This window comes from Aythya marila (assembly GCF_965140915.1).
Source record: "Aythya marila genome assembly, chromosome: 26".
Classification (NCBI taxonomy): Eukaryota; Metazoa; Chordata; class Aves; order Anseriformes; family Anatidae; genus Aythya; species Aythya marila.
Genome location: NC_139067.1, coordinates 2153417 through 2292752, shown reverse-complemented (window position 1 = coordinate 2292752; position 139336 = coordinate 2153417). Strand labels below are relative to the sequence as shown.

General features: G+C 49.0%; 8 protein-coding genes across 11 annotated transcripts; 4 read left to right on the top strand and 4 right to left on the bottom strand.

Annotated features, from left to right (window-relative positions):
* Positions 1–11703: 11703 nt before the first annotated feature.
* On the top strand, positions 11704–13881 carry NKX2-6 (NK2 homeobox 6; the record flags this gene model as incomplete). Its single annotated transcript, XM_082779586.1, has 2 exons — positions 11704–11827; positions 13406–13881. 2 exons carry the CDS (start codon positions 11704–11706, stop codon positions 13879–13881), a joined length of 600 nt encoding a protein of 199 aa, XP_082635712.1.
* A 2825-nt stretch (positions 13882–16706) lies between these two features.
* Positions 16707–18991, top strand: NKX3-1 (NK3 homeobox 1; the record flags this gene model as incomplete). The annotated part of the gene is made up of 2 exons (XM_082779585.1): positions 16707–16974; positions 18588–18991. 2 exons carry the CDS (start codon positions 16707–16709, stop codon positions 18989–18991), a joined length of 672 nt encoding a protein of 223 aa, XP_082635711.1.
* An 8807-nt stretch (positions 18992–27798) lies between these two features.
* SLC25A37 (solute carrier family 25 member 37) lies at positions 27799–40593 on the bottom strand (the record flags this gene model as incomplete). Its single annotated transcript, XM_082779377.1, has 4 exons — positions 27799–31279; positions 32478–32534; positions 33452–33680; positions 40372–40593. The coding sequence occupies 4 exons, from the start codon at positions 40591–40593 to the stop codon at positions 30759–30761; spliced, it is 1029 nt and encodes a 342-aa protein (XP_082635503.1). The 3' UTR covers positions 27799–30758.
* Positions 40594–48519: 7926 nt separating this feature from the next.
* ENTPD4 (ectonucleoside triphosphate diphosphohydrolase 4) lies at positions 48520–56190 on the top strand (the record flags this gene model as incomplete). The annotated part of the gene is made up of 12 exons (XM_082779581.1): positions 48520–48527; positions 48778–48996; positions 49435–49640; positions 50163–50313; positions 50400–50503; positions 51113–51172; positions 51428–51558; positions 53056–53222; positions 53458–53782; positions 54325–54410; positions 54642–54803; positions 55084–56190. The coding sequence occupies 12 exons, from the start codon at positions 48520–48522 to the stop codon at positions 55310–55312; spliced, it is 1848 nt and encodes a 615-aa protein (XP_082635707.1). The 3' UTR covers positions 55313–56190.
* An 8870-nt stretch (positions 56191–65060) lies between these two features.
* On the top strand, positions 65061–107942 carry LOXL2 (lysyl oxidase like 2). The gene is made up of 14 exons (XM_082779509.1): positions 65061–65195; positions 72795–73234; positions 75461–75636; positions 88134–88345; positions 93394–93616; positions 95271–95454; positions 97906–98057; positions 98765–98932; positions 101129–101294; positions 101499–101742; positions 104573–104688; positions 105185–105321; positions 106056–106167; positions 107616–107942. The coding sequence occupies exons 2-14, from the start codon at positions 72874–72876 to the stop codon at positions 107693–107695; spliced, it is 2331 nt and encodes a 776-aa protein (XP_082635635.1). The 5' UTR covers positions 65061–65195; positions 72795–72873; the 3' UTR covers positions 107696–107942.
* A 189-nt stretch (positions 107943–108131) lies between these two features.
* On the bottom strand, positions 108132–118563 carry R3HCC1 (R3H domain and coiled-coil containing 1). Of its 4 annotated transcripts, XR_014319080.1 has the most exons (10): positions 118448–118563; positions 117187–117316; positions 116357–116494; positions 114919–116110; positions 114012–114184; positions 112691–112761; positions 111791–111886; positions 111436–111508; positions 110218–110410; positions 109923–110055 (listed from the first exon to the last, which is right to left on the bottom strand). XR_014319080.1 is itself a non-coding variant. In XM_082779512.1 (9 exons), the coding sequence occupies exons 2-9, from the start codon at positions 117279–117281 to the stop codon at positions 110019–110021; spliced, it is 1875 nt and encodes a 624-aa protein (XP_082635638.1). In that variant the 5' UTR covers positions 117282–117316; positions 118448–118562; the 3' UTR covers positions 108909–110018. The 4 variants fall into 4 exon arrangements, 3 of the variants coding, with proteins under 3 accessions (XP_082635637.1, XP_082635636.1, XP_082635638.1); XM_082779512.1 differs by lacking the exon at positions 110218–110410 and having other exon boundaries at positions 108909–110055; positions 118448–118562; XM_082779511.1 differs by lacking the exons at positions 110218–110410; positions 111436–111508; positions 118448–118563 and adding an exon at positions 118391–118426 and having other exon boundaries at positions 108132–110055.
* A 5503-nt stretch (positions 118564–124066) lies between these two features.
* On the bottom strand, positions 124067–125398 carry LOC309887629 (D(1) dopamine receptor-like; the record flags this gene model as incomplete). Its single annotated transcript, XM_082779506.1, has 1 exon — positions 124067–125398. One exon carries the CDS (start codon positions 125396–125398, stop codon positions 124067–124069), a length of 1332 nt encoding a protein of 443 aa, XP_082635632.1.
* A 3479-nt stretch (positions 125399–128877) lies between these two features.
* On the bottom strand, positions 128878–138753 carry CHMP7 (charged multivesicular body protein 7). The gene is made up of 10 exons (XM_082779551.1): positions 138406–138753; positions 136634–136808; positions 135086–135271; positions 134261–134394; positions 133823–133871; positions 133397–133516; positions 133014–133112; positions 132117–132177; positions 131346–131507; positions 128878–130604 (listed from the first exon to the last, which is right to left on the bottom strand). The coding sequence occupies exons 1-10, from the start codon at positions 138693–138695 to the stop codon at positions 130540–130542; spliced, it is 1341 nt and encodes a 446-aa protein (XP_082635677.1). The 5' UTR covers positions 138696–138753; the 3' UTR covers positions 128878–130539.
* Between the last annotated feature and the right edge of the window lie 583 nt (positions 138754–139336).

Here is a 139336-nt window from a genome sequence, read left to right as displayed (position 1 = left end):
CAAAAGCAAAAAAAAGGATTGCTAAGAAATGTCAGCATCACATCCATAACGGAGTGTCACATCGACTGGGCTTACCAAAGGCACACAAATAGGGTTCCAGTCCATATACAAGCACCATTTGGTCCTGAAAATTTCCAGGGGGCTTCGAAATGGGTGACACCATCTGAATTTTCCACTTGTTTGCCATTAGTAAAAATCCCCAAATCATTTTCTGATCACATCCATCTATTCACCTAGCCGTAAATCACCAGCTGCTAAGTAACAAACCCACCCACTCTAGGAGTCAAAGCTGCAAAGAACCCAAAGAAACTGCCCCCAAAATTAGGGATAAACAGTGAATTATACATTGCTAGAAACAAAGCCAGTTGACATTTCTGCTCTTGCAAAGAGAGAGCCTTGGAAGCAGTACAGATGCCACACTTTTAAGAGCTGAGGTTCACAGCTATTTTGTCATTAATAACCACTATAAATAATTACTGTCAATACAGTGCATTATTCCCATGAAGTGTTCATAAATTTTGGTCTGTATGGCTGCCTCGTTTGCAAACCACATCTGTAAAATGAAATTGTTCTTGGAGAATTTGAGGAATTTGCAGGCACAGGGCACTTCACCCCAATGTATGGAAATCTGGAATTTTCCCTTGGAAATCTGGAATTTTCCCTTGGAAATCTGGACTTTTCTGCGAAAACTATACAAGAAATTCTGTCCGAGAGCTTCCTGCTATTTCAACATTTCCTACGAGGCTGGCAGACTTGCTGGGTAAACCAGGGCCACCAGGCAAGGGGCAGAACCAAGCCTGAAGCTGGGGTCAGCTCACAAAATAAAATGAAATCAAAAAAGACAAGGACAGCAGCAGCATGCAGAGTCTGGGGGGCTCACACCTGCTGATGCTTGGCTGTGATTCAGGCATGCAAAATAGTTGTGGTTTTTTTTTCAAATTCTTCTTACCCCCAAAACAGCAAATCCTGATGGACAAAATGGGCACCAGCAGCATTTCCTAGCTGGAAAGTGATGGCAGGCTGGGCTCAAAGAAATCGGTAAAAATTAGTGCACACAGTCGTCAGTGCTAAAACTTAAACCCAAAATGAGAGGCATGAATTACACATGAGCTCTCTACCACGGTTCAAAGCAAGATCACCTGTGGTCCACAAGAAACCACAGCATTAGAATACAAATTTTCCTTTCTCCTCCCAAATTCAAGACTTCTTGGAGAGTTTATGAATCCCATAGCTTAAAAATGTCCATAATTCATTTATACAGTGTATAAAGCAGGTAGCATGAATCAAGTGACGTGCTTTTAAAGAATAATCAAACAGTTTGAAGTTTATTATTATCATTATTGTTGGAAAATTCATTTCATGGGACATTTTTACCTTGCCATCCCCAACTGCAGCACCATTTTGGAAATGCAACTATTTCTCATGAGTTACCAACAAAAAAAAATAAAAAGGGATCTGTTTAGACCAGCGCTAGTAACAAGTGCTTTGATTTTAAAACCTGCCAGCAGCAGGGGTGTAATCAAAGCAGCCACCGTGGTGGAAAGTCTGTGCAGAAAACAGATCCTAGGAAAGGAAATCTCAGCTCGGTGATGGAGAACGGAGTGCATTAAAGTCCTGGTTATCGTCTTCAAATGGAACAAACAGCCCAGGAGTTAATTTGATTTGGCCGAGGACCAAAGTACATGATTGACTGATGTTCTTGTCTTGTCCTTTTCTTTTTTTTTTTTTAAGTTTCATTACAAAACAAGGGGAAAATCACTTCAAATTTTCCTGGCCCTCACCCTTCCTGCTTGCTTTGCTGTTCTAAGAAAGGGGAGAGAGAGAAAGACCAAGAGCAAGAGGGAACGAGTGTGATCTTTGGCACTTCAAATGACACCATACAAAATGGCTGGGAGTGAAATTTGGGAACAGACTCCACTTCCTGCCTCCTGTGAACTTAGAAAAATAAAGAAGCAGAAAAAAAAAAAAAAAAAAAAAAAAACCAAAAAACAAAAAAAAAACCTTCCACAAAGGGCATTGTCTTTGCCATCGTGATTCAGCCAGTGCAACCGGGAATATGAAAGAAGTTTAAAAAAAAAAAAAAATAAGTGAAGTAGGATGCTAAAAATATAATCAAAGTTCAAACAAATTGAATCTGTGCTGGTCGTTCCCATCGTGCAAGGTTAGACGGGCAAGATGCAGAAGGAAAAAGCCAAAGAAAGACAAATGGATGCAGGCTTTATGGGGTTATAAAGCGGGGAACACACAGTCGGGCTACACAAAGCCAATCGGTATTTTAATGTATTTTTTTGCAAAGAATATGGCCAAAAATTTTGGTGATGGATTTTTTTTTTGGATCAAACCCCTTGAAATCCCAAGCTCTCCATGGGCTGATTGGAGGGAGGGATTCACAGCACCTAAAGCTTACGGAAAATAATCTTTAAGAGAATAAACAGGCCACAAAAATTACTTTTGTTCAATACATTTTCTAAGAGGACATCTCATCCTCACTGCTCGCAGGGTACAAACGTGTTTAAAAGGCTGGGTCCCTCCTTGAAAAGCCGAGCTTGGCATTAGAAGGAACTTTTACTGCAAAACCCACTCATCTCTATGACTGAGAGGAGTTGGAGAACCTTAGGCAGAAAATAACTGAGATAGGCACAGGCGTTTTATTCCAGCCAACAGCTGGAAAAACTAGTAAAACCTGCAGGAGCTCATGGGGGGGAATTATTTTCACATGGATGGGATTATTTTTTTAATTTTGCTCTTCTTTGCCTCTCGTTTTTTGGCAGAGGAGGATGCCAGGGTAGCTCAGGTTGGAGGGCAGGCCATGGGGAAGCAGGGGGCACCCACACGGGATGGTGCCTGGGACGTACACGTTCCTTTTTCACCCCAGCTGGGATGGATGCTGAAGCTCCTAGGAGTTATTTAAAGGCAAAAATTCATTTTATGGAAGCCGTGCTCTCTGTATTCTCAAGCAGGGAGAAAATTCCGTTTGGTTCCTCCGACTTTCCTTCGGGGTTTTGTTTCTCCTCCAGGCTCGGAGCATTTATTTATTTCTTTTGCTGCAAAACCCAATCACTGCTCCTCACTCAGCGGGCTGCTTGGCTCCGAGTAATCAGCCGGGCTCAATAAAATCATCAGCCATCCCCAGCCAGTCGTCCTAGCACGATTTTTGCTCTCATCTGGGGAATTTAGGCAGTCTGAACAAGCAGAAAGATCCCAGCTATTTATTTTTATTACTGTGCCGATAATTCAGCCTGGTAGGATTATTTTTTTTTATTTTTTTTTCAGGCGTATTTAAAAAAATCTATTTTCTGAGGTGATGTTTGCTTAACGGTTTCACATGTGTTTCTTCGACTCGCTTTTATTCCCTGGCTACGATTTTCATAGGGATGAGGTGGCCGTCTGCAGGCTTTGAGCACATGTTCAGGGCTAATTGGCTAAAAGAGGTCCCCTGGGTCTTCTCTGAAATGTGTTTTTATCCCTACGGCCACGGGGAAGAGCATGGCCCCATGGGGTGGGGACTAAAAGAGCCCCCAAAAATTTGATTTTTAAAAGAAAATTAATTAATCTGAATGAAGAAGGAGGAATGAGGGTGTCCTATGGGGGTTAGCACTCTGATGCTGCTCAGGGCTCCCAAGTGAGGCTGATCCCCTGCCCACCGCCTCCTACCATGGACCAAAAAGCCATGAATTCACCCCAAACATGGCTCTTTCTCCTTTTTGCTCTACTTTCACACAGAAAACCCCTTCCTTCCCCTCCTGCTGTGTCCTGGCCGGGAAGGACACGCTCCTGCCACGCAGCCACGGATCTTTCCTGCCCGAGGTAAATCTTTCCTTCCTCTGGGCAAAGGCACTGTCCTCAGGAAGAGGGGAAGACGGGCAGAGATTCCCCACCGGCAGCCGGCAACTTGCTCGCGGAAAAGCCGGTGACGGTCTAGGTGGAGCTGCCCTCAGTGAGTCAAGAGCGTCCCAACGACGCACAAACGCCTTCCTCCTCGTCATTTACACGGGGACGGGACCCTCGGTGAGCCCCTCGCCCCGGCCCCGTTATGGGTTTGATTGATGGAGTTACAGAGGTTTTTATCGCTGCATCAGAGGAAAGGGCTCCGGGCAGATCCACCCAGGGGAGATGCACCAGCCCCGGAGCTGGATTCCCAGGTCAGGGAGCAAACTTCCCTTAAGGATGGGGAGTGGTAGGTTCTGGCCGAAAAAATGAGATTACCAGAAGGACAATATTGGTTTTTCCTCTGGTGTGTAAAGGCGTGCTGCTCTGCTCCCAGCATTGTGCAGCCGGATTCTGCCTCGGGGTGGGTTTGGAGTTCACGGAGCCTGCCACTCACCCCATCGTTAGTCACTCACCGGAGTCAAGGAGGAGAAACCTTTTTTGCCTGAGGCCCCTCGGTGCTTTGGGGAAGATCGGCATCCAGAGGAATTTTCCACAAATGCCCCAGGTTTTTCCCTTTGGGGCTGCTCTGGATGCTTGGAAAAAGCCCAGATTTTCAGCTTGCAGGTATCCAGCGAGCCTGAAAGAGCAGATCAACATCACCTGAGACCTTGCCAGCCCTAAACACTAACCCCACTCCATTACAGAGGACCAGAGCCACCACCCCAGTCCTTTCTGCTTGCAGTGGTGCCACCAGGAGCCATGAGTATCCCCCAAATCTCCCTGCCAAACACAGCTAAAAAGGCACATTCATGCTATAAAAATCCTGCGCGTGTTGGTACCTGGCTCAGCTTCATGGTCATCTACCCAATCCTGCACATTTTCTCTGACATCAGAATAGCAAATACCCCTTTCTGTATTCAAACCGGTATCAAATTTCATTGTTTGCCATAGAGAGAGCAAAAAAACCTTCCCTATAGCTTGAATTTCCAGCAGGCACCGGCCGGGAGGCACAGCCCACTTGTGGCCAGGCTCTGGCACGACGTGCCTGAGCTTTTCCAGCATCCCCGCATGTTCAGCTGATGGGCACGATACGAAGGGATGAATAATGCCGTGGTTTTCTAAATTACATGTGTACTCAGAGATGTGCTCTGGCTGCTTGTCACGCAGGCGGCATCTCCCGTACCAGGGCTGTAAATGTTGTTTTAATGCCGTAATGAGCTCCTCGCACGCGGAGTGAATGAGCAGCCACGGACGTGCCTGTCGGTAGTGTAAAAGCAGCGTGAGCTTCTTGATGAAGCTGGAGAGCTGGGAGTTACGGACCAGCTCTCTGCCACTTTCCACATCTCAAATTTTGGCTGTGTTTGAGCTCCCAAAATGCCCAAATCTCCCAATTCGCTCCAATTCGGGATAAAGCTACCCCAGCCAAACCAAGGAGAGGCTCAGTGGTGGGCTGGTTCACCCTCTGCTCTCCTCTGGTGAAGCATTTTGGGTTTCCAGCTTCACTGGAATTTGATTTTAAGACGCTTATTGATAAAAATCTCAAAAAGTCTGGGATTTGAGCATCACGGCAAAGAGCAAAGCCACAGCTCAGTGCTAATCCCTGCTGAAAGCCCTTCCTGGGAAAAGGGAGAAAGCTGCGTCAGCCCTTGCACAGCATCGCTCCCAAGGGTTTCCCCTGCAGCTCCGGGGCTGTCAGGAAGCGATTAAGCAAGCAGAGGAAATAAAAGCAAGTCCAAGAGTTTTGATCCCGCTCGCCCCCTTCCCCCCCGGCGCTGACACCGGCGAGCAGGATTATGCAGGGTCCCCTTTGAAGCCACGTTTGCGTCAAAGGCCGGCACCTGGACGTGAGGAGCAGCCTTGATTCCAGCCCAGAAGCAGAGGCTGATTTTGGGAAAAGCCTCATCTCTGCAAACTCACGCCCAGTTTCTTTAAAAAAGCCCCTTTTCCGGGCTCACAAGAAAAAAAATGGCCATTTCCAAAGGCGAAATGGGCATTTTCAAGAGGGAAAGGGGCATTTCCAAGGATGAAACGAGCAACCAAAGGGTTGATTTCTCGAAATCCACCCCCAAAAGCCAGAGTATTCTTTGCTTTTCCTTCCCAGGAGGCTCCGCTGTGTTTTCAGCTGCCTCGCTCTGCACCTCCAGCCCCCATTTATGCTGGCAGCGCTCTAAAGATAGATCCGAGCAGAGATTATCGGCCTGAGCGGTATTAATAGGAGGCAGCTGCTCTTTAAAGAGGCTTTTAAATAATGTAAAGAAACTTGGTCATATTTTTAAAAGCCTTTTAAGTGAGCCGAGCTGCCCCTCAGACGAGGGCCGGGTGGGTTATTTGCTGATGGAAGGCGGCACACGGCGGTGGGAGCCCTGGGAAAGCCATGGGGCATTGCAGGATCCATCCCATAGTCCAGTCCCACCACCTTCCCCTGCCCAGAAAAATGGGGAAAGTAAGAATAAATGTGGATTTCACAGCCGTAGGAAGCCACACTCTGTAGGATCCTCCTGGATCCTCAGCATCCCCAGTCCCCTGCTCTGCAATCTCATCTCCGTGCAACTGAATAAGAGAGGGAAACCTTAGCTCTGTTGTGAAAATAAAATGCTGGAGCACAGAGCAGGCTGCGTGGGGCTGGTGGGACCAAAGGGGAGTGGGTACCACTGAAATCCAGTCTCTGGATAAAGCCAGAGTGGCCACACACCACCAAAGGGTTTTTTGGGGCTGGAACGTACAGAAATGGTGCAGCAGAGGTAGCAGACCTCTGGGGCTTGCAGGAACGGAGCTGGAGGGATGCAAGCACTGAGGGCATCAACCTGCTGCATCTCTGCTCCTGCTCCTTGATGTCTGGGGACGTGGCCCAGGTCTGAGGCCGAGCACCATGGAGAAATCCCATGGAGGAGTTTCCAACCCTGGCCACGCAGAGCCCAGGAGGCTCTGCCTTTTGGCAGCTTTTTTTGTCTGAGAGTGGAAAATTACACGGATGGTTGTGTCATTCATTATAATCCAAAAAAAAAAATGAAAAAAATGAATTCCAAAGATGATGCCACCGCATGGGCTGCTCGGGGTGACCTCCGGGTGCCTTAGCACAGGTTTCACCCCATTCCCAGCATCTCAGGCAGCTGCGCCTCAGGAAGTTGCTCACGGCCAGTTTTATGTGTTTTAAGGGTGGGTAGGCTGACAAATAGGAAATCTATGACATGTAATAGCTGATAATGCATGATGCATTTCCCCCTGCCCTGTGAATTATTCGAGGCGGCGGTTGACTTCAATATCACCAAGCTGAGCGTTTCGGCACGCAGCATCCATGGGTGACATCAAAGAGAAAATGAATCAAATCCTCTTACTTTGGGAGTTTGTTGAGCTCAGATATTTGAAGTTGCTTTTTGGCCCAGTAGCCAAGTGCTTACTCCTCAATCTAAATAAATACAGAAAAGAAAAGAAAAGAAAAGAAAAGAAAAGAAAAGAAAAGAAAAGAAAAGAAAAGAAAAGAAAAGAAAAGAAAAGAAAAGAAAAGAAAAGAAAAGAAAAGAAAAGAAAAAAATAAAATAAAATAAAATAAAATAAAATAAAATAAAATAAAATAAAATAAAATAAAATAAAATAAAATAAAATAAAATAAAATAAAATAAAATAAAATAAAATAAAATACACACTAACCAAGCACATGTGGCAAACCTCCCAGTTGTTCCAAAGCAGAAAGCAAACCCCAGCACATCTGCACACCAGCCTAACAAAGCCAGTAAGAAGTTACACAGGTACAGCTCTTGATGTTTGCACAGTATGGGGTGGAGAGCAGTGGGGATATAGGGGGAGCATGGGGCAAATAAATAAGTAAAATAAAATAAGATAAGGTAAAATAAAATAAGATAAGGTAAAATAAAATAAGATAAGGTAAAATAAAATAAAATAAAATAAAATAAAATAAATGAAATGAAATAAAATAAAATAAAATAAAATAAAATAAAATAAAATAAAATAAAATAAAATAAAATAAAATAAAATAAAATAAAATAAAATAAAATAATATTTATGTATTTATTTATTACGGAGGCGGCCGGAGGGGACCCGCAGGGCTCTGCAGCATCCCAGCTGAACTTCTGCAAGCTGCAGGGCCATGCACTTCTGTTTTTTTTTTTAATCCTTTTTTTTTTTTTTTTTTTTTTTCTGTAGGCTCTCGCTCAGCCACTGCTCTTGTGCCACCTGCCGACCGAAGACCGCCTGCTCCGTGGCCCTGCCACGCCGCAGCACCCAAAATGCAGCACCCAAAACCTCAGCACCCACCTGGGCTGCTTGCACCCATCCCCTGCAGATGCCTCCTTCCCTCCCCACCTCCCCCTCGGCTCTGTGTTGCAGGCATCCTCAGGGATTTGGCCAAATCACAGGAAAAAAAAAAAAAAAAAAAAAAAAAAAAAAAAGAGCAAAAATGAGAAAATTTCTATCCCCTTAGGAAAAGTGATAGGCAAGGAGGGAAAAAATGTAATTTTTGTGAGTTCAGACTCCTTCCACCTGGCAGCGCTGGGGGACACTGAATTATTCATGCCAGCTCACCAAAATAACCCCATTTAAAAATAATTCTGAGTCTGAGAGATGGTGAGCACAGTTTTAACACCGACGGGTATTTTTATCCTCCTGGCATGGGGCAGCAAGCCCCAAATCTCAGCTGTCCCTCCCCTGCTGACCCATTCCCTGGTGGGCAAATGAGATTTTTTTTTTGTTATTTTTTTATATTATTATTTTATTTTTCTCCCTTTTTTGCTCGGCGTTGAACTTGGGCAGCCAAGCAAGCTGCACGTCCCCCGTGGCCAAGCAGAGGGCACTGCTGGCCAAGGATTTGGAGCAGGATTATTTTTTTTGCTGCAGAGGTTTGGCATAGTAATCCCAGCGGGTTTAAGGAACCATCCATCTGCTTAATCCCGCTGGTGTCAACAGGTCCCCCCAACGCCAGAAATCAGAGATAAAAGACGGGGATGGGGAGCAGCCTGACAGCCCCCGAGCGATTGGGAAGCTCTGGCTTGGCTCAGAAGGTTCAGAGATGGGGAAAATGGGGAAAAAAGGGAGATGAATAATAGGGCAGATAACTGTGTGCTCCAGTTTGGGCTTTCCAGCCTCGTGCCCATCCTTCCTGTGCATCATCATGTGAAGATGCCCCTTCCACTCCAGCCCTGGTTGCAGCCCAGCCTCAAGTTTTTGCACCACAAAAATTTTCTAAGGTTTCAACGTTACTTTTGTGCCACGGATTCTGAAAAGAGAAAAGTTTTCTTGATTTTTTTTTCCCCCATGGTGTTTATTGAAAAGCTCTGCAGCAAGACTCTGCTTTCCCTCACCTGTCCTGCCACCTGCTTTCTGCCGTCACTTCTGTTTTCTCTGCTTTTTTATTTTATTTAGCCAACGAACAAGGATGTAAAGTATCTGGAAAGAAGAAGAAGACGGAGAAAACCCTTCAAATCCACTTACAATTGTATCACAAAATATTGGCCAGCTATTCAGCAGCATCCACACACTTGTGAGCTTGCAAGCCCCTGAGCATCCACCTCACTCATAATTCCCGTCTTGTTCTGAGTACGAAACCTCCTGGCTCAGGCACGGTCGTGTTTGCAGAGCTTTGGATGCTCTGGCAGCTCAGCAGGACCTCGATGAGTCCCAGCGATAGCAGCAGACATCGGATACTTCAGGAGCTGCCACCAGAAATACCCCACTTCGGACGAGCAGTGGGTCAGGAGCAGCTTTCTCCTGGTGTCATCTAACCGAGTTAACAAGAGCTGCGATGTCCCTGGGTGGAAATAACGAAATTAGCTCACCAGTCAAGAAGCTGATGATTTATGGTTTATGATCGCTCCTCTCGCTGCCCCAGCGTTGTGCCAAGGCGCAGGGCAATGATGGGCTGAGCCCAGCCACCTCCAGTGGGTGATGATATCAGGATCGAGCCCGGGACTGGGTTGGTTTGGCCACAGCTTTTGGCTGGAGATGATTTACAAACCCCACTGAAGCCTCTGGATGCTGCAGGTGAGGGAGGGCTGGACATGTCCCATGGGGCACACAGAGAAGGATGGGGAACAGGGAGCTCTCCTGGCCCACGGGCGCACTAATCCTGCCTTGATTTCAGCTCTGCTTTCCTCTCTTCTCCCCCAGCTCGCCCCATCCAGAGCCTCCTCCAGCCCCGAGAGCTCGTCCAGCCAAACTCCATTAATCTCCGCGGCACGGAGTCATTAGGGGCGGATAAAGCTACTTACCCCGATTCCTTCCTGCTCGTCTCGATCGCAGCCAAGCATTTTACCTTGGCGCCGGCTGCCTCCCGCCATCAACAAGCCAAGGTGTAATGTTACTGCCTGTTTGCTCTCGCCTTTCCGTGTTTCTCCAGCCCCGTTTAGACGTGGCAATGAATCCAGCTGGGGATGAGGGCATCAGGGGCTGCAAGGGATGGGGTCGAGCACTGAGCTTTGCCCGTGGGCTCTGCCGTGAAGATGATGCAGGGCAGCAAAGCCCACATCCGTGCCCAGCACCAAGAGGAGCCCTGTGGACCAGAGGAGCAGCGATTATTTTTTAGATGGGCTGCAATATCGGTCCTTCGTGGAATTAGAAAGCTGGGGGGTCTGGGAAGCTATACACTGGTTAAAAATAAAAAATACAATAAAATAAAAAGGAGGAATAAAAAGTATTTCCAGGTGTTTCGCAGTGTTTCCCATGGGGAAGGTGAGCCCCGTGTGTCTCGTGATGGATTCAGACCCAATCCTTACATCACACTGGGAAATAACAGCACTGTGATGCCAGCACGTTGGCAGGGATGTTCCGGGGAGTGAATACCCAAAAAACTCAAAGCACAGCCCGCAGGGGATGGGAACAAACCCGAGCATCATGCAGAGAGCAGGACCGACCTGTGGCTCTGCGAGCACCTCTCTGGCCAAGCCACTGTATTTATTTTCCCTCCTGCTCCAGCCCCTCACTTCCTTGCCTGCGTCGGGGCCGTTTATTTATTCAGCCTCCCCTAATCGTCCCGTTGGGCTGTTTCGGTGGCGCGGGAGATGCTGCCCCAACCCAGACAAAAAAAAAGTCCCTCTGCTCTGTCAGGGCTATCAGCAGACACCAGCCCCAGAGGCCGGCCAGGAATTTTAATTGAAATTGCCGGTCCTGAGCCCAGATAAGGCCCAGCATCACCCCGCGGCCAGTGGGGCTGCCCAGAGCCCCCCCACTGCCCCCCTCCCCAAAATGGGGCTGCTCTTTTTGGGGACCCTGACCCCACTTTATACCCTACTGGGGAGCTGCCAGCCCACCACCCGCCACCAGAACAGCACTGGGACATACTGGGAGGGCACTGGGATGGGCTGGGGGCTCCGGGCATCCCCCCGCCCGCCCCGCAGGAGCTAGGTGGTCTGCGCCCCGCCGCCTTATCAGCCCTTATCTCCCCAAGCCGCTCGCTAATGTGACCTTAATGGAGCTCAGATCGGCTCGATTTGTTTTATTGCAGCTTAGCCCAAATCCGCCCCCCCCCCTCCTCTTAACCCCCCCCCTCTCCGCCCGGCCTCGCATCCCCTTGTTTTGGAAATACAGAGGTGAAGGGGTCTGGCTCCTTCCTCCCCACCCAGCCGTCGGGGGGGGGCTCTGCTGGGTAAAAGGGGGCTGCAGGGGGGGGGCAGAGCATCCCGCCCCCCCCGAGGGGCTGCGACCCGCCCTCCCCTGTCCCCCCCCCCACACCCAACCATCCCCGGGACCCCCCCCCGTCTCCCTACCTGGTGCTGCCACAACGGGAGGGCAAAAGCCGGGGAGCGGGTCCCGGAGCGCACAGCCCCATTTTAACCCCCCCCGGCTGCCCCCATACCCCTCACACATCACCCCCCCGTCGGAAAGATGCTGCCCACCCCCTTCTCCGTTAAGGACATCCTGGAGCTGGAGCGGCGGAGCGCCCCCGGAGCCCCCGGGGCCGGGGCCGGGAGCAGCCCCGACGGGGGGGGCCCGCCCCCGCCGCCACCGGGTGAGTGGGAGCCGCGGGGACCCCCCAGGACCCCCCCCTTTTTGTACCACCCCCCCTCGGTGCCAAATACCGAGGAGCCGGCTTTCCCCGCTGCTGGGGGTGCGAGATGCCGGGTTTCCTACATTCCCCCCCCGTCTGTTTTTTTTTTTCACCTCCCTTTCCCCCCCCCCCCTTTTCCCCCCACCCCTTTTTCCTCCCTTTTCTTTTCTCCCCTTTTCCCCTTTTTCCTTTTCCCATCCGTTATCCCCCCCTTTTTTATTTATTTATTTTTCAAAAAAATTTCGGGGCTTTTGCACCGGCTGCACGGGGAGGGGGGGGCGACGGGGGGGGAACGAAGCGGACCCAGCTCATTCCCCTTCCCCTGGGGGGGGAGCAGGGGTTGCAGACCCCCATTTCCCACCTCTCCCTGGCCATAGCAGCGCCTGGGAAGGTCCCGGTGTCGCCCTCTTTGTCCCCCCCCCGGGACCCCGGAGCCCCCCGAGCCCAGCCGGGTCGGTAGCGCTGGGCCTGATCCTGCCCAAGGGCACAAATGGGGGCGCTTTGGGGGGGGCGCAAAGTCCCGTTTCGATGCTCCCTAAATTGTCCCCGCGAAGCCGCCCCAAGGCATCGCCGTCCTCGGGTTGCTCGGAGTCGGCTGCGGGCACCGGGGGGGGGCTGGAAGGGGGCGAGGGCATCCTCGGGGCCCCCCCTGCTTCCCCCCACCTAAATTGGACGAATTTTCCCTTGCTCACCTTTTCCTGATGCACGGCGGCTTCAGAGAGGAGAAAAAAAAAAAAAAAAACGGGAAAACCAGTAAGCCCGGAGCTGGAGCACTGGGAGGCACTGGGATGAGGAGCCAGGGGGCTGGGGAGGGCGAGAGCACCCCGGGGGGGCCGGATGGGAGCCCCCCAGCACCCCATTGCCCCGCAGCCCCCCTGCATCCCCTGAGCCCCTGCTGCAGTTCCCAGGGGACCTGAGCACATCCCGCCGGCAGCGGAGTGATGCACAAGACCCCCAGAAAGAAAATAATAATAATAGTAATTTAAAAAACGAATAATAACAAAATAATAATCATAATAACTTTGCATCTTCTTGTAAAATTAATGGGTTTTCCTCCTTCATTCCCAGCCCCTTCGTTTTGGTCCTTTGGCTTCAATTCAGGGCACTGCGAGGTGCGGGTGCTGGAGGTAAATCCTGCCTGGGGCTCCTTCCATCCCCGTGGGGCAGGATGTGGGGAAGGGGATTTGTGCTTTGGGGTGCTCAAACCTGCAGCACATCCCATAGCCCTGTGCCCCTCCGGGACAGGACTGCCACAAAAGGATGAAATAGAGGCATTATCCAAAATTCATGCAACAGTCACACCCCTAATTCCAGTAATAATAATAATAATAATAATAATAATAATAATAATAATAATAATAATAATAATAATAATCTTGAATCTCCATTAAGCATTGCAGTAAAAATTCATATTAAATTTAGCAGCTGATAACCCTGCTTCATCTCATTCCCAAGGGGTCCCACTCCCAATTTAATGCTCTCTCCGGCAGCAGAACCAGGCTGGGCGCTCACTTTGCTTTGGGTTTTTGCTCCCTGCAGGAAAATGTTTGCTCGCCCACCCCTTGGAGGCAGAGGAGAAGAAAAGCGACCCTTGCAGCCACCCCAAGCAGCGACACCGGCGAAAACCCCGCGTTTTGTTCTCCCAAGCTCAGGTGTTTGAGCTGGAGCGGCGCTTCAAGCAGCAGAAATACCTCTCGGCTCCCGAAAGGGAGCACCTGGCCAGCGTGCTCAAGCTCACCTCCACCCAGGTGAAAATCTGGTTCCAGAACCGACGCTACAAGTGCAAGAGGCAAAGGCAGGACAAATCCCTGGAGCTGGCAGCCCACCCTCTGCCACCACGCAGGGTGGCGGTGCCGGTGCTGGTCAGGGACGGCAAACCTTGTTTTGGGGGGTCCCAGCCTTACCCAGCGCCTTATGGCAGCCCGTGCCCCTATAGCAGCTGCTACGGCACCTATAGCAGCAGCCCCTATGCTGGGAGCTCTGGGGGGGGCTACGCTGGGGTGCTGGCACCGTGAGCTCGGGCACGGCTCAGCACCAGCCCACGCACTCGTGAGAGGGGGTCAGAAATTGGGGGTGGCCGAGGAAAGGGATGGGAGCACCCGGAGGGGTTTTGCCAGCACTGCCAGTGGGATGTGGTGGGTCTGTCCGGCCCCTCCGCGCAGCCACGGCTCTGCAAAGGAGATGGGGGCACCCCGAGGACCCCATCACCGAGGGCATTTATTTATTTGAATGTAAATGTGTCGGGGTCCATCCCGTCCCGCTCCCACGGGGGATTTGCTCCTCCAGGAAGACGGTGCAATGCTGTGCAGAGGGCTGTGGACACTGGATTTCTTCCTAAGGACAACCAGAAAGCAGGGGCTGCATCACTGTGCCTTAACTTTTTTTTTTTTTTTTTTTTTTTTTTTTTTTTATATGAATGCTCTATTTAATGCTTTGAGTTCCTCTGATCTTTTGGGATCCATTTCTGAGTGGTATTTCTTAATATCTTCCCAGCACAGGTGTTCATTTCTGTCTCTTTTATTATTATTTGCTATTAAAAAAGGGTGAAAGTGTGTGTTTTCCCTCTCCTAGCATTCCTCCTTTAGTATTTTAACTTCTCCCTTCCACAATTTGCATCAAAAGCTGATTCAAAGGGGAAAAAAATGTTAGTGCTGAACCAAGAGGTGCCCTGAATCAGGATCCATTGGCACCAAGTGCTTTGTACATTTACCTACCCTATACATATATTTAAGCTTAAGGATGGGACTTATGAGGTCTGAAGACATCATTTATGGCCCTCCATCTATTGAGAGGGGCTTCCCAAAATCCCAGGGTCAGGAGATGTTTAAAACCCCAGTGTTTGTGGGATCCCTCTGCCTCCTACCTGCTGGGGTGAGCTTGTGGTGCACACCATTGCTTTAATCCCTCCTGTTTTCTGCCCAAATTAGAAATTCTCCACTGCACCAACCACTGAAAAATGAAGCAGATCTCTCCCAAACTCACCCACATTCTCAAATCAGGCAAAATTTCACTCGAGACCAGCGGCGAATTCAGCAATGGTCAAGGAGGGGGGGGTTCCCATGCTACTTGCCACCAACGCCACATCCTCAAAATCCCTCTTTTGGACCCAAAGGCTCAGTTCTCACCAGCTACAGCTTATTCTGTAGCCAGCAACGAAAGGAAAAGAGGCTTGAGAAAAAGAAATCTGTGCAATGAGGCTGCCCAGGACAGACGGAGGTGCTGAGTGCACGGACAGCATCAGGTGTCGGAGTCATGGCAAAGCAGAGGTGCAACAGCCCCAGCTCGACTTTATAGGAAAATGGAAAGGGTACGACTTGAATAAAAGGATTTTCTGGAAGGAAGGAGAAAGCCTAACTTCTGGGCAGCTCGCATTTTTTTTCACATTTTTTTCACATTTTTGGGCAAGAGCCCAAAACAGGCAAATGCCTGAAAAAAAAAAAAAAAAAAAAAAAAAAACATTTTCTGACTCTCTTTGCAAACCTGCTGAGCTATGGGTTTTTGTTGTGATTTGGTTTGTATGAATTTATTGTTGTGGAAGTTTCTGGGAAATTTTGTTCTGTTCCTTCAATTTTTTATTTATTTTTTATTTATTTTTATTTTTTGCATTCAGCATCACTCCATGGCTCTTGGTCCACAGCCACCTGCACGGCACCGCTGCGGCGGGGGCATGAGGACAACTGGAAACGTCTCTGCTGCGGGGCATTTCTGGGTTCCGATTGCTTCATAAATCTTGCCAAATTGCCTTTCCCAGCTGATAAGAGCATAATGAGGCTGAAATATTGAAGCTGCTGAAGTTTTCTGAGCGTACAGCTGCCGTAACCAAACACCTGCCTATAAAGCCCCAGCAAAGTCCTTGGGGGATTTCGGGAAATCTGTAGTTTCCCTTTTTTAGGGAAGGTTTTTTTGGAGACAGAAGCACAGGAAAAACAAGTGCAAATAAAGGGGGCTCTCAAAAAAATAATAATAATCAGTGATTAGGGAGTTCAGCTGTGTTTTTTCTTGGAAACAGCAAGATTTAGTTCTTTGCTGGTGCCTTTGAATGTAGGGTCTTACAGGACAAGTGGGAAGGCAATGAGATTCCTTAAATAAATGCTGTCCCATTCCGCAGCTGGCTGAGGAATTAGTCTGAGATTTAGGCTTAAATTTTCACATGAATCTTCTGCCCTTTTCTGTGCAAGCATTTACTGCTGGATCCACTCTCCCTGTCTGTTACATCTCCATCTCCCAGCCCTTCTTAGAGCAGCTTTGTGAAGCTGCTGGAAATGTCTTTGCCATGTTTCCAACAACCTGAAAGCTCATCGAAGTGAAATGTTTCGAAGAAAACTCTTCAAAATACAGAGACAAAAAGAGTTCTAGGGATGGCCCTGGACATAAATCATGCCCAGAAGCTGGGGCAAGCAGAGCATCGTCCTGCTGGGGCTGTGGGGAGGATGCAGGGGATGCTCTGCTGGGCTCTGCTCACCCACAGCACCCAACCAAAGCTGTGCCAGTGCTCTGCCACTGCTCACCCCAAAACCCCAAACCGGGATCGTTTGGGTCCCATAAAGGATGAACTCACTTGGGCATCTTTCTCTTATCATTTCTAGGAGAAAGGCCACGGGGTGAGCTGCTGGCACAGGGGGAAGCTTTGGCGCATCGGTGGGGAAGGGCACCCCGGGGAGAGGCTCTGCACAAGAAGAGGGAGCAGCAAAAAGCCCTGCGGGAGCCAAGACACCACCAAAGGGCGTAGACTCCTGCCTGATCTCCAATCAGGCCCTGGAGGCTTGGCCGCCGGCCGGATAAATGCGGAGCCAGGAGGGTGGGAAGGCAGTGAGGTTGTGGGCAGCGGGAGGAGAAGGAGATGAGTGCTGGGGTGCTGCCCCCAGGGGGGCAGAGAGCCCCCGGCAGCCCCCAGAAGACTGTGCCCACCTCATCCAGACCCCGGACATCCTTCCTCATCCAGGACATCCTCTGGGATGGGGCTGAGCGGAGAACATGGGCAGAGCAGAATGAGAGAAGAGGTTTTGGCAGCCCAGAGGATGGGGAACCAGGGGCTGCCCCAGGGGAACCCCCCAGGAGCCCTCGTGCCCCAGGAGCATCCCCAGCCCAGCCCCAGGATGCGGACACAGGTAAGGGGATGGGAAGATCCCGCTGAGCCCTGGGGCTGGGAATGGCTCCAGGATGCCCACCTTTGGGTCAGCCAAGGGGCTGGATCCTGATCTGGCTTCTTTGGAGCCAAAAAAAATGTGCTTGAAATGTCAGAAGTGCCGGAGAAGCAGCAGCCGCGTGCAAAGCTTTCACCAGGTGCTTCAAATAAGTCCAAGGACTGGAGCTACCTGTAACTCTGTTTAATAAAAAGCCCATTTCTGTGATAGCCTGGTCCTTGGTGCAGCTGTCAGCACCGTGCTGTTGCTGCTGTTGCTGCACTCTCTGTTTGCTTTCCCGTGTGCTCAGCACCGGTTGCAGTGCTCTGCTCCTGCCTGCAGCATCGCACATCGCGTGCTTCGTTAATACCCATCCCTCTCCTCTTGAAACAGCACTGCCAGCACCTCCTTCTAGCACACAACCACTAAATTTGCAGAAGCAGCAGAGCAAAAAACGGCAACGTGGCTTTGACCAGTGCCTCCCGTGCAGCAGGAGCAGCTCTGCCCTCCCAGCCTGCAGCGCCTTGCACGAGCCAGGCTGGGCTGCGGCGTCCAAAAAGCAACCGTGAACTCCCCAGTGCCTGGCTCTTACTTGCTAAAAGAGACCTCGCCAGGGGAATTTTGGCTTTACGTGCCGATTCTATTAAAAGAAACTCCGATGTAAAGCAAGTTCTGAAACAGCCACCCAGCCGGTTATTAAGAAAAATCATTAAAAGCCGTAGCAAATCTCCCAGAATGCGGCTAGTGTAAATCAGCACAGCTCCAGGGATTTCGGCAGGGCTAGGATGATTTACACAAGCTGGGAGTTAAGCCCATTGTTTCCATCCCGAGCATTATGTTCGCTTCTTAAGAAAATATACTAAGAAATGACTAAAGGAAAAAAAAAATTGGCCCGCTTCCACCGCAAGCTGGGTAATACACAGAGAAAGGAACTAAGTGCCTAAATAAATGCACTTGGGGAGCTTTCACAGCTACAGGTGATGCTGCCCAGGGAGGGGAAGGTTGCAGCTTGTCTTCTGATCCGGTTCCTTGCCCATAGAGAGTATCCAGGCTGTGGGGTTTTAATTAAAAAGAAGCAAAAGCTGAGCAAAGGAGATGACTTGCTAGCTCAAGGATGGAAACTTATTTTCCCTTTCATGGGAAAGGGGATGTTTCCAAAAAGTGCCCGATGCCATAAAAATCCCAGGGCCATAACGCATGGAACCGCAGTACCTTGAGTTTTTAAGCAGAGCTTCACCAGCAGTGAAAATTGTCCCTTTCTGGGTTTGTTTTTCCTTGGAAGTTTGCGTATATGAATTAGGAGAGGGTGGTATTTGGGAGAAAACAACTCCCTTCTGTGACTTTAATTCAATAAAGTGGGGAGTTCACTCCGTTAGGTAGAGAGATCTCCAGGGTAATGTGAATATTTTAGTGTATAGAAAGGGATAGAAAATAAATAATAATAATAATAATAAATAAATATAAGAAAGAAGAAGAAGAAAAAAAAAAAAAAAAAAAAAAAAGCAAGGAAAGAAGTGATTTGGGGCAATTAATAAGCAAGGAAGAAAGCAATTTGGGCAAATTCCCAGCAGGTAACTATCAGCCTTTTCCTCCTGCAGATGCCACGGCGGAGACCCCCCTGTGCGACTGCGTCCCCTCAAAAAAATCTCTGCCCCGTGCCCCGCGAGCCTCCCCCCGACCAGCGAAACGCTCGCGGGCGGCGTTCACCCACAGCCAGGTCCTGGAACTGGAGCGAAAATTCAGCCACCAGAAATACCTGTCGGCCCCGGAGCGAGCCCACCTGGCCCAAAACCTGCAGCTCACCGAGACCCAGGTGAAGATTTGGTTCCAGAACCGGAGGTACAAGACCAAGAGGAGGCTGGGGGGATCCGGCCTCGGCGGACTCGAGCCCGGGCGCAAAGAGGCTGAGCCACCCCCAGCCCCGCTGCTGGCACTGCATGGAGGCACCCGCTACCTGCCCTGCCTCTACTACCTGCAGGCCTGGAGCCCCGCGGTGTGGTGAGCACGGAGGCAGGTTTTCCTCTTCAAATATTTAATTTTTCCCCACCCTGTCCCGCGCTGTTCTTGCTAATGGTGATTAGGAGATGGAGATTCTCAGCCCTGGCCGCGGTGATGCTCGGCGTACTTCTAGTTGCAGCCCAAGCCTCTCTCGTTTCTGTTATTTTTTAGCCAAACAAAATGCCTAAAAAAAAAAGAAAAACATAATCCTCAAAGCTTTTAAAAGGGGTCAATCTGCAGCCATAAAATAACACCTGATTTTTGGGGGGCAGAAAGCAAGAGCTGCTCTGTCCCGGCAGCAAGAAATTGGCCCCGTGCATCCCTCTGTGCCCATGCACATCAATGGGGCAAAGCACCAGCAGCTGACCCCACGCTGCACCAAGATGGCCCCAGATCAGCTGCCTGGGCCCCAGCTGCTGCCATCATCTGATTTTCATTTTTCAGTTTAAAAAAAAATAGCAAAAAAAAAAAAAATGTATTTCTGCCACTGGTACCACCATTTCTCATGGACCTCACAGCTGTATTTCTTTCTAAGCTTTCCTTGTGCTGTCAGGCAGCACCACTCGGGGTAAAGTGTGGGGTTTTGGGGGAGAATTCAGCCCCTTTCTGCTGCAAGCAACCAAAACCTGAAGTGCCTGATGGCCACAGACCTGCTGCTGGGGCCACCCGATGCCACCGGTGCCTTAACAGCCGTGGGAAGCCGCGCCAGGAACGCAGACAATAGTGCAATGACAGATGAGTTTTGCATATCCGGGTCTTGCTGCTGTTTGAACACCAACATACAAGCTATTTAAAATAGCAACCACTCAAAGAGTTCAACTTTTCTTAGAAAAAACAACAGTGCCCAGCATTTACCAGTGCCAAGGCAGCAGGAGGATGGTAACGCCTTTCTTGCAGAGTGGCAGAGCGTTTTGTTGTGTGTGTGTGTTTTTTTTTTTTCCATAATTGTGTTGTTTCAGTGCATGTTCTTGCAAAAGAAAATTAAAAATCAGAGTGGTCCAATTCCTCCTGCAGCAGGGGAATGGAGAAAATTAGATAAGGGTAAGAAACTGCTGAGATCCATCCTTTTTAATAAGTTTATTCAGATTGATCTTTTGTTGTGCCAAGGGATCCAGAGCTTGCAAAGCTTTTGCATGGACGTGGCAAGAGATGAAGCTGGCTGGGGGCAGGGGGATGAGGCAGGGAGAGGAGAATGTGCAAAATGAGCCCTTTGCGGTGGATATTCAGTTGCTAGTGCCATAAAAGCCGTTGGCCCCAACTGAAGGACAACCGCTCGCTTTCTTAATTATCCAAAAGTAACTCCTAATATCTTGAGATAAGGTTTTCTCCCAGCTCTTGCTCTCAGAGGCTGTTTTTCAAAATCCCCTGGCTCTGTTGCAATGTGTGTCCAGCTCAGTCCCGCTGCTTATCCACTTCGCTCGCCCATTGCTGGGAACAAAAGAGCCCTTGTGGCCTCGAAGCCAAGCCCCCCAAGCTCCTGGCACCCGAGCACTGGGGGAGGATGTCCTGCCCAAATCCACCCTTGTGATGCTGCAGAAAGCAACTTGGAGACGTGATGTTTGCACTAAATACACCAGGAGAAAATCTGCAGCCACCCCCAAGCCGAATTGCACCCAGAGAGAGAAAAGGACGGGGCTGACCCCGCACCCAGGACAGGATGGGGATGCTGTTTTGCTGGGAAGGACTAAACTGGGCCCCTTTTTCTTCACAGCTGGGAAAAACAGAGAAACTCGCCTTGCTGGACAGCTCTTTGGGAAAATGTTTGTAGCTACTTTGTTTTTTTCCATTCGTGGTTTATGACCAGTAAAGCACCCACTTGTTGCTTCAGCAGCCACCTGCTCATACTTAACTTTGCTGATATAAAGACCAGTGCAAATAGTTGCTATTTTTGTACATATTTTTTGATACTATTTTATCCGATGTGCACTGTCCTTTGGAATAAAGAACACAGAATCTTTATTAAGAACAAGCTGCCTCTGTTGGTTCCTTGCTCCGGGTTGGGATTTTCCTCTAATCCCTGTTTCTGCCATGAAATCACCCCGGCTGGCCCACCTCACAAAAATGCCACTTGCACCAAAATTGCCACTAGCAAATCCCTGCTCGTCCCTATTTGTAGGGCCTCAGCACCAAACCCTGCCCCATCACTTGCCCAGCTGGATACTACTGAGCATCCCCTAATCTCATTTACTGCCTTAAGTCTTAAATCTGATGAGCACAAAGCAGGTGAACATTTCCCCAAAGGAAGAGTTTATACAGCAAAAACACTTTCTTTACCACCCCAAATTACCTGCAATCCCACAATTTAAACACAATCCCCTACAAACACTGCCCAAAGCACCGGCCCCAGCTTTGATTTCTGGCCCTGTCCTCAATCCCTTGGGTCCAAACAAGCAGCATTTGGCTCAGCAGGACCCCAAAACCCAACAGTGATGCTGGGGAGCTGCTGGTGTGCATGTTCCCCCTCGGGACCACTTGTCACCCTGCAGGGACAGCCTGTGGTCCTAGGGCTGGATGCCAGCTCTCCTCCCTGCCCAAACCCTGCCAAGAGCTTTTTTTCCCTCTCAGTCTCTGCCCTTATCCTCTGCAGTCTCCTGGTGCTTTCTTTACAGAGACTTACTGTTTGTTTTTCTCCTATATTTTTTTTTTCAAGCACAAAGCAGGAGGACAAAAAAAAAGGGCTGTAACATTTTGATAACCAAATAATCCAAGAGTGTGAAGCACTCCCCACAAGGGGAACGAGATGGCAGGCTTCCCCGGTGATAAATAGCCCCTCGATTAACGCAGAAAAGAAAAATCCCACCCAAACTACGGAGACACGGAGTTTTAATCAGCCTTAACGAAGCAGAACTCCTGTTTGTGTGCGACCAGAAAGAGAAAGCATCATTTAACGTCTGCCGATTGGTGTCACGCTCCGCCACTAACATATCCATCAAGATTAAACGCTGTCTAATGCTGACATAACATTTACACTTGTTTGTGCCAAATCATTTACTGAAAGCTAAAAAAAAAAAAATAGAAAAATAGGGCTGCCTTTGGATAATGTAACTGTTGACTAACATTTGCATGCAATAAACCACACACTTGGCGAGAAGGCGTGGGAATGGGGCCAAGGAAAATCTTTGGCTTGACCCACGCAACATTTGGAAACCAGAGCAGTGGGAACGAGTTAGCTGCAGGGAGCTAAGCAGGGGATGCACTATGCGAGGACACCCGAGGTGCCAGGCTGTGTAGGACCAGCATTTCCCCCAGTTTTGGTGCCCAGGTGTCAGGAAGGTGCTGTGGAGGGAGGTGCCGAAATGCTCCCAGCAGCGAGCACCGCGATGGCTTTTGGGGAGCGCGGATGCTTCCCAAGGAGCAAGGACGCAAAGCCACAAAGCACAAGGATTTAGAGCTCTTCAAAACCCTCGAGGATTTTCAATATTTACTATTCTTATTCTGGATGCTCTCGCTGTCCACAGAAACACTTAAGCTCTCTCTAATCCAGCTCGAGCCTCGGCAGCAAGGGTGTCCTGCGGCAGGGAGTCCCGCAGCCCATTGCTAAGTGCTGCCCCGAGGCAGCTGCTCCAGGCCATGAGATTGCCACCGCCAAAACCCAGGGATGCTCTGGTCCAGCTGGCTTCACCATCCGCTTGGACTGGTTGCCCTGGGAAAATGAGAACCGCTAATATCTGCAGCAGGAGCGTTTTGGCCAAAGGGATGAGATTTCAGCCCGCCCAGAGGGATGCTGCCACGTGGGTCACGCATCTATGGGGTCCTGGGTAAGTGATGGGTGTCCAGGAGGAGATCTTCACTGCAATGAAGAACCAAAGGGGAGAGAAAATGAAAGGGGAAAAAAAAAAAAAAAAAGGGGGGGGGGGAAATAAATGTATTTAAGTGCCCTTTGGAGATGTGGTGAAATGCAGCTTTCCAGATTGGCTCGTGTGGCATTCCCATGGGAAATTCCTTCGTTGCCTTTCACTAAACTGCAAGGCACATTCCTGCTCTTTCTTTTATTATGGGCTGGGCACCGTTTATTAAGAACAGCTGAAGGCAGGGAGCAATCCAAGCAGACAGGAGTGGAAGCGCTCCTGAAGACATCTGCCTGCGGTAATTTACGGCAGCCTGCTTCCAGAAGAGAAAGTCAGGAGAGAAGTATTTCTACAGGAAAAGGAGCTGAGAATGAAGAGTAAATGGGCTGGGCTTGTGTCGGGAAGCTCTGGTTTTGGAAGAAAAGTGAAAGGATAAAAGATTTCAGAGCCATGTGCCTGGTTCCCAGAGCTCTAGGTTTGCTGCTTTATCCCCAAAAGAGGAAAGTCACAAAAGAGGACACCACATGTGTCACCTGTGGTCACCTCACTATGGCTCCATCATTGATCCCAAACCTCAGCAATACCCCATGACCCTCAGGGACATCGGGGCATGCACTTGCACACAGCTCAGTGCCCCTGCAAAAAAAAAAAAAAAGAACAAAAGGCCCCCTCTGCTCGCAAGTGGTGCACAATAACACGCTATCAGCAATAGCAAAAAAATTGGTGCAAAGCCATCATGTCCTCTGCTCCATGCTAATAACAAGGAGGGGCGATAAGGAGCTGGGGGAGGATGCTCGTGCTGCTGCAGAGGCTGCTTTTGCCCAGTTCTTCCCCCACTTTCTCTTTTTCCAGCACTGCGATTTAGGTTTCCAAGAGCTATCAGCCACGCACGGGCTCCCCAGCGATTTCTGGCATTCAGAGCCTTTTGCAGCGATGAGATTTGCAGAAAAGCCAATTTTTTAGTGGTTTTTTTTTTTTTTTTTTTTTTCAGCATCCTGTTGCTCGAGGCTGTGCAACCCCCCAGGGCTGAGCAGAGCCCATGGATAAAAGCAGGGAAAGGGGCAGCTCGGCACGGGTTCCTGCGGTACTTTTCCATGGGCAGGTGAACACAAAAGGGGTCCTCCGCGTGCCGCGGCGGAAAGCGGAGGGATTAGGGCAATCCCTCTGCAAACAGAGCTTGGGTGGGGGCAGCCAGGGCTCCTCGCCGCTCCCCTGAGAATAAATGGCTGGGCTAACCAGGAAAACGGGCCGGCCGAGCTCCGGCGAAGCAATTATTCATGTTGGAGCCACGTTCTCATGGTGGGGACGGCAGCGCCCGGGTGCTGGGTCGGAGATTTGTGGGGTTTACACAGGGCAGAACAGCTCTTGGGTACACCCAGCCTGACTTCCCCTGCGGAAGGATGTCCGAAAGCTTTGCAAACACTGCCCCAACGGCTGCCGTGCCTGGCGTGGGGCAAATGCCAGATTTTTCTCCTCCGATGTGTTTTTTCCCCACTGGGTCAGAGGCAAGCAGAGTGTGGGCTCCCTATATCCCAGCCAGGTAATGTTAATCCTGTTCCTAGACTCTGGTGGCAGATCAATCAGTTTCTTGCTGGTTTGGTGCTGAGTATTCAAATATATAAGAAAAATGATGTAACTGATGATGCAGGCATACAGAGGTACCGAATCCAGCATAATTCAGGTTATTTCCTATCTCATCCCAAAAGCCAGCCACTCACTGAGCTTCATTAAATGAATTTCTGGTGATGGTCACCGCCTCCCAGAGCCAGAGTGCAGCCTAAAGCCTCATCCCCATCAGGACACGCAAAGGGGAAACCGAAGGTTTTACATGCTAATTAATAGGCAAAATGAGAATTTTAGGGCAAAATCCCCGAGCTGGAGACTGGGAGACTTTGTGGCACCTCTCCAAGATCCAGCTCAACTCAAGGCACGCTCCGGAAATTAAGAACCCAACATCATCTAATCCAGGGTCTGGAGCTCATAAAATTCAGAAGGGCAAAGGAACTCGATTTATTCGTGACACCCACACCTACACACTCACCATCCAGATTTTGGGACCAGACCCCAGCCACTTCTGGCATTACTCAGCAAATGAGCCGTGTTTCACCCCTCCCTGCCGAGCAGCTTTTTGCTGGGTGCCAAGGGCACACCAAACCTCTACACCCAATATTTGCGTGGGTGAAAGGAGGAATTGCTGCAGTATTTGTCTATATATGCTCATCTCCACCGAGCAGCCCCACGGGCATGATCACTGCACACTTGTACTTGCTGGAAACCCCACAGGGGCTTGGTTTTTGAGCAAACACTATAAAAGAAAGCGTTAAATTAAGGCCATTAATGTGCTTGGAGGACCCATTTGCCCAGTGGTCACCTAGAGGCCAAGCTAATCATTGCAAACCAGCATCTTCTGGAAAGTTCTTTTTTTTTCCAGGCAATAAAAAATAGATTTTGCTGGCCCAAATTTTGCAATATTCAGGTCTGGAGTTAATTCCTCTCCTCTACGAGTGCCCGCACAGCAATGCTCAACAGCTTGACACCTGCTGAGCCCGGCGGAAAACACTTACCTGCTCTCCAAACGGATCCCCTGGCTTTGAAAGGAGTTTAATCTCGTGGATAAATACAAATGTTTTTATTCCCTTTGTGGACAGAATAAGATAGAAGGTGAAGGTGTGGCCGGAAAGCCTTTCACTCCGTGCGCTGCATCTTGTCATCCAAGGTAAACACGCAGCTTAATGAAATTTCAAGAGGGAAAAGGTGAGATATTTGCCTTTATGTTCATTACCCTTCAGAGCAGAAACAATATTTGACGAGAAACAAAGAATCAGGCAAACTAGATGATAATCGCACGCGGTGAACAAACACAGCCTAGATCCTGGATTAATGAAGTGACTTAAATAAGAACCCCAAACTCTGGGGGTTTGGCAGCACAGGGGGCAGCACCACGGGGCACGTAGCCCTTGAGACCGATAGCAGCAAGATGGGAACATCACCACCATCCCCATTCAATATTCCACACCTGTTATTTTGCATTTTTCCCCTTTTCTGCTTTTTTTGGCATACCTACAGACCCCCAGGGAGAACATTAGTTAGGGACTTTATGAGACATGGACTGCATAGTGTTTATTTATTAATTGTATTTATTTATTAAATTTAATTTATTTATTAAATTTAACTTGTTTATTAAATTAATGTATTTGTTCAATTAAATATTTATTATGAATATTAATTTATTTCTTGGTACCCACCCAAGATTCCCGTATAATGACAGGACGGAGCAAAGCAGACACCCGCTGCCCTACACTTTGCTGCAGGAAATCCTGCACATTTAAAGAGTTTCCACGGTCTACCGGATAAATAAGACACATTTAAGAAATACCCTCAAAAGATATTTACATGATAAGCTGTACTGGTTCCAGAGAAACCATTAGTGTCAATTAGAAAAACAAATCCTCTCTGGAACGTGCAAGATTTTAAGGAAAAATGAAAGTTTTGTCTTGCAAATGGCCTATCAGGCCTTTCAGCTGCCTATTTGAGTGTTTTTCAGCTAAAGACATGTTTGTGACCCAGCTACAGTTGATGCAGCACATGTGGCTTCCCCTGCCTCCATGTCTGGGGGAAAATCTGGTGAAATCAGATAACCGTGGACATTAAAAATCCATCCCCTGCTCCCCATAGCAGCCCCTTCTTGTGTCTGCCAGAGCAAACTTGGGCTCAGCCCTTTCCCAGCTCCACGGCCTCCCCAAACTTTCCCAATGAGCAATATCCACCTTTTTCTCAGCACCCAGAAATATCCAAAAATTGGATTTAACATAGAAAAACATGGATGGTTTCCTGGAAACCATCCCCATCTGCTCCGAGCAAAAACCCCACCTCTCAGGGCTGCAGACACGTTTGCTCCAGGGGAATTAAATATTTACCCCACAGCGCAAATAGAAACATAAAACAGCTCAAAAACATTTTGCTGGGCATAAACAGCGCTTTATCTCTTGATCTTGTCTCATCAGCACATCAGCCAAGCCTCCACCCCAGCACACCGATGGCATCTTATTGGCACTGAAGGTTAAAAAAAAAAAAAAAAAAAAAAAAAAAAAGAAAGAAAACAAGGAAAAGAGAAAGTGCAGAGAAACACAAAGCTTTTTGGGGTGGATCTGTCCCTCAGCTGAGCAAGAACCAGCACATCCTAGCACATCCAGGAACCCCTTTTTTATTCCAGCACCCCCTGAGGACATCAGACTTCTTTTTTTTTTTTTTTTTTTTTTTACAGCAGCACATAAGGGACAAGCAGTGTCTTTTGGAGAGATGTAGGCATGACAAGAGTTAATCTTTACGGTTTCAGACCCATCTCCTGATCCCAGCATTGGGATCTCATTGAAATCACTTCCCGTCGTTGCAAGGTGTGTACCTGAAACCTGGCATTTCTGAAACGAAACTGAAAGGAAACTGATTTCTGCTCCATTCCCTCATCAAAATTGTGCAAGGCTGCTCCCAAAACTAAATTTTCCAGCTACAGCTCCAGTTTCTAAGGCTGGAGATTTGCACCAGGGAGCTTTCAGCTCTTACTCTGAGATCAGAGATGGGGAAGGCTCAGTAAGCTGCAACATGGTTTTAAAGCATTTTGCATGTTGGGGGGGTGCAGCAGGGAGCCCAAATCTCATGGAGCCTTCTAAATCATGCATTCAGCCCTGAAATGGATGTTTCTTTGACCCCACAGCAAACAACCAGCTCCTCCCCATCCATTTTCTTGCAAGTGGGAAGAAAACCCCAGACTTTGATGGTTTGCTCTGCAAGCCGGAGGACGTTCCCAAATGCTCTGCAGCACTCCTAGAGGATCACCAGCCTGTTATATGGCTCTAAAACCCTTCCCAGGAGGGTTTTCTTCCTTGAGCTTCACTCCCTTGGACACCACTAGAAGGCACCAACCCTCCAGGCACCAGCTGCAGGGCTCCTCCTCAGCCCTGTGACCCAGCCCCAGCACCCACAGCCAAAAACAGCCACACGCATTGAGCCCAAAAGGCCAAAAAAATCAGATTTTCTTTTTATTTCCTTGAGCTCCAGTGATACAACTGTAGCAGCATTTCACAACTGAACTCCTGCATCGTTAAATATAAATTTAAGAGAACACACTGAACTCCAAAGCAGGCAAAAAATAATAATAATAAAGAACTGCGGACAAAGTTACTCATCCTCCCCCTTAAATACATGTGCGTTCGTTGCAGACAAAGCAGCAGTACATGTTTCACATACCAGGTTAAAATAACTTCAGACTCGCAGCAAAACTTCCAAACTGAACACAGGAAGAGAGGAGGAGCAACGGCTTTGGTGAAGGGGCTTTGAGCTGGGGATCCAGCATCGAGCACAGCAGGAAACGAACATTTATTGAACGGATTTCTGCAGTTTTTAGACCAACGGGGCATGCCTGTTCTCATTTCCAGCTGAAGAATGGGAAGCCGGGTTTTATCGAGTACGCAGGGTAATCAATAAAGAGCTCAATAAACATAGAAGTGCTCCTCACCCACTCTCAGTTCAAGGGAGAGCAAGTTCCCAAGAAAACCTGGTTGCTTGTGCTCGATGCCTTATGTGCTCCATGCTCCAGAAGGAACCAGACACTCATTTTCCTGGAAAACAGCCGAAATGGGAAGCAACACCCCCCTCCGAGCAGGACGCTCGGCTGCACAGCCAGGGCTGACCCTGCCCACCAAGCCCCCAAGGGGACACCGGGGTTTCCAGGAGCAGCCACAAAAAAAAAAAAAAATAAAATAAAATAAATCAGGATTATGACATCCCAGTGAGCAGAGGAAGAGGATGATGCACGGCTGAGTTTGACTCCTAGGAAAGCTGCACCAAAAAGCTGCCGCCCTCCCCGTTACACTACACTTCGCCTCTCAGCATTAAAGTGACCCAAAATTTTCATCTAAGTGTTCACGCCCATCTCCGATGGAATTTTTTTGTGCATGTCTGGTTCCTCTTAGTGACTCTAGTTTCTAAAGAGAAAGAAAAAAAAAAAAAAAAAAAGATGCCCAAGCCCAGCAGCGAGCTCGAGGATCCCCAGCCTCGAGGACCCTGGCAGGCTGCAGGGGCTGAGGGCTTCTTCCAGCGGCCTCGAGGGTAAACGTTTTGCACTTTTAAGACAAAGGGTGCATTGGACACAGTGATTCGTTCGGTTTCAGTGGCAAAAAGGCATGGAGAGCCTCATCATGTCATTGGCACGAGGTTAATTTACACAAGGCACAAGCAGCACCGCCCGCGGAGGTGCTCTGCGATTCGGCTTCTCCAAATAACGGAGCGAGAGGCTTTGAGCTCTGCTTAGTGTCATCCCATACAGCGTGCCTGGCTCATGGGACAACCCCAGTGATGTGTGCCAGCCATGCTGCAGCCCTCCCTCATGCCAAAAAACGAGCTGAAGCCTCATCTGGGGCACAGCAGAAGCTGCCACCAGCACAGCAGTGGGATGGGACCAGCCTGAAATATCTGGGTGCGAGATTTGCCCGTCGGTGTCCTCCAACCCCTAAAAAAATCCCTCAGTTTTGTCATTGGTTACTGATCACCCACATAAGTGGTTCAGGCACCCAAAACCCACTCCCCGAGATATCTCACCAAGTTTGCACAACCACCTGGTGCCATCTGTGGGGCAAACCCGGCCCCCTCGAACCTGGGAAGGGCATTTTGGGGCTCTCCAGTCCCCAGCACAAAGGCTCCGCTCCAAAAATCTGCATTTCTACAAAGGCAAACACAAAGGATGAGTTGGGAAGAGCCGTTCCCAGCAGGAGCAATAAGGCTGACACCCTTCAGAGCAGGCACAACATTGCTGAACACCACAGATCTCAGCTTTTGCAGCAGCAAAGCCAAACCCACGGCACAAGGAACCTCTCCAGGTTGTGGTTTTTACCCCTCCTCGAACAGAGATGAGCAGCAATTTATTGTCAAACACAGACCCAAAGGCAGCTCCAGGTCTGCAATTTGGACTTTCCCAAGGTTTTCGGTGCTGGCTGCTGGTTTGGTGATGCCAGGATGCGCCCAGCAGCTCCACACACCCTGCTCCAAGCCCAGCAGCTCTCAGGATGCGCCCGGGGCCTTAGTGAAAAAGAAGTACAAATAAATTAAAGGGAGGACGAAGCCTGTTCCAGCTATCACACACCATAAAAATGTACCTTTAAAAAAAAAGTGTTTGAAAAAAATACTATTCTTTTAAAATTGACATTTTTAAGAGTCTCCTTGTAAAAAATATATATATATATCCCCTCCTCTGCAAAGTGACCAGGCATTTTGGGGTGCCCCTGCTGGCATCCTACTGTTTCCCAAAGTGGTGTCCCCATTCCTTCTCCCCAAGGGCCCCAGCAAGTCCCAAGGGGTTACTAAGTCCCTCGACACCCACAGGAGAATCCAGGCCACTGTTTGGGGGCTAAATGCTGTGTAATTAAAGCCAATCTGGCTATAAAAATAAATGCTTTTGTGTCTTCCTCGCACACGATGGAAGAATTTAGCCCTTTTTAAACAGCTCAGCATCTAGCTGTAATAATATTTAAAAAAACAAACCAAACGCCTACATAGAAAAATAAAGGATAAACATTATCCATCTATTTTATATTTATATAAAAAGTTCTACCAGAGGATATTTTGCTTCTTCACCGTAAAAAAAAAAAAAAGCCTAGGTTTCATAACCTAGGCCTTCTGGTGAGGAGTAAACTACATCTTCAAACTTATCCAGGGAAAAAAAATACCAGTTAACGATTTTGCTTCTCCAAAATAAAGTTATTAAATATATATATTATTATAAAGTCTTTATAAACTATTTCATCCTTTAAGCGACGAGGGGAACGGGTGGCTGAGGAGCATTTTGAGCCCTCCTTCCCCCCAGGGAGGGGGAAAGCAGACATCAGCTGTGCCCCCACCAGGACCCCAGCCTGTTTTTAGCAGGGACCCGGCGCCGGTGGCCCGCACGCACAGAAGGGACACCGAGCCTTGAATTCACTCCGTGTCCTTCCTTCAAAAGGATGTCCTTTTCTCCAGCTTGTGCTTGGTGAGGAAGTACTTGAAGAACTCATACACCGACCAGGCGATGGCCGTCGAAGGGATCTGGTAGATGACGCGCGCCTGAACCCCTCGGAAATACCCCGCGATGCCCCCCAGCTTGTAGACAGTCCTGAAGGCGTTCACCATGCCCGAGAGGTGCCCGCTGATGTTCAGCGAGCTCAGGGCCGTGTTCTCTTGAGTGTTGAGCAAAGTCTTGCAGACGTCCAGAGGGGTGGTGGCGGCGGCGGCCACGGCCCCCGCGACGCCGCCGGCGAAGACGTGGGACAAGGGGTTGTACTCCCTGCGGGGGTTCACCTGCTCCTGCATGAACTCGTAGGTGATGAAGTGAATGGCCTGGAAGGGGACGTTCATGGTGAGCTGCGTGGTGTAGCTGCGGTAGAAGGCGCCCAAGCCCTCGGTGCGCCGCACTGTCCTCACGCACTGCAGGACGGACTTGTAGGGGGAGTTGAACATCTGCATCCGCTGCTTCACCACTGCTCCGGGACAACCACCACAAGGGGAGGCACGGCAGGCAGCACCAGGCAGGATGGAGGGAAGGAGATGAAGGTTTATTAGCCGAGGAATGCGCTACTTGGACATTGCAGCACCCAGCCTAGGCCCTGCTCCGAGCCCCAGCCACGCAGACCCAGCCTCCCCTTCCAAGTTTGACTTCTTAGTTTGAAGGGCTGTGACACAGAACTGGCATTTCTGCAGCAAAATGCCACATTTTTATCAGAATTTTATCAAAAGGATCCATAAATCCCCCTCCCTTCCCCTGATATCCCTAAGGAAACTCAACAGGGGACACAGTCAGCTCAGCCCTGGATTGACACCTCTCCAGTTCCATGGGTCAAGGCACCCCTCAAGCATCATTAAATCAAGCTAGAATGGGATTAGGACACATGCACGAGGACCCCCAGGTGCAGCTGGGGGGATGCAGAGCTTGTGCATGGAACCATCAGGCACACCAAACCACCAAGGTGGTTTAATGACTGGATGTCACCCTGGAGTGGCAGGGACCTCAGCATGCCCAACATGCTCAGGTGGAACAACCTCAGCTGAAGCAACAGGTTATTTATCCTGATTAAAGGGATTTTTAATATTAAAGACAGTTTTTTTTTCCTAAAAAAACTGCTTTTGGTCTAGCTCAGAAGCTGAAGAGGTTAATACTCAATAGCAGTCCAGTTCACTGTCTCCATTTTAGGTGCATTTTACTATTAGCCCTCCTTCACCAGACTTCTCCCACCAGAAAGGCCACGCACCGGCCCTACCGGCTGCTCTACCTGTCTGACAACCTGACCGAGCTCTGCTTTGTTTTGGTAGTCCAGAGCTTCAGAAAAACCACAACCACTTCAGCAAAGATTTACTGGCAGAGCCGTGAGGGCATCGTGACTCAAGCTGCTGCTGGCACCGACCGCCTCTGCTCTCAGACCGAGCTGGAGCAGGCACAAGGGTGACACCATAAAGGTGACACCAGTTTTCTTGTAGAGCCACGAAATGCCATGCAGACACAGCACAAGGCCCCAGAAAATGAGGGAAAAGAGCCAGAAAGGATTTCTCCCTTAGTGCTGGCCCTTCTGATCTCATTCAGGAAGGGAGCAGCGTCACCAACACAAAGGGCTCACGGTGCTGAGCTGGCACGGAGCATCCCCAGCACTGTGCTGGGCTAACAGGGCACAGCAAGGGCCTTACCTTCAGCTGGATTCATCACTGCATCATGCAGCAAGGTGGCCACGCTCCCAGCTATACCTGCAAGACACAAAAGCGTCCTTCAGAGGAGATCTGGAGGCCTGCAGAGCTCAGCAGCAAGCCCATGGGAGCACCCAGTAACACAACTGGTTTCCAGTATGGAAAAACCCAGCCAGTGCGGCTCGACAGAGGGCAGGATCTGCAAGCCAGCCCCGGCAGCACCCCGTTTGCTGCTCCCTCCAACAATTCACACGGCTTTGCCTACGCAAGACGCCACCGGCTTAACTCAGCTTGCACTAGACCGAGAAGTGAGCAACACTTAGAACTGGCTCAGTGCATCTATAATTAGGCATTTTTCATCCGTTTACGCAGTCTGGGCTTTAAACGCTAATTGCACGGATTCTGCAAGCCTCCATCCATCCATTAATGACTCTGCACTTGGCTCGAGGAGAGGCCTGGAGCCACACCTGCCCCTTTGATGTAAGTTTCCATCGCAGATTCTGTTGCCCAAACGACTTTCGGTCATTTTTCACAGTGCTTTCGCTTCCCAGCTGGTCCCGAAAGCCTGTAGCTACTTGAAAGGCTGACAGAAAAAGCACAATACGAGCAGAAAGCAGCAAGCCAGAAGGACATCGTGCCCTTAACTGAGTTGGTTGAGTCAAATCAAGTGCGTGCCATGCCCCATAAAGTCCCCTGCACAACCTCCTGCAAGCCCAGCTGCCCCGTTACAGGGTGCCTGCTGTTACAGCTTGATGCCTTGACCTGAATTTATTTATTATTTATTTATAAATACTGCAATTTTATATTTATAAAATCCTGCACCCTCCTGCTGGGGACCCACAGGGCTGGTACGAGAGCAGGGTGCTCTCAGGAACAGAGCAGTGAGGGCTGGCAGCTCCATGTGCAAGGCAACGAAGGGAAAAGCTGCACACTGCAAGCTGCTTTTGTGCAAAAAAATGAAAAATAAAATAAAATACCATTGGCCAAGTGGCTGTTTCCTCCGTGCTGGATGGTGTCGCTGAGACTCTTCTTAATTTTTTCGTAGCAGGCGAAGTACATGGCATGGGCAGGGCCAGCCCCCAGCATGGTGACGTTGATGCCACGTAAAGGCCTCCAGAAGCCTTCGGTCAGGACAATCTTCTTCAGGGCTTCGTACACGCTCCTGTACTGGGCTTTGGGGTCCGGCTGCAGGCTCTGCATCCTCGTCTGCAACAGAGCACAGCCAGGGGAGAGGCTTCAGTTACCTGCCCTCAATGCAGCACCCCCAAACCACAGATTGAAGCTCAAGACCCAAGATCCAGCACCATTAGATGGGTAAATAATTAATAAATTATTGAGCTGGAGCCCAAGCCCCACCAAAGCTTCAGAACCCCCCAAAAACACCTAGTGCACCCATGCCCAAGCACCATTTATTCGCATTTCTCCTGCTAAATCAGCCCCAAGAAGCCCACGATCCCATTGCAACACCAGAAGGAGCCTGCTCGTGGAGGGAAGTGTAACCTCTGCTCCTGTTTATGCCCAGGGAATTAAGGGCAATTGTTCAAAAGCCGAGGTGAAGAAAGGCAGTTAGGGCTCTAATTGCCTCCTGCTTGCAACACTCCCAGCTCTGCCCCAGCTTGTTCCTCCTGCAGTCGCTCTGCTTTCGATACCCAGCGAGCAGGGTGAGCCCAGCCGACTGGGAAACGAGTTTCCTAGAAGGGCAAGCTAAAAAATTTGGGTGCCAAGAAGACCCTTGGGGATTATTTGTCCCCAGGAGCCTGCCACGGAGAGCCCTGAGCCATCCTAGGGCACATCATCCCCACATTTTAGGGTCCCCTGCACCCTGGGCTGGGAGCTTTGCACGAAGTTTTGAAGACAGCCAAGCTCAGGGCATCCAAAAATATACTTTAAAACTCATTCCCATCACTTAATTGTAATAAAAATATTACTTGCTTGAGGAAGCTTCAAGCTTCTGGAGGCTGGTGGCATCCCTCTACCAGAAATGCTCACAGCAGTGAGCGCCCATCATGAACGCTCTGGTAGGGGAGAGGTTTCACAGACACAATCCTAAGGCTGCTCGGGATTTATAGGACGCCTTCTGAGGTCAGATCTCAGCTTCCTAATAACATGCCAGGGTGTGCTGCCACCAGGCACCCTGCTAAGGTCAGCCCAGTGCACGAGCACGGCTGATAAGAGGAGGAGATAAGGGGGCAGCCACGGATCCGTGCCCGCTCCACACTGCAGGTCAAGGCTTTGCTGTAATTACAGCCCCAGCATCAGCAACTTCTTGATGGGCACCTGAAATTAGTTTTAATTCCCTACAACTCAGCATGCTTCAGCTCTACAGGAGACAAACTACACCGAAGCCACCAGTTTGGCAGTGCAACACCTTGGGGTCCAAGTTTGAGGCCAGAAATACAAAACTGGCTTGCTTTAATCACGGGGTTAACACAAGAGCAGCCCTTCCCCGATCAATATTGAAAGCTGCAGCAGTGAATGCAATCCTCTCGTCATCCAGAATTAAAAAAACACATTTATTTTGCTTCTTTCCAGCAGTAGCAGTGCCCCCAGCCCGGTGCCACCCTTGCAGGCAAAGCACAAGAAGATTTTGCTGCCTGCTCCTTGGCAGCAGCTCAGCACCAGAAAAAGCAGGGCTCTCCCGTGCCTCCTCCACGCTCCTGCAGCAGGATGTGACCCTTGGGGCTTATCAAAGCCCTTCAGCAATTAACCAGGGGGCAACACCGCAGCTGGGCTTCCAGAGGAGATTAAACCAATGCGAGTGGGGCAGGTTTGGACCTTGGATTCCTCAGCGCACGCCGGTGACCAAAAACCTCCACGGGCACTGGTCTGAGACCAAGGAAGAGATCGGGGCTGAATTCCAGACTTTAACCAGTGCCCTAATTCAAGCTACTAAGGAGCAGAGAAATAAGCGGGGCTAATCCAAATAAATCACTGCACTTGTAGCAAATATCCTAAAAAAATAAATAAATAAATAAATAAAACAACAACTACATTTGCTAAGTGACACAGCTGAGCAGCTGGCTGAATTTCAGACCTGAAGCATTGCTCAGTCATCATTACAAGGCTTCACCCTACAGGATTTGCATCCCCCTGGCTGTTGCCTTTTTCCCTGCCCCATGCATTGCCCAGCGCTGCTGCAGCCCCACGGCACGGTCCCAGCTGGACCCCACGCTGTGCACCCTGTGGGTGCCCGCAGCAAAAACGAGCTCCGTGTTTGGGGAAAGCTCCAAGGCCACCTTCCCTCGGCGTGGGGGGAGCAACAAAGCAAAGCTTCCTGCTCCACAGCACTGGAAATAACCCCAAAAAGCAGAGAGCAGCCTGCCTTGAAATGCAGCAACAGCACCAAAATACCCTGAAAAATGCTTAAAAAAAAATTTACAGCTCTCAGCCTTTGCTTGGCATGCACAGGGGTCTGAGACCCTCCACTCCTTGGGTTTTGGCACCCTCCCAGCCCTAAGGGTGCAGAAATTGGGGCGGATTTGAGGCGGATTGGGCCGTGCCCTGCTGTCAGCGTGACTCAGCAGCACCCACCGGCCGCATCCAGCCGGGGGCCGCGCGCTGCTGGTTTCGACTTGAAGGCGTTGCTTCACTCTCGGACTCCACAAACCATCTCCATCTCAGCCCAGCTTCTTGCCAGGGAGCCGCCAGAGCCGGGGGAAACCGAAGCACATGGCAGCATCCCCTCCTCTGCTGGGGTTACGGGGGAAAAACAGGGGAAAAGCACTGCACGGAGCAGCAAAGCACCCTCCTGGCACATGGTCCTGAGCACCCTCCTGCTGGAAATCCAGCTGCTTTCACCCAGGAACACGTAAATACTCATTTTTTTCCCCGCTTCTTGCATTATCTGACCCGTTTTGGAGGGCTCCTGAAGCCAGCAGTAGCCGCGCCCGACCCACGCCGCCCATTGCATCACCAACCCCGCAGCCAAACCCGCAGCCTGACACCTTCCACGGGACACAAACGGGCCAAAAAGCCCCGGGAGCAACCAAAAAAAAAAAAAGCACAGCACACACAGATCCTGCAGCACCAGGAGCTGGGAGCAGGCTGGGCTCTGCCCCAGCCGGGATAAGCTTATCGTGGCCGGAGCAAACAGGGTGCTGCACCTTCCGAGGCTGCCAGCGGATGATTTTTTGCTCCGCGGGTTTTCTGCCACTTATCTGAAGCCCGCAAGCTCCTCCAGGAGCTCCCGCCCCTGTTGTTCGCCAGCCAGAAACTCTCCTCCACCTCCTCGGGTTAAATCCTCGTTGCGTAAGGCAGGAGAGCGCCGCCGCCAGCGTCTCCGGGCAGTCCTGGTTGGAGCCCAGGCGCACGAAATAAAAGCAAAAAGGGACAGCTTCGGGATCAGGGAGCACCCCGAGGATGTCATTCCCAAATGCAGCTCCCAAAATCCTACAGAAAACCCAGCGGGCATCACCCTCCGTGCTCCCGTCCCCACCATCTCCCATCCCCTGCTCCTCGGGCAGCTCAGCTCCTCACCTGGGGCACGAAGCACGAAATCCCAAAGGAGGAAAGCTCCATGCTGGATCCCATTCCCCGTTTCAACCCCAAAAGCACCCAAGCTTTGCCAGCAGAGGCTGCACAGCTGCCTTCGACGTGCTGCCACCCTCCTCGCACGGCGTTGAGCAATACGTGAAGTTTTCAGATGCCTTCCCAGAAGCTTCCCAAGGCCAGCAGCTGACACAAGCCGTGGTCCCGGCCAGTTTTCTACCCAAAAGTGTTTCACCAACGCTTCTCCAGCTTCTCATTTTCCTGCCAAGCATCGCTAATTTGACGGGCAGCTGCACTAATTAGCTCAGGCACCTCGTTCCTTCCCTGGCTGCTCCCCCAGCGCATCCGTGTGGGGCACACACATACCCCAGACTCCCCACAACACACCAAAACCACCAGATTTTTACCAAAAAACCACCAGTTTTTTTTCCCCCCCTCACTGACCGGGAGGAAATGCCGTTTTTCCAGGAATAAATGTGATTAAAAGGCGTGGATTTGGGGTGCACAGGCTTGGAATAACGCCTGCTGGACCCAGGCGTGCAGGAGGATGATGCCTCCAGCCTGGTGCACGAAGCCACCAGCCCCCAATTTCCCCCACAACCACCCCAAATTTCCCCCACAAGCCGAGCAATGCGCACAGAGCCAGGGGCATCCAGCTCCACACACATGGCCTTACAGCCATCCTACAACCTGATTTCCACAGCAAGCATCTGTGTGCTCAAGGAATGGCCCCAAAACCCATTTTTGGGGTTTGCGAGGCTGTTTTGCAGCAGGGTGCCTGGCTGGGGACCCCCAGGAGAGGCTGCCCAGGCTGATGGGGTGACCCCAAAAGGCTTGCAGCACCCACGCTGTCCCCTAAACAGGCACAACTGCTCCTGTGGCCACACGTTGTGGGTGCAGAGCCTCTCCCACCACCAAACCCAAAACCGAGGCGAGCGTCCTGACCCCAAAACTCGGGACCACAGCTCTGCCTTGCCCTCAGATTGGTGGCTTTTCAGGACCGGTGTTGCAAGGCCCAAAACGAGCCGGGCAGCCCAGGGCGGATTAACCCTCGTACCATCCCTCCCCACAAGCTGTCCGTCCGTCCCTACAGACGGACAAACGTCCCTGGCTGCCCTATCCCCAGCGGGACGAGGCCTCTCGCCCCTACAAAGCCACCATACAGCCCGTGTCCCCCTGCACCCCGAGGATGAGGAGGGTCCCGGGGGGGCTGCAGGAGCTCTGCCACCACCAGCAGCCCTGAGAATAGGATCCCAAAGCATCCCACATGCCCACGGAGCAGAAAAACCACACGGGGCAAACCGCTGCCGCCCCTAATAGGACAGCGGCGTCACGGCCCCGACCTCGAGCTGGGGAATTGTGCAAGCAGCCAAAACAAGCAATTCCCCAAATCGCAGCGTTTTCGCTTTCTCTTTGAGAGGAAGCAGCCTGCAGGGACCAAAATATTTCCTCCAAGGAGCACCACGGGGGTGGCCGGGACGCCCCCGGGAGAAGCTGCCCCATTGCTCTGCTCACCGACCCTAATAACCACCAGGAGCAGGAGAGCTCGACTCCCTTCTGGAGGATGCTGGAGGAATATTTCCCGTGCTGAAGTGAAGGAGAGCTGCTGCTTAGAGCTTAATTAGCACCCGGTTCGTTAAGCTCCACGGGGCAGCTCGCTGTATGGGAATTCACCGCAGGTGGCAGCTTCCCTATAGGACACCTCCAGCTCCCAGGAGCCGGGCACCGCTTTCGTTTTTTCTTCCCCCTCCCTTTCCCAGCAGAGGAAATGACCTCCCGAGCACGGCGTGACGCCCAGCCGGGCAGCGTCACTGCGAGGAGCCAGCTTTGGGGGAAAACCCCAAAAAAAAGGGGTTTTGCTACCAAGTGGGACAGCCACACGTATGAGGAAAGCGCAGCTCCTGCCACAGGTGCCCTTTTGGGATCTGGAAGGTGCTGGGGGGGCAGCAGCGGGGCTGCCCCATCCCAGGGCTCGTGCAGGCTGTCACTGACCCTCAGCCCTATATTCCAATCCCCCAAACCCTACAGGATTCACACCCCCTGCCGCAGCAGGATGGGGATGTGCGGCAAAAAAAGGGAAATTTGGCTGCTCTTTGCCACCCCAACAGCAGCTTCTGCACCTCCCTGAAACCCTTTGCAAGGGGGGGGGACCCCAATAAATCCCCCAAGTTCTGTAGGATCGATGAGCCCAGCACACCCGGGGCTGCCACTGGGACTCCGTGCCACCGGGATTCCCCCTCCTGGCTGGGATTAACCCCAAATTGGGAAGGCACAGGAGCAAAAAGGTAGGGAGCGGAGCTCCAGGGCCACCCTGGGGGCAAGCAGGAGGACTTTGCCTGTGGCCCCACACACACCTTTGCCCCTCGCTCACCCTAAAAGCCTCTTACACAGTTCCCCTCCCCACAGCCCAGCACAACCCTGCACCCCCAAAACAAATAAACTTTCCCTGTTTGCAACCCATGCTTCCCCCCTCCTTTCTACCCCATACCCTGTGCACACCCCGTTGCACCCCCATACCCTATACATGCCCCCTTGTACCCCCCTTGCACACCTACACCCCAAGCAGCCCCCCCTTACACTTCACCCATGCAACCCCTTGTACCCCATACCCCGTGACCCCTCTTTACCAACCCCTTGCACCCCCATACCCCAAAAACACCCCCTTTATATTCTACCCACGCAGCCCCTCATACCCCTATACCCCGTGCACCCCCCCATACAACCCCTTGCACACGCTGCCCTTTAAACTCCCTCGAAGCAACCCCTTAAACCCCCATACACCCCCATGCCCTCTAATACAAACTCTTACAACCCCATACACCACCCAATACACCACTTTACAACCCCATACACACCCTTACAACATCACACCCCCCTATACAGCCCCATGGCCCCCATACGTTCCCTAACAGCCCCATACTCCCTAATACAGCTCCTTACAACCCCATAACCCCCAATACAGCCCCATGCCCCCCCCCAAACATCCCCTTACAACCCCATACCCCCTAACACAGCCACATAGCCCCCCATACATCCCCTTACAACCCCATAGCCCCCCGATACAGCCCCATAACCCCTCCATACACACCCTTACAACCCCATAGCCCCTAACACAGCCCCATAACCCCTCCATACACACCCTTACAACCCCATAGCCCCCCAATACAGCCCCATACCCCCCCATACATTCCTTTACAACCCCATACCTCCCCTTACAACCCCATACACCCCCCATATATCCCCTTACAACCCCATACACGCCCTATACACTCCCCATATGCCCCTTTACAACCCCATACCTCCCCTTACAACCCCATACACCCCCCATACACTCCCCGTACGCCCCCTTACAACCCCATACGCCCCCCATACACCCCCCCCACCCCAATTTTCCCCCAACCCCACCCACCTTCACCGAGTCCACCGGGTACATGACGCTGTGCTCCATGATGCCCGCCACCGCCCCGGCCAACATGTGGGTGCCGAGGGAGGCTCCGCTGGGCAGGCTCTCGTAATCCTCCCCCTCCATCGGACCCACGGCAGCGGCTACGGGCGGGGGGCCCGGGCCCGGGCCCGGGCCCGGCCCCGGGGGCGCCGCCGCGGCGCCCCCCACGGCGCAGCCCAGCTCCATGCGCCCAGGGCCGGGGATAGGGGAGGGATTGGAGGGGGGGGGGGGGGGGGCGGCGCGCCACGGGCTCGCGCGCTCCCGCGCCCCCTCTTTAAAGCCGCGCCCTCGCCCCGCCCCGAGCCAGCCAATAGGGAGCCGCCTCCCCCGCCTGGTTGACTCCTATTGGGTGACGCGGAGCGCGGGGCGAGGAGGGCGGCGAATGGGGAAAGGGGGGAGGGATTAAGGGGGAGGGCGGGGCGGCCGCGCGCTGTTGCGGGAGGGGCGCGCCGGCGCGCCCGCGGTGGTGGCGGCTCCGGGTTCGGAGCAGGGGCTGGGATGGGGAGGAAAAAGGGGGAAAATTGGGAAAATCGCAGCCGGGACGCCACGGGGAGGGGATTTTTTGAGGAAAGGGGACATCAGCCAGGCGTTATTTTTGTAGGAGGTGGAAATCAACGAGGTGTTGTTTGTTTTTTTTTTTTACAGGAGGTGGAAATCAGTGTTTGTTTTTTTTTTATTATTTTATTATTATTTATTTTATTTTATTATACTTTTTTTTCAGGAGTTAGGAGTCAGCACGGTGTTATTTTTCATGTGAATGAGATGGAAATTTGTCTCTGGCACATGCACGCTCCACGTCCAGTCCCCCGGCAGCCCCAAACGTCCCCTAAAATAAGCAGCGCCTGCGTGCTCTGCAGCCCCAAATGTCCCCTAAACTAAGCAGCTGGATGTGGTGCCCATGCCCCTCCTGGTCCTGAGGCTCAGCATAGGGAGAAAAGTTCATAGGATGGTGTAGGAGGGCATCGTGTGCTGCCCTGCAAAGGTTTTTGGGGAAGGTGGGGTCTGCGGCGAGCACTGTCCCTCGTTGTATCTCCCACCTTGCACATAATTACTGCTTCCTCCATCAAACCGACCCAAACTGACTGTTTTTAGAGCCCTGAGGTGCAGATGTGAGGCAAAACCTGCATGGTGCTGGGCTGCAGCAACAGCCTGGCCTTTAAGGGATCCCTCCTTTCGGGATCCTTTGGAATTTGACCTTGCTGGGAAGGTGGCGTCACGGCGCATCGCACCCGCTGAAACCAAGGTTAACCATTTGCACGAAGGGCCGTGATAATGCCAAGCAATTTATTGCTGCCTGAACCTTGAGAAGCACAGCAGAACACCACGGGCCCCAAAGAGCAGGAAGAGCTGGGAGTTGGTGCTGGCAGAAGGTGTGACACGGTGTTCAGCAGCCCGGAGGTGGCATTTTGGAGCCGGGGAGCCACGTGCCCAGCTGCAATTGCAGCAGCTGGCACTCCCTGAGCATCACCCCGGTCTGCAGGACGAAGCACAGCCGTAAATCAAAGCACAGGAGCTTCCCTTTCGCGACGCGGCCTCGTACGAGGAAGCAGCTGAACTAAAACTCAAAAGGGAACACTTTCCAGTATTGCTCCACATCGTTTATCGAGGTTTCCTCTTCCATAAACAACAGCGAATCTCTTTCCAATGCCTTTGGCAGGGGAGAGAAGGGTGGAGAAATTGCAGTGTCACTCGCCATAATGAGCCCTTTCCCCTACACTCGTAGGTCTCGCTCCCTGATAAGAAATAGGATGAATCAGACTGAAATATGGAGCTGTTTCCACGTGGGAGAGGGTTATATTTTAACCTCAAGCGGTGTGGCCACGAGGAATCTCTGCTCCTGTTCTGCTGCCCTGCCTGTACAACCCGAAGCCAACAGACCTGGTGCAGCCAAGATGCCAAGGCAGAGATGCACAGAGCTCATGCAGAAGGGACAGAATTACTCATGCTCTGTGATATTTGTTTTCTGTACTATTTCCAGCCTGACACAGCAAAGAAGAGTCACCCATCACCAAGCATCAACAAACAGCGTGAACTCAACTCGATTTACAAAACCCTTCCTTTGAAGCAGCTCAGCCTCGTGTAGCGACCCCCTTTTGGACACAGCTGGCTTGATCCCATCCCCAAATTCCATCAGGAGAGGGTGAAGCCTCCTGTGCTGCTAAAAGCCCGGGTTTGACCGCAGGCTTGCTCAGGGCACGCTCATCCCTACCCCAACAAGTCACTGCGAAATGCACCACGAATTAATCGGTGATTCAGACCCACAGGTCCGAGGTCTCGCCCCTAACCTCTGCACCCTGGGACAGCTTTTAAATGGCTTTAATTGAATTTTCTGACAGATTCTTGAAGAAATGACCCACCATCGGAGCGAAATGCTCCTTACTTTCCTGCTCTCCTACCCAGGACAGCTGTGGACCCTCCCCAGCCCATCAGCAGCGCCCAGTTTTGCTTATCGGGGCAGGAGGCACAGGACCCGCCAGCTGCACCCATGGAGATAAGGCAGGAGTGTCCCGCTCACGGGCGGGCACCTTCTGGGAACCTGAAATTGGGTGTTATCTGCCAGATCCAGGCAGATTGTTGGTGGGTTTTTTGGTTTGGTTTTGTATTCTTTTCGCATTTGCCAAATCTCCAGCGGCCGAGCAGCGCCTCAAGGGTTCGGTGCTGCCCAAAAGGTGCCCGGGGTGGGCAGGGGAAGCTCCTCACACGGTGAGCTGCCCTCCAGCAGCACATTACAGGATGCTGCTATTAATTCAGGTGTTCAACATGGTAATTGGTCTCGTAATTGTGGAAAGGAAAAGGCACCTTGTAGCACTGTGGCGCAAAGCGTTCCCTATAGAAAAGGGATGCGACCAAACCTACCTCATTCGGGGTGAAGGTTTTCAATCTCATTTGCAAAAATCCAACACCGAGAAATCCCAATGGCTTTTATTTTTTGGCAGCATGCATGCCGCATGCCCGCCCTGTGAAAGGCTGGGTTTTCGTGCAGGAATTACCAGTTCCCCATCCCGCATGGCATGGACACGGTGCCACAGCAGCGATGCGATCCCTACCCCTGCTCCTCCTTAGAAAGGTTAAATGCCAAAAAATAGATTTTAAGCAGCACAAAGCCCTTTGGATTTGCACCCCAGACTTGTCCTTAGGTGGAAAAAATAGGTCAAAACTGCAGGTTTTGTGCTGGTCCAAACCTAAACCCTCCGTGTCATCCCTTTCTCTCAGACCTTTGAGCACAATGTGCTCTGGTTACTCTTTATTTCTATATTGGCAAATGGCATAAAAATAAGCAAATAATATTGTTGTGTCTCCGGAGTGGGCTGACCCACTTATTCGAGCATCAGCACAAGATATTCCCTGCTGCTTGGTGGGTTAGGAAGGCAAAATCAGCCACCCTGGGCACTAAATCCCTGCGTTGGGCAGCTCGGGGCATCTCTTCTCACCAGGATTCAGCTGGTTTGTGTAGGACAGGTTTATATGGACCAGCACCGAGGTTGGTGCCTGCAAGGGGCATTGGTGAAGGCAAAGTCAGGGAGAATTGGGCCGAAAAAACTGAAATCTGAAAAGTCCGCAGGGGCAGATCCGGCCCCATAACCATTTATGCAACCTCGGAGGTGAAGGAGGTGTGGATGTGAGGAATTTGGCCTGTGGGTTTTGTTTCAGCCCTCGCCTAATCTGACCTAATTTACCATTACCTCGCTCAATGGATTAAGGTAACAGGGAGAGGCAATCCTGAATGTGTATAATTAAGCTCGCTTTTTTTTGTGCTACTTCCTGGACAGAAGCTTTTCATCGACTTGCCTTTCTGGTTTGGAGCCCTGGGGAGACAATGGGAAAGGTGCAGCCCCACACCGGTGCTTTCGGGATTTACTGGTGGCAGCAGGCACGGGAGGCTGCCAGGATCCCACTGGGGTCACTGTTTTTGGGGACAGCCCTGGTGTTTGCTAGGAAAATGAGATCTCGAGGGGTTTGTGGTTCCAGGGATGAGCCCGAAGCAGTGTGGATGCTCTGCCACCAGCTTCTTGCATCGCCTCGCTGGAGCCTTTTTATTTTGGTGGGCAAGGTTTTGCTCCGTAGACAACCTCGAGACCCAAAAGGATGAAACGGGAGCTCTGCAAATGGGCAAATAAAAACCCGGCCAGCTTGGGAACGACCAGGCTGAGCTCTGCAATAGGGAGTTTTAACCTAAAAAAAATACATAAAAATAGAAGAAGAGGAGTGGTGACACCTCAGCCCCGCTCCTGCAGGACTGCTCGGGGCTGATCAGTGGGGACAGGACAGATGCTGCCCCCCTATCTGCCGGCCCCGGTGCCGCTGCGGGCTGATATTTGGGAGGGTGTGGGCAGGGTGGGCGCCGTGCTGCTGCCAGATAATGCACACACCTCACCGGGGTCGCAATTTGAAATGGCAAATGCCCCCGCCACGAGCTCTGGGTGTGCATCTGGGCGTGCACCACGCTGTTTTCCCCAGGTACGAGCGAAGGGCGCGAAATATGTTCATAAGCAGCTAATATTTTCCCCGTCGCTGCAAAGAGCGTGCATCTGGAAATAATTAGCATGCACAAAAACAGCTCGCACATTCCTCCCGGGCCTCCATTTTGTGCCGCCTGCAGGCTCTGGCATCTCCGGTCATGTCGGCCGCTCTTGGTGCTTTCAATATTTGGGGACATCCCGTACGGCCCAGGCCAAACTCCGACCAAAGGCTGCTGCAGAAGCAGAAGCCGTGCTCTGCCCTCAGCAAACCGGCACGAGGAGCAGCTTTTTCTTTGCATGCCTTGATGGCAGCGCTGGCATTTATAGATTTTTTTTTTTAATTTTTTTTTTTTTGCAAAAGCCTTCGCCGCCGCTGACATGCTGCTGCTTGTGCCTTTGTCTCTGCAGATGACGGCAGCATCGGGCAACGGCTGCAATGAAGCCGTTCCCAAGGGTCCTGAGTTGCTTTTAGGTCAAGCTCAGCTTGTGCACACCCTGCAGAGCTAACGAGGGTGTACACCCACGGAGCAGGGTTGCAATGCTTCCACCCCATTAAAAAACTCCAGTTTTTGGGTGTCTTGGAGAGCTGCTTGCACCGAGTGAAAGGTGTTTCTGTAGCCATGAAGCCACGTGCGTGTCCGTGGGCAGGAGGCAGGGATGGGCAGGGTTTTGTCTTCAGTGCTTCTGGGGTAAGTTCATTAAAACCCTTCAGCTAATGGGGAATTACACACTGGAGGTGAGTGGCTTTGCTCTCGGCGTGTGGCAAAGCGGCTGCAGGGAGGCCTGGTGGGAAGCAGAGCCCCAAATCCACCCTGGTTGTTTGCTGGTAGAAGCTGGTGTGCAAAACCCAGTGTGCAAAACCTGGAGTGCAAAACCTGGTATCCAAAACCCAGCGTGCAGAACCTGGTGTGCAAAACTCAGCTCGCAAAACTGGTGTGCCAAACTCAGCATGCTTAATCTGGCGTGCAAAACCCAGTGTGCAAACCTAACGTGAAAAACTCATCATGCAAGATTGGTGTGTAAAATTCAGCATGCTTAATGTGGTGTGCAGAACCCAGTGTGCAGAACCTGGTATCCAAAACCCAGTGTGCAAAACCCAGCGTGCAAAACCTGCCCTACCAAAGCTGCTATGCAAAAGCCATCCCACAAAACCCCAATGCTGAACCCGGTGCATGGGCTCGCCCTGGGGACAGCTCGGGCACTGTCGGCTCTGTGCAGAAAGGGGAAGCAAAACTCAAAACGCTTTTGAGAACTCCCAGAAGTGGCTCGGGAGGCGAAGATGAAAGGCTTTTGTGTGAGCACAGGAAGAGGAAGAGGACCTCGGGGTCGTCTCCTTGCGGTGCGACCGAGGCTTTTAAAGCCTGGGGCTGCTCTGGGTGCACGCTGTGGAAGCAAAAATCTGGGGTGCAACAAGGTGCAATGGGAGAAGGAGTGCGAAGAAGCGGAGGAGCAGGAGCTGGGGAACTGCAGGGACAAAATCAAGTTTTTCTGCGGGGAAAAATAAATTAATCTTCCAGAATAAATGGATTTTAGAAGGCCAATGAGTGAAGCTATTCTTATAGCTAGGGCTCATCCTGCTCCTGTGTTCAGAAGGCGAATTATTTCGGACTAATGAGGGCTTCGTGGTCCTTGTGGGGTGAACCTGACCTCCCCAAATCGCCCAGCACCCCGGAGAAGCGGCGTTTAACCCAGCCCTGCTTTATGCAACCTCCTCCAGGCCTCTGCCTGGGCACGCAGTGCTCACCGGCGGGGATTTGGGAGTTTTGCTCGCTTGGGTTCACCAGGACGAGCCGGGGCCGGGGCAGACGTGTGTCTGAAGCCACTTTTCAGCATCACGCTTTGCCCTGATCCAAAGCTCCCAACCCTATCCATGGCATTTTTGGGGCCACCAGCCCATTTTGGCCGCATTTTTGAACTCCCCAAGGGATCAGGGAGCACAAGCCGTGCTGCCGCTCGGTGGCAGCACCCAGCACGACCTACCAGTGGCCAAAATTAATTATTTTTTGGAGGAGAAAGGAATTGGGGAAGAATTCCCACTTCTCATCTCGTTACCCACCCTGGGCTCTGGAGGGGGGTGACGATGCCCCGGTGCCACCTTAGCTGAAGGGGAGCTCTGCCACCGAGGTGTAGGTGTGGTGACAATTCAGGAAACACCCCCAGGACTTTATGAGGGGCAAACTGAGCGAAATTGGGGCTCGTTTGGGTCAGATTTATTTAATTTTTCCCCATAAATCCATCCAGGTTTGGTGCAGCTGGCCCCACAGCAGCGTGCCTCGCCGTGGCCAAGCAGCTATCCGCGTGCTCCCACGCGTGCAATGCCGGGGACGCCGTTGGTGCCCGCCTGCCCAGCGCGGCGCGGTCATTAACCCCGTAATTGCAATTAGCGAGCGGCTCCCCGCTGGGTCCTAGCGCCCGCCCGCGCTCCCGCCACCGCCGAGGCCACGCCCCCATAACCGAGGACACGCCCCCAAGCAACTAGACCACACCCCCGGCGTTGAGACCACGCCCCCACCGCCGAGGCCACGCCCCCCTCCGCGGAACCCCTCGCTACATCCGCGCCCCCTCGCTACAGCCACGCCCATTCTATAAGCCACGCCCCTTTCCCTCAAGCCACGCCCCCATCAATCCCTCCCTCCCATCCTCACCTCCATCCCAGCGCCACGTCTGCGCGTGCTTGCGTCACGTCCGGCGGCGCCTCCCGGAAGTGGCGCTGGGGCCCGTTGCTAGGCGGCGAACGCGGAGGTGCGGGGATGGCGCCGGGCCTAGGCCCTGGGGGGGGGGGCAACGGCGGCCTCTGGGGGGGCTTCGGGTGGGGAACGGCGGCTGCTGAGCCCCGGGGGGAGGCCCCGGTATCTGGGGGTGCTGTTGGGGTCGAGTGGGGAGGGGGCGAGGCTGGGCCGGGGCTCCCCGGGAGGGGTTTGGGGGGGGTTGTGGGGCCGGGCCCAGGGGGTGGTTGTGTGCCCAGGGGGTGGTGGGCGAGGTGGTGTTGGAGGGTTTGTCCAGATTTAATGGTTTTAGGATTTGTAGCTGAGGGGTTGGGGGTGCTGAGCTCCTCTCGGCTGCCTGAGCTGAGCCTGAGGCGGCCCAGCTGCAGGTAGGGGTGGCTGGCACTAGCTGTGTCCAGACAGATGTTATCTGCAGGGATGGGCAGTGTCCATGTCCAGCTGCCCTCACGCAAGGATATCCCTAGGTTCAGGTGGAATTTATTGTGTTTGGGTTGGTGCCTCTCATCAGGGGGTATCATTGAGGAAAGTGCTTCCTGCTTCTTTACATCCTTCAGGGAGATATTTGTAGGGGAGAGTGAAAACAATCCCATTTTTTGGCCTTTCCTCGTATGAGAAGTGCTTCAGTGCCTTATTTATCTTTGTGGCCCTGTGCTGGACTTGCTGCAGTTCATCCAGATGTGTCTTGTCCTGAGGAGCTCAAAGCGGGGCTCAGCACTCCTGGTGTGGCCTCACGGAGGGATCTTCTCCCTCAACCTGCAGTGCTGTTTGTCACGATATCCAGACAATCACCTATCTCTTACTGTTCTTCACTTCAGGCCCAGAAGCGCAATGGCTTTGAGAGTGATTGTGCCATGTCAGTCGGAGGTGACTGGCTGATGCTGGAACGCCAGCTGCTTGCTGTCTGCTGGTCCTTCTCATAGCCCAAGATGGGGAGGTAAGGATCCTCAAGGAACTGTCCAAATCTGGTGTCATTTGAGCAAAGGACGGTGAACCTAATTGTGAATTCACGGCTAATGATTAATTCAGAGGTGGGAATGTGGAAATAGTCTAAACTGAAGTCAGAGCATGAGCAAAAATGAGCTAGAACATAGCAAAGGCAGAAGCTCTCTGATAAATGTTTGCACTTGGCTCATTTCAGAATGCTCTACACCTCTTTTTGGTAGCAAAGTCCATCTTTAAGGCAGATTATCCTCTCTGAATTTTAGGATCAACATCTCGTGTTTGCTTCCTGCCTCTTGGCACTTCAGTATCTCCCCCGTGGGGTGTCCCCGCGTGCTCAACACGACGTTGCGGCAGATCGTGGTGATCGGGATTCTGGCTGCCGCTGTCTCCTTGCTGTACTACTCGCTCATTGTCATCCGCAACAAGTACGGGCGGGCCTCCAGGGACAAAAGATTCCACAGGTGAGAGCTGAAAAGACTCTGGGAGAGAGGAAGAAAATGTAGTTTGGGCATGAAAAACAAGGCACTGGCAGAAAGTGTTAGTAAAATAAACAAATTGGGAAAAATGAGTAAAAATTTGTTTTGTTAATGGTATTTTCCTTCTACATTTCTTTCAATTTATCAGCAATTCAGCTTTCTAATAACTTCTTTAAAGTTTTTGTAGCAGGGTAGGAGAACTACAGGTGCAAGAATGTTAAGTGGTATTTTTTTTCTGGAAGTCGCTTTTGGTATTTATTCTGGGAGTTTGATTATTATGGGTAGCACGTCACTTTCCTTCAGCATGCTACTGAAAGCTGTGATTCCTGTGATGGAAACTGTTGTCCTGTTTGGAGTCTGATGCTGGGAGAAGCTTCCATATGGAACTCGGTTGCCAGGTGGTAACGCCAAGTTTTCTTCTAGATATCTTGCCCGGGTAACCGACACCGAAGCTACAGACACAAACAACCCCAACCTGAATTATGGAATCGTTGTGGACTGTGGCAGCAGCGGCTCTAGGATTTTTGTGTACTGCTGGCCGAGACACAACGGTAACCCCCATGACCTGCTGGACATAAAACAGATGAGGGACAAGAACAGAAAACCGGTGGTTATGAAAATTAAACCAGGTACTGGAAAGAAATTATTTTGCAGTGATTTTTCTAGCTAGCTGTCTGTCCAACCTTTTGTTTTTTCAATCTCTATATTTAAAATGTCTGGGTAAAGGATACTTGCAAGTTGTCAGCATGGCACTCCTTCAGATTTCTTCAAGTTTGCTATGCAGACAGCTTTGTTCATCTTTAGAGCTTGAAACGTGACATGGACAGGCATGAGGGAGAGGTTTGTCTGCTTACTGAGACAGTTGTCAGTTAACTCGGGCCTGTTTATTTAGTGAATAAGTAATCTGCTTTCTCTAAAGCAATCTGAACCAATTATTTGAATAGGTAATGTAGCCAGCACAACCTTTTGTTTAATGTTTAGAGGATGATTAAGTGTTAGCTTAATTATTCATTTCTTATTTCTGCAGTTGATTTCCTGGGTTTGGTTTTGGTTTGTTTGTTTCTGCTCTGTGTGTTGGTTAGCAAGATTTCCCAGGCAGGAAATACCCAAAGCTTGAGTTGCTTCACTTTCGAATTTATCTGTTTCGCTAGGTATTTCAGAGTTTGCCAACTCTCCTGAGAAGGTCAGTGATTACATTTCTCCACTTCTGAGCTTCGCTGCTGAACACGTGCCCCGTGCAAAACACAAAGAGACTCCTCTTTATATTCTGTGCACTGCAGGAATGAGGATTCTGCCAGAAAGGTTATTGGCTGTCTTATTTTTAGTGTTTAGAATAGCGAGCTTGGTGTCTTTGGCTATTTTTAACTGCTCAAAATGTAATTTTGCAGCCAGCAGAAGGCAATACTTGAAGATCTGCTCACTGATATTCCTGTGCATTTTGATTTTCTGTTTTCGGACTCGCACGCAGAGGTTATTTCAGGGAAGCAGGAAGGTAGGTTAATGTTGGAAAAATAATTATAATCTTTGAAACATTTATTACTTTCCGGGTGCAACTTGGATAATTTTTTATTTATTTATGGCTTTTTAAAATTCTGGTTCAGTTGTGAGACCTTATTCCTCAGTGGCAACAGATGGAGTGTGGAGATAATCATCTGCTGTGATCTAGCTTGTCTAAATGTTTTCTAATTAGCAGTGAAAATAACTCATCTACACTTAGCAAGGATTTTAGTCCATTTTCTCACCCTTTGGGGGGGAGTATCAGAATAAGGCACAACATTCTTGATGAGGAGTGGGAAAAATGGTTTCTAAAGGAGCAGTGTTTGATTGTGCTTGACTTGCTAGAGGCTTAAAATCATTTTAAAAGCTAACGTGCTTTTCATGAAATTTTGACATCAAACTGTAATATATTGAATCGGGATTTTTGTCCAAATCTTAACGCAGAAAAGAAGCAGAATAATGTGTCAGGAATGTTTAACGTTTAAATAAATTTATTATAGAAAATAATGAGCAGTGATATAATAACTCATATGCAAAAAAAAAAAAAAAAAATCCTGTTTAAGATATTCCTGAAATGTTCAAATATGTTTTCCTATGCGTGTAGGAGTGTATGCGTGGATTGGCATCAACTTTGTTCTTGGAAGATTTGAACATACAGATGATGGTAAGTATCTTAACTGTGAATTGGGTCTTCTGAAGGATTTAAGTGCATTGCTGTGCTTTCACTGTTGATGGTGTGTTTTTAAATTTAAAGATCTTAGTAAACTGGACGTGTGCAGATGCTGATGTTTGTTTAACTTGTACATTAAAGTTAATGATCTGCATTGCTCCAAAATAAAAATCACTACAAGTAGTGCAGTGCTACTTCAGGCCTATCCTAGCAATATTTTTTCAATGTTTTTTTCGTTGTTTTATCCAGAGGATGAAGCCATAGTGGAGGTGCATGTCCCAGGCAGCGAAAACAAAGAGGCTATCTTCCGTAAGAGGACAGTGGGTATTCTTGACATGGGCGGAGTGTCGACTCAGATAGCATACGAAGTCCCTAAAACTGTAAGCTTTGCCTCTTCACAGCAGGTTATTATCTGTGCAACTTTCTTCTTTTCATTTTGGTTTATTTTAATGCATTTTTGTTCTTTTGTTTTCTTTGGTTTGAGTCCTCTCCTTCATTACATCACATCCAAAACAAAGGCAAGAGAAGATGGCAAATATGAGCCCTTCATCAGCTAAGCAACTCATTTGTGTTTTTGTCACTTACTTCTAAGTTTAATTGCATTCTTTGTGTGTGTGTGTGCATGTGTGTTTATACAACTTGAAATCTGTGTTACGCTTAGGAGACTGTTTTAGAGACCAAAAGTTTTTTTTATAAGAACTTGTGTAAGATATGTCTTTTTTCCTTTATAAGTTGGGTTGGTAAAAACCGAAGAAGCAGGGCGTGAGGATAACAGTGCAGTTTAAAATACTACTTACATCCTCAGCACAAGTTATCTGTTCAAGGAAGCAAATTTCTTTGCTGAAAGCCCTAAAGGGGAGGTAATTTGCTCTAATTGCAGTATACTGAGTTCTAAGGTAGCTTCTGAATTTTTGAAGTCAGATAACCACCCATTGACATCACTGAGAAATTGTCTAAAGTCAGAAGAGCATAAGAGCCCCATGGTTTGACTCTCAGTGCACTGTTGTAATGAGATGCGTATTTTATATTTTATATATATGTATATTTTAAACCAAATTATGGTTTTTCATTATTACAGGTTTTAGTAACTACCCTGCCTTTCAGACAGGTGGTGTAACAAATAGCTTGGACTATTAAAAGTGTGGGCATTCAGATTCAGAGTGGATTGCCCTGGTCAAGTATTAATTGGAAAAAAGAGTTGCAACTAATTGATGACTTTTGTATGGCTTTATCTGAGCATAAGCTGATACAAAGTAGGTATTCTGGCTGGGGAACCTGTTAGGGTTCCTAAACAAAAAAGAATAACTGACTGTGGTGCTTACAGTCTCGCTGCTGTTTCTCATTTATAACATCTGTGGGAAACCCTGCAATGTTGTTCTACTTATCTAAGCGTGTTCTACATGAAGTGCTTCTGGTACACATCCCCTAAATATTTGGGAAGTTACTGCAAGCGACTGATGTATGGTATGTGGAAAGAGCTGAGTGACTGACAGAGATTTCCTGGAAACCTTGAAAACTTCCACATTGAAAAATGAAGAACAGCGCTGCTGGGTAGACCGTAAATCAGTAGTGTGGGAACTTGGTCAGAAGTAGTATCTTTGAGCTTCCTAGCTGTAGCACATCCTTTTCCATGGGAAAAGGTACTTCAGTATCCGTAGTAGCAGTTCTTTAAGTATCAATAACATCCAGTGCAATTGTCTAAGTAATATGCTTTGCTCTCCCTATCAAATCGAAGGTAACGTGGACCTATAAAAAGCAAAATAGATGTGTAAGGACTGATGTTTAAAGATATCAAGGGCATCTTGTTTTTCTAAGAGCTCGTATCAGGTTCTGGTTCATGTTGTTTATACCTAATCTTAGTGATTCTGCTCCTACAGGAGGAAGTTGCCAAAAACTTGCTTGCAGAATTCAACCTGGGATGTGATGCTCATCAAACGGAGCACGTGTATCGAGTCTATGTCGCAACATTCCTTGGCTTTGGAGGGAATGCAGCACGCCAGAGATACGAAGACAGCCTATTTACCAGCACAGTACTTAAGAACAGGTAACTAGCTTCAATTCCTTGGAGATACAGCTTCTGTAACTCCAAATTTAAATATATTTAGTAAAGTATCCCGATATAAAACGTAATTTCTGATGTGCTATGTGCAACGCTGGAGTTTCTTTAAATGAGGATGCTGTTTTGTTTTGATGCTGGTGTAATTTGGAGTTTGGTGTTTCTAAGCTGCAGTTGTTACTGTGTTTGTGTTGTTTTTTTTTTTTTTTTTTTTTTTTACCAGACTGCTGGGCAAAGAGACTGGCATGACTTCTGATGCACCGTACTTAGATCCCTGCCTGCCCCTGGATGCTCAGGATGAGATCCATCAAAACGGACAGACAATGTATTTGCGGGGAACAGGAGACTTCAATCTGTGTCGTGAAATTATTCAGCCATTCATGAACAAGACTAACGAAACCCAGACATCTCTAAATGGTGTCTATCAGCCTGCCGTGCACTTTCAGAACAGTGAATTCTACGGCTTCTCAGAGTTCTATTACTGCACTGAGGACGTGTTGCGCATGGGAGGAGATTACAATGCTGCTAAATTTACTAAAGCTGCAAAGGTAAAGTATTCTTCGGAGAAACTCTAGTTTGAAGCAGCTATTCTGTAAAAGCACTAGGAGGCAGGGTGGTCCAGTTCCAGAAGAACTGTTGATACTGGAGGAGTCCATGCTGTTTCCACCTCTTGCTTCTATTTAGGAATGTCTTAAAATTCCCTTCTCTTTTGTTTTATGTATTATATACCAGTTTTCCAGATGTTAATCCTAACAGGGATCAGTCAGCTGGGGACGGTAATACCACAGTGTAAACTAGAGGAACATAACCTGCTTTGTCAGAGCCCTAAGAACAGGCTTCGTCTCCAAGTGGATGACTAAACAATTTAAGTCCTACTGAATATTAATTTTACCACAAATGCAGAGTATGGGTCAAAATGGTTTTGCACAAAACACCGTGAAATTTGTGGTCAGACTTAATAGCAATGCAAAGGAAACTGTTATTTTTGAGTTTTCTAGCCTTTGGTATTTACAGAGCATCTTATCTAGTGGCATTTTGCTCTTTTCAAGGCAGAAGTAATGTTTATATCTCTTTTTTTCCATTCTTTAAGGATTATTGTGCCACTAAGTGGTCTGTCCTGCGGGAACGTTTTGACCGTGGTCTTTATGCATCACATGCTGATCTCCACAGATTGAAGTAAGTATTTGTGTTTGTACAGCAAATTCGTTCAGGCAGAGTTGCCAGGGAGCGGTCATGTCCAAATGGTCCATTTAATGAAATCACTCTAAGTGTGAATATAACCTTAAATATTGCATCAGCCACAAAAGTTACTGATAGTCCCATGTCTAAGTGTGCTCCCTAGTCCTTTGGGACTCTGTAACTGCCAGAAAATTAAATGCCTGACTAGATGACCCTCTTTTTTTGTAGGTACCAGTGTTTTAAGTCTGCCTGGATGTATGAAGTATTTCACAGTGGCTTCTCTTTTCCTGTGAGCTACAACAGTTTGAAAACAGCCCTGCAGGTGTACGATAAGGAGGTGCAGTGGACGTTGGGAGCCATTCTTTACCGAACACGGTTTTTACCTCTAAGGTACCCCTTGTTTTCTCAGATGTCTGGAAATGGTTTTTGGATGGAAGGGAAGAGTTTTTGTGAGGAAAGGTACAGTGATAGCAAAGCAGCTGACAGATAGGGGGAGACAAGAGGCTGTTTCTAGTGCATTATACAGAACCTGAGTATGTATTTCAGGTAGCTCAAGTAATGCTTGATAAAGTGTATTTTACTAAAAGGGGTTCTGTTTTCTTTAGTAAGATACTTTGGAGGCAAGGCTTGATCTGCAATTTATGTCTCTTCTCTCTTCGATTCTTTTCAGAGACATCCAGCAAGAAAACTTCCGTGGAAGTCACTCCCACTGGAGGAGCTTCTCTTTTGTTTACAATCACTATTTGTTTTTTGTCTGTTTTCTGATCGTGCTGCTCTCCATCCTGCTTTATCTGCTAAGGCTCAGACGGATCCACAGGCGAATGCTGCGTAATAGCTCGTCCACTTCCCTATGGATCGAGGAAGGCCTCCCACCACAGAAGATCTCAGGAGCCTTATGAGATGCTGTGATGGAGAGCTTTTATTGGACTTCCTACACAAAAAGCCATTTTTGCCTCAGGGTTTCTCCTTTTTGTCCCTTTAAATCATTGAAGAAGAAGATTGGCCGGAGCGTGGAATTCAGCTAGACTTTGGAAATACGAGAAAATGGGGTTCAATTTGGCTTAGTCTCATTAGACAGTATCTGCCAAAAATTACTTATTTTTTTTAATATTGCACTTTTGTGTGTAATGGGGCGAGTAAAAACTCGATGCCAGTGAGAGGAAGCAACTTAAGCTATGTGTGGTAAGAGTGAGTGTGAGTTCTCATCCTGTGGGTGAGACTGTGAAATGCTGTTAGCTAGGATGAATGAGCTGTATTTTTATTTTCTTTTCCAGATTCCAAGATTGATATTGCTAGAATTCTCAGTTCTGGATCTCCTCAGTCAAAGAAAAGGAAGTGCAGAGTTCTCGAAAGCAGTTAGAAAACTTCTTAGATCAGCTTTTCTCATTTTATATTGTGGAATAAGTACGGTGATGGAGAAGAAAAATCTATTGCATCCAATGCTGTACTTCCACAGAACTACTTAAATCAGTTTTATTTGTGACAGTTACCTGGTACCACAAATATCTGTCCCTTTTATCTAGGAAGCTATATCTCCGTAGTTGCAAACCTCACTCCTTTTTAATCTTTTATTTCTGTTTCATTCAGAGATTGCCCTGAAACTCCAGTAAGGTGAAGAGAACTGGAATATGCCTAGGCTTGTTTCTGCTAGAGTAGACATGCACAGTGTCTTTTTTGGTTTTGAGTACTCTGAACTGTTAATTTATATTTTATTTAAAGCTGTTAATTTTACTTGAAAAGTAAATTTGTCCATGATTAAAAGTGGGATTTATATGAACTTCTGGTGTATGGGTATTTTATTGCACAGTATAAATCACTTCTGTTCTCATGAACAGACAAACCTGAGGGTCTGTTTTATATTCTGCTGGGGTTTTTTGAGCTATTTTTTTCTGAGTGAATGCACAGGCTGCACACCTCTCACTTCTGGTGTCTGAAACTGCAGCACAAACCTCTTGCACTCATAGGCTGATAATTGTTATCAGACAACTGACAGCGTTGATTGCTACAGAGCTGGTACTTCCTCTTTCTGAGATGCTTAAAACTGAGTACAGAGCCTCTAATTGTGTGCTTAGATAAAGCAGTTCCCCTTCGGACAAGGATTGACGTTACTGGTAAAGTGGAGAGGAAGTGTCCGGGTGTGACTTGGCACTATCCAGGCAGATGCCAAGCATCTTTTAGCAGGAGAGATGGCGTGTCTCAAATACAAAATACTTCTGAAAGATCATAAAACACTCGAGAAAAACATTTTGGGTCCAAACAAGACTTCCTCTTAAATAGAATGATATCCATGCCTGAGAAGGGTCAATTTGTAATGCTAATGCCAGTCATTGACCCTCACTTTCACAGCTTGTTTTTTTTTTTCCTCCCAATAAACTTCGTCTCTCCTTGCTTTTTGGATTTGTATTTTTGTGTGTGCGTGCAGGTTTTCTGCTGCATTACATCTCTATGGCTATAATGTTAACTAAAAGATTGCTGGGGAATTGGCTGAGTTTCTTTAAACCCTGAATCCCAGCAGTTACAACAGTGACTGTCCCCAGTTTCATGGACTGACAGGAGTCCAGAGAGCATCAGGTGTAGCATGGGGGCTCTATTTACTCCCAGAAAGCCTGCAGTTAATCCATTGATCTCCCACAGGTGCAGGGGGCATAGTGAGAGGCAGCTGAGTTAATGAGTTAATCAATTTTCCAAAGGGCACCCAGGGGAAAGCCGTTTCACTCATCAGAAGCAAGAGCATATAAGGACTGGGAGAAGATAGGGCTAAAGGAAAACAGACTTTGCTGTGCTTTGGTGCTTTTCAGCAGTGCTACTGCTTATTTGAGGTATTCTAGCCTCAAAATGAAAGGTTTTAGCACTGCTGGAGAAGGAAATGTGCTATATACAGAGAAGATGCAGTAGGTACGTGGTAGGATGCTGGGGAGGGGAGTGAAGTGGGAAGAATGGTTTGCAGAGAAACTGCCTGGTCCCTTCAGATTGATTTAGCAGCAGTCTTCTGGTAGATGGCTGTTGCTGGGAGAGGGGTGGGTGCGTTGAGAGGATTTTCAGCATTCTTGGGATGCAGAGCTGTAAACATATTGATTGTCCTTGGCCTGTACCTCCAGGAGTAGAGCACCAATGACTTCGAACTTCTAGCATTTGCTTCTTGCAGGAGCTGTTTTTAATGCTGAAACTGGGATATGCTTGGATTTGGGGGATGGAAATAAGAAGGGTTTGTCCTGGGGATGTGTATTTTAGAAGAGAGACTATTAAATAGTGCTTTGAGTACCAGCCTGGCCATCAGGGCGTGCGTAGGGGAACAAAATGGTGCCAAGTGCTGGGCAGATTCTACACGCACAAGCTTCTGGTGTGGTCAGGGAGCTGTGTCAGTGCAGGAGGTGATGAGAGCACCCTGCAGGTCACCCTGCTCCCGTAGCCTCGCTACTGCTGTGTCTCCGAGGCGATGGGACGGGCTGCGGGGTAGGACTGGCGAGCGGTCTGCTCCTCAGGGGCATTGCCTCGGAGGTGCTCCTTGCTGATTAACGGCTAACGAGGATTTGGCAGCCCAGTATATGACATAAAGGGACGGGACACCTAGATCTGCTGTCTGTGCATCATCCTCCTGCAGAAAACAGCAAGATCTCAGCACGCGGGCAGCGTGAGGCCCTTCCCACCAGCACTCTCTGTGAGTTTGCTGCATCTTAGCTATATCGAGGCTGACAGATATGCGGGTGCCTTTAATTGCTTTAAGAGCTTAAAGCCCAACAGGCACGGGGAGGAGGCGCAGATTTTCAAAAGCAATCAGTGAAGTGCCAAGCCTAAATGCCTGGATCTACCGGGCTGCTGTGCTTTTTGGCACTTGGATTATCCTGGGACAAGGGGCTGCAGATTCAGCTCTTACCTTCTTTGGAAATCTGGCCGTCTTGTCCCAATGCTTCAAATTAATGTGTGTCATGGGGGATTTATATTTGGTTTGTTGTTGTGTTTTTTCTCTTTTCCTGTTCATCTGTAGGGATTTGATGGGGCAGGGGCTCTGGAAGAGGATGAAGTTTGCCGTGTATCTGGGGCATTTCCTGAGATGGAGACTAACACCACCTTATTCTTGGATCTCTTTTTGCAGCTTCAGATTATTTAGGAGAAAAAAAAAGTTTTTCCATCCCACCCCACCCCCTGGACAAGCCTTCTCCCAAGGGACTACACTAAACAACAACAAGAGGGGAAACAAGATTCCTTTGAGAGACTTAGATACTGAGTGAAAACAGGTATTGCTGTTCCTGGGCTCGGATTTCTGAGTCCCAATGGCAATGTTTATCTGTTTGTGTCCATTTCTGCATTAACATGCTTTGTTTTCTTTCTTCTGCTTCTTCTCTTCACCTTGTCCTTTCTCCAGGTCCATTAAGGACAGGTAAGGCATGCAGAAAAGCACAAAGGAGAGGCAAGGGCGCTGCTCTCTGACCTTCCCCGGTGACCTGGAACGGACAGGAGAGCAATATTGAAGCTTTTGGCTTCACGGCCTCTTAAACGTATCACTCATCTTCTTGTTGCTTTGTTTGTGTGTATGGGAAACGTCCAAACACAGGGCCGAGCGTGGCCCCTAATGGAAGAAATGCTTGGGAGACGTCGGTACTGGTGGAGATGGAGAGCCTGGGGAAGGGGAGAGGCACACAGCTCCTCCGGGAACACCAGCCCTACCAAGGTAACCCTACAACACGTGGAAACAAAAGGGTTTTCTGCCTCTCCGCAGCACCCTGCGAAGGGGACAGTCAACAGCAGTGACTGGATGGCGTGCCTGATCGGGGGCACCTTGTTCTTTCTTGTCCCATTGTTTCTGCCATTGTTGCTACTAAATAACGCATGAAGCTCTTTGTAAGCTGAAACGAGCCTCGTGAGGGCTTGCTGTGTCCCTCTCCCTGGGTGCTACCTCCTGTGGGCGTAGTTTTAGGGGACCTGGTCCTGGTGGTTGTTTTTCAGGTCACCCTCCCTCTCGTTAAAGACTGGGAGGATGACAATGACTTTCTCACCTGCTCGTTTTTGGAGATCTTTGGATGGGTGGGAAGTGCTAGGAGATTGCTAACCCACTCCCAAGTAATGTTTTCATAGGTGATGAGCGATTTGTGGTGCTAGAGATGCTTTTTAGGGCACTGACCTTCGAAAGGGAGCACTCAGCACACTTGTACCAGGCAATTTACAAATGCACGAAGTCACAAATGTGATGCCCTGGTTTTCCTAAAATCTAAATGCTTTCCAGGGTCCTGTAAGTTACCAGCTCTGTTCTCTGCTACAATTAATGTGTAGAGCAGGATTTGAACCTCCAGATCAAAGATGTTCTCTAATCCTACGTCTCATGTATGGCATTTTACCAGCATTTCTCTTTGCTGATAATCCCAGTGGTGTCTTGCAAACGGGATTACAACAATACCATTATTTTTTTTCTCATTAAGTGGGCTCTTTTAGGTTGTCAAGGCCAAAACGGGCAGGCAGCAATACACAGAGGTAACTCCTAGTGCATCACCTGCTGTGAAAGCTGGCAGTGCTCAGCTCCTTGCTGATCCACACAGAGGTGAAGGACGTTAAGGAAACGGTGAGATCAGACTCAGGGGTGTGTAATGCATCTCCTGCCTAGATGTTCCCATCTGCAGCCCCTGCCCTGCCCCTGCAGTGAGCCCTCTTGCAAATTCAGCAGCTGGAGTCTCTTAACTAATTGTTCAGGTTTTCTGCATGAGAGCAGAACTGCTGGTGGAGGCTGACCTTGTTAAGACACGCTCTTTGGCTCATCAGAGTGAATCAGCACAAAAGACATTAAAACAGATGTTTCCATAATGTCTTTTAAGGATGTGGAGGGATTTGCTGCGGTTGCCCGGGTGTAATGGAGAGCAGTACATTGTGTTCTTGGTTATCCTCCCCCTCTGACACTCAGAGGGCCTTATTCTGCTCACTTCAGTTCCTCTCCTCTTCTCCTTTTCTCCTGGACACAGCTTTCTCAATCACAACGAAATAAATCTTGCGACAGGCTGCGCTGGAGGCTGGCTCTGGCTGCTCGGGGATCTTCAGGGCCAGAAGTCACTTCTCCGCCTCTTGACCTCTGGACACACATGACTGTGCTTGCAGATGCTCTGCTGTTTGAGGGGGACTCTTGCCATCTAGTGGGAGGGGATGGTAAGCCTCTAGCACCTCTGCCATCCCCCAGGGTAGGGTGACAAAATGCAGTCATCCTTCCTGGGCTTTTACTGTGCAAGTTGTTTCACTGCACGCATGGGATTAGCTCACATCACTTTCCCATGGTGTTTTTGGTGAAGCTGGATTTCTCATAAACTGCTTTTCATTCTAGAAATCACTCTATTTTTTATTTTTATTTTTTTATCACTTACATTTTTGGGGGGCAACACTCTGCTTATACTCTCCTATGCTCATCTCCGCCTCTATGGCCAAGTTGCACAGACAGAATCTAACAAGAACCTGTATCAAGGGGAAGGATGTTGGTGTGTGCTGGTCAGATTCTGCATGCCACCTGTGTTTTTCTGGGGATTGCTTGTGGGAAGCTGGCTTTCAGCAGCTGACTCCTTAAATCATTGTTAAAAGACAGCCAGGATCTCCAAGTTTTAGCTTGTACGGATAGAGTGCTTGCAAAGTGCCTTGTGCTTGAGTCTTCCTTGGCCTAGGAAGACCAGAAACTCATGTTCAGGTTGAGAAATTTCAGTACTAATTGGCCTCCCTCCCACACCTTTCTTGACAGGGTTAAGGTTAGAAATGCAAGAAAGATGTACGTGCTTTCTCCATGATGTGCTGCTCTTGTTCAAGCTGCCTGGGACCGAAAAGGAACAGCTGCTGCCTTGTAAGCATCATAATACAGGAACAGACTTCATCTCACAGGCACAGCTCTTCTGAGTATTTCACGGGGCTTCAGGTTTTCACCCTCTTTAGGGTCTAGGAGCCTTTCCTTTGCATGGAAATGGGGGTAGTAAGTGGATGTAGAAGGTGTGTTAACCTCTGGATTGTGCATCGTAGAGGTGAAAGATGTGGCTATAAGAGATCTTACATGAGGCTGACCCGTGCTTCTGCTCTGATGTGCTATTTGTTACAAGGCTGGACTTCAGCAGAGCTCTCATTTTGGAGTTTTTGTAGAGCACTGAAGTCAGCAGTGTCTTCAGTGAGCTAATCTGAATAGCAGCACTGAGGAGTTGTGAGGGGTGACTCTGCAAAGCATGGAGAATCACGTGGAGGAGGGACAGTAAGTGCAATGTGCTCGTTGTCGGCCTTGCACTGACATGTGAACTAGAACACATGCAGAGCAGAAAAAAGAGAGATCTCAAAGGATTAAAGCTGCTTCTTACCAAAAATGAATTTCATTTTTTCCAGCTTTGGTGGCTGCAAAAGAGCTCTGTCATGCAAGGGCCCCTCCCAGAATGGAAGCAGCTCTGGCTTACGGTGCTTTGGGTTCCAGTTGCCACATGGCCGTGGGACTGTGCAAACTTTGCCATGGTTCGGGTGGAGCAGCAACCAAATAAAAAGGGTGAGAGGATGAGGTCTGGGAAATCAGTTCAGCCACCACCAAGCTCCTAATGTGCAAGTCATAGAAATTCCGGTAGGAATTAAGCAATTTACATGAATTACATGAATTTACCCCTCTGTTGAGGGATGCATTAACCTACTTCTCTAGAACCATTGGTGTTTTCTGGCCATCCTGTGAGCCCAAAAGCAGGAATCTAACCCCAATTGCACGTTGCAGGGATATTCCACTGGGGCCAATTGGTGTGAAAATTGCCACGTGTCGCTAACACCTTGCCGAACAGCCAGGTCCTTCAGTTCTTCAGATATCGCCTGGACCATCTCTGAGCAGAGCAACCTTTACGGAGCTCGGTGTATCCGCTGTGTGTATTCGAGAGGTCAAGTTGACCTGGGTGAGATTTGGACCTGCGGCTCCAGAGAGTCTACAGCGTGAAAGCATAAGGCTCAGCGAGGCAAATTAGCCTTCCCGTTTAAAAAGAACTGAAGATTAGAGGAGATTATAGAACCTAATAGCGCATGGCTAATTTTTGGGAGCACAGACCATGACTGTGGCTGCTTGGTCAAATCCAGTCTTGACTTGTCCATATGGCAAAGTGTGTGCTTCGGGCAGATACAGAAGGAAACACCTAGGGTGCTGGTGTGGGGCTCTTCAGAAGGGTGCTCGGGCACTGGAATGGGCTCCCCAGGGCAGTGGTCACAGCACTGAGCCTGATGGAGTTCAAGAGGTGTTTTCAGATGTATGGTTTGATTTTGGGGTGGTCTTGTGTGGAGGCGGACTTGATGATCCTTGTGGGCCCCTTCCAACTCAGGATATCCTAAGTGGTTTCCCTGGTCTCCTCTTTACGTGATCGAATGATGCAAACCCAGTCGAAGCAGCATTTTTTTTTCCTGTAGATGGTGTCATTTTGAGAGCCTTTTTCTTATTTATTTGTTAATTTATTTTGCTGGGTGCTTGTCTTTTAGTCCTGACCAGCTGCAATACGAAGGGGGCAGCAAATTGCCCTGAACCCAGCGTGTTACCCTGAAGAACTTTCCTGAATTCTCGCCGAATATTTCTCTTTATGCAACCAGCAAACCCTTCCATCAGCTGGAAGCCTGCATGGCATTTGCTGCTCGTATCCTTACCCGACCCAGGCACTCGGCAAACATTCCTCCAGCAGGCTGTCATGTTTCTCCGTGCCCCGATCAAGCAGACACTCACACATTCCTCTGGCCAAACTGCCTTCAGCTTCCTGCTGCTCTGAAATAGTTCCCTGCTCCGTGGAGCTTCTGCTCTGATTCGTTTTTTCCCCTGGTGTCCCCGAGGCTGAGCAAGGCGAATCCAGCCAGGCTGATGACCCACCAGGTGGTGCTCTGCTGGTAGCTGTGCTGCTCATCACAATTTGCAGCGTTTCAATAATTTTATGGGTGTTTGATGCAGGAGAATTAGGGCACTGTGTGTACTGCTGTTGACCACTGCTGCTGATTTCTTGGGAGAAAGAGCAAAGCTTTGTTTCAATGACTTTGTGGGCTCAAGCTCTGACGTCTTGCTATCTCCATGAATTGCACCAAGAAGCAATTCACTTATTTCTAATGTTTCTTTCCACCTTTAACACGATTGATGTTCGGGGATTGTCCTGTAGAAGGGTTTGCCAACCCATGGGAACGTGGTCATCATCTCCCTGCCAATATTTTTCCCTGGCAGAGTCTCCTCGGGGTGGGAACATCTCGTAAAACAGCAAGTAACGGCACCTTTCTCCTGCTGGGCTGAACTTTTGGTTCTGGGAAGTGATGGGAAACCTGGAAAAGGGGAGAAGTCTGGTGGGAGATGTGTTCTTGTGGTTCTGGAAATGTATCCAGAGGTATAGATAAAACACTTTAATTTTTCAAGATAATTTGGTAATTTTTACGCAAGCAGGCAGGACTGACATGGACAAGTGTGCTACAGCCTTGTGCTAGGGAAGGGTTTACTAGAAAGTCCTTTACAAATTCAACATTTCATCTATGAATATACTAAAGTAAATGGGGATATTCCTTCTAAAATCAGCCTTTTTTGAATACCTGCTCTTCTTTCTGTGCCTGTCAATTTTCTGCTAATGTGTTTGAAAATCCCATTAAACATAGATTTAAGTACCCATGGCCAAAGCTGGTGAGAAGATAAATTTCCATTCTTTGGGAAATGCTTACACTTCTGAATATGTTGCTGTCCAAAATTGGGTCAGAAGGCAAAATTTGAAGGTGTTCTCTGGAACAGAAATTTGAAAACTATTGTGTGTTTTTTGTTTGTTTGTTTTCACTGATAGAAAAAAATAGAATTAAACAGTTTTATCGTGACACATTGAACGCCTAAATGAAGAAAAAAGGTTTTAAAACCAAAACCCACTCCATCTGAAAAGATTGCAGAAGTTTACAGTCCTCAGAATAACATCTAATTTAGCTGCTTTTTCTTGATGGAAGAGTTCTTTCAACCATCTCCGTCCAGTGTTTCTGTTTCACTGCTAGCTGCTCGCATCACAGATGCTCTGAATTTTCTGGCCCAGCTGAGGTCAGGATTTTTTGGTTTGCTATTGTTTTAAGAATTGTTTTTAGCATCTAGTTAGTCCTCAGGACTGAGGACTACAGAGTAACTCTTGCTGCAGATCTGGATGGTTTTTAAGTCTGTGCAGCTTGAGCTGCTGTATTTAAGAGTTTTAATATTGAGCAGCTGGAAAATATCGAGTTGCTGGATGCAGAAGGGTTAAGGCTGGTGATACGCAAGTAGCTGTGGAGATGGCATGCTGTAAAGTCTGTGAAAGGGATCTAAGTTTGAAGATGCTGAGCTGTAAGACCACGCAGCCCTCTGTATGGGGAGAGTGCTTGGCACTGAGGCTCTGAACCAACTTGGGGTGCTTAAAAAGTGCTGTGATCAATCACTTAGTGTTATTTAACATTGATATCGATGTGATTCCAACTATTTGTTCCCTAGGAACTTCCTGAGAAAGCATTCACATTCCTAACCCACCTCCTTCCTCGCGATCCTGGCTAGGTTTTCCCCCCGTTTCTGTTCTGTTTGCAGTGCTTCTGCTCAGATTACAAGACAAGCCCATGATATCACCCGCTATGAGCCGAGGCTAAAGGGGCTGGGTCTTGGGAGGGGTTTGCTTGGCTAACTCTAGTGAAATTTGCCAGGAAGCAGCAGCTTCTTGCAGCGTATTTCTCTGGCTGCAGGATATTTTCCAGCGCAGAGGGGACCACTCAGGCGGCGCGCGTAGCCCAGAAGAAAAAGCTTCATGAAGCACGCCGGGACAGGGGTCTCCTCCAGCACAGCCTACCACTAACCCCAAGGTAAATGCAAACCCCAGAGACTGCAAGCCAGGACGGTGGCATTATCGCTAGGGAATGCAGGGGCTGATGGATTGGTTTAAACATTGCTAACCCTCTTTTGCTTTGGGGCTGAAAGTTTGATCTTGCTTCTTCTGTTTTTCTCTTTGAACTTGTTTTCTTTCTCCCCCGTCAGTTATTAAGCGTGATGGTTAGACATTACAGGCTGGGGATGAGATGATTCTTCTAATTCCTGTCTCCTGAGACTTGCTTTGGCAAGGGTGGGATGGCACAGATACTCAGTGTCACTTCGCAAAGATGTTGTGACCAAGTTAAGGATTTTCTCCCCTTGCTTGCTCACAGGCACACACTAATGAAGTAAAAAAGACATGTTGCAGGCTGTCTACAAGTTGAGGCAACATATATTCTGTAAGATGATTAAAATGTTTGATTTAGACCAGAAAGCTACGTTACATGCCATCAACATTGTGTAAATGTCACCGGCTAAACTTCAGAAGCAGTTTAAGTTCTGCTCTCTGAATAACTGCACTCTTCCAAAGGGAAAGGCTTCAGTGCAGATGGGCAGAAGGTGTAAAGCAGATAAGTCCTGAGTTGAGAAACTTTTCTGCTGGCATGCTCGGGATTCCCACCCTTTGCAAAGCAGCCTTCAGCCTACCGGCAACTTGTATTAATTAGGCTGGTTTATCATGAAGCAATCACAGCAGTTTTCAGGACGCCTGCAGGATAGGCAGTGGCATTCACCTGAAAAGTGAAACGTGGGACTGTTCCTGTCTGCAATGAACACAGCTGAGGCTGGCTGAGTTCTGATTCTTCAGCATGCACACCAGTAACTGCCTTCTTTTCAATTAATTTTTGTTGCCTAATTAAAAAAGGTGTTACTGTGTGGGGGTAAAAAAAAAAAAAAAAAAAAAAATCAATGAGGACCAATACAGTTTAGTACTTATTATTTAATTTTTATTTTTATTATTATTTATTATTCAGTATTTATTAGTATTAGTATTATTTATTAGTATTAGTAAGGACCAATACAGTTTAGAAGACCATATACAAAGATCCTGGTGTAGTTATCTGGGAGCGATAGCAGGAATACCAGTTAGCACGTCTATAATTGGCTCATAATGACAACATTGCTTTCAAATTTGTACTGAATAGGGGCTCAGATTAATTGGCTTTAGGGTTCCTACTGGCCAGTTTCATTTCATCTGTACTGAGCCACCCACAGTGGTGGAATTTTCTTGGTTGGAAGCTAGAGAGCAGTTAAGAAACATGAAATATTAGTGTGAGCTAATATTTGATGGACCCCAAAATGCATGCTTAGTAATGTTCTTTCGTTATTTCTTCTCTCCTATTTTTATATATATTTATGTATTTTCTCTCCTATTTTTTGAATAGGTTGACTCCCAAGATTATTGTCTTTACCTTACTGCACCACTAACTTTCCTTCTGTTTTTTTTGTTTGTTTTGTTTTGTTTGTTTGTTTTTTCTTTCTGTTTCTTGCTTTTTTTGTGTTCTTTGTAACCTTTTATCTTTTCTCCTCCTGAATTGTTTCATAACACAGAATCACAAAATGGTTTGGGTTCGAAGGGATCTTAAAGATCACCTAATTCCCATGGGGAGGGGACACCTTCCTCTAGACCAGGTTGCTCAAACCCCCATCCAACCTGGCCTTAACATCTTCGATGCTGTTTAAAAACACAGTGATGTCCTTTCTAAGAGATGGCAGCTTCAGTGGAAGGAACTGTTCAACACATTACCGGTCAGTTGGGCTTGCAAAGCATTTTTTTGGGAAAGCTTTTGGAGCGTGTGTGCAGGTACATGTTTACTATGAATGCCTGTAAATACATTGAGGATGATCCCACTCCTAATCTGTAGTAATGTTGATGGAAATTTATTATTCAAGGTATAAGAAAATTGGAATGCAGACAGAGATAACAACATGATGTTCTCAACTCAACCTGTTCTGTGTCTGCGGTGCTAATGGGTTAGGGTCTATTAATTTAGGACACAGGAGTGTGAGGGGAACCTTATTTTTAGAGGATTTGCTAATGCTCTTCAGCCTTAGGGACTGCACAAATATGTTCTGGCTCTGTGAATGTGTGTCAGCTGTGTATTTTAATGCAGTACCTTTTTGTAAAGTCTTTATTCATGTACTAATCATGTACTCCTAACAAAAAGAGTTCAATCCTATAGCTCTAGTTGCCCCTGCTGCTTTTGCTGAGAGAGATCAGATCACTTGTTCATGGTAATAGCATACACTAGCTGTGAATTAAAGAACTTATACTACTTGTTTTTTTAAAAAAAATGCTTTATTTAACTGTTTTGGAAGTGTCTTTGGGAATAAGTTCTGTTTCCTATTAAGAGCAGAGCACAAGGTCTGTGGAACAGCCAGCTGGTGCTGGCCAGGAGCCTGAGGGTTGTCATGATTCACATCTCTGTTCATCTGCATTCTTCGACACCAGGCAAAGGGAAGAGATAAGGAAAATAAAGATCTTTTTCCCAAAATGAAGTGTATTTGAATTGCAGCTGTGGCATGGAGAGAAGATGCTGCATGTGTCCATCAGATCCCTGGGCAAGGCTGTTTGTTTGTTTTTTTTCCTTTTGAGGTAAATGAATGCGTCAAGGGGCTAAAACAAAGCAAATGTGAATTGCTTCAGTTGAAGGAACAGATCTGAGAAGAGCTTGCAGCCTTGCACACAACTTTGGAGAGCGGTTATTTCTAAAGGTTTCATCTCATGGATCCAACCCAATGATGATGCAGGGGATTAGACAAACACACTGATTTTTTATTTTATTTTTTTAGTTAGACCTGTAGCAGTCTTTCAAATGAAAACACCAGCCAAGTGCCTTTTCTGTCCTATTCTCATAACTTGTGTGTTTGTCTATTAGGACTTCTTTTTTCCGTCTAGCCTCAATACCAAGTGATGGCAAACAAGTCTATGGGTTTGAATTGTCAGCTTTACCTCTGCTCCCACAGGACATGCTGGGACTTTCTCTCTTCCCCTGCAGCATCCCACCAGGCTGGAAGAAGCAGGTTGCATTTGTTATCTTCCCTGATGTGACTGTTGAATTTGCTCCTGGTTGCACTTGGCCAGTGTGCATTAATGTGAAATTTGCTGTCTTAAGGTAACTTAACGGAGCATTGCTGGATCTACAGTCACAAATCAACCACTTGAGACTTTCCTTTTGTTGCCTGGAGAAGGAGGGGAGCAGGAAAGCTGGTGTTCCTGGCTCTGTCCGAGCTGATCTATTGTTTTGATGATTTGGTGAAATTAAAAAGGGATTCGTGCTGCTTGGACAGACTTTTGGTTTGGGGAGATGAATAGCCTATTAGTTTCACCTGGTGGATTCTCTGAAGAAGTAAAAGCTCAACATTTTGAAATGAAATTGCTGCTCGCTTCCCTGTATGCCTATCTGTTCCTTTTCAGACGGGAGCCCTGAAAAGAGTTGAGTCAGCAGCTTGCAGGAGCATGCCTTAAAGCCTTAAATTACAAGTTAACACAGTGATGGAGAATCATCATATGGCCTGAAGTACGGGATGGGGAGCCAGGAGACCTGGAGTATTTTCCTGGCTTTTCCACTGACTTTATTCAAAAAAGTTTTTAATGCTCCGTCTTGGATTCTTTTGAATGGGGAGACCAAAATATATGCTTTTAGGATTACATCATTACGAAGTCTGGAGGCTATTAAAGAGAGGATTTGAGGGGAGGAATGAGCCCTAAAGTAGAGGGAATAGCCAGCACAAAGCAAACATCTTGTGGATCTAAGCCTAGGTTTCTTTTTGGGTAGTTCTGCATGTGCAGCTCTTTTCGAGACTTGATGAAAAAATGTGTCCAGATTTTGGTCATAGCAGATGACCAGGTTTATCTAAATACTTATTAAATGTTGTTGTTGTGGCTTTTGATGCTATGATAAATGCAGGTGCTGTTGGCTCCTATTTAATACTGTCCTTGTTTGTATCTTTTAATGCTCTTAATTGAGTCTATCACCGTGTCATCAGTGTTCTCATTGAAGAGTGGTGAAAAAATCATTGTGAAATCTTCTATGCTGCCAAATATTGCTTTATCAAATCTCTAGACCAGTTTTTACTGCTTGTCTTGTCTCCTGATGAAAGCCTCACGGACATCTTGCCCTGATGGATGGGATGGACAGATGCCTCCACCAGAAGATGCCCAAATATTTCCTCTCCATAATCCCTATTGTCTCAATGGGAAGCAGAAATGTTTCTTGTGGAAATACTGAAATATTCCTGTGCTCAGCCTCCCCGGGACTCAGCTTTTCCTGATGTCGTGACTTGGTCTGAATAGTTTCTCTTAAGCGCCTCAATAAACAAGACCGCTGGGTATGCACGGTTTTATTTCTGGGGTGATGCAAGCACTGTGGAAGCTTTGTCTTTTAGTGTTTGAATGTGTGACTGTTTCGAAGCGGACGGTAATATGACCTGAAGGAAAAGCAGGCTGTGGTTGCTAGTACACACTGCAGGGTTGTCTCCCGAAGAGTGTGGAGTTGCTGCTGGGCTGGGCTTACAGAGAATCCCTCTGAGATTCACCTCCACAGGTACAATGGGACTAAAAGGGGGATTTCTGATTTTATTTTATTTTTTTTCCCAATACCTCCTGCTGTAGGAGCCTCAACTGCTCGAGGTATCCCGATGATGATGGGACACAAAGCTGTACGACCCGAGCACAAAAAGTGTGTGCTCTGAGTCATTTTCCTTGGCGAAGGTTCAGGATTAAATTCATACGGGGTTTTTAAAACACCTTTTTGGTAGTCAGACCCCCCTCTGTGGAGCTGGGGGCTCTCGGGCAACCTTATCCTTCCTTCCCAGGCTTTCTCAAGTTCTGTGGTTAATGGTTTTTTCATCGTCTTGCACGACTCCAAAAACCTGTAAGCTTTGAGGGAGCAAAAGCAAATTACCCTGCCTTATGGCATCTTAGGGCTCCTGGGGTGCTGAGCCACCAAGATTTGAAAATCGCACCTGCAAGATTTGCTATAATCTAAGTTGGTACCTCCCTGGGTGATCCTGGTACCTGTTAAAATAACCTGGAAGTCTCTTGTGCCATCCCAGCCCCACCAAGCTGCTCGGGGGCCGCGAGGTCTCCCGGCTCTGTGATGTTTTTAAAAGGCTCTGGCACCGTGCAGCGTTCTGTCTGCTTTATTAATTAACGCTTCGGGGAGCGCCGCTCTCAGCTGGTAGCTATTACATCCTGCCTCTTGAATGGTTTCCCCAAATTGTTGTGTCTTTTGGCTGAAATCCTTCAGCAAGACAACCCAGGAGCTTTGGTTTGAATGGGAAGCAGTCCTGGAAACTGGAGTTGCAGAGCTTTGGGCTATTCCCTGGCCTCCGATCACGAAAGACCCCTATTAGCCGGAGCACGGAGCTGACCGCTGGTCAGTGTTTGCCTTGGCACGAGGAGGGATAAAGCGAAACAAGCTGACCTGCTGGCTACACATCGTTTGTTGGTCCTTTTCTCCTGCAAAATATTCTTCTTTGGGTTACTATTGAGCTTGCTGGTGCGCCATAAACCATAAACTGTAAGCTAGAGGGGAATTTGGCGTCTTGTGTTAATGACGATGACGTGCCTTATCTCCCGAGAGCTTTCTTCAGGACGTGACTGTAAGGCTACACACCACAATTTATTTGCTTTTTCCTTCTCAGATATCCTTCGTGTGGCTGCCTGCTGCACAAAGACCGTGCAGATGCTTCACCAGGTCCCAGCAATATGCAGAGACCCTGCAGTCCAGCTTAGTTTCCTCTCAATATTTTCTGAGGCTTCTTAAATCTGATTTATGCAGTAGCAAGAAACAACAGCGACGTCAAATGAAGTATGTCAAAACAGATGTTTAAAGAAGATTAGGAGCAAAAAAACAGATTTTCTGAAGACCATCAGGCTTGCAGCTCTGCTGGGCTCAATGTTACCCCCCTCTCCAGTATTTCTACTTATAACTAACATATGTTACTCTTCACTGTTATGATCTAAGGGGCTTTCTTGATTATTATTTTTATACTGTTCACAACAATCACGCTGCCCATGTGTTTATCCTCTAGGCTGAAAACCATCTTGTATCCTTGAAAAACATTGCACGAGGTTTCTTTTGAAATCCATACGAGAAGGTATTGAAGTCAGGCGTGTCTGACAAGTACTAATGTGCCTGGACTCGGGAGCCTTTTATTTTTACAGAATGTATCTCCTGCCCTGTGACTGCGTTTGCTTTGGGAAATCCCCTTTCTTTGCAGCTGGTGAAGAGCAGCCTTGTGAAAGCGGTTGTGTTTCCTTCCTCTCTGCCCCTTTAGCTCTGATGTGGGGCAGGAATTCATTTTATTCCTCTCTCAGCCCTCCCAACCTGCAAAAATTAGAAAAACACCTTGTCTCCATGCTAGTATTTCTTCAAATGCCTGGTGAAAATGTACAGGTCTCGGTCTGGTCTCAAAGCTGAGATTTGAACTGAGGTGTCCTGAATTCCAGGCTGTTTCTCTGCTATTACTGATATTCCTCCCTAGCTTGAAATGCTGCTTAATGAGTTTTGTTATATCTTCATGCACGTGTGATCGTCTGGTCATTTTTGGGGAGGGATAGTTGAGACCCAGCAAAAACACCGAAGGATTTTTGCTTCTTGACATCTGGTTTGGGAGCCCAGTCTTTCCCCCTCTCCCTCCCCTTTGCTGGCTGCCAGGAAATAATGGAGCTTTAAAGGGCTGGGGAGCTTTTTCCCACTGCTCTCTGGCATTGCTTCACTTGGAAACTATTCAACCATCAGCCTCCATGTGTGCTACTCGGCCACTCCGTGTGCTGGGTGGGGAGTACGTGAGTGGGAAGCGGGCAGAAAAATCACCAGCCTTTAAACTTTGCATAGTATCCGGATGAAATTCCTCCAATGAGTCAAAAAAAAAATAATTGCTGGTTCATACCATGGCTAGCTTATGCAAGGATTTAGCGGTTGTGGGACCCAATCCAGGCTTAGCAACCAAAAACTGGAGATCATTAATGCCAGTCAGGGCTAGGTGAGGTTGCTTTTTCATTGTGTCTGCCCACGGTAATGTGTGCTGATCCTCTGCAGAGGAAACTGGAGGTATGGCAGCAGAAATAAACCTTCTGTCATCATATTAGGAAAACAGATTTCAGTATAAATACCTCACTTCTGACCACGTTATATTATATTTCATTACCCTTCTAGTTTTCCATTGTTTAAGTGATGGTTTGAGTTTCTTTTATTTAAAGGTGGTGTGGGGAAAAAAATGGTTCAGTTCTGTCCTGGTCTGATTTGCCACCAAAGTTGGCCATCACTTGCTAGAGGCACTGAACTACTGGATTTGCAGAGGAATAGGAAAATCCTATTTCTAGCATTTGTGACCTGTAGAATTTTGCCTTGGAAAAAATATTTTCCAGCCAAAATGATTTGGCTATTTAACCTAAACTTGCAAATGCTTTTCGTGGGTTACTTTTAATTTTCTTCTCCCACCTCACAAGAAATAATTTACTTGACTTTGGTTTTCACAGGCAACGTTGGACGTGGTCTCTCCCATAGGTTTATCCCCTGCTGAAGCAGGAGGTACAAATCCCAACATCATTCCCGAGCCTTACTCAAACTTTCCTTTTGTTTCAGGACAGCCACACAGCACCTACCTGCACTGATCGGCAGCTGCTAGCAGAGGATTTGGCTCTGAGAACTGTGAGCACTGAAAATGGAAAGATTCCTGGGTTTTAACCATAACCACTGTTTCTTCATGCTGTTCTTCATCTCCCTGAGCCCGCTGGGCCTTGCCCAGTACGAATACTGGCCCTACCTCCCCGGTTACCCCGAGCCACCCCCCCAAGTCTACCAGCCCCCTCAGAGGCCAGCAAACGTCCCCAAAATCCAGCTGCGGCTGGCGGGGCAGAAGAGGAAACACAATGAAGGCCGAGTGGAGGTGTTTTACAGCGGCGAGTGGGGCACAGTGTGCGACGACGACTTCTCCATCCACGCTGCGCACGTGATCTGCAGGGAGCTGGGCTACGTGGAGGCTGTGTCTTGGCTACCAAGCTCAAAATATGGGAAAGGAGAAGGTAAGGTAACTCGGGAGCAACAGCTCTCTCCAACCCCGATAACTCTTGACCTGAATTCAAGATGTATTGATGTTCCCTACAAATGTAACAAGAATCGCTTCCTGGTGAAGCAATGCCTCTGTAAATCAGTGCCTCATTAGGTTAAACAGTTTAAACAATAGGTGTTCGCGTGTTTTGATTGAAGCAAGCTAAGGAAGGGGGTAGGAGGCTCTCCAGCAGCCCAGCCTGTATGGCGAGTTAAAAGGGAAACTGGGCCTACAAATGTAATTTACAGACGGTCCATTTCCCCATGCACCCTTCCATTGCTTTGCAAGGAGTCAAGCAGAGCCTCTAAGCACTCCTCCCTCCTGTTCTTTTTTTTCTTTCTTTCTTTTGAACTGTTTGGGTTCTAAATAGCATTGCATGGGCAATCTATATATATTTTTTTTCCCTTTATCCCCTCTAGAGGCACGCAACATATTCTGCAATGCAGACCAGCCTATAAAACCCCAAAGGAGCATGCACACTTCACGTCCTATATAGGACTACGTTTATAACAGTCCACTGGGACACTCAGGCTGATTCTGGAGGGGAAGAGCTATTCACCCTCAACCCAATCTGCACATCCTTCCTTTTTCACTCTGTTAGTTAAATGTTGGCCTACGGAGATTTTTTTCTCAAAATATGAAAGCTTGGCACGCTGTTGATGTAACCCACAGACAGGTTATTTCCACTGCAGCAGGGATAAACGTGCTGTATGTCTGTTACTTAGCGCCACTCGTTAGTGCTCACACCTATAAAATTGCCCATTAAAGAGCCAGCAGGCCTCAACGTTGACTTGAGTGAAACGCGAAACCTTGAATGTTGTCCCAGGCTGTGGATTTTGGCTCTTGGGGTAGAGCAGGAGATTTCCGAGAGAGAAAGAGGCCGTGACATTTGAAAACAAACCAGAAATTTGTCGCCACGCGACTTGATGGGAGCGAGCATCCTCTGCGTGCGGGTTCAATCCTGATGCAGGGAGCCCGTGCAGAGGGGATTGTGGCAAATCCTTCATCAACACCCGAATGTGTTAGGGCTGCTGGAAAGCAGCTGGGACAGCCAAGGAAAACAGCTCTGACTGCTCCTGCATAATCTCCTCCTGGCTCTGGAGGTCAGGCAGTCCTTTCTACCCAAAGGATGTATTGTTATTCTTCAGACAGACAAAGCCTTGGGGACCATAAAATAGGGGAGTTTCTTGTTGGCTGTTGCTCCTTGCAATTTAGGGGATAAATTGCAGGGGAGCAACATGTGCCCAGCATGTTTCCAAAGGAAAAGCAAGCACATTATAAAGGTGAATCCTAGAGAAGCTCTTGGTTCTCTGCTCTCAGCTGCTCCTTAGAAAACATGACCTAAAGTTCTCCGAGTGACACCTATTGAATTTTTGTCTGCTTGTTAGTCAATTCTAAAGAATCTGATTTGTTTTAATATAATATACATATGTGCACGTTTTTTGTTGGAGGAAAAGTGGTAGTGATAGTCTGGAAACTGGATCTGGCAGTGGGTTTTCAAAGAGCACCCAAATAACAGGAGGTTCCAATCAGCAGTGGTCTGTTAAATCTTCTGCCAAAAAAAACGCCTTTAAAAAGTGGGGGCATTTAATCAAAACTTGGAGCTCTCTCATAGAAGAGGTTTAACGAGGATTTAGCAAACAAGAAATGATGTGCAGAGAAGCCTTAAATACAGAAGGGATGATTTAGTGAGAGTGATTAGAGGGCAGGATCGAGGGGACCCGATGACACCGCGTGCTCGAAAGTGGCTTGTTAGGAGGTCAGTTTTCAACATGAGCAAGTTTCCAGCAGTGATCTCCTTCAGGCTGATGACCCTTTGCATGCTAACACAACAGCAAGCAGTGATGGCATGAGGAGCTTCTGGCTGGGATGTCCCTTGTTAGCAATCCTTTGGACGCACTGGTTGCTGTTGGACTGTGGAGGTCCAGAGCCTCCATGGTCAAGGCTTCACTTGCATCATTCAAGCCTATAGCCTTAAATAGTGTATTATATTTATTTATTATGTTATATTGAGGGATTAGTTTTCTTTTTTTAATACAATGCAGATAAGTGAGAGCAATGGGGAGGAGATATTTCCATTTTTGGTGTTCCTTAGCGTTTTTAGTCAAGGTTATTTTTAGCAGTAATCTCTTCCCCTGATATATTAAGAACAATTTACCCTCTTTCTGAGTCTCAGTTCTGTTTTTTTTTTCCCCTTCAGGGAAAATCTGGATGGACAACGTCCACTGTAATGGCAAGGAGACCACCCTGGCAGCGTGCACGTCAAATGGCTGGGGAGTAACCGACTGCAAACACACCGAGGACGTGGGAGTGGTGTGCAGCGAAAAGAGAATCCCTGGCTTCAAGTTTGACAACTCGCTGCTTAACCAAATAGAGGTAAATGTACTTCAAAATCCCTAGCAGCTAATCAGGAGGCTTCTGTGGACCGGGACCTATACGTTGTAGGTTATCCCAGCTGTGCCCCATGGTTAAAGCACACTTTTTGTAGTACTTCTAGATGCTGGCTTCAGGTGCAACTTTCAGATCTGAATTTCAGCTGTTCAAAGCTTTACATATTTAAGAAGAATGTAAAAGGATTTTTTAATAGCATAATAAGTAAGGAGACACTATATTATTCCTCCTGTTTTGCAATCATTTAATGGAATGGATGGATTTACAGGGTAAGATAGGAAGAGATTTTTGGAGTGCTTAGCTAAGCAACGATGACACGAGTGTGATAATTCTATGGAAATACTTGTGGGAATGGGGAGCCAGCACTAGAAGTGATGAAATGAAAGTGAACAGAGGAAAACGTGGGCTGGTCACTAGGGGAAAGGTTCTGGGTTGTGACTGCATTTGTCTGCTGAGCCGAGGTTGAGACTCCTGGGGAAATGACAGAAGCAAATCTGCTGAAACGCAGCTGAACCAGAATTGTTAGATTTCTGCAGAATAATGGTCTAGGGGGGAATAATCCAGGAGGGAATGCTGAGCTGGAAAGAAGCTGGCCTGAGCTCTTCAAAGGAAAAAAAAACGTATGCTTCTTCAGAATTTCAGGTTGGAAAATATTTGTGGTCACTCAGCTAACATCTCCCTTGTTTCAGATGCTATGGTGCTTCAGCATGCAGATTCGCTGGTTGCCCTTGGTTAAAATACATCAAAATAAACTCTCCAGTAACCACAGGCAAACCTTATTTTAAGCAGACAGGGAACCCAGGGTGTATCACATACCACAGCGTGGTTTCCATGGCTGAATCTTGGCTCTGTTCGTGATCTGAAACAAAGGGTACAGCATTCTTTCTCACTTTAAAACAAAATTATTCTAGCAGTTCCTTCGCAGCCCCTGATTGAGAGAGCAGGCAGCATTCAGCACTGATGCAAGGCTCCCACGCAGGGGGCAGATGCAGGATATGAGAAGGGGAACTCTCTTTGTGCCTTGACCTGGCTTTTCTTGGCTAAGGAGAGGAAGGAGGCCTTCCAAAGGGATCCCAAATTGCCTCAGCCGATGGCACGGCTGCTGCTCAGGGAACGGGGCGAGATCATGGAACATCGGCGATGGCTTTGGCAGACGCCCACATCCCCAAAGCCACAGCGAATCCTCAAAACGGAGGCCTGGAAGAAAAGATGCCTTAGTCTAGACGGAGGTCGCATCACTCTGAGATGCTTCAGGTATTAATCACGAAAGCTTTGGAGGGCTCTGCTTTTCCATTAGCTAAGCGCTGCCGTTTGGCTAACGAGCGGAGCACGCTGGGGTGATTGAGGGAAGCTTGAGCTAATGTGTGGGTGTTTGGGCTTCACGTAGGATAAGTAGAATGAATCATGAAACAGTTCTTGTGGTGGAAGACAGGGTCACCAGCAGGATTGCTGAGGAGAAATAGATGCAGGATAAGTGAAATAGATGTGGGGTAAGTCATATTCCCCACGTCCTGGCAGCTCTTGGGGTCTAGGTATGGGTGAAGGCATTCACCACGATAAGTAGCAGCACTGGTGACTAAAGGCACTGAAATGATGGGAGTGGGGAAAAAAATAAAGGAAAAGTTTTGGTTTTAAGTTCCTGTACAAAGCTGAGAGCTGTCAGCCTGCCTCTCTGCTGGTGGCAGGGAATAGTGGTGTATTTTCTTACCCCTAGGTCTGCATGCTGGGTTCCTAATGCTGCTGTTAACCTGCTGCTACAGCTTGTGTTTGACATCTCCTGGCAATCCTCAGCCTCTGAGAAGAGCCTGATCATCCCTTGTCTGGCCTTCCAGAGGTCTGAGGGGCAACCACTTCTGTCCGCTGTGAATTTAGAGGAGTCTGTAACCAACTGCGTTTATTTTCTGTAGCCTGGTGTCTGTCAAAAGGACAAATTCAAGGATCCAGAACGATTTGTGTGCCCACTTCTCCCTTACACATCACTGCTCGAGTCTTCTGAACAACTCGGGACCACGCTGTTACTTCCACTCTGCAGAACCAGGCTGATTTTTCTCATACCCCTTTAAAGTCACTGGGAGCCAAGGAGCTCTTTTTTTCTGCTTTAATGCAGCAGGAGCAAGGCTAAAGGTGATGTGCTGTAAATTTTTTAAATGCCATTGTGGAAGTACGTTTCAGTCGCAGCTAGCTGTCAAATGTTTCAACTCCTCTCCCCCCTCTTTTTTTTCAGCTCTCCTTCTTTCAATCTTTGCTTTATCTCATTAGCAGCTGGCGTGCCACAGTTTGAGTCAGAGCTGATGAGAAGGGTTACTCATAGGGTCATAAACTCCAAAACGGGGAGGTCAAAAGGCTTGTGTGAATGCACATCCAACGTCTCTGCCCTGTCTAACGTGCATGGGAATTCTGCATGTCATACCTTGCATTCACCAGGGGGAACATCATCGTTTTGTTAGCTGCTGGGTTTTCAGGCTGTCCCACTGATGTCTCCCCGTTGGAATGAGATGGAGGGGATTGAGGAATTTTTTACAGAGCAGCGATGCTGTGCTCAGGTCTCCCCACCAGTCCCACTGGCTGCACCACGATGAAGCTGTTCCTTAACGCATGTGCTCCGTGCATCACCTTGAATTGCACCTTTCCATCCCATTTTCCCACAGTAGTTAGGAACGACTGTAACAATTCCCAAACAGACCTGGATGTTTGCAAATGGGTGGTTTTACAGCCAGCAGATCTCCAACAGGAGCAGGCTCTGACTGTGGTGTGCATTGACGTGTCAGGGTGTAAGCTCCAGCAGGCAGGGAGCAGTGATTTTGTTCTGCCTTCCTGGGGAAATTCACGCTCTGGGAACCCATCCCCAAATATTTGCCATCACATTCAGGTTTCTCTCCCTTGCAAAAGGGAGCCCTGTGTGTTCCTGCAGCCGGGGGACGGACAGACTGCCTTAAATTCATCATTTAGAAAGTGTCTTAAAGACCTTCAGTGCTGAGTTCTCCAGGGCTGCCAAGCGCCGCTGAGATTTAACGCGGAAAGCCAGCAGGTATCAGACAACATCTGACTTCATCTTGACGGGGCTACAGCTCCGAGGGGCTCTGCAAATTGACATTTGCTCAAATCTGGCCTCGCTTCCTAAAATCTGACAGGCAGAGAGTTCACACTCTTTTAAAAGCAACACGATAGCCCTTGAGCTGAGTTTATTTTTATTGGGCAATGTACATACCTCCGTTTCCCAGTTTGGAAATGCTGCAGATAAATAGGATAGGATGAAATTTTCCATCACCATAAACCACTTGGCTTATATATATACGCTCAGCCAGATCTTTTCCCGTCACAGCTCATATTTTGAGGCTTACATCACATCTCTTCCTGTCCCTGAGCCTTTCCATGCCTGCCCCGTGGGGCAGGGGCAGTGCCTGACCCTTGCTTCTATGAGACAAGTTGTCAGTCGCAGGCTGAAGTGTGGGGTGAGGGATGGAAGATCTGAGATAAGCAGATAGGAGACAGGCAGGAAGAGGTTAACTCTTCCACCAGGACCGAGGTTAGGGCAAATCTGAAATCCAATCTTTAAGTTCCATCATTTTTGCCTGGTATTTTCTGCAGCCACTGCAGCTTTTAGCCTTGGGACTTGTCCGAAGGATTATTTCTTGGAGGGTGATGAATGTGCCTGGCAGGACGGCCCTTTCGTGGGCTGCTGGCTGCTCAGGATTAGCCTGATGCCCCTTTAGCTCGGAGGTTACTGAGCTCAGAGTGAGCACTGAAGGCTGATCTCCTCCACCAGGCTAGCAGAACAGTGTTTGCTCCGTGCTGGCCTGGTGTAGAGACATCGAGTGCATTTCATAGCAGGGCTTTTCCCTCTTTAAAATGCGTAGGCTCAGTGTGCAGGAGGTTTTTTGTTTATGGAGAGAGCAGGGCTCGTGGTTTAGCCTTGTCTGCTGTTACCTGTTTGCTTCTGAGAACAGACGGGGGTACCTGGCCTGCTGGCATCACGTCCTCTCCTCTCCTACAGACCCCAGCCCTGCAGCCATGCACCATGAAAGTGTTAAAATAAAATTAAAAAAAAAAAAAAAAAAAAAAAAGTGCATGGAAGTGCCAAGAGTGTGGCTGAGCATGTCTTGAGGAGGATGCCGAACCTGCTTGCTGTGATCCTGCATGGACACATCCAAAGTCATTGTTCAAAATCACCAGTGTTTGACTCTGGATTTGTCTTAGCTTGCATTTCTTCTTTCTTTTTAGCCAAAGCAGGGCTTGAAGTAAAAGTTCCCAGTCTTGTGTTCCCATAGTCACCTTAGTGGCTTTGTGTGGGACTCCCTTGAGGGCAGAGCACAGCCCCTGCTTTATTCCTAATACTTTGAGTGCTCAAAGCCTATCTGGGACCAGGGAAACCACTTGCTGCCTCTCCTGTGGAGTATGAGAGGGACAGATGAGTGCTCTAAGTACGTATGCTGACTGGAAATAATTCAATAATTTGTGCAGCAAGTGGGATCTGCTGCATTACCCAAAGACACAGGGTCTTGTGCTGTGTCCTTGCCCCAGGCCAGCTCCACATCCCCCATGCAGAAGGGGCAGGGGGAGTTCTGGGAGCTGCACACCACAAAAAAAGGTTATAAAACCAATGCAGAAGCGCAGTGCTTTGTTGGTTGTTGGGCGTTTTGATGTTTGCCAGTGTCTGAAAGTGGTCCTGGGACCTGCTGTAGGGTTCCTTTATAGGGTGCCAGTGCCTGCCGTTTAAGCTTGTGCATGGTCTCAAAATGTTTTTCTAAGTCTGTGCAGGATGCCAGGGGCTCTGAGATCAAAATGATTGAGTGTACGTCCGCAGAGCTGTGAGCAGGGAATGCAGGCCCTGCTCTTTTCAAGAGTACGTGGAGCAATGTGGCCATTGCACTGCCCAAACACAGCACGAGCCCACCTGTGACTGCCTGGCTGGGCGGAACAGCAATTTTAAGGCCACAGGAATTGCCTCCTACCCTCAATATATTCCTTTAATAAATGCACGGTAGGAATTTATTATTATTTTTTTGAACCTAGCCCCCAAAACATCCTTAACAAAATATTTGTTGTCCACCTCCTTCCTCTCCGTGCACATACATGGGCTTCAAATAGGACATGGGCTCTAAATATATCAAATTGCTGCAGCCCGTGGGGTTCACAAATAGCTCTGGTACCTGAGAGCAGACCGTAGCCTTGGCCAGACGGTGGGCAGACAAAGTCTAGTTAAACAGACCAGGCTGTGCTGCTATTTCTGTCCTCCTTTTCCTATCTGGGCATGTGTGAGGCTGAAAAAAATCTCACTTCAAAGCCTGGTGGCTCAAAGGGTCTGGTTAAAAGCGGGTTGAATTATATTGTCTGGGTTCCTTAACCAGAGGGAAGGGGCATTGCTGTGTCCTGTTGGGGAGCTTTTGGTTAAATTGGGCTCTGGAGGCTGTACAAAATGCTCCTGTGTGCTGAGCTGCTTTTAAGTGGAAGGAGCAAGGAGAGAAGGAGGACAGGAGCAGTGTGTGGGTCTGGCACTAATATAAATCTTTGTTACCCACCTTTGTGCCATGGAAATCACTGGAGGATCTCTCCATGCCATGGGGAGCTGCAGCTTAGGTCACCACCATCTAAGACCGGCCCTGTCGTGACTGTCCTGTTCTCAGAAATGACAATAACGTGGTTATTTGCCTGTTTGGGACAGCAGGGTTTTAATGCCTTTCTCCTCGGTGCAAATATTTACTTCTCTAAATGTAAGCCAACGTGAAACGGGTGCTGATGTTTTGTGTGCCTGGAGGGGTTCAGCATCTCTTCTGGAGCTGCCTCCAGGCAAATAATCAATTAAGCTGCTGTCGTGGCAAGCCACCGTGTCTCTTTATTGCTATAATTTTAAAGTTTTTTGGGGGTTTCTTACTGCCACAGCTGGCATGGGCTTGCTGCTGCTCCCTGGGGGACAGAGTTAACCCATCTGCATCCTCATCCTGGCTGTGTTCAGGGCCTGAGTAGCTGTCAGGCAGTATTTTGGATGCAGCTAACCATTTCTGCATTACGCAAGACAATAAACTATTTATCTAAGCCTGAGAACAGAGTAAAATCTTGTTCTGTCCTGCAGGGCGAAGGTCAGGTAATAAATTTGACTGGCTTACAGCGCCTGATCCAGATTGTCTTTAAAATAGCTTAGCAGAAAGGAAGCGGAGAATGTAAGAGCTTTGCCCATTGTGGAAACCTCAGACCGTGATGCTCACAGACCTGAGCATCATCTGTCCTGAGCTGAGCCCTCACCTGTGCCAAAATTCCTCCAGGGCTCAGTGCTCCTGCCTTCTCTTGCCCCTGTCACCACCTCTGTTCTCTGGTGCCTTTCATTAGCCTGCTCTGCATCAGCAATCACGAGGCTGCCGCTGAAGCATTTCATGGTTTAGCGAAGATCTCGGCTTTTGTCGTTTCTAATCTGCCCTGTAATTGCTCCTGGACCTCAATCCCGAGCTGCACTCTCATCCCTTACCCTTTTGTGCTGCACAAACCCAGAACAAAAAGCATTTGCAGTCCAATGCAGCGTCACGTTCCCAGGGGACCGCTGTCCCCCCCGTAGGCAGCCCGTCTCTGTCTTGCAGCATCCCTTCGCCGTGTTTATTTAACAGCTGGGACCTCGTTAGTGACTCAGAGGCACAGCTCCAGATGTTTAAGTCAAAACAGATTCCGCCTGTTCCCATGTATGCGGAGAGACCTTTCCAAAAAGTCATCTCGGGGGGAACAGACTTGGTAGCTGGGAATTCAGTGGAAGTAGGGGCAGGGCTCAGACAGAGGAGAGGAGAGACTTTTGGGGTGAGCGGGGTCTATACGGAGAGATTTTGTCATGCTCTGAATTGAAAGGAACCGATTTGTTTCTTGTGTGAGTTGCAGATTTAATGTGCTGGTGTTTAGGATGCCAAGAAACCCTGGGAAAAGTGATACAAACTGGTTTGTGCATTGAAGGGGCAGTGGGATGGGTCAGGCATAGGGAAGGAAAAGCTGGTCCTAGGGGATATGAGGTACAGAGGCAGCACACAGACCCCTTGCATTTTTTAAATCCAAAATTGGGGTAAGAGCTCAATCTTTGCCTGGGGATCTGTCAGAAAAGGTCCTGAACGTGTCTGCCCTCTTGCTCGGCGATTCTTAGCATCGCTCGTGATGATGTTGAGAAAAGAAAAATTAAAACACACAGAAGCAAAACTTCATCCCAGTTCCCTTTCATGCAGCTCGCCCGCTGGTTTCTTAGCAGTGTCACCGAGCGTGTGGGTGTGTGCTTGAAGTGAGTGTTGAGATGCTCTCCTCCAAATCCCCTCCGAAATCCCAGCTGCTGTGGCTTGCTGCCAGCCAGGAGCCAGCGATGCGAGAAGGAGCAGTCGGGTTTCTAGGAACAGGAGCTCTCCCCTGGCCCGATTGCTGTGCATCCCGATGAGAGAAGGGTTATCACCGAGCTCTGGCAGTGCAGGAGCGTGCATGATATCGTTCTGTCCACGCAAAAGAGACGACAAAATGTGGCAGAAAATGTTATGAAAGCTGCGTCCGTTTTTGCAATCGGATCCAAAGCCGTGGGGATGTGTTTGGTGCAGAGGGTGGAAACAAAAGCAGCCGAGCCTCTTGTGAAAGCTTTCTGAGCCAGGAATCCTTTTGTGAAAGCTCAAAACCAACCCCCTTTTCTTTTCCCTGACTCTGGGCAGGCCCCAGAGGCTGAGATTTGCTGGTTTTATTGCAGAGCACAGCTGGCTTGAGGTGGGCTTTGTGGAACAGAGCAGCAGTGCAGGTCTTGGGCTCTGGGTGAGGAAAGGAGTAGAAGGCAGGAGAAAGCTGGCCCAGCCCAGAATAGTTTGACCCTTTTTTTAAATTTTCTTTTGTACTGACTTGTATTGTAGTAATGCAGGAAATCCCAACCCCAATCACACTGTGTTTTAGGCAAAAAAAGCTGTGAATGAAGCCCTTGCTGCAGAGGGAGGCAAGGTGGGCTCGGCGCTGCCTTCCCTTTGCTAGAGGGGGAAGAAATGTGAGCGAGAGGTCCCAGGTAACGGTGAGGACGTGGGGATCTGGCTTTGTGGGGCTGAAATCAGAGGTCTGGGATGGTGCTTGGAGCTGAACACGGTCTCCTCAGTCTCAGACCAAGGAGCAATTTTAGCTTTGGTCTGATTTTTATATTCTATATGCAGCCAAGTGGCTCCGGTATAAATCAGGTTGATGTGCAAGCCACGGTGCTGGAACTAGGAATAAATGCACTACGTGTCTTCCCCCAGCCCTCCGCACCCAGCTTTATCTTGCCTTCTGTTTCTTCACGCCTTTCAAAGCTAAGGAGGCTTAACTCAAGCAGGAGCAAAATGTCTTAGGATTTCCTGCTGCACGTGTGCTTAATCTGTAATGGGGCTCAGCTGTGTGTGTATTGAGCTAGCAGCTGAATCCCAAGTCATGGAGGTTGTGTTTTTGGTTTTTGTGTGTTTTTTTGTTAGTTTGTTTGATAAAAGGAATAAGGGCTGGCACCTACATCTCCATAACTGTTGGCTTAAATAGGTGGAAGCTGGGGAAGGCTCACTGGAGGACCATCATGCATGAGCCATGGATGTTCAGAGCATTTTCTAGATCTACCTTGTCTTCAGTGTATGGCTGCAGCATCATAAATAAAGTTTTCAGAGAGAGTTTTCCTTGTTGACATGACAGCTTGTTGCAGGCGTTTGTCTCCACGTGTACAGAAAGTATGGAGAAAGCTATTTAAAAACATCTGCTCCGGCTATTAAATGCTGTTTGCTCCCGATTTTGATGCGGAGTCTGTTTTCACCATTACCCCAGCTGCTCTGTGCATTGGTGCTGGGAGATAAAATATAAGTCTGCCTGTGCTGGCATTTCTGAATACTCCCAGTGTAACAAAAACCGTGCAGAGAAAGGAAACATTTCAATATATTTAGTACATATTCTATAATATAAATATATTCAGGATATTTAATTTGTTCCTTTGTTCTTTAATCTCGCAGCATAAAGCTGAGGTCAGCAGCACGTGGATCTCTTCCCGTGGATGTTTTGCTGTTTGTTCAGACTCGGTGCAGCCCCACGAGTTGCTGTATCAGGAGGTCTCTGCTCTAAACCCATTTTCTTTGAGCAGAAAGGGGAGTGGATGTAGGTTGGGTTTGCTCTCAGACAGATCATGAAAATGTCACTGTGTGCCGGTCTGCCGTAACTATCCGAAGATCAAAATACCCTGGAGGGAATGAAACGATGGCTTATTTCTTGCTAATGTGCTCACTTTTGTGTTTTTTATTTTCTTCCTTGGCAAATACAGGCAAAAAGGCAGGACAAAAAGGGTTGGATTTGCTAAAAGAGAGTGCCAAGTTTTTTTTTTTGTGTCTATGTCAGCATCTCCTGGGTAAGAGAGATGTGTTTTGGGACCTTGGTATCAGAGCCTGCCGTGCCTGAGGTATCACGCTGGCTCTGACTGTGTTTTTTCAAGCCCACGAGCAAGCCTTTTGAGCTTTACCCCTTATTTTTCTCCTGTAAACCGACCAGCAAGGACAGCCTGGTCCGGTTTTTATTCTTTAAACTTTGTGGCTTCCCTCTCCTCCTCTGACAGAGGGAGATGGTTTCTTTCTTTGCCCGTTGCTCTGATAGCCTAAACCTCAGCGCATCACAGCGAGGGATGCTCAGATCCATTCCTGGCCTTTGAACATTTAAAATACACCTTCTGTACACAGATGCTTGGGAGCTGCAGGGAACACAACGGGGAAATATTGCTGCACGTTGCCCTGTTTGGATGCTTCTTCCCCGGCATCTGTTAGTGGCAGTTGTCGGAGGCAGGCTGGATGTCTCTGCCCTTGTGCACCACAGCTCCAGCGAGGGTGGTGGAGTGGGAAGGATTAAAAAATGTAAAATAAAACACAAACATGAGTGCTAGAGGTTTTGCTGATGTTCCCTGGTGCAGGAGGGATCTTTGCGTGGAGGTTAGGGTTGGGACCTCAGGATACTCGGATGCAATTCCTGCCCTTAAGGTCTTTGGGGAAGCAGTTTGATCTCCCCGGGTTTTATTTCCCAATCTGCAAAAGGAGGCTGAGAATATTTTTTTCTCCCACCCTCTGAGCACCCTGCGTATCTTGGAGGCCTTTCAGATGTGTCACCACCTGGTCTAAGGGAGCTTCCATCACACCGAGGACCTCTGATGCTGCGGCAGTGAAAATGGTCATGTATTGATGATGAGTAACATGGCAATGTGAGCATAACGCTGCTGTTTCGTGGGGGAAGCATCATGCAGATGTTGCACATCTGGAATTGGTCTCTGCATGACCCCAGATAGGCTCATAACCCCATCCTGCATCTTCCTGGGAAACACAGGCATCCTCGAGCATCATTCCTGAAGGAGGAATCACACTTTGGTCTGAATTCTCCTCCTCTCCGTCATGCTGGGGACCGGCTGCTGCCTCTGGCCTGCTTAAATCCAGGCAAAATGGAAGTGCCAGCCGACTGAAAGCCACAAGTGGACTGTAGCACCTTGCTATGTCAGCTCTAGGCAAGAAAAATGCCCCCTTTCAATTCCTTTATTATGCAGTGAGGCTGATACCAACGTACCTACGTGCAGCAAACATACTTAGGATTTTATATAGGGTGGATATATCCTGCAGTCACAGACAGAAAAAAATCACCCAGGCTGTCTCACCCACTTTCTCAGCTGTCAATGCAAATTTCCTCCGTCGTTACTACCTTTTTCGTGTGCTCGTTGAGTGCAATTTTAAGCTTTGGCATTCTGTCTTTTGGGTTAATCCTCTCCCATAGGCTTTTTATTCCAGGCATTTTTAGATCTTCAGCTGTCAGAGCTATTTCCAAGTGGATTTAAGGCTTTTCTTGCTGCTTGTTTCCTGGTGAAGAGAGCAGGGCGTGATGGAGGGAGCAGGGAAACAAGGTGCTCTCTCAGGCAGCGCTGGCCTCCAGCTGCAGGTAAACACTTTCCCCCTCCACCGAAGGGCTGGAAACATTTTATAATCTGCACCAGGGGAAAAGCGAGTTGCAGGTTTGGAAACCAGCCTGGGGAGGCCTTCAATGCACAGAGGCTCTGCTACTTCCCTGACAGCACGTAGTCAGAAGCTGTGCAGCATTACAGGAGAAAAACTCTTTGTATTGCAAATGGAAATGGACTTTCCAGATTGCACAAGAGGTGCATGAGTTCGCTCTTGCATCAGGCCCTTTGTCTGAACGCCTTAAAGTCTCAGATGTAACAAACTTGGATATTATTGTGGGTGTTTCTGTTGGTTTGTTGTGGTTTGTTTTTTTTTTCTGGTTGTATTTTTTTTCCCTAAGGGCTATAGGTGTTTTTAAGATCCAAGCCCAAGCTGTCAACCCTGTTGCATTGATTTTCCTGGGTAAAACTCAAGGTCCTGCTGGCCTGGGTCACGGGGGATGTCTCATGGATGCTCCAGCTGAAGGTGAACGGAGGAATCAGTCACCCAGTTTGCTGTAAAATTGAGTGTTAAATGTAAAATAAAAGCCTGGAGTGACTTGCCCAGGGCTGTGAACGAGGAGCAGATTTTCCCTGCCCTTGGTTTCCGTGTGCCCTGCGATTTCCATCAGTGCTGGGGCAGTTTCTGGAGGGGGATGCGCCACGTGTAACTCGCAGGACTCTGCAAGTCCTGCTGTGATCTCCCTGACTCGAATACCTCTGTGTGTGCCACTGGTCCGTGTCCCGGAGAAGCCGGCGTCTCTTTAAAGCTCTGGGCACTTTTCTTTTCCAAGCGATTGAATTTGAGCGAGGGGAGGGAAGGATTCCTCAGCTCTGATGTAACCGCTAGCACAACCACGTGGTTTTGTACATTTTTGCGAAGAAAAAAAAAAATAATAAAAAAATCCTCTCCTGGAAGCAAGCTATAAAATTTTCAGTAGCTCTTTTGTAATTGCTTGCCACAGCAGATATTTTCCAGTCGGCCTTTGCTTTTGGTCCCTGCAAGGTTTGTTTGCGCAGCCTTCTCACGTAGGCTCCAAATGTGAAAATCTGTGCAACCTCTGAGCCATCTGCTTCAGCCAGGGGACAAATCCAGCCCACGGACACAGGGGGTGCCCATGCCAGCAGATGGGGGTCCTGGCTCCCACAGTGCCAGGCCAGATGGGGAAGGGGTGCCCAGAGAGACCCCCGTGTTTCGGTTCCTCGCCAGGGCTCCCACCTCCCTGATTGCTGCTCGTAAATTGGCCCTACTGAAGTTATGAGGTTAATTCCCATAGTAGCTGAGACCTAATTAAGATCACCACGCTCCTGAAATGAGCACTTTCAATGAATTCAAATAAAAAATGAGATATTTTTTTTTTTGTTTATTTAACATGAGAAAAAGCATCATCTTTCCCAGGGCCAAGGAAGGACTTGCGCAAGGTTTGTTGCATCCCTGGTGTGACTTTTCCTAATCTTTTATTTTCTGCCTCCCTCTGTCCAGTTGTGATTCCCCTGAGCAGAATCGATTTCTGTTCCCCACCTGGAAGCCACACAGCAGGCTTCCTTGCATCATTTGTGTCTTTTTTTTTTTTTATGTTCACAGAACATGAACATCCAGGTGGAAGACATAAGGATCCGCGCCATCCTCGCCACCTACCGCAAGCGGGTGCCCGTCACGGAGGGTTACGTGGAGGTGAAGGACGAGGGGACCTGGAAGCAGATCTGTGACAAGCACTGGACCATGAAAAACTCCCGAGTCGTCTGCGGCATGTTTGGATTTCCGAGCGAGAGGAAATACAACGCCAAGGTCTACAAGTAAGAGCTGAACCTTGTGTGAGTCGCGTGGCTCTGCGAACACTCGGGGCCTTGTTCAGAAATGCAAATTGTCCGACGATGCTGGGGACCTCGAGGGAGGAAAAACCTCCAACTGCTTCATTCCTTCAGATCAGGTTTTCCTCCTGTGCAAATATGTGAAATGTCAAGCATTTCCTTGTGCGGCCAGGGGAATGGTTTGATCCTCACCGTGCTGGCTGGAGGCCTAGGGCCGTATCAGCTTTAGTGTCTGATAGGTCCTGTAGTAGGAGATGTGGATAGTCAGCCCAAAACCATCTTTTTTTAATTTGTTTCTGGCTTTGGGATGATAGTTTCCTTCACTAGCAATGGGTTTAGGTCCTGTGTTGTGTGCAGGATGGGTGGACACGAGCGAAGTGATGATACTTTACTGGGAGTAAACCTATTAGCTGCAAGCACACCTAAGCTCTTAGCCACCCCGAAATAAAACAGGACTTTGTTGTGCTTTATTGGCCACGTTCCTCCTTCCTGCTCCTGCATGCAGCCCTGGTCTCACAACTCTGATGTGTCAACCCGTGTCAACCAGCTGCTTTCACGTTTGGCTTTCTCAGAGGCTCACCATCCATGGCTCATGGGTGTCTGGCTGCCAAATCCCCCACAGAGAAACCGCCTGCCCTGGGGACCATTTCCCAGTAAATTTCTCGCTGCTGTTAGCCCCGGTTCACCTCTTTTTGGCACCGGCAGTGGCTCAGGGCTCGGGGTTGGAAGAGCTGCCAGCCGCTTCCAGCTGCGCGCCTTGCTCTGCGCATCGCAGCCTGCTCCGAGCTGCAGGCATGGGTCGTGCATCCTGCTGCTGCTCCCTGCCTTGCTTCTTTCTGCCTCTGCATCTCCAGCGGTGCTGGTAGGAGGATGCAGTTGTGATTGCAGAGCTGTTTTGAGTTCCTCTGTTTGTAGATTGCTTTAAAAAGAGGGAAGAAAACGGTGATCCCTAGGGAGAACATCGTGTCTTTGAGGGGCTGATCAGTTCAGGATGCGTTCCTCTTGTCTTGAAAGCTGGGAGCTCCGGTCTTTTTTTGTTGTCGTTGCTTTTTGTCACCAGCCTTCGTCGCAGACATGGCTCTTCCTACGCCATTCCCTTGAAATAACACCCCGAAGCAGATGCAAAACAGTTTAAGCTAAATCCCGTCTCGCTTCTTTCCTATAGTATGTGACCTGTGGAGTGGGAAAGCCTCGGTCGGTGGGGGAAGAACTGATTTCTCCAGCAGGAGCTGTGGTTTTCCTGCCTGCTCCTTTCGGCCTGTGCAGTTGCTGTTTCTGAAGGCTCCCTCTGGGGCCAGCTGGCCACGTTTCATTTCTCTCGTTAGTAAGATCGTGATCAATCGAAGAGGTCCTTGGGCTGGAAGAGCGTAAAGCTGCACGGCAGCGCAAAGAATATAAAATAAATAACCCAAGTGGATCTCTTTTTGGGCTTCCCAGGGAGACGAGCAGTGACTTAATAATTGCTACCAGGCGGTTTCGTGTTCTGCTCCTGTTAAAGGAACTTTTCCTCCCATCAGTGCGGGGTTTCTCCCCCAAACTCAGCCCTGAGATTCCCACCGCCTGCATCAGAGCAGGAGGGCAGGATGCTTCTAGTAAAACAAAGCAGATTTTTTCCTTTTTTTTTTTTTTTTTTTTTTTTTTTGCTTGTGGCATTTCCAAGAAAACCATTAACCTTAGCAGCTGGAACCATCTGCCTTAAATAAAAGGGCGCTTGGTAATTGTTCTGCCTCTTGCAACAGCGCCTGTAAGGATGGAAAAACCGAGGCATGGCTGTTCAGCAATGTTGAAAATCCCATTCACTGGAGGAGTTATGAATATGCAGTGCTTACAAATACCAGGCATGTGCATCTCTGCTACCGAACCAGACAAATTGCTTAGGTAGTGCCCTAATTCCTCCCTCACCTCTGCTCGTTCTCAGCAGGCAGTGATGGCTTGCTTGCTCCTGCACCCACGGAAAGATGTTTTGGAAAATATGATTAGCATTATGCTGGGTTAGAAGAAGATGGCATGCTGTTTCATTAGAGAAAGACTTGTAAAACTTTGTCAGAAAGGCAGTTTTGTTTGGTTAGCATACTTTTAAAAGCTGTTTTCTTTCCTGGGGCATCTGCCCTTTATGCTTCATGTTAGCAGAGACCCGAACCACATGTTAGCAGGGCAGTGTGTCTGCTGGCTCTCTGAGCGGAGGGATGGCTGATGCATCGCTGGTAAGGGAAATGTCCCAAGTCTGGGCTGAGGATTTCAATTAAGAGGTCCTTGCCTCTTAATTGAGATACTGGAGTGAAAACTGTTGAGATCTGCTCTGTGCACTGCCCCCCACGCCTTTTGGTCACGTCGTTTTTTTTTTTTAGGGGAGAGAGGAGTTCATCTCCTGATCACTCCAACTAAACCCTAATGTCCACATGAGTGTGAAGCCTCAGAAATGTTTTTCCTCGTTTCTCAGGCTCTGCTCTGCCTCGTTTGTAAACACCCTTCTCCCAGGATCCTTTCCCAGTGGGGTTGGGTTTCGGAGGGGCTGGGGGCAGCATCCACGCCAGTCCCAGTGCCCACAAAGTGCAGTTTTGCAGGCTGAGCGAACGGGTCCTGGGCTTTTCTGCACAGTGGTGGGAGGTGAAATGATTTGCAGATGGATCTTGCTTGAAAGAAAACAACTTAGTTCATTGCTGTCCCCGTGCCAGGGTTTTATTCCTGAATGTAACTTAGGCTCTGCAGCTGACAGCGCGATTTATGGTAGGAAACGAAACAAATCTCAGCGTTGTTTCCATGTTCTTGTTCGTGCTTCAAAGTGGTTTTATATAAGTGCTGTTTAACTCCTCCTCCGAGCCTTGCTGGGGCTGAGGGAGGAGGATTAAATGCTTTTTGTTGATGGGGACAGCAAGAGCTTATGACCCAAGGCGCAGAGAGATGGACCTGATGCCTTCTTACAGCTTCATGATTTGTCAAGGAGAGGATGGAGGAGCTCAGCACCTCCAGGATGTGTTTTTTTTTTTTGCATTCAGTGCACCAGGGGTGAATTTTCCCAGCACGTATGTGAATTATGTGAATTTTCCCAGCACTTTTTGCTCTCCTCGAGGCCTCTCAGACACGCTCTTCCAAAGCAGGGTTGCTTTAGCTACACCCCAAGACACTTCCCGCAGCCCTTGGGCTTAACCTATGCCTTTTTTTAAAGCTTAAGTGATGAAGACCAACCTCTCCTGACCGGTAGAAATCCTTTGGGTTCCAGCTTTGGCTGAACTCACGGCACAACTGTTCACTCACCATGATCCAAGCTGCATTGCCCTTGGCTTACAGCAAGGCCAGGGAGAGGTGGGCTGCACCCTCTCTGTGCTAAATAACAGGAATGCCCCGAGTTTCTGTCTGCAGACATCATCACTATTCCACTTTTTAATATATATGCACATATATTTGGTCTGGGGAAATGAGGTGGGGCTTTCTCTGGCTGTTTCTCCCCAGCTTACCAAGGGCTTGCTAATATCCACCAGATGTTAATGCCTCATCGAGTTTCCAGGCTGAGGTCATTGTTTGCTATTATAAGGCATCCCCATAATTACTTCCCTAAGACAGGCTGGGTTTCTGCTGCGTCTGCTCTGGAGCTCGTGGAGCTCTCTGCACGTGTGTGTGTCAGGATTTTGGTGTAAACTCTCCTTCAGGTTCTCACTTCCCAAATGGGAGCCCAGAATGAAGGGTGGTGAATGAAGCAGAGCTGGCTCCTGCTACAAGGGTATGGAGTAAAATCACTCGAGAAGGCTTCCAGACGCTTCCCAGGGGTAATGTGTAATTAAGCTGTAGCACAGCTTAATTAGAAGTAAGAAAAGTCTTCAAGGCCTGGTCCAAAATTGATTGAGATATTCTAGCTGTGAGGTGTCTGGCACTTTCTTCTTGCCCACATCCCCTTTGTTCTTATGTTTCTTGTTTTTTATTTTTCCTCTTCCTATCCCCATTTATTTTCTGTCGATTCAGGGCCCCTCACAGCCCTGGTTTGATGGTGTTTTACCCCCAGGACGGGCAGGTTGCCTGTGCTGCTCCATCCTCAGCCCTTTCCAGCAGAGCATTTACTCCCCGTCGTGCGATGCGTTTGCATCTCCATCTTGGCTGTATTTCACCCTAGCATCAACCTGGAGAAATCTGGTTTCAGAAAAGCTTAGCTGGTGGCTGTGAGCCATGTGAGCTTGGACGAGCTTGTCAGCAAAGCTTAGCGAGCGGAAGAGGAGAAGATCCTCTCCAGCATCCAGGACAGAACAAACCAGCCCACACAGGACCACTGAAGGGTAGCACCTGGGAAAAACCTTGCAGTCACCACCTGCCCAGTTGAATTTCAAACCAACACCCTCTACAGGTTCCTTTGTTCCTCCACCAGGTCCTGTTCAGGTGCTGTGTCCTGCAGGGAGGTGCTGTGGTTGATCAGAATTGGTGCTCCCCTTAGCAGCCCCTGGAGCGGCTCCAAGCGAGCACTAAGGTTTGGGAGCAAGAAGCAGAAGCTGCTGCCAATCTCCTCTGCCGTGAACATGTCATCGAGGGAATTGCTTCTGCTGGTGGAAATTGCTTTCAGGCTTGCAGTTGTTAACGCTGCAGCTGGGAGAGAAGCTGGAGGGCCGTAGCTCTCTGCCATCTCCTCGCAGCTGAGAGGTGATGGCAAGCAAAGAGAGCAGCTCGGTTACGGGAGAGGTCTTTTTGGGGCCCATTTGGCCTTTTTAGTTAACTGCCTTGGCTCTGCTCTCTGACCCCTGCAGCGTGGGATCTCTGTTAAGTGTCTCTCCTTAAGTGCGTAGTTGTTGCTCCAGCCATGCCATTGATTCACACTCTGCAATTTAGCTTAAATAGACACTTAAATTGATTTAATACTAATTTAAGCTATTAATTTAGGAGCTTAAATTTATTCCTAAGCACCTGAACGGAGGGGTATTGTGAGTGTGAATGGGTCACCCTTCAAATAACGCTGGTCATTCCTCATTTAATCCCAAGGTGTTTTTGTTTCAGTGACATCGACGCGGCTCTTTTGGGTTCCAAACTCTCATTTTCCTCTTTCTTCCTGCCAGGATGTTTGCCAGCAGAAGGAAGCAGCATTACTGGGCTTACTCAATGGACTGCAGCGGGAACGAAGCTCACATCTCCAGCTGCAAGCTGGGCAACCACCTCAACGTGGACGCGGAGAAGAACGCGACGTGTGAGAACGGGATGCCGGCGGTGGTCAGCTGCGTCCCGGGACGTGCCTTCGCCCCCAGCAGCCACAGCGGCTTCCGAAAAGCCTTCAGGCAGGAGGTGAGCAAGGGACAAGGCACAACTTTGAGTGGAAGAAGCCAGCGGAGTGTAATTAGTCACGCTTACGAGGCCGTGGTACCAGGCTTGGAAGAGTGGGAGCCTTCGCTCACCGCTGCAGCTGGCAAGGCTGCGAGCAAGTAGTAAGAAAGCACAGCCCTCACGTTCCTGTTTGAGCTTTTCCGTGCAAGCCAGTTGAATCCGTGCCCGGTTGCTGCTGGGCTTTGCTGTTTCGCAGTCACTCAAATCCTGCCGGGTTCTCTCTCCCGTAGAGATGTGATGGAAATAAGCTGGTATTTCCGCCGCCCCTGGGTCCTCTGCAGAGAAATGCCCCGAGAGGCAGGGAAAACACGGCCCGCAGGAAAGGTTGGGAGGGCTGTGTTTGTTTAGTCTAGCAAAGAGCAGGCTGAGCGTAGCACAAAGGTCCTCAGATATGCAAAAGGCTGCTAGGAAACGTGCCTGGAGTCGGCTGCTCTCAGCATCAGCGGGGCGGCCAGATGGGAACAAATGGGCTTAACCTGCAGCAAACGTGGTTTAGGCTGATGCTAGGGGAATGCAAGGTCACTTCCCACCTTTAAAGGATGTGCAGCCTTAGGATATGGGGGTGATTGCAGGGTCTGGAGGCTTTTAACACTGGGTTCAAGTTCTTTTGCAGGGTGCATTAGGTGTTGTAGGCTTTGCCTGTAGCCTGCACTCCCCAGCCCTATATCTCTGTGGCTATAGCAGTGGGCTTTTTCTTGGCATCTCAGCAGACCCCAAACAATCCTACCGCATATTGCTGTAGTAGAAACTCTAAGTAATGGGAATAACGGAGCTGAACCTGCCTCTCAGCTGTTTGTGTCTGTCAGATCACTTATTCCACCAGTCAGAGCTGCAGCCAGCAGGTTTTGGTGGCTGGGGCTCCTTGTTGGGCTCCTTGGTTAACCCAGGAGCTTTGTCCAGAGACCTGCCCAGCAGCTGAACCCATCCAGCGGCTGAGCAGCACCACATAGAGCACCTCTGCTTATATTTGGAGAGGTTTCAGGGTCTGGTGCAAATCACCTGTTGGCCCCAACGAGTTTCTTCAGGTGTAAAGCATAGTGTAGGGCTAAAACCCCTAACCAGTTTGGATTAGTGTTTAGGTAAGGCATGATTCAAGGGGAGTCATAAAAGGGGATGCGTTTGTTCTGTTCCTAATAGCTCCCTAATCTGTAATATTTGGATAGGGAAGATTTCTGCAGCTGTCAGTGATGGTGAGCGCAGTGTAGTCTTAGACCACATTGTGTGTGTTTTAAAATACTTCTTATAGGTCTTAGAAAAACTGATGCTCATACTGGGATTTGGGCTGCTGCACATCCAGCTGTGACATCCCTCTGCTGCAGAACGGCTCTGGGAAACAGGCTCCTTGATCCAAGCACCAAAACGGCAGAGAATTAAGATGTCTCTTTATATTTCACACATAGGGGTGTAAAAAACAAGTCTCTGAATACCCTAAGTCTTGTTAAACAAGGATCTCCTTTCTCCCAGCACTTCCAGCCTCTTGTACTATGCGATGGGGTTTTTTAGGTGCCTGGGGGTGGTACATTTTGAGCAAACAACCCCTGGTAAATCAGAGCCATAGATGAAGGATGCTCTGCTCGTGGGCAGTGGTGACCCTGCTCCCGTCTGTGTCTTGCAGCAGCCCCTGGTGAGGCTGAAAGGGGGAGCCAACACCGGCGAAGGACGAGTGGAAGTGCTGAAAAACGGGGAGTGGGGGACGGTTTGCGACGATAACTGGAACCTGGTGTCGGCCAGCGTGGTGTGCCGCGAGCTGGGCTTCGGGAGCGCCAAGGAAGCGATAACGGGCGCGAGGCTGGGGCAAGGTAAGGGCAAAGGGAGCTCCAGGGACCGTTCCTCTCATCCACCTCTGAGAAACCCTTTCAAAATCCAGGGCAGCGAGTGTTTTTACTGGGATGTTTGCTTTGGGGACCAAGAATTTCTTCGCTGCTCTTAATAAGTCCCTCGAGGCTGTGCCTTGGAGGGATATTCAGGATTCCTTGAAAGACGCCTAGTGATGATGAGTTTAACCTTCCCCTCCAGCAGCTGCTCCAGTAATTACTTCTTCGTTATCACACTCATTGCTCTCCAATTCTCTTTGCAAGCTCTCTAGATGCACGTGGTGTGAGGCATTACTAGAAGGTTCCTGGCAAAAATGGGCCCTGGGTCTAGACTTCAAACACTCTCCAATTTAAGCCCAGAATATTAATTTAGCCTGTTATAAATAGAAGGGCTATTTGTACAGCTCAGAGCCAGCTTTGGGTTTGGATTTCCTGTGTTTGGGAGCTGGTTTAAATTCCGAAGCCTGGTAAATGGCAACTCAGAGCCTAACATTTGCCCTCGCAAGCCACTTTCTGATTCACTTCCATAGCGTTAACCCTGGAGAAAATGACACCAAACCCTGTATCGTGAGACTAAATGAAAGGGTGGCATTTCTTCAGCCTGGAAGCTCCTAGAAATGCCTGGAATTTCCACATATTTTCCTTTTTTTTCCATGTTAAACACTGGCAATCAGTCAATGCACCCTGCCGGAGCTGTCCTCTGGGACACCGAGTGCTCGGTTCAACAACTCGGTTGTTGGACTCTGTGTCCCTTTATTTGTTTAGGCTTTGCTTTGTCACATCTCTATCTTGGTGAATTTGTGTTTTCAAATACAAATCGGAGTGACCATTCTTTTTGTCACAGTGTTGGAGATGTAGTTTCACAAGGTAAAAACCACTCACTTTCTAGAGCCACGAGTGATGTGCAGTGAGTGTCTAGGAATCCTAATGAAGATAAAAGGGATCTGTGGGAGAAAACTGTCTCCCACAAAGATTTCAGGATCTGTAGATAATGATTTATTTCCCCTTTTTCTAGATAAATGAGACCCAGAATAAACAGCTTACCCTTATTCAGATAGAGCTTGTTGAAAGGAAGGTCTGAGTCTGAGTCTCCTGAACATGTTGTGTCCCTGCAGTGCCCTTGGAAGGAGAATATAAGATAAACCCCCCAGCAGCAGGTGAATGTGTATGTTGGACATACAGCCCTAATCCTATTCTTCTGCTAAAGGGAATGGCACAGGAGGAAATACAAATTTGATCACCCCTACAGCAATGACATTTGGCTGCGTTTCAGTGCCCGGGGCTGCAGATACCTCATTTCCAGAGGCAGCCACAAAGAGGATCTGAGTCACAGGTGTGCTGGCTGTCCCAGGGAGTTAGACAGGCTCCAGATGGCAGCAGAAAAAGGTTTTTAAGCAAAAAGAGCCCCCTACCATTAACAAACCCATCACCTTTTCCCGCCTTTCAGTCAGCCTTTTGCTTTGAGGTATAAAAGGAGCAGCCTCGAAGTTGGGTAACATTTTCCTTTCCAGAGAGGTAAGCAAAAAAATGGCTCAAAATTCAGATATATATATTTTTTTCTAAGTCTCCATCTCCGAAATCTTCCTACAAACTGCTGGGGACCAGAGGTTCTCCAGCTGCTGCTTGCAGGGATCTCCTGACTACGCTGTCTGCTGTGAGCCCAGCAGCAGTGATGGATGGGATCGCATGGGCTCTGGTTGTTCTTCTGTGGTGAAGCAAATCTGCCAAAATCTCGGGTTCTTTCCCAAAAATCTTCTTTCTAAACAGTTTGGAGCTCAGTTTGGAAACAGGACGTGGGAGCTTTATGGGATTATTGCCTTCTCTTATGTAGGTCTCTAGTGGAAATGACAATCGTGTGTTGTCCGGGGAAGGAACCAAATTTCTCAATTCTTCTCCCAGTTCCTTGGGACCTTTCTGTGCAGTGACAAGAGACATTTGCTCTCTTGCTGCCTTACTTTTATCAGCGGTGTTGGAGTCTGTACCATGCACCTGCCCCACAATGTTTGGCTGATTTCTTGCACCTCCCTGCATTGCTCCGCTCTGCTGTCCCAGTGAGCATGTAGATGTTTGCATTTAAATGTCAGCCCTTGACTGAGACCAGATTCCTGTCGTATGGATGCAGCCAAAAGGTCAAAATTTGTGAATTCCTCCAGCTGAAGTTTGTAAATTATGTAACAGCGGAAACTTGGCCTCTGCTGCAGCGCTTGACTCCCAGAGACTACTGGAAAGAATTTAATGGTAAAATTAATAATAATAATCTTTCAGATTTTTGTTTTATTTTTTTTTACAAGAAATCGCTGGAGTTATTTCAGGATTGTGTTTTGAATGCTAGAGTCCAACACGACGTCTGCAAAGTATTAATAAAGTGTTATTGGATATTTCTTCACAGTAGCACGGGCAGGAGATAAGACTTTTTTTTTCTCACCCCTCCCAAAGGCATGGGTCCAATTCATCTCAACGAAATCGACTGCACGGGCTTTGAGAAATCCATCACGGACTGCAAGTTCAACATGGAGTCGCAGGGCTGCAACCACGAAGAGGATGCTGCTGTGAGGTGCAACGTTCCTGCCATGGGTTTCCAGAACCAGGTGAGAAGCCAAAGGGCTGGGATATGGGTGACGTGGCGAGATGTTTTCATCCCAGAGCATCGTCTGCCCTCTTTGTGATGCATTTTGGGTGTCTGTGTAGGAATTGTTTCACCAAGCCCTGCCTAAAAATTCAGGTTTTTAACATCTGCCTTGCGTTAGGTGGGAGAGCGTGTAAGGACGGTGCTTCCTTTTGTCCTGAACTTTGAGCTCCTCGAGGCTCAGCGAGGTTATAGAGGGCTGAAGTGCCACTTTGTCTGTGATCTGAGCAGTCTGGTGGCCCTACAGAGCTGCTGCATATCCCTGATGTGACGGGACCTGTTGGTTCTCCCCACGGTGGCACCCAGGTCTTGGTGCTGCTGTCCTGTTTGCCACGTGGAGCTTAAAATCTCCAACTGGATGAACCAGACACAGGTTTCTACGAGCAAATCCTCTTGCCAAAGGCCATAAACAGCCTCTAACACAGAGAAAGGAGGAGGGAGGCTTTCGGGAGGAGCGTGTTGCTCTCTTGCAGCTGGCACGGGCCGCTTTCAGATGCTGGGCTTGGGTGCCCACGGTGGGAGACGAAGAAGGGAGACGAAGAACCAAACTGCACCAACTGCTCTGCAAGCAGCAGAAACAAAATTTCTAGCCTCCAAAGGCTAAAAATTGCTTGGATAACCGTTGCCTCTTCCATGCTTGACATTTATGGACTTTTTTGTGCCCTGCAGCTGCGCCTGAGCGGCGGCCGCAACCCTTACGAGGGCCGGGTGGAGGTGCTGGCGGAGCGCAACGGCACGCTGCGGTGGGGCACCGTCTGCAGCGAGAGCTGGGGCACCGTGGAGGCTATGGTGGTGTGTCGGCAACTGGGTTTGGGTTTCGCCAGCCATGCCTTCCAGGTAGGTCCCTTGCGCCCTCCCGTGCCCGCGGTGGCCACGGTGGCACCCCTGCGATGGGTAGGGGGCGGTGGAGGATGAGGGGGGTTATAAAAAAATCAGATTTTGGCATCGAGGTGTTGTCCGGAGAGACCCTGAAGGTTAAATGTCAACGCACAGCAGAGATTTGGGGGATGTTCAGAGCAGAAAGTGCTGCTCTGGGCAAACCTCGTGTTTTCGTGCTGCTCAGGGATCAGATTTCCCAGTCTGGCCCCGTTGGGCTGGTGGTTTTGTGCGGTTTCTTGTCCCTCCCTCGGTCAGGCTGGGGACTTGAACTCCTCAGGCTGGGTGAAGCTCGAAGCCAACTTTAACGTGGTGTCAGATGGCTTGAAAACAATTTGATTTTGCTCCTGGAGTTTGCTTCTCTGTGTGGCGCGTCTGCTCTGGAGCTGCGTGCTGGCTCCGAGCTGTTCCTGTCTTTTAATCACAAACACCCTAAACCCTCCCTGCTTGCACACAACCAAGAATGGCACTTAATACAGGGATAAAAGCTACCAGCTAACGAGCCTGGGGTAACCACAAAGGAATAAAGTATTCATCCCTCCAGGATCACAGGGTGGGAGAGGGACAGGCAGATCTGGGCATGTAACAGCAGCTTTTGTAGGGAAATATTTAACTTCTGGGCCTTTATTGCAGTTTTGGGCACAAAATGGGTATTGGGGCTCCCCAAAAAAATACAAAACAGCTCCCCATGCAAGCTGGTTCCTCCAGCTGACTGGACAGCCACGTCCCTTGAACGCTGCTGGCCTTTCCAGCTGCCCTGCTCTGTTGACACAGCTCCGAGAGTCCAGCGAGCAACAAGCCATTTTTTCCTTTAGCTGAGGCTGCTGGTATTTAGAACAGAAAAGGCCCTTATGCACCTCCCGGCTGCACCAGCACGGCAAGGATAAAGCCACACTGTGTGGAACAGGGCAGCCCTGTGTGCACAGAGCATTGCTAGCAGGGTTAACACACAGCCTGCTGCAAGGGAGCCGTGCTGGGGTCTCTCCTCCTGGAAACGTGCTCCTGGTTTTGATGCTCTCACATGGAAATCAGAATTTTTGGTCTTCTTCCTTCCCCTCCCTCCCTTCTCCCAGCAGCTTCTGCACCCGCTGGCAACTTTCTGTTGCTCCTACAAATTCTGTAAGCCTGGGTGATGAAGATGGGGAGCAGGCAGGGTTTGAATATCCGCAAATCCCCCTCTGAGCCAGGAGATGCAGACCCCTGGGTTAGCATCCCGGTTAGTCCCAGTCCCCTCGAGGGCTGTGTGTCCCCTGGCCATTAATTTTGTGTCCCCTCCTCTTGCCACCCTGGCTTTTCTTGTTGCCCTCCCCCATGGGCATCACAAGGCAGGTGTGGTTTAATTGCTGGGCATCCCTCCCAGAGGCACAGCCTGCATGAGCTAAAACGGTCCAGGGATGAATTCATCAGCTGGACGGGCACAACAGGGTGGAAAACTGAGCTTACAGCTGGACTGAAAACAAGGAGAGATTTCAAGCAGCTCAGAAACAGGGGCAGAGATGTGCTTACACAGGTCAGATGTACACGGAACCTGGTTGAGCTGGGTTTTAATCCCAGTCCAAGCCTTCTGCTTAGGCTGGGGCTCATTCCCCAGGTTACTCTTCTCTGCTCCCAGTCCTTTATGTCCCTGCAGAATTTAGCAGGTAACTTTCCTCATCTCTTCCCCAGTATTTCCTCGTCTCTTCCCCACTATTTTGTGTTTTTCTTTCCCACATCAGAGCTAGGAAGCATGGAGTGAAGCGAGGTGAGAGATGGGGGATGCTGCCTGGAGCAGGGGCAGCGCACTGCTGATCAGCAGCGTCCTGCCTCTGTTCCTCTGCTTGGACAAATACCAAGCACGGTGCTCCATCTGGAACCCCAATCCCCAAAAAAGTAGGCAACAAACGAATCCTTCCTCTCTTTTTGAAACTCTGGAAGTGTTAGTTAATAGGAGTAGCTCGCTCCATGACTAGGTTCACTCCAGTGGGAGCTACAGGTTATTGGTTTTATGGCTCAGATACCAGCACCATTTGGCAAGATTTGTCTCCGTGATGGTGTGGATTCATGCATTGGTGACCCTGGAGGGAGACCACAAGTTAGGTAGGGACAAATATTCCCCCAGCAGTCCCCAAAAATGACTTGAACAGTGTGCAAAATGCCTCTTTGTGTCTTTTTACCAAGGAAACCTGGTACTGGCACGGAGACGTCAGTGCTGACAGCGTGGTCATGAGCGGGGTCAAGTGCTCGGGGACGGAGATGTCCCTGGCCCACTGCCGGCACGACGGGGCCGACGTCTCCTGCCCTAGAGGAGGTGGTCGCTTTGGTGCTGGCGTGTCCTGCTCAGAGAGTGAGTAACTTAAGGCTTTATTTCCTTTTAGCACATTGCCCTGGGATATACAGGAGGAATGGGTGGCCTGCGCCATGCGTCGGGTGTGCCAAATGGATGCTGGTGGTGCTGAGCGCGGTGCAAGGAGCCGGGCCTGCCTCTCCCAGATCTCTGTGGGTGTTTTTAGTTAGGCCGTGAGTTCAAATCTTCCTTCCTTCCCTCCAGCTGCCCCTGACCTGGTGCTGAACGCCGAGCTGGTGGAGCAGACGGCCTACCTGGAGGACCGCCCGATGTTCATGCTGCAGTGCGCCCTGGAGGAGAACTGCCTGGCCAGCTCGGCCGCCAACACCTCGGTCACCTCCGGCTACCGGCGCCTGCTGCGCTTCTCCTCGCAGATCCACAACAACGGGCAGTCCGACTTCAGGCCCAAAAACGGCCGCCACGCCTGGGTCTGGCACGACTGCCACCGGTGAGTGCCGCGGGGACGGGGCCTCCTTTGTGCCCTGATCCTACGGAAAGGAGGCAGAGTGCAGCCGGGGACTGGGCTGGACTGGTTTTGCTGGGGGAGGTTGAGATGCTTGGGGCTGGAGAAGCCTGATAGGTGTTAAGGAAGTCGTGATAATCTCACAGCAGTGAAGCCAGTTTATTACAGCACGATTTACAGGTGTAAATGGTGGTATGAGAACAAGACAGATGCAGAGCTCTCATCAGGAGAGATGCGTGTGCAAGGGCAACATCCGTGTGTTGTGCAAAGAAAGCGTGTGCTGCTGGACCCAACTTATCTAGGAAGATGCAGCTGTCTGATCACCTCACGAAGGGACTCAAAACCACACTCATTCTGCATTTTATTTTATTTTATTTACGCGTCCCGACTCCGCTTCGATTGCGCACAGCTGGGAGATTGTTTGGTTTTGGCACTTTTTGGTAAACAGTAAACTTTCCCCCCCAAAGTGCATCGTTTTTCAGGGGGACGCTGACAGCTTCAGCCAAAGAAAACCAGGGAGAGGAAAGGGAGCTGGAACCGAGCCGTGCAGCTGCTTTGGTTCTGGAATGATGGCTTGTTACAAGGTTGATTAGTCTATAATTTGGGATAAAAGGGAAGGCTTGTGCCTTCTGAAAACACGTAGAGCAATAAATTCCCAACTAGTACAGTCCTTAATAGCCTTTGCTCACAGTCTGAGCGAGGTGAGGCTGTGGTATGGGGCAGGTGCTGGCTGCTTTTACCTTGCAGACAGGTTGTTTTTGTGACGGCTGCATTCAGAGGCACGAGCAGAGCTAAAACCTCAGCGGCACAGAACCGGAGGTAAATAGGAAAGGGGAGGCGCAGGGGAGGAGGAAGCCTGGACCAGAGCAGCGTCTGCCTGCTCTTCTGGATGGGAAGGGGCTGGAGGAACTTGTGGGTGCCACAGGGATTCGAGCACGTCGCAGGGTGGGTAAAAAGGAGGCACTTGGAGCTCTTGGGGAGAGGCTGCCCAAGTGAGGTGAGACTGGGCAAGGCTCAGGAAGAGGCCAAGAGGCATCTGTGCGCTCAGAACTGGATTCTGTTTATACGGAGGAGGGATGAACTCAATCCCTCTTCAATCTTTCCAGCCTGTAAACACCAGAATGTAAACACCTCTCTGAATGATTCAGACATATTTCAGAAACTGAGTCAGACTCGAGACCTCAAACTTATCCAGGAGGCAGCCAAATGAGACAGCTTCAAAGTCAGCAGCTTGGCCGCTGCAGAAGGTCTCTCCTTTCCTCCTTGCCTCCCTCCATCACTGGGAGCTTCTGTTCAGTAGGCTCTTGATGTGGAAGCAGAACAAAAATGGGAAAAATCCTAGCAGGGGAGTCAGAAGTGATTAATTTCTGGCATGTCGTGATTTATTTATTTGGTTTTGGTTAGAGGGGAGGTGGGAGAAAGTGAAGAGAGAGCCAATCTCTAGAGGGAAGATTTCTTCCCTTCCATCCTTGACCCCTTTTTTCTGTAAGAACTTGAGCAGAGTGGGGCTGCAATACTTGTGGCTGTAAGTTTTTATGCTGTGATTATTTTTACAGCTGGAAAGGAGACGAGCTGTGCCTTGTGCTTTTTATTTATTTATGTATTTAACTCACAAGCATCAGGTTTTGAATCGGGGGTCCGTGTAGTTGCCTCAGTCTGGGGTCAGGCTGGTGCCTGAGGATTTGGGGACCAGCTCTGCTCTCGGCACCCATGGCTGCACTCCTGTTCCCAACATTGTGCTTGTGCTGTGGGTTTTTTTTTCCCCCGATTCCAAGGCTGGGATCAAATTCAGCATGTTACATCAGCATGACCACGTTTGTGCTCCCAGCCCTGGCCACGTGGAGCTCTACTTGGGCACTTCCACCTCCTCCCTGGCCCGAGGAATTGCCTGCACTTAGGCACAGGTTGATTTTTTTTTGTGCCGAAGCAGCATTTTGGCATAGAAGAGGACAAAGTTACGAGGTCAGCACCGCCCAAACCCTGCAGTGGTCTCGCTTTGCTGGTTTCAGGTTTACAGCACAGCTTCTGTGCTCTCTCCTGAGCATTGCTGTGTTCGACAGCAGCTTGGGACAGCAGCACAGCCCCGGCTGAGTTGACACCAACATTTCCCCGTTTAAAAATGACGAAACGCGGCGTGCACGAAGCCAGCTGTCACCTTGTTTAGATCAGAGCGAAGCGAGTGCTGGGAGAAGCTGGTTCCATCTGTTGTTCGTTTTCTGCCAATAAATTTACATTCTGGTCCCTTTTTAAAAATAAAAAAAGGAGAAAAATACAAAAGACAAAAAAAGAAATAGCCAGGTTGCTAGCTTGGGTACGTCCTGCTGTTTGCAGCCTGTTAGGGACAGGTGAAATAGGGTTTTTTTGGTCAACAGGGCACTAGAAATGATAACCTGGTGCTGCTGGTTTTGATTTTTCCCACCCTATAAACCACTGGGGCAAGGCTCTCCCCTGGCACAGCTTTAGCACTTGATATATAAACAAATCCCCGGGCTGGGAGCCAGGATGGAGGCAGCCCGAGTGCTGGTGCCACGTAGGAGCGTGCCGAGGGGAACGTCTCCTGCCTGGGGTTCCTCTCTCCCTCTCCTCCTGTTGCACCTTTTGGTTCCCAGCACTTTGTGCATCGTCATTTATTTCCTCCCCCGCCGCTGTGGGAGGAGAAATTCCTGCCCGAGGGATGGAGCAGCACAAAGGCTGGGCTCTTCCCATCCACGTTGTCCCGCTGCTGGGGGCACCCCGCAGCCCTTCAGAGGTGGTAATTAAATTAAAGGGGTGTCTGCTCGCCCTAACGATGGCTCTCCCCGTCTGTGTCTTGCAGGCACTACCACAGCATGGAGGTTTTCACCCACTACGACCTCCTGAACCTCAACGGGACCAAGGTAGCTGAGGGACACAAGGCCAGTTTCTGTCTGGAAGACACGGAGTGTGAAGCAGGTGTGTTTGACAGCACCCCTCGTGCTCTCTGCTGTCCCTGTACATGTTACAGGTCTCAAAGATGCTAGGAAATTCCTGAGCAGGGCTTGAAAGGACCTGGAAACCAGTCCTGAGGATGTGTTTGGGTGGAATAATGGTCTCTATGGGTTTAAGAGCATCCCAACAGCCCCCCTGTATGTCGAGGTTTCCAGACCTCAGCTTCTTACGTATTTATTCTGAGCTGCTCTGGACACCTCAGTGTGCGTGATCTGATTCCCATAAAGCATGAAACTCCAAGACTTGCCCCTGGGTGATAACACAGGAAAGGTGGAAACTCCTCCCAGACATTTAACTAGTCCATGTAAGGACTTTAAGCGAGGTAATACTGCGTTGTCTCGTCCAAAATATCGTGCCCAAAGCTTATCGCTGGCTATGGGAGCTGGAGAGCAACCAGCCCTTCATCTAACACGGTCTGTGAATCCAGCACTGCATGGTTTTAACTCCTCTCCTCCTTTAGATGTGCAAAAACAGTACGAATGTGCCAATTTTGGTGAACAAGGGATCACGGTCGGATGCTGGGACGTGTACCGACATGACATCGACTGCCAGTGGATCGATATCACCGACGTCCCGCCGGGTGACTACCTCTTCCAGGTACGTGGGGGGGGAAAAAGGGTTGGAGACACTGCCATTGCCCTTACCTTATCCATTGGGGATGTCAGGAATGTACGTACCTGGTTGGTTTATACATCTACAACACTGTGAACGACTGGTTATAGTGATTGTATTCCCAGAATAACTAAAGAATTAGCTAACAGAACAGCAAAATTACCAGATCCCATATTAAACCCGATTAAAAAGTCAGGGATGATAACCACAGCTTCGAGACAAGCCCTAATGAATCCAGGTGCTGCTCATGTTGATATCCTACACAACCCACATGCTACCACCACGTTTCATCCCACTCTTGTCTCGTACCAAGCCTCTGAGCTGTTTGTAAGCAACGCTCGCTTCGCTTGGGGAATTAAATCACGGTGTTTGCATGAGAAGTTGCGGCTGCCTCCAGTCGGTTTTGTGCAATTGGGGGAATTCTTCGGCTCTAAAAACAGCCACTTAAACTGTAGAGGAGCGAAGGGAATTATTTTTGTCTCCCCTGCTCTCGTGTGAAATGTGGAGAAGGTGTTTGAGGGTGTATTTTGGTGCACGGGGGAAGGTGTGAGCTTGATCTGGGTTTAATCAAGCACTTTCTGTCTGCTTTGGAAAAGCGAGTTACTTTTTTTCTAAAACAAAATAAAAAAAAAAAATGATGCTGTAGTGAAAAAGCCGACTCCACCTCGAGTCCAGCCCCTCTTCAGGTAGCTTCATGCTGTTTCTCCCTCGCTCCCCAGGTTGTCATCAACCCAAACTACGAAGTCGCCGAGTCGGATTACTCCAACAACGTGATGAAATGCCGGAGCCGCTACGATGGGCAGCGCATCTGGATGTACAACTGCCACATAGGTGAGAGGAGCTGACCCCTCTGCGTTTCCTCTGCGGTGTGCTTGCTTACGTGCTCGATAAGACGAGCTGTCGAGTCCAGGCTGGACCCTGGTACCACTTCCACAGTTGGTTGAGCAAGGGAGTAGTTTGTTTTATACTCATTACCGGGGCAGCGAGCACAACACGGGTCAGAGAGCTTCCTGACCAAAATCCAGGAGAAATCCCTCTTTTTTGGGCTCGGTGGAGCAGCGATAGCAGATGTTCCAGCTGCACCTCTTCTGCAGGGGAAGGAGCATTTCCCACTCCCCCCTAGAGGCTGTCAGGCAGGAGGAGTGCAATCTGAGTTGTTTAGAGTGCTCGAGGAGGCTCAGGCAAATACCTACAAATTCCTTCCTAAACTGAATTATTACCAGCCTGGGACTGACCTCTTAAGACCCCAAAGCTGCTCTTTTCTTGAAAAGCAAACGAGGAGGGTGATGTGTGAAACAGGGCAGTGAGAGCCATCCACTCGAGCCAGAAATGAAAACGCTCTGCTGTCACGTTGGTCCGAGGGAGAACAGCTGCATTATTAATTTTTATTTTTTTTTGAATGCGCATAAAATATCATCTGGAATTTTTAAGGCTTGGAAATATCAAAGCCAAGCGAGCTTAAATTTGTTTTTGCTTCAACAGTCAATTGTCAGGTCCGTTTAAAAAGGGAATCAAGTTGCAGGATAAGGCAGAACTCTGTCTTTTAACACAGAAAGCAAATTAATAGCAACTGCCTGTCAACTTCCAAGTAAAGCCTACGGTGAAGACAATATCCAGAGCTGGCTGAAGTTCTTGAAGGAATATTTTTCCTGATTTTTTTTTTCCCTCATTAGTTTGTTGCTTTTCTGAAGAAAATACTCATCTCACGTGTCATACTACAGCTTGTGACCTAGTTCAGAAAAGCCAAACCCACTTCAGTTGGACGAACAGGCACTTAAGTGTTAGATGAGCTCTCAAGCTGAGCTTGAAAATATTTCTGCTTAAAAATAAATGCGTTTAGGCTTTTATTGTCTCTCAGCTAGCAAAAATAAGGGCACGGCCCTATTTAAGAGCAGAGTAAACAGAACCCACTTACCATCAGCCTCGAGGAAGAGACCATCCCACAGGTCCTGCTAGTCATCATGTAAGTAACGTCGTTAAACAACCAAAGTTAGCAGTAAAACTGAGGATGGTTTGTAGTCTAGTCTCCTCAAGGTGTTAAAGATTAGACCCAGCACTCCTGGGGACTCCTGGTTGTTCCAATTAGGGCAATATTTAATTAATGCTTAAATAATTTAGCCCACGAAAACCCTCCTCAGCTAGTACTTGCTTAGCCCTTCAGTTTTATAGCATCTTACACGGATTACGCGCAGCCCCGATGTGTTCTCTGCCTCGTGCTGGTTGCAAGCTTCCTTTGTTACCTCCTGCTTCACCCCGTGTTCTTTCTGTCACCCCCCCAGGTGGCTCCTTCAGTGACGAAACGGAACAGAAGTTTGATCACTTCAGCGGACTCACAAATAACAAGGTGTCCACCCGATAAACCAGCATCGCCTCCCCCCCCCCCACTATTTAAAGAAGCGAGGCTTCCTGCTTCGGTGATTTCCCTAACCACTGCACACACAAAAAAAGAGAATCAAGCAAACAATCAAAACTCTAAATTAGCAAGGTAAATTATTTCCTAAAGATGCCTTCCTTCCCAATTTAGGTGCTTGGACCACCGTGTGTCTCTTGTAATTCCAATCCCTACGACTTGAGGTAGTTAGGAGCAGGCTTTTGAACTCTACGGGGCTCCCTATCCTCACCATCCCAACCTACTCCATCAAGACTTCTCCCTCCACTTTGCAGCGCCACCTTTATTCATAGCCGTAGGTCCAGGCTGCAGCGAGCACAGTTTGCCTTTGTTTGGGTTCCAACAGCCTAAATCTGTCTTTACCGTTCGTTTTCTTGGTATTTTTAAGCTCTTTGACTCAAGCTTGAACGCACCGTTGATGCAAACGCCTCCATTTGTGACGCTGCTTCTTGAACGCAGCTAATCCTCAGCACCGCCGTGTGTTTACTCCATTTTAGCAAGGAAATGCAGGAAAGAAAAAAAAAAAAGAAGCAGCTTTTTTCTGAGCAGAACAGTCTAAAGCGTAATTTAATACTGCAGTCAAAACTCTTGTGTTCAACAATCAACTCCCAGCACAATCTCTCGAACGGAGCAGCTAATGCAGAACTGTTTTCTACAAATGCATCAGAGCTCCACGAAGCTACACCGCCACTGAAACACCTCGAAGACTTGGCAGATCTCCTGATGATGAGTCCACTGGATTGTAAATTTCCATTACACAGTAAGCTATTCACCCCACCGCTTCTACGTACACCTAAATAGTACCTTTTAAGCTGGATATTCACTCCATCTCTTCTTTAAAAGATGAGTTTAGTTAAGGCATTTTTATCATCACTGTACGTTACAGAGGTAACTTCATGGCTTTTCATCATCGGGGATCTGGACCTATGCTGTCGCAGACCGCCTGTGTAAATTGTCTTTAAAAGGATTTTTACACTTGGTAAATTCATAATGGTGCTAAGAGTGTTCCTCTGTTTGTTTGAGGACACGTTGCTACAGCTTTTCAGACACAGCTACTTGAATAAAAACATTTTACCCAGAAAAAAAAAAAGTTTTATTTTTTCCTAAATCCTATTTGTGTATTTCTACTCCAGGAAAGTTTAGGGCCTTGGTCACAATTCCTAGTACTGAAGTTTTGTTTTTTTTTTTATCCCTCTGTGTTTGTACAGAAGACTTCTACAAGCAGCTAAAATTAACTCAATAATTGTAACTGACCATTTTGGTCCATGGGGGGGGTTGAAAACATCTGTATCTGTCTCGTGCTCTCCACAGCCTACCTCACAGGGATGTTGTGAGGCTTCAAGAATGCAGAAGTCTTTTGCTAATGCCTGTCAGAATATTTCTGTCCTTTATCCAGTGACCCAGATGGTGACATCTAGCAAAGGTTTTTAGCCTACTGTAAGTTGGAAAGCTCTAATTTGTTCTCAAGATCCAGGACTGTGTAGCTAAAGCAGAGTCTGAGCTGTGTTGGATGCTCTATTGCTGCTGCTATCACAACAAGGTGTCTCACATTATCCCTCAACACCAGGCTCTGTGCAAATCAAGCAACTGTCAAGTTCTGGTTTTCTTTTCCTCATCAGTGGATAACAACTTTGCTTGCTAACAGTGCAACAAAGCAAGTCAGGCTCTTTTAAACAATGTAAGTAAGAAGAAAAAAAACCCGAAACTCACTTGCATTCAATGCTTGTCAGTATTGTGGGATATTTTAACAATAACATTACAACAAAGTAAACATTGAACAGATTTTTTTTGACTCCTGCAGATGCTCTGCTCTGTTACAGCTCAATTTTGGCCAACAAGATACAATTCGCTCACCCTGGTGCACTCTAAAAATGAATAAGGTAGGCTTTTCTGTTAGCAGCCTTACTTTTTTCTGCAAGTGCCCCCAGTGAGTGACAGATGCTTTGAAACAGAGCAGGGCAGGATGTGAAGAGCTAACTGCAAAGCCCACTGGGCCTGGCTCTTGAGCTCAACATCTCATTAAGAGTAAACTTTTTCCCTTCCCAACTTCATAAAGAAAAAACCGGTGCTAAATCCATAAGAGAACATCCCTGTGGTAACTCACTGTTCTGCATGCAGTTTAATATCACAGCTGTGCTCATCTACACATCTTTTTTTTTTTTTTTTAGCTGAGATGGTTTATTCTTCCTGGTCCAAGCTTTCTGGCAGGAGCCCTTCGGTGCCTGAGCTGCACTGCTGCTGCTTGTGCTTCAGTCCCAAAGCCCGGGTCACCAGCCTCCTTGCCACCGCTGTGTCAGTTTGGGGTCTCTCTTTTGCAGCCTGAAGGAGTTCTAGGTAAAAAGGGGTGAAAAGGATTCAGTTGGAGCTTATTCAGTCTCGTGGCTACACCGCAGGACTGTGAGACAGAAGGGCTGAGTTCTATTTTCTTAGATCTTTTACAGAATTAGCCCAGGAGTATGAGCAAATCATCATACCCCTGCAGAGTATTTTGCCTTTTCTTTTAGAAAGCTGTGCCTCCAGATTTTGCACTTAAGATTTTTCAGGTAAGGTGCAATAATGCCAATTCAAAAGATATTTGGATATGATGAAACTCCAGGCCACTTCTGCAGTGGTAGAGAGATTTGTTCCCCACGAGCTTTCAGGAACAGCTTCATAACTCCTGGCAAAATTCAGCCAGTCCCATCTCTGAGAACAAAATGAAGGCACACAGTCCGACCAATTTATCCACAGAGAGAAAAGTCTGATCGCAATTTCAACTAATCAAAGACATCAGCCTAAATCCTCAGAAAGCAGCAACAGAAAAATATCTGCATTTTTAAAAAAAATAGCTAAATGTATCAGATGCTTTTGGAAAGCCCTTTGGCCAGGAGTGACCAAGAACCTCCAGTTTCTGGTAAGCATCTGGCTTGCTACAGTTTCATCTTACAAGAAAGCAATATACCAAAACTCTACCAAGTCCAAAATAGTCTGCATTTGGCAATTATCTAATCATTTATCAGCAAGTGTTTGCAAATTTATTATCCAGTTAGCAATGTGGGCTTTGCTTGCTTTTTCAGAATTTTTATTAATAAAGGCAGCCCATCAGCAGCTTAAAGGAAAAGGGTCAGGCTCAGAGCATCCACAGCTTGGAAAATAAGCTCTTTTTTTAAAAAAAAGAGACACTGTCAGCTAATTAAGAAAATTTGGAAGAAATTGCTATTGAAACTGAATACAAAGTTCCCCAGAAGGAGTTTATAACCTGATTCAGAAGCGTGGCAATAGGCTACAGCAAAGAGAATCAGGCAGTGAGCGTGAATGAAAGCAGATGAAGCGGAGAGTGTGAAAGCAAACCTAATTCTTTGGCATTTCATTCAAATCTAGCAGTCTTAAAAACTCAGGAACTTCTAACTGTGACAGTGTCCCTTTAAATCATTCATACTGAAATCTGTTTCAACTGCAATGTACTGGAGCACTAACAGCATAGTTGTATGTTCAGCAACGTCTCTACTGCTACAAGATTCATGGCATTTCTTTACTGTGGCAAGTATAACTGATTACAATATGATTTTAAAAGGCAATAAAACAAATAAAACAATGTTAATGGCTAAGCTTAACAATTTTGTCTTCACCTGATACCGAATAAAATTATGCCAACCACAAAGCGTAATTGCTATCAGTTTTGTCTATTTATTGTCTTTAATTGTGCAGAGTAAGAGGGCAGAAAAACTTACTGGGCAAGCCTATGGCATTTGACATGTTCACATTCACCTGTGCCTCCATTCATGCCTGCTGCAGTTATTTTGGCTGTCAGAGCAAAAACCAGCATTACTGACGCAGTAAGTTTTAACATCCCAGTGATAACAGGTTGGATGAAAATAGTGTAAGAATGCAGCAGCAGGCTGTTACTGAGAACTCTACGCAACAGCTCGCTGGCCTGCCATTGCCAATAAAGCTATTAAAAAAAAAAATTAAAAGGAATATTGGTACTTAATAGGTATTTCCCCATTTAATTTGTCATCATGACACCACCCAGGATACAGAAGACAGGCAAAGAGAGAAACAAAAGTTAAAAATAGATTGTCTTACTTGGTCGCTGAAGTGCCTTAATTTTAGACTGCCTTGTTGCGTGGATCAGTGGTCGGATCTTTAAAGAAGGATAACGCCGCCCCAGGGCTTGAGATGCTTAAAAGAACAAAGATTAAAAGAACAAAGATTGCTCAACTTAGCAGGCTGAATTGCGGTGGCTTTAATCATAAAATAAAAATCAATACATGTTGTAACAGAACTGAGTATGATGAGCTTCACCAGCTAGTAAATTATCTCAAGACTTGCACTAAAACAACTGAATTCAGTCTGATCACCTCAGGCTTACACCACACATTCCTTGCACAGGAAGAGTCCCAAGAAAATAGAAACAGATTTTAAAGACACCTCTGATGATTAGACTACAGCCCACGAGCACGAGTGTTCAGACTGCGTATGCTGCTGGATGGAAACTTCTCTTGGGATAGGCATGATCTGAGCTTGGAGCTTTTGCACCCCAAAAAAGTCACTTTGCTAGGAGGCTTGGTGGCCGACCCCATGCCATTGTACTCACAGGGTCCCCAAAAGGACACGAGCATCCTTTGCTGCACACGTGCAGGAATTTTGCCTAGCTTTGGCAGAAAAACTGACGTGGCAGAACAGAGTAAGCTCTAGCAAGGCACCATACAAAAGGTGTCCTGCCTATTACCCAAGCCAATTAAAAACCTGCTGATCTTGCCAAGCGGAGTTTCCACACAGCACACAGTGATGCCAAGGATTAAAAGCGTTTCAAGTTTGAGGTGTGCAGGAAGAAAGAGACGATGAACCATCACTAATTCTGGCCCGAGCATGTGAAGCACCGCTGCAAACTGCTGTGTCAGGACAGGCCCTGGTGCAAGAGCAGAGAAAGCCCAGGGGCTCTGCAGGATCCTCAGCTGCAGCCAGGAGTGAGGGCACCCTTACCTGCAGACAGGCTGGAGAAGATTCCCAGGGCGTGTGTATCGTCGACCCACTGAATTTTGAAGCCACTCTCGCTAAAATGAGAAGACAATAGAAGAATGTTCACTAATAGGGAAAATAAAAGCCACAGTAAAACTCATCATCCTCCTCAAGTTATGAAGAGTACTTAGTATTGTCACCCATAGCCAGCTGGTGCTTGTCAAAGCATTATATTCATCTTACAAGAAGGGAAAGGAAGGAACAGATGAAAATTAGATGTGTCCCTGTCAAGGCCACAGTCAGCTGCCCCCAAAAATGCTCTTCTTCCACCTAAAGAAGCTCTTGGCCAAAAATCAACCTCCATTTCAGGGAGCGTCTTGCAACACATAAATATTGTCATTTGCACAATGCTTTACAAACACTACCTGGTTGCTCAGTCACTTACAAGGAACAGCAAGTGATTTATAAACGTGGTTTACAAAGCTTAGGAGAAAGAGACCAAAGCAAAAAAAATCTAATAATGTGTCAGCGGAAAATGTGAGCTGGGGAGCCGGGACTTCAAAGATGTTTCCCACAGCACAGGAAATACAAATACAATTGACTGCTCAAATTAGATCTGTCAATTTTCAGCTCAGTTTCACTGTCAGAGCAAGTGGAAAAAAAATATACGAGAGAAAACACACGCAATAGACAGCAGCTTATTAAGAATGTAAATAACGCTGTTCGATTTAGAGGGACGCGTGGAGGTGAAGCGCTCACAGCTAATCCATCAGGTGTATCAGGAGGGAAGGTGGCAGACAGGGAGAGGTGCCTGCACACACCACGCCTCAGCTCCCCAGCAGAAGCAACACTAATTCAGAGCTGCACCGAGCACCATTTACCACTAAGACAGGGCTGAACTTTGCCCCGATCCTGCTGCTAATTCAATGTCACCCTCTCAGGCACAGTGCTGTTTGTTCCCTGTATTGACATAATAAATCTTATCTCCACCAGCAGGATTGGGCCCTTTTTTTTTTTCCAAACACTTATGTAAGCATGTAATTTCAACTCAGGCACTGGGATGCAATAGCAAAGAGGCTCCTACGAAGCACATGAAGGCTCCTCGCTGAAGCTGGAACAGAAGGAATAAGTCTGCACGTAGGCAACAACGTGCCTGACAGAGCCCCGAAGAACCAGGCGTGTTTTAAATCATGCATAAACTGCAGGAAAACGTCCTTTAAAGGACAGAGGGTGTAAGACGTGGCAGCACGAAGGCAAAACTACAATTCAGTGTAGCATTAGCAGACTCTGCTGTGCATTCAAGTCTGGATACTGCTCACCTTACACCCCTCAGATGGGTACTTACTGGAAATCTGAGAAGACTTCTAAGAGGTGCTCCGTTTTCAGCGATGGGGAGAAGTCGTAGATTTCAGTTACGTGTCCAAAATCCCCCTCGTTGAGCTGTGCATCTCCATAGCTGGAATAATCAAACCTGATCTTCTCGATGCTTATGTCCTTCACGGTTAAATGGCCCACAATCTGGGAATAAAAAGACATGAATAAATAAAAACGAAGTGGTTTATAAAAGCTGCATTTCTAAAAAAGCTCCCTAAGTGTAGGAACAGGCACAGGTAGCTGATCCTTTGAAGGCACATTATGGAAAACAAAGATCAGACCAGCACGGGACAAAGCTGCTTCTGCTACTACCACTCCTGCACTGCCTCAAGAAAGCAATTTGGTTCCCAATTTGGGCTAACCACTTCCCTGTGTTATGGGGAGAAGGTGGGAAATTATCACAACAAAGACATGAAAGACCAAGAGGCGTGTGGTGAAAGCAGGGAGGACTGCACAACCACCAGGGCAGCTGCGGCCGCTCCGCCACCTTTTGCGCATCGCCTTCAGTGCTTCTCAGCTCTGCCCTGGCTTAGTCCTGGTCCAGAAACACCCAAATGGTTCAAATCTGGGTGAAACGCTGCAAAAAAATGGACCAAGAGCTCATTTCCAAGAGCAATCGGGTGTCCACCAGACAAGATTTAATTTCAAAGAGCAACCCTGCTGGGTCTTGCCTTGGTGCCTCCAAACCATCTCACAGACTGGTTGGGGTTGGAAGGGACCCTAAAGATCACCTAATTCCACCCCAAAGGCCACGCTCCTGCCGACAGCTTCAGCAAACACCTGCGAAGCCCCGGCACGAGGTCTGGCCTCCTGTTGTTGAGGGACAACTCCTGAGCCACCCTTCTTTCCTCAAAACAATTCCCCGGGGCAAACGCTACCTCTTTCAGGAGCTCTGCAGAACAGTCGTCCTCGAGGCTGCTCTCCCGCCCCGGGGTGGCCGCGCTCTCCTCTTTATCACCTGCAGGCAGCCGCAGCTCACGCCACAGCGCGTCGGCCAAGCCCGAAGGCTCCTTGTCGTGCTCTGGCACCTCCACCCAGCGCTTCTGGTCGTCGTGGCCCGATGGCTTGGCACCACCCATGGGCTCAGGTGCAGCCAAGGGCTCATCTTGGGCTCCGGGGGGGCTCTGGTGCTGGCTCTGCTCCCCCTGAGCACCACCGGGGCACTCCTGAGGCTCAGAGGAACTTTTGCCCAGCTCCGACGCGCCAGCACTCGCTAAGTCCCTGCCCTGTTCTTCCAGTGGTGGCACATTTCCGCCGCTCTCCAGGCTCTTGGCATCAGCACAGCTCTTATCTCGGTCGTTCAGCACCAGCGACGTTGCAGCAGGCAGGTCTGTGCAGGAGTCAGTGCCACGGCTTCCCGACAGGGAGGAGTTTGTGCTGCTCTCCACCACTCCGGCAGCCTGGCCCTTTTGGTCTGGAGCGTGGCACAGGGTCTTGCTACCTTCTGCTACGACACGGCTCTGCTCTTGCTCTTCTGCTTCAGCTCGCTTTTCGTTGTGTATGGAAGGAAGGGAATCGGAACAGTCTTTATCCTGACTTTCCTGCCCAGAGAAATTATTATTTTCTAACAAGGGGACATCCGCACGGCACGGAGGATGGTCATCGCTTGCATCGTCGTTACTTTTTCCTGAAACACTCTCTTCTCCAGGGACTTGTTGCTTGTCAAGGGCCAAGGAGACACCACTGGCTGCTGCACTGGATTCAGGGCCACCTTCAGGCTTACCCAGCCCATCCTGGGCGTCCCCAGCTGCAGCCTCAGGGCAGATCTCCCCTTCTCGTGCCACATCCACACCCGACTCGGTGCCAGCCACCACCGGGCTCTCGTGCTCCCCCCATTCTGCCTTCTTGCGCATCGCTTTGGGGACGTACAGGGCTTTATCCGGCTTCTTTCGGGGCGGCCTTTTAATCCTGCCAGACCCCACGCAGGCTCGAGATGCGTCACCGTGCCCGTCCCCACCGTGCCGAAGCCTGGCGCCCCCCCGGCCGCCACCACGACCCCAGGGCTGGGGAGGTCGGTGAGGTCTCGGTGCGTTGGCGCTGGGGTTTTGGTCGCCGCTTTCACCGGGCAGCCTAGGAGCAAGAGAAGAGGCATGAGGAGCCTGAGTAAAAAGAGAGAAAGCAGGAAAATGATCGGATCTGCACATAAAAGTCTGCAGACGGGGGAAAAAAAGAGCTTCCACTTCCCTAGTGACCAGAAGATGCTATTAATAGGACACCCTCCTCTTTGCTGAGAAGCACCGCGCAAGTTTCAGGCGTCAAAGCTGGAATAAAAACCTCACGGCCAGAGAAACTGCTGTCACATCCACCGCCCAGTACCTTATGGCTGAGTGGCAGATGACCGTCCTCCTCCTCCATCCTTCTCCAACCGAAAAGCTGCTCAGCAAATCCACGTTCTCCACGGTCCTGTGGATCAGGTACCGGAGGCGACTGGACAGAGGGGGGAACAGGAGCACCCTGGAAAAGACAGAGGGGTCGGGGGCATCAGCAGCTTGCAGGAAGAAAAAGGACAGGGATGCAGCAATAAATTTACTTAACTGTAATTTGTTTTATAATTGCACTCTCTGACATTTAAAAGTTATAAAACAAATATTTAAGGTCATTACAAGCTGGTGGGATAGCTGAACTAAGAATTTCCTCCCCTGCTCCTTCCTGAACCCCTTTTTTTGGGGGGACTTCTCAAGGGTTTCACAGGTCACTGGATCAGGAAGGAGACCCAGTTTAAAGCCAGCCTGGACGAAGAAAAATGACGCAGCAAGCGCAAGGCGACGAGATTGCTGCCGGGGGGAGGATCTGCTGCACAGGAAGCCCTCAGCAGAGCAGGGAGCTGAACTATTTGATTACAAAACTATTAATTATAACTCCGCCAGGCTGACTACAGCGAGCCCAGCCAGCCTGGAGCTGGTGTAAAAGCCACCAGTGTCCAAAATAATTCTGCTCGAAGGCACCTTAAGGGCAAAGCAGGCACGGCAGGAACTCCAAGCTGGCTCTTGTCCCGTGGGGAAGCCCCGAGCTCCGTGTCCAGGCAGATCTTGCAGCTCCCAAAGGCTGCCACGCAAACCCAGCTGCTGCTTTCACAGCCCGGAGGACTGATTCAAAGCAGAAAGGTCTCGCAGCAAGCGAGACCCCAAGACGCCAAGCGCCCCTACCTGTGGTGCTGCCCCTGGAGCATGAAGTGCTCCAGCTCCTCCGCGATCCTGCCCACGAAGTCATCCTCGTTGGGCGAGAGGAAAACGCCATCCATGCAGCGCAGCGCCAGGGTGGCAGCGGATGGGAGGCCTGGGGAGGGACGGGGACGCATGGGGACCCCCTGCACCCACTGCCATTTCTGCGCACCCCCATACCATGTGCACCCCATTGCACCCCAAACCTTCCCTCTGCATCCCCAGTACCCCAAACCCTCCCTCCGCACCCCCAGCACCCCACTGCACCCCGTCCCTTCCCTGCACACCCCCAGCACCCAGCTGCACCTCGTCCCTTCCCTGTGCACCCCCAGCACCCCAAACCTTCCCTCTAGAGCCCCAGCACCCTGCTATACCCCAAACCTTCCCTCCACACCCCCTGCACCCCAAACTTTCCCTCTGCACTCCCAGCACCCCACTACACCCAACCCCTTCCCTCCACACCCCCAACACCAAGTTACACCCCAAAACTTCCCCCTGCACCCCCAGCACCCCAAACCTTTCCTCTAGAGCCCCAGCACCCTCCTATACCCGACCTTCCCTGCACACCCTCAGCAACCAGCTACACCCCAAACCTTCCCCCTGCACGCCCAGCACCCTAAACCTTCCCTCCATACCCCCAGTGCCCCAAACCTTCCCTGCACAGCCCCAGTGCCCCACTGCACCCCAAACCTTCCCCCTGCACCCCCAGCTCCCCACTACTTCCCAAACCTTCCCTCTAGACCCCTAGCACCCAATTATACCCTAAACCTTTCCTCCACACCCCCAGTGCCCCAAACCTTCCCCACACACCCCCAGCACCCCAAACCTTCCCCCTGCCCCCCCAGCACCCCAAACCTTCCCTTTAGCGCCCCAGCACCCAGTTACACCCCCAAACCTTCCCTCTTCACCCCCAGCACCCCAAACCCTCCCTCCACACCACCACCACCCAGTTACACTCCAAACCTTCCCTGCACACCCCCAGCACCCAGTTACACCCCAAACCTTCCCCCTGCACCTCCAGCACCCCAAACCTTCCCTGCACACCCCCAGCACCCCGCTACTCCCCAAACCTTCTCTCCGCACCCCCAGCGCCCCAAACCTTCCCCGCACGCCCCCGGCCACCCCCCTACCCCTTTCCCTTCACCCCCAGGCACCCCCATTCCCTCCCCACACCCTTTTATCCCCTCACACAGCCCAAATGGGGGCTCCCCGGACCCCCGGCCGGGCCTCCCCGCGCCTCCCCTACCGCCAGGCCCGGCCGAGCGCCGCTTCCCGGTGCGGCGCCTGCGCCCGGCCCCGGCCCCGGCTCCTCCCGCCGGGCAGCGCCGCCCCCGGGCCCGGGGGGAGCGGGGCGGGGGCTCCGTGAGGGGAAAGGGGGTTCAAGAAACCCCTTTAAGGCCCTAAATGGGTTTAGGTGTCCAGTGTCCCGCTCCTGGGTGGGGAAACGGTGGAAATATGAGGGAATTGTGGAATATCCTGAGGTGGGAGGGACTCGCAAAGGTCGCCAAGTCCTGGTTCCACGCGGTTTTACCCCAAAGTTCAGACTGTATGGCTAAAGGCACAGCCCAAATGCTTCTTAAAGTCCCACAGGCTTGGTGCTGTGACTACATCCCCAGGGAGCCTGTCCCAGTGTGTGACCACCCTCTCAGTGAAGGACCTCTTCCTGATGATGTCCAGCCTGAACCTCCCCGTCCCAGCCCCATGATGTTCCCTCAGGTCCTGTCACTGTCCCCTTGGTCCTGTCACTGTCCCCAAAGGGAAAAGTTCAGCACCTGCCCCTCCGTTCCCCCTCATGAGGAGGCTGTAGACCACCATGAGGCCTCCCCTCAGCCTCCTCTCTCTTTTCCAGGCTCAACAAACCAAGTCACCTCAGCCTCTCCTCATACATCCTCCCCTCTAGGTCCTTCACCATCCTTGCAGCCCTAAACCCAAACCCTGGCTCTACGTACGGACTAGGGGATGAAAGGCTGGAGAGCAGCTCTGCAGAGAGGGACCTGAGGGTTGTGGTTGACAGCAAGCTGGATATGAGCCAGAAAAGATGTGAAATTATTGGCCAGAGAAGGGCTATGAAGATGGTGAAGATGCGTAAATGCTAGGGAAAACATTTTCTGCAGGCAGCAGGAGGAAGGGTTTCAAGAACTGCTGCACAGAAGAGCAGCAAGGCTCTCCTTGGCCAGGTCAGGGCAGTATTTGGTGTCTTCCTGGGGTGTCATCGGCCCCCCAGGTCACTGAAAGCATCCCTGCTGCTCCGGGCAGGAGCAGAGAGGGGCACTGCCTGCTCCCTGCTGAGAAATCGCTGCTGGTCAGCATGGGAGAGAGGTGGATGAAAACGAAACACACAATTCGTTAGTGATGTGCTCAAAGTAACTGATGACCCCCATTTCTTTTGGGGGAGTAGTAAAGAGCCACACCATTGCTCCTGTAGATGCTCCACACCCCGTAACAGGCTTGCCTTGGCATCACAAAATCCTCCTCTCAGGGTTAATGTCTCCTGCTCTCCCCCTCAGCTGATTGCCCAGAATTACCATATAGATTGGCAAAGCCAGGCCTGTGATTGCACAAGAGCTTCTGCCAGGCTCCTTCAAACACCCTGAGCCCCTCGTCCTGCCTCTCACCTGCAGCCTGCTCTGGCCTCTGCCTGATGAGGAGCAGCTGATGTTTGGAAGCAAAGCCAAGCAAGGCAGCAACATAACACAGCATCCTCCCGTTCCCCATCCCTGCACTATCATCCCCTTCTCTGCTAACTCCATTCCCCCTAAACCTGAAAAAATTCACTTTGAGGGCAGCAGCCCCCCTGCCCCACGTTATCCACCCAGACAGGCTCCTGCAGCAACCGCAGCCACCACCTGCACGCTTAATTCCTGCCTGCCCCAGGCCTTCGTAATAAAATGTGCTTGATTTTGTGACTGCACAGAGCAGGACGGTGCCCTTTTCCCAGCCTCAGAGCATCCTTTCTAGCCCAGATGGATACAAGCAGGGCAGCACGATTCCTAGCCTGGGATGCCAAGCCGTGGATGCAGGGTGAGGTTTCCCCTTGCACCCCTCTGGTATTTACCCCTGAGCAGAGACGGATAACAGACCTTTCCTCCCCAAAACATGCTGGTCCATCTGCCCTGCACTTGCCTGAGCTCTCGGAGAAGGCTGCCAGCTGCTGTACCTTCTCTCTGGGGTGCAGCCCCCAATTTCCATTTAAATTGAGATTTTTACATTCCTTCTCCCTTAGTCCCAATGTGCCCAGGTTTACTGAGTGCCTTTGGACACTTGAATTGCGCCTGATGGGACCTGGACACCTCTCCCTGGTTAATGATGTCTCTGCACATAATCAGGCACCAAATGAGATAATGTTGGGGCCCTGGTACCTCCACAGCAGCTGCTGCAGCAGCAAATTGGAGCACTCAGAGTACTGAAGTCACCAGTTTGTTATCTTATTCCACAATCCAGCTTGCATTAGACTAGAGCACCTATTTATTCATTTTACTCCTACCTAGACTGCTCAGCAGTGACAGCCACGCTCATCCTGACAGCCCCACAAGCACCCATTTCCCAACCTGTCTGCAGGGCGAGCCAGCTCTGCTGCTCTCATCCCACCCATGGCAAAACCAGAGCTCCAAAAACCCAAATGACTTACCTGGGATTACAGGGCAGGACGGGAGCAGTGCTTACAACAGCACGCAGAAGTCCTGACCCCCAGTTTCTGCTCCAGGACCAGCCCCGGGTAGGAATTCATTTCACTCACCTCTGAAATACAGCCAGGGACGTAGCAGCACGCTGCACAACCTCAGGGTGGAAGGAGGAGGATGCTTCCCAGCAGGACTGCGGGGCAAAATTCAGAGAAGCAGAAAGCAATCAGTGGAAAACCAAACAGGTCTGGGCTTCCAAGGACTGTCGGAGACACTAAATAAGAAGAGCTTCCCACCTCACCTCAAAGGGCTGTGTTCCAGGCCAGCAGATGACGTGAGAACAAGCAAGGTGATGACACATGGGAATAATTCAGGCTAGTGGTCTGGCTTTTTTCTCTGAGAAATGAGCCTTAGCTCACGTTCTGCCTCGGTGCCTCCTGTCTCCGTGTCACTGCACCCTGGTGCTTTTTCTCTTTTTCCCCTCGATCTGCAGCATCTTCTCTTTCCTCACTCCTGTCCCCCACAGCACTGTGCTTCGTTCCTGGTGCTAGCAAACCTCGGGAGCTGGAAAAGCACTGCAAGGCACAGCCCTGGTGGTGTGCAGCTATTAAAGGCTGAGTGATTGCAGAGGGAGAGGAGTTTCTGGATCAGGAGGTGCCCAATTTGCCCTCACCCAGGTGCGAGGCAGCACCAAAAACTGCGTTATCCCAGCTGACCTGAGACTTGCACAAGTCAGGTTTCCTAAGGCTGTGGTTGAGGTGTCAGAGGATGAGAAGCATCTGCTCTCTGCCCCATCTCCGTGGCAGCAAAATAAAGAAGCCCCTTCTGAAGCAAAGTTAGACAAGGCATGTTTTTTGCCAAACAAAGCCCAAGTCACACACCTTTCTGGAGCTGTTACCCATTTCCCCGATGTGCAGAGGCCTGCTCCACAGCCTGGAGGCTTTTGGTTTAGCTCAGTGTCACCACCTTGCATCTTCTGGTGCAGATGCCAGGAAGGAAACAGCCCTGGCACGTAGCAGGTCGAGTCAGAGGGAGCTGGGGCACTGCACCCTCTGTAGGAGAGAGCCCCAGCCGGCTGGAGCAGGGGATTGAGAGGAACGAGGAATCTCCTGCAGCACTCCCAAACTCCACACAAGTTAAAAGCAGACAGTAACCATACAAAAAAGAAGCCCCACCTCTATCAGAGGTTCACATCATTGTCTCTGTTGTGTTTCTTTTGCAGGTTTACCCTGCAGCTCATCATAGATATCTGAGGTACACTGAAGCACTAGATTTTCTCCAATCTCTTTATATAGAGTCATGGATTAAAGCCCAGCACCTCACGACAAGATGATCTTATTAAATTGTTCCGAAGCAGGGAGACCAGGTCAGTACCTTCACTGGCTGGGTATTATATGTAGTCCCAAATAAAGCACAACACACCTGCTACAACCCAGCTTTTAGTGGAGAAATCACCGCGTGTCCTGCAGTAACGTCCACATGAAGTCATTCACGTTGGGCCTCCTAAAAAACACTAGGCAACATCATCTGAGAACAATTCCTTCTGTAAGTTAGGCTGCCCCGAACTCTCAGAGCTGAAAAGCCCCGAGACTGTCTCAGGTTTAACAGCTACCTTTGCTGCTGTGTGGGGAACCAGCTACAAATGAAGCTGAGGTTTATCAGCACTTCCCCAGAGAAATCCGAGCATCGACCTTGGAAGTACGGCAAGCTCTGCTCCCCTCCCACACCGATTATGCTGAAACTTGACTATAATTGGGCTCTATTTAATAATTACCGTTCCTCTATAATTATCACTTGCTGATTTTTCTCTTTGTTAATGTTTGCAGGGAGCGGGGGGGAGGCTCTTCTGCTGTGCCAGAGAGCTAAAGATGTCTCGGAGTCGAGGCGACACGGGTCTGCTGCTCGCTGCCGCAGTGTTTAAGCGAGCACCGATCAAAACACGCTCCAAAATCACTCGTGTCACAGTCGACAGTGAAATGCTGGGGCTGCTCGCTTGCCATTTCTACCCCGAGCAAGCCAGACACAAGCTCCAAGGTGCACAGGAGAGGCTAATTAAAGAGTACAGGTGAGCAAGGAGCGCTTCTGAAGAAGCCATTATTATTGAAATGAGACAGCAAGGGAGGCAGGCAGGAAGGATCCTTAATGAAATGGGGGAGGAAGGGAATTAGAGGGAGAACAAAGTGAAAGGGGGAAGAAGCAGACTGTGAAAAGGAAGGGGGCATGACTGCTGGAAGATGTGGCACAGGGATGAAGCCAAATCTGCAATGTTCTTGCTCGCAATTTGTCCTCTCGAGGCTGAAGGGCTCAGGCACCCTCGTTACCAAAGGCCCCCAGCAAATTGTCCAGTGTCCTGGGGCTAAAACGTGCTCCTTGTTCATCCCAGACTGCCCTCAGCTGGGCATGTCCCAGCTTAGAGAGAGGCTGGCCCTGCTTCAGGGGCCAGGGCAGACCTTTAGCAGGCAGAATCCTTTGCTAATGAGCAAATGCCCTGCAGGATGCTCCAAACGAGCTGCTGCCAAGCACAGCCCCAGGGCTCCAGGAAAGGTGGCTGCTCGCTTGTCTGGCCTGCAGGATAACCTGCCTGAACTACAGGGAGGCAGTCAGAGGTGAGCCTAATCATCTCTCAGATAAATTTATCCCCGCAAGGCCACTGCCACCTTCCTGCACAACCCCCCAGAAAAGTGTTTTTCCCCATCTACGCAGCTCAGCGCTGTTCCACCAAGCACAAGGCAGCACTACGGAGCGCTGAATTCAGCTTGTGCCCATGGAGCAGCCTCGGGCTGATGGCTTTTTGGACACAGCCCCTCTCCCCACAAGCACAGCTGCAATTTTACTTCGTGGACTAAGTAGGAGAGGCTCAGCAGACCACAACAGCCCCTGCTTTGTCAGCTGAAGTCACAACGAAGGTGGAATTCGAACCCTTGCATTTCTGTCTTTCGCAGAAAGCATTTTCCCTTGGCTCAGTTGGAGGAAGCAGCCACACAGATTTCTCCTGGCCACCTGGTCTGGATCTGAAACTGCAAGTTACAAACAAAAATTTAAATAAATAATATATATATATATATATATATATATGAATCCCTTAAGCCATCTGGAAAATCACTCTGGCTATTCCACACTTTTTAATGCAAACTCTTGACCAGGATCCACGTTATCTTCAAAAATCCATAAAATAGGCAATAGCCGATCCATCTGAGACCCTGTTCCACCTGAGACCATTGCACCACCCTGCTCCCAAGCCTGTCTCAATCCGTGGCATTGCTGGTGAAAGGTGTAATCTTCTCCAGCGAGACAGCCACTTCGTGCTCCACCTGTATCACTGCAGGGCAGGTGCTGTGAGAGGAGAGCTGAGAAACCTTGTCAAAGGACACCTCGTTGTTTTCCAGCTGCGGAGCAGCGTGGGGGAGAAGCTGGGGGGAGCTAAGGGTCACCATTTCCTTCTGATAGGTGCTGTCGTGGTGGTAGGAGACCAGCTTGTTGCTGAAGTTCACCGTCTCCACCACGTTGCTGGGGCAAAGGTGGGCACAGCCCAAGAGGGTTGCAAAGGCTCTCCGAAAATCTGCGTTGAAGGCGTAGATGATGGGATTGAGGGAAGAGTTGGCCCAGCCGAACCAGACAAAGGTGCTGAAAACGGTCTCGCTGACGCAAGGCAGCTCTCCTGGCTCGTGGAGGTCGAGATCACAAAAGGGCACCATGCAGTTGAGCACGAAAAAAGGCAGCCAGCAGAAGACAAAGACACCCATGATGACGGAGAGGGTCTTGAGGACCTTGGTCTCCTTCTTGAAGGAGTTCTTCAGGGAGGCTCCGTGAGGGCAGTCGCTGCTGTGGCAGCTTTGGGCATGTTCCACTGCTCTCTCCAGGGAGGAGATCCTGCGGATCTGCCGCCGGGCAATGTGGTAGATGCGTGTGTACGTCACGATCATGATGGCAACGGGGATGTAGAAGCTAATGAGAGAAGACGAGATGGCATAAGTCCTGCTGAGGCTGGAATCACAGCTCTCCTCCTCCCTGGTGCTGTTCTGCTCCTGCTCCCCATGGAGCTCACGGTCCTTGTGCCACTTCAGCTGCACGGGGATGAAGGAAATCAAGAGGGAGAGCAGCCAAGCCACCGCGATCATGACGAAAGCCACGCGCTGTGTCATCCTCCTCTCGTAACGGAAGGGACTGGAGATGGCCCAGTAGCGATCCACGCTGATGATGCACAAATTGAGGATGGAAGCTGTGGAGCACATGATATCAAAAGCCACCCAAACATCACAGAAAGCCCCGAAGGGCCAGAACCCTGCTACCTCGGTGGCGGCCTTCCAAGGCATCACCAGGACAGCCACGAAGAGGTCAGACACCGCCAAGGAGATCACAAAGAAGTTGGTGACCTTAGAGCGCAAGTGGCTGAACCTGATGACGGCCACGCACACCAGGGTGTTGCCCAGGAGCGTGGAGAGGATGAGAAGGAGAAGTAAGGCAGCTGTCACCCCGTGGAAGGACAACGTGGAGTTGCCTTCCTCCGTCCAGCTCTTCCTGCTCCTGGTGTCGTTGATCACAGCCTCCCTTTCCGCGGAGGAATAAAAACCATCCATGGGCTTCCTGTTGTTCCAGTCCTTTGAGGGATTTCACAGCTGTTCAAGTCTCTGTCAGCATCCCAAATGCTGTTTCTGCCGCTCTGTTGACGGCTCAGAAGCACCAACTGCAATCCTCCCAGCTCTCACAGCCAGCCAGATGACCCAGCACAAGGAAAAGCACTTGAAGCCCTCACTCTTTTCCAAGCCTCCTGCTGACAGCGCGGCATTTAGTTTTTAATCTTGCCTCCCATCCCACTTTTCTTCCTTTGCAGCCCGCCGTTCACAAAGAGCTGGCACTCACCTCTGGCGGTTGAGCAAGCTGGGAGGGCTTTGCTGCAAAACCCTTCTCCCTCTCCTCTCTCAGAAGCTCTTCAGCTGTTGATGAGCTCTTGCCTGCTGCAGAATCCCAGTCGATCCCTTTTGTACTGGCCAGGCTGGGACTCGCTGCCAGGCACAAGAGGGAGTTGGGCTCTTGTGGACGGATGCTCTCTGCTCTAAAACAGGCTGCTCTGCTCTCTGCTCTTCCCTCTCCTGCTGATTGCCTCTGGATTCCACACAGGTGAGAGCTGGCTCTGCCAGTTGCTTGGGAATTAGGGGTAAAAGAAACATTCAAGTGGGATTTGAGCTGCACAAAATCCTTCAGGAGAAAAAGAAAGCAACAAATAAAACAGAACAAAACAAAACGTCTGTATAAAACTAACTTTTTTTTTCCTTCTGAAAGTATCAGACAATGCAGTTTTCAGACAGTCTTCTGGTAAAGGTTCCTTATAGGATCAAAGAGGGTATTGAACATTACTTTTTTTGAAAATCCTGAATAAATTAGAAGTTTTACATCCTGAATAAATGAGAATACTTTCAGAAAAAGCGATATAAGGTAGTTTCCCCTCCAAACTCAGCATTCTTTCTTTAAATTTGATTCCTAAATAGCTCCACGTTAGCTATCACCTCAGCAATCAACTGTCAGCTGAAAATATTACCCTGAAAATCATGATGCCTTTCCAGCAGAGCCACTAACCCTGTCAGCTAATAGTGCTCATCCCCAAGAGGTCTGCTTGCCAACATTGAGGGGAGAAATGTTGTGGTATTCCGACCTACTAATAAATAATTTAGTCTTGGAAGCAAGCAGACCCCATCCCTGGCTTTATAACTGAAACCACTCTAGCCTAAAGGGCTCCCCTGATAAAGAAACCTCAGAAAACTCCTTCAAGGAGGCAGGTTTCCTCGAGAGCCAGCTCTGGAACAGCTGCTTAAATGGGGCCTGCTTTTGAGAAACGCTTTGCTAGTAAGCTGGCCAAGACACAAAAGGGCAGCAAAAGCTCTCCAAATCAAACTGGAAAAAAAAAACACCAAGTGAGGCAGCTCAGCGCTGATCCATTCATTGCATCGATAGCTGTGGTCGTGTATCACAAGGACCTCTGCCACTGCTGCCACTTCAGAAGAAAGCAGCAGCCAATCTATACAGCTTCAGCTCAGCTGCACCGAGATTTAATTACCCTGACCCCGTAACCCAGGCTTTGCATAATCCCTGGCAGAGCAGGAACTGCCCAAGAACGACTTCGCAACAAGAGCGCAATTATCCTCTGGAAGATGCAGCACCGAGCAGCTTACTCCTAAAATAAACAGCACGCTTGCTCTGTGACAGGTTAAAGCAACTCGCTGCCTACATGCCACGGAGTTTACTTCTGAAGGCTTTGTTTAATTAAGCCTCATTAGTTCCGCCGGCTTCCAGCGGGCTCCTGCCAAGTGCCTATGCCGAGCAAGGCAGCTAGATGGCACCAAGAGCCGGCTCACGGCTCTTTTGTGTCAGGCCAGCTCCCTGCCTCCTGTCCAAAATTCAGAGGAAAAGGAGAGCCCTCGAATTGCCCAGACACCCCAGGGCTCTGGCCGGGTCCCTGTCAGGTTTAATTCATGCATGGAGTTGTGCCCCACCTGTGCCCCAAAGGGTATTTATTTTTCTCACGTTCCCTACACGGGGCAGGAAGATTTTGGAGATGTAGGGTACAAGGTGCAGGCAGCGGGATGCTTTCACTGCTCCTGAAGGCAGGGGATCTGTCGTGCAGCGTTTGGTCACAGCAGAGGCTGGGCTGGGAGCTCACAGCTCTTAGGTCACACGTGCTAAGCCAGACGGCGTTCCAGGAAACTATTCCTTGAGGTACAAGGAAGGCTTCCTCCTCCTCCTCTTCCTCCTCCTCCTCAGGAACTGAAAACCATTTAAAGAAAGTGCAAGTTGTGTGCAAGGGTGAAATTCTAAAACAGGCTGAGCTGGCAAGGGGAAGGTGGGATGGGAAGGGATCCAAAACATTACCCAATTTCCGCCCATCTCAGAACATACCTACGGGGGAAAGGACTGTTAACTCCTCTGTCAGAGGCAAACAAAACACAAGCAGTTCGTCTGGTTCACAGCTCTCCTCCTCCTGCCTGCTCGATGCAATCTTCTCTACAAGGAAAACTCTTCTGCTGTGCTATATCCCTCAACAGCGACTACATTTCCTCTCATAAGCAGCTGCTTTTTTTTTTTTTTTCTGAGAATCAAGTTAAGCACTATTTTATACAGCACTCCAGGATGGTAAGATTCCAGCTCAGTGGCAATTCAGCTTTAGGTTTTTATATTTAATTTCCTCACCCAGCAAGAAGTTGCCCTCTATTTCCCTCCCCTGCCGTCTCACCGAGATATATTTCCAATTCGCTATTCAGCCATCTTGATTACATCCCCCACTTTGCATCAAAGGGAGAAAATTACAAGCCACTTCAAATAAAGCAGCAGCTGCTTGGGTGTTAACTCTTCAACGCCTCTTCCAGCATGGCTGGCTCGAAATTACAGGAGGCTGCCTTATGCCTCCAGGAGCCTCTGCACTTTCTTTCACAAGGTGCAAGTTTTGATAGGAGAGATCTGAGCCTTCCTGGAGCTGCGCTGTAGGCAGCACACAAGCACAGGAGCAAGAAGCTTCCTTCCTGCAAAAAAAAAGTGTGGCCCTCCAGGGTTGAGCATGCCAGCTTGGAGCAGACCTCTCGCTAGAGTAAACAGGCTCGACTGCCTGCGAATTCAAAGTTTATTTCACATCTTAGTATCAGGAAAAATTTGTTTTGAGTAGTGCTCATGTGCCAGGTGACTCCGTTGATTCATTGTCTTATGACAAAAGGGAAAAAATAGTATCGACGTGCTCAACCGTGCTGCTTAATCGTGATCAGAACAAGGAGTTGGACAAACAACTTCCCCTTCACACAAAAACAAGGGAGCAACCAAACTGACTCAGCAGTTTCTTACACGGCCACAGCAAGGCAGCTTGTGCAAAGGAATGTGTTCTGTGTCCTGAACCCGGCCTCGTTTGTGAGATGCATGATAATGAAGTGGAAGGATGAAACAAGCTGAAGCAAAGAAGGAAACCTTCCCAAAATTACTCTCCTAAGATTGAGGCTGTGTAACCCAAAGGCTGGCTATTTGGTAAGAACATTTTCTTTCAGCAGACAACCTTTATGGACGCAGAAGGACAGCGATCGGTGGCACAGGGAAACAGAAGGAGGCACCACAAGAGACTCTGGTTCCTCCTCTCCCCTTTATTACATCTAGGCAGAAAACACAGTGGTTTTTCTCCTGTTTGTTTTACAAAGGAAAGGAATACAGAGCTTCAAGTCATTTCACATCATTCCATGTGCAGCCGGGGTAAACTGCTCGCTGGCCACAGCACATGATCTCTGGCAGCAGTCTGTACTCCCCAACAGAAGTGACAAAGCACCCTAGCTGACACCAGTTAACTCCTTCCGTGGCGCTCTGGGGCTCAAGCTGGTTTGTCAGTAATAAACAGGGCACGGAAACTCCAGCCCCAGTTTTCTGTTCCCCCAAGCTGCCACGCACATGGCTCTAGGAGTAGAGTTTGGCACAGGATGAAGCCAGGAGATGAACGGTGACAGGAATACATTCTGAGGCAGGGAGAGGTGCAGAGAAGACTGGTTACAGATCAACATGTTGCTGCACAGACTCTGCGTGCAGAAAGCCCGTGCCCATTTCCCTTCCTAAAGGAATTTGTTTATTTGTGTTAGGTACCAGGCTTTCTGCTTTTTTTTAAGTGCATACACATAATAAAAAAGTGACCTGCAAAAGATGACGGTTTCACTTCCACTGGGTAAAGACAACCTCTAAAAACACCTTCAGTTGCTGTGCTTGGTGGCTTTTTGCTTTGTTTTTGCATTAGAAACACGCACAGGGTTTTGTTTGGGGGCTTTCTGGTAACCCACAATCTTGTGGGATTGCAACATCAAGACTGAAGGCGAAGATGAGACTGTTACATGAAACCGTCCACTCAGAAAGGGGAAAAAAAAATATTTATCCCTTCCCCACCCACCCCAAATCACTCCACGTGAGAGCTCAAAGCAGATCATCCTGATGCTGTTTTGCGAACAGGGAAGGTACAAAAATAGCAAACAGCTCAAACTCCAAGTAAGAGCAAGCAGAAAAATTTTTCTCCTAGTGACTGCAAACCTTTGTGACCAACGGCAGCATAAGGAACTCCTTCATTGAAAATCTTTTGCAGGTCTCCCTTTTAAGGCCTTAGTGTCATTACAGAAAGAGGAATTATTTTTGTCTTGTGCTTGCGATTGCTGCCCCCTAGTGCAGCAACAAAATCTCCTACAATTTAACAGTTACAGTGTCTAGTTGTCCACAACCGTGCAAAATACAGACAGGGAGGGATAGAACTACCAACAGGTGCTTAAGCTCGTTGCAGATAAGTACTGTCCTTGACGTAAGGTATGTGCCAAGTGTTTTAAACAACCACACAAACAGCCAAATGTTGAGCAACTGCAATACCGCTGCAACTCAGATTCTCAACATCAGCCACAGCAAAGAAAAAAAAAAAAACAGCACTGTTATGGACATTGAAGAGTTTATCTTCACTGCGTTCCCAGAAGGGAAGACTCGATGTCACGGGTGACTTGGGATAACAAGTCAAATTGAGACCAGTGCAGATGTTGGCACAGAGATGACAAACACCAGCTGGGGCCAGTTCCAGAGTGGATTGTCATGGCAGGAGATCCTGTTGCTTAGCAAGGTGATATTCACGAAGAAGAGGGGACTACTACCCTTCCGTCCCAAAGTTTTAGTCATTAGTTAAGGAACCTTAAGACAACTTCTCAAACTGCAGCAACAGGATGCTGTTGGGTCTTTAGAGATTCAGTCCCAGAGCTGTTTTGGGTTCAGAGGAAGCAGAGGGAGTCTTTTGTGCCAAATCTATAAAGAAAATTGCAAGAGAAAGACGTCAGTTTTCATCAGTAAGAGGGACTGGATCAGTCAAGTCCACAACTAACAAACCATTTTGGAGGTTCTCAGTACTGCCAGTATTGCACTGCACTCCCTTGGAAACCCATGATTATATTTCACAGAGGATGCTGAGCTGCCTTCTGCTCTGAAATTTGAGAACATCAGCTGCCCAAAGAGGAGGAAAACTGTATGGACAGTGCTGCGTAATTGCTCTTTAACAGACTGCTGAAAGGAAAATTGAAGTTTGGTTACCCCCCACCCTGTTAAAGACAGGAGTAGGGAAAACTCCATAAATTCTGGTCACTCACTAAATCAATAAAAACTAGTTTAGTGCTCAGTACAAGCAGACGTAACACCTATCACACAAGCATTCCAGATACAGAAGAACACCAACAAGAAGAAACTAACACAAGTTTAGTTAAAAAAAAGTCCAAGGACAAGATTCCTGATAGGGAATGTTGAAGGCCCTGCGACTCATTGCAGAATGTCCAGGTGCAATCTCTAGCAATGAGGGCAACTCTTTCAAGACTGAACCTGGAAGTCAAAGGCAATGTCACTGAGCTCCTGGCAGGGAAAGCAGGAGAGCTTGCCTCCGATTGCATAACTGGAAGTGGGAAAGATTCTGGCTCAGACTTCAGTTCTGCTTTCATTTTGCAAGGCTGTCATCGATCCTAGTAACAGCTAGCTAACATAGCCTGCTGACATCCATACCTCCATCACAAAGAGAGAGCTTTTCCAATTCAGCTTCGAGCTCAGCATCCGAAATGGCTGGATTCAGCACCTTCTGGGGAACAGGAGGCAGGTCTACGGGCTCCCTAGTCGAGTCCTGGAGGAGACTGTCCAGCTCCTTCTCAAGTTCCTCGGTATCCATCTCTGCCAAGTAAAGAAAACAGTCAGTTGCTAGCAAAAATATGTACCATCTTCACAGACAGACTGAAGTCTGAGTTTAACAGAGTTATTACTGCCCACCCCCCCACTTCATTACTCATAGTAATAATAAGGAACTCCCTGGACTTCTTCCAAAGGTGAAAATTCAGTCTTTATCTCAGAGAAAAGCTATTCCTCTAGAAGCCTTTGTGCTGAGGCCTCTAAGGGTAAGAAAACATTTCAGCAGAGACAAACAAGCTGCAGCACCACACAGGCTAGAAGAAAAAAACACCACTTAGGAAAAAAAAAAAAAAAAGGAAAAACAAAGCAGCAGCCACTCTAAAAATAAATTTACATCAACACTACACAACTCTGAGGTGAAATCCTCCAGTACTTAAAGACTGCATGGATTTGGAGGTGCACAAATGCTAATTCTCCCACAACCCACTGTCAGAGACTACAACTCCTTGTCAGTCACCATTCCCTCTGAAGGCACCGGTAGCAACATCCTTGGTATTTTAGTAACAGCCTGTCCTCCCAGGACATATACAGGGAGGTAGCAGAGAAGGGATGGCAGCAAGACCACGAGCAGAGAATGAAAGCCCCCAAACATACCTAGACCATTGATTCCTGCTCCAGCCAGAGTCTGGGCTACTTCATCTTGAGTATCACAAAGCTGAGGGGAAGAAACAACAACACAGTTTGATATAGAATACAAGCTCTTCTGTCTCACCATAGCCAAAAGCAGAACTAGCAACCAATAAATAAATCAGAAGTTCCCTTAAAGGCAGCAGGCACTACATGACTGGTTGTAAAAGCAGTAACAAGGAGGATGATTTAGCAAGTGCTACAAGACCAAGTGACACGCCGGAGGAAACAAACTTGAAACAGAAGAAAATCCTCCCAATTCTAGCTGCTTCATGTAAGCAACATGCTTACAAAGGAAGGAAGCTATAGATCAACATCTCAGCTATGGAATGTTTAAGTACATGGAGCTGAAGTTGCTAAAGAAGTAACCCTTTTCTGTCTTCTACACCAGCTTACGCAGACAGATTGCTCTCTTCATCGCCATTAATTCAGAAAATTTCCATTTTCCTTCCTCAATTGCAGAAGATTCCAGGTTAGGCAGTTTAAGACCCTGTTTTATGCACGTAGGTGCATTCCAGCTTCCAAAAGCTGGCCTTGTATTTCTTTTTAATACATCTCACTAAATATCTTCTAGGAAAGCTGTGTGCTTGCACAACATTGGTTACCAAAGAGCACATAAAGTGCGCAAGTTTAACGTAAGTTGTGACTATTAGCCAGCAGAAAATGCAATTATGTAAAACCAGACCCAGCTGGTTATTTGAATACTTTTGCTCACTGACCTACAAAAGATCAACTCTGTTTGCTCTGATGACATCCAGAACAGAAAGCAAGCAGCACCACATGCCTCAGCATTAATATCTGGACAAATCTGCTGTGCACATCCATGCACTGCTCGCTTATTTCTATGTGCTCTTATCTCAGTACCTCTTGTATTCGATCCACCAGGTTCTCCGCCTTCTCCACAGTAACATCCTTCATAGACAGCTTCAGAGCTCCCACGCCAGCCTGATAGGCATTAAACACCTTGAAGGGAGAGAAAGAAGCACACATTAACTAAAACAAAACAGGCAGCATAAACTCCTCTCAAGACCCACTATCCAAGCAGGACTTGCAGGGAAACATCAGCGCACACAAAGCAGAGCCACAGGCAGGTTTATTCAGAGCAATACCCAAATATCAGACTTGCTGTTTCGTAGAGCAGAGAATAGAATCTCACCAGCCCTCACACATGAGCTCTGAGGAGCAGGTAAAGCACAAAGGAGAAGCACGAGGCTAAGGTGAGAGGCACAAGACAGTATTAACACTACCATCTGGTCAGTCTGGGAGGCGTATATGCGATCCAAGATCCCTTGCACTGCATCCAGCTTGGAATGAAGCTCTTCAATGCGCCTCTCTGTCCTCCGTTTCGACTTCAGACACCTCAGCGCCTGGAGACATTAGATACACAGACCTGGATCACAAACCAGGCAGCAGTCAAAGGAAGCATAAAAGAACAATCCCCACACTAGAAGGCACGTTCACAGCCAGTTTTACACGCTAGATGTTCCCATTTCTCTTCACCACATCACTCTGGTCAAATATATCCATACCTTCACCTTAAGGAGACCTTTGGCCTCAGCAAATAAACACATCTGAGTTTAACAAGACAATACCAGACCTGGTCGTTACCTGTAGTTACGGACCAGCTCTAAGACACTTAACTTGTAGTTCCTCCCCAGTAGAACAGCACTTACCAATTGCTTTTTGCCAGCTCTACAAGCACTCCGGGCATCTTCTTTACACCTGTACAGATGCAACAAGGAAAGGAAGATCATTTCTTTGCAAGCAGTAGTGTTTTTACAAACCGGCAGCCACCCTCACTACCTTGCTCTGATGACCAAGTACCACTGCCTTTTAGATCCAGCCACCCTCAAGCCACTTTTGCTTTTCACAAGTAGCCCTTGAAGGCACGCCAGATCTTTGCAAAGCTTGCAACACCCACTCACTACGTGTTGTTTTCAAGAAACAAAGACTAGGAAACCTGCCCTAGGGCATCACTGGAAATACCACGTTTACTAAGTGGGAAAGAATGACTTGCACTTGGAGGAGGCAGCTTCATCCTTAACTACGTCACAGGATCACAAAGTTTTGTATCATACGGAAGTTCTGCCCGCCACCCGTCCCCAAATTACTTCTCTGCTTCCTGGGAAAGGGACTCCACCTTCTGTGACAGCAGCTGTTCGCTCTGCATCAACTGATACACCCCAATGTCCACATCATTCATCGGGGACACTTTGGCATGAAGACCTCGGGCAAACTTCACGATCTAAAGAAAAAAAAAAAAACAAACAATACCTGCTTAAGTTGCTTTGTATCCAGAATTTGTGCCTGCAATAGAAATATTTTCATCCTAATAAAAGGAAAAGATGCTTTTATATCTGGTTGTGTTCAAGCCTTGTAACAGAGTTAAGGAGTCATGCCAGTCACCATTTAATTCGATATTAAACCAGACAGGATCAAGGGATGTCAGCACGGAAACAGAAGGCCTCAGAGGAACACCCTGAAGATTTCAAGCTGTCCTAGTGCTTTGAACAGCATACGGCAACGTCACACTTTCAAATACTTCAGTACTAAACCGTACAGTGCAGAACACTACAGGCAAACATGCCACCTTAGAGACAAGAAAGCCTGTGTAGTTAGTGACGAACGGGAAAACCCTTGCACCACCAATTCCAGTGGTGTGGAACAATTTCAGTTGGGCACCTGGGAACAGTCAACCTGAGAGGAGACAACTCCAATATCTGCCAAGTTGTTAGCTCTCAGATTATATGGGTAATATTACAAATGTTTGGTGGTGGAAAGCAAGAACCCATCACACTTTTATGATGTTGGAGTCCACAGAGTTGACTCCTCCAAACAAAGAATGCCCACATTTAGCCAAAGAAGTATTCCTTCCAGCCAGGTGAAATGCAAGACAGGGATTATACCACCCAAAAGCAGTCACCTTTACCCTGTACCTTCTCTCCATTCTGTTCCAGGATTGTGACCCTCTTTTCCTTTTGCAGCTGGAGCAGCAACAAGTAGAACGTCCTTTCATCCGGACAAACGCTGGCACAGAGGGAACGCAGCTCTGAGAGGGCAACAACAGGGTGAGAAGAAAGCGCAGAGTTCTGGTACAGGCGATAGACTTCCTCTGCCTTCTCCTGAAAGGAAACAACAGGACTGTCTGTGAGCCTACGCAGGACTTTTCCTTTTCTCATGGCCACTACCAAGTCCACACCTGCTTCCGCCCACACACTGAAGTTGAAAAGTTGGACGCATCACGTTTTAGACTTTCAGAATGAGTTGCAAGTAATATTCAGAAGCAATCACAGAACTCCTAAAACACCACAGCTAGTGCAATACAAAATAAAAAAGTTTTCCACCACAACCGAAGCTACACTGCACAAGTTGTCCGTGCAAATACTACAGAACGACCTAACAGCCACACGGGAAGCAAGTCGGCCTCCTCACTTCTTGAAACTCCCCTCCCACCCAGTTTAAACCCCAAACTAACTTTTTAATCCACACTGTAACTGTACTCAGTGCCATTTTGCATCACTTGCAGAGGAAAGACAAAAGCTTTCCCCATTCCAAGTGTGAGTTACAGTTCACAGAAGACTAGAGAACAACTCTTCCTATCAGTTCCCAAATTCCACATCAAGGCCAATGATTTTCCAGACACCTTTTTAAAGTTTTTCTCCTCTCCCATGCACACACTCTCTGAAAAGACCGCAGAATCCCCACTGCAGAGGACAGGCACTGTACGCTGCCAGAGTAACTACAAATAAAGGAACACATCTAAGGAGTTCTCACATTTCTTCCAGTCTCTAAAGAGGCCACTTGCAGGCAACAGCAGCAAGTCCTGGTGCTAATTTTACAAGGCAATGAGTAGCACTGAGAAAGGGTCCCAAGGTCTCGGCTGGTCAGCACAGCAGTGCCCCGTTTAGACAGCAACAATGAGCTGCGTGAGTTCACAACACAACCCACGGGTCTACCACCAACAACGTGCCAAAAAAAGGGGGTTTGAGGGAATTTAACAGCAGCTCTAATCACGTCTGAAAAAGGAAATCGAAAGCAAACACTGAGAAGTGAAAGCAGCCTTTAATAAGGCGAGTTCAGCAGAGATGTGACACGTCGGACTGACAGCCAGTGCCTTCTGCCACCCCTCTGCCTACTACAGAAGGGGCTCAGGCTGCAGGTTTCTCTCACACCACACTTGCACTAACTCCAACCTGAGACATGCAGCGGCCTCAAAGCGCGCTTCTTGGCTTTCTGGACTGCCCAGCAAGCCTGTGCTCACTGCTTGGAAGCCAGCAACAAGTCTTCACATTCAACAAACAGAAATAGAAGCTATTTCTTATCCACACGTTATCACAGCCATCTCTCTACCTTTGTACTCCTTAGGTGTATAAAAGCCTGATGGTAGCCTTCTATTCAATCCTGATCCTTCTTTGCTAGCACAAAGTTCCTCGTGGATTTTTCTAGAGATGCATAACCTTGAGGAAACTCTCAGCAACGCTCACCTGAAGCAGCTCCACGTAAATCAGGACCTCCTCTTCCTCGGGTACCTTACTGTCGCCCAGCACACTCGAGAGAGTCCACTTCAGGGGCTTCAGGATGAAGACTCCCACGCCCCAGGAGATCCAGCTGCTGTCCACGCTGGCCATGAAGTCTGCCTCCCTCTGCATCTTGCCGCGTCTAGAGAAAAGGCACGGGCAGAACTGAGTACGGTCAGCCTTAATCCCTTCCACTGGCAGCAGGGAAAAGTGGCAGCATGGAGAACACGAATCAAAACATTGCTCTACAGGCTGTGCATCCAAAACTCTACTAGAGTTTTCTAACAGCTTCTAGCTAAAATTCGACACGTTACTGATGTGTCCAGAACTGATGAGGTGTGGAAGGCCACTCGCAAGTTTCAAAACTACTTCATCTGTGCATTAAAAATCGCGAACAAAGAAGTGAAACCTCTAGATGTGACAGCAGTTACAGTACACACGTGCAGATTCAGCTAAACCGTGCTGGTTTTGAACATTTTCAGGGGACAGCACACACCATTTGCTGCCGGCTCTCCACAAGCACCGTTTCAGGGAACGTAACCCAATTTAACACAGAACTCCTTCCTGCACCCACGTCTTCCCAGCACAGCTTTTCCCTCGCAGCTCCTGCTCTCCCCTACCTCCTGTGAGCCCCAAGTCACGTCCCTTGTGGGGTACAGCCCCGAGCTCCTGACCCCCAGCCCTGCTTTACCTTGCTCGGAGCTCCCTCCTCCCCCCACCACAACACAACCCCACATTCCCCCGCAACCTCTCTGTGCTCCCCTCTGCTTTGCAAAGCCGTGGCACGGCACAAAGCTTCTTCGTGCTCTCCCCCACACCCAGTGCTCAGCACCTGTGGGCACAAACAGCACCAAACCTTGTCTCACATCTCCCTGTGCCCCATCATTTACCCAGCATCTTGCTGCACTCTCCCTGCCAGGGATACAGCCGGCAGCTTTCAAGCTCCTCTCCTTCCAACACCAACCTCCTGAAGCAGCCCCAGCCCCCCCCAAACATCCCCAACACCCCTCTTCCTACGCACCCCACTACAGGTTCCCCACCACAGTGCTAAGCACACCTCCAGGAGTGAGGCCCCCTTTCTGTGCACCCCCATCACGCAGAGCTCCCCTCAAAATTATACACAGAGCCCGCCCAGGCTGTCCTCTAGCCCCTCACTATTCCCTTGAACCCCATAACATGGGGCAGACTGCTCTACAGCCCCATACTGTTCCCTTAAGCCCCATAACAGTGGGGCTGGCTGTCCTACAGCCCTCCAATACTCTCTTAAGCCCCATAATGGGGGGAGCAACCTGTCCTACAGCCCTCCAGTGCTCCCTTAAGCCCCATAATGAAGGGAGCAGGTTGCCACGCAGCCCCCCACTATTCCCTTGAGCCCTAAAATAGGGGACAGGCTGCCCTACAGCCCCCCACTGTTCCCTAGTGCCTCATAGCAGGGGGACAGGCTGCCCTACAGCCCCTTACTGTTCCCTACTGCCCCATAAAGGGGGGGCAGGCTGCCCTACAGCCCCCCACTACTCCCTAGTGCCTCATAACAGAGGGACAGACTGCCCTACAGCCCCCCACCGTTCCCTTAAGCCCTATAATGGGGGGCTGGCTGCCCTCCAGCCCCCCACTTGTCCCCTCAACCCCATAACAGCCGCGTGCATGCCTCAGATCCCCCCCCCACCCCCTCCCAACCCACCTACGCCCCCTCCCCACGCTCCCTGCCCCCCATCACCCCCCCTTACCCCCCCCGGTACCTGAGCAGCTCCCTCAGCACCGTGCCGAGGCCCAGCGGCACGCTGCCTCTCCTCTCGAAGCCGTGCTGCAGCTCCCTCAGGCAGGTGCGCACCGCGCCGCGGCGCCGGCCGCGGGCCAGCACCAGGCCGACCCAGAAGGCCATCTTGCTGTCCCACTCGGTGCTGTTCACCTCGCGGCTCTGCTTGAAGGCCGAAAAGAGGAAAGCCATACGCTCGTCGTCCGTCTCCCACTCCGGGGGCAGGTCCCCGGCCGGGGCCGGCCCAGGGGGGGCCCTCCCCGGGCTGCACATCTACGCGAGCCCCCGGCTCCGCCGCGGCCTCCGCCCGGCCGGGACCCGCCTGGTTGCTAAGGAAACGCCGGGCGCATGCGCGCTGCCGCTCCGCCCCCCCTCCCCGCGCACGGCTACGGGCGTGCGCGTGCGCGGTGCCGCCCGCCCCCCCCGTCCCCGTTCCCGTCCCCTCACAGGGCATGGCGGCCATGTTGGGGGGGGGGGGGGGATGAGAATTGGAGTTATGGAATTGTTAAGGTTGGAAAGTTCTAAAATTGTCTGGTCTAACTGTCGCTTTGTTGTCACTGTCGCCCACTAAACCGTGTTCCTAAAGCACCACGTACGTTTCCCTGAATGCCAATGACACCACGTCCCTCTCTGTGCATCCCATTTAATGTGTGACTGCTTTTTGGGGGATTCGCCTCAGCTCCTCCAAATGGCACCTTTGGGGGGCTGTCACCCACTGAACCATGTCCCTAAGCACCGTGTCCAACCTTTCCTTGAACTCCTGCAGGGACAGTGACTCCACTTCCCTGTGCATCCTGTTCAATGTCCAACTGCTTTTTGGGGGATTCGCCTCAGCTCCTCCAAATGGCGCCTTTGGGGGCTATCACCCACTAAACCATGTCCCTAAAGCACTACATACATCTCCTTGAACACCT

Excerpts from the sequence above, each read along its gene's own strand:
- LOXL2 (XM_082779509.1), top strand. The coding sequence starts at position 72,874 with ATGGAAAGATTCCTGGGTTTTAACCATAACCACTGTTTCTTCATGCTG. Across the intron at positions 75,637-88,133 it reads CGCTGCTTAACCAAATAGAG|AACATGAACATCCAGGTGGA; the intron begins GTAAATGTACTT and ends TTATGTTCACAG. Across the intron at positions 105,322-106,055 it reads CGGGTGACTACCTCTTCCAG|GTTGTCATCAACCCAAACTA; the intron begins GTACGTGGGGGG and ends CTCGCTCCCCAG.
- R3HCC1 (XM_082779510.1), bottom strand. The coding sequence starts at position 117,281 with ATGGATGGCGTTTTCCTCTCGCCCAACGAGGATGACTTCGTGGGCAGG. Across the intron at positions 116,111-116,356 it reads ATCTGCCACTCAGCCATAAG|GCTGCCCGGTGAAAGCGGCG; the intron begins GTACTGGGCGGT and ends TCTTGCTCCTAG. Across the intron at positions 114,185-114,918 it reads CTGCAGAGCTCCTGAAAGAG|ATTGTGGGCCATTTAACCGT; the intron begins GTAGCGTTTGCC and ends TTTTATTCCCAG.
- CHMP7 (XM_082779551.1), bottom strand. The coding sequence starts at position 138,695 with ATGTGCAGCCCGGGGAGGGCCCCCCCTGGGCCGGCCCCGGCCGGGGAC. Across the intron at positions 136,809-138,405 it reads GTGCTGAGGGAGCTGCTCAG|ACGCGGCAAGATGCAGAGGG; the intron begins GTACCGGGGGGG and ends CCTTTTCTCTAG. Across the intron at positions 133,517-133,822 it reads GAGCTGGCAAAAAGCAATTG|GCGCTGAGGTGTCTGAAGTC; the intron begins GTAAGTGCTGTT and ends TAATGTCTCCAG.